Genomic DNA, 144,179 nt, shown 5'->3' on the forward strand with positions numbered 1-144,179 from the left:
ATTTGCTGCATTGCAAAGCCTTGTGTAACTAGACATTCCATTAATAACTAACATTTAGTTAATACTTAAAAATACTATACACACGACCAAGTATAAAAGCTTAATTATTTTTGCAAACTCCTACGACATAGTGGGTTCCTTGGGTGGTACAAACTGTTAATGCTGCACTCAACTGCTAAACAAAAGATTGGAGATTCGAGTCCACCCAAAACTGCTTCAGAAGAAAGGCTTGGAAATCTACTTCCAAAATATAAGCCATTGAAAACCCTATGAAGCACATTTCGATTTTTAGGCACATGGGCTTGCCATTGACTGGACAGCAACAGTTCTTTTTTTTTTTTTTAAAAGACATATGTAGTAATCATTCTACGTGACTACACTTTATGTTTTTAAACTTGATTGACATCTGGCATGGCGGAACAATAGCTGTCATTCTGAGCAAACTAAGTAAACGACAGTCTTTGCAACTATAGACAAAAATAAAAATACTTATCCATGTATGTAGATTTGGGGTTCCATCTGAAATTGAGTTAAATTTGGTGTATTCATAATTATTTAATACATTATAAGCAATAAGGTTCTTTTTTTCTGGTTAAATAAATAATGACTGTTATTGAAGTACTGAGTTATGATACCTAACTTTCAACTTACCATCAATAAAAACATAAGAAAATTAGGCATGTTAGCTTTTCCAACTTCAGTGTCCTCATTTTTTTTAAATAAAGATGATAATACTTTAGTTTTTATGCCATATGCTTACTGTGGAAACCCTGGTGGCATAGTGGTTAAGTGCTACAGCTGCGAACCAAATGGTTGGCAGTTCAAATCTCCCAGGTGCTCCTTGGAAACTCTAGGGGGCAGTTCTACTCTGTCCTACAGGGTCGCTACGAGTCAGAATTGACTCAACAGCACTGGGTTTTTTTTGTTTTTTTTTTATGCTTACCATGAGATGAAACTATAAAAGATATACATGGATTAATTTTTTAAAAGTAAGAAACGTTATTCAAATGTAACACTAGTGTTTAAGAATCCAACAGTATGAAGGGCTTAGGTTTTGCTCCAAATCTATGACTTTGTCTGTTTATATGTGAAATAATATATATATATATATGTATATTTTTTTAGGCACTCCAATCTATTGTGCACAGGTGAAATTTCTTTCCCAGTTCTTAATTTCATATCATGTAAAGCCATTACTTGCTAGTCACATTGAGTTTAGTCTGGTCAATGGAAAAATATCAGCTTCATATTCAACTAGCTTCAGCCAGGCATTGAAATTTGGGTGGTGTCTTGGGCTCCTTTCATTGCCTCTTCTCTACTCAGAGATAGTTCGTGATTGGGACAAAGGCAGAAGACAGATGGAAAAGGACACCTTTTATTTATCTGGTGCTCCTTTAAATCTCTTTTGATTAACATTGGATCTTTGTGGGAGGGTGTCTAAATGCAGATACTCCTATATGGTGCATATGAGTAAATTCAATGGACTTCACACAAATTGCAGTGCTACAACAAATCCCTCACCAGTATATAACTCTGAGGTACATAACATAGAAAATTGCATTAGTGTTCCTTAATCTGGAAGCAGCTAAACTTGAAAGGGTTCTTGCAAAATGCCTAAAGTGTGATTACCTTTTCTAATGTTTAATTGATCTGAGGGAAACCTGCACATTCTTGGTTTAACAAGTCATAATTGTAATGACTACTTCACTTCTGCTCACTCTCTGTGCCCAAATGTCTCTCTGAAATTCTCTTTCTCTTCTACTCAAATTGAGAGGGCAGAGCAGCAAATACAGTGTGATATACCAAATCACTGTAAACAGAAGACTGTCATTCTAAGAAGCACTGCGTATTCATGTATCTGGTTCTCTAAGACCTTTTAAACTTGACCTTGAAAGTCATTGTCAGGTTGCAACATTCACAGAAAATGGAGGGAAAATCGTTTCTAAGCTGATGATGACATGGTTCCACTAATCTTTCTCTTTTAGCAACTCCACTGTATATGGAATAATGAGAGATTCTAGATAAAGGTTTCTGATAGCAGAATCTGTCCAGCTGCCAGTTATTTAGCTCTGTAATGGTTGCTTGACCCCCAAATTATCTTGACTGTAGGGCGTTATAAATTGAATTGTGTCTGCCCCAAAATATCTGTTGCAAGTCCTAACTCCTCTACCCGTGGTTATAATTCCATACGGGAATGTGTTTTTTCGTTGTGTTAATAATGTAATAAAAACAAACAAACAAACATTACCATTGAGTCTATTCTGACTCACAGCAACCCGATATGAAAAAGTAGAACTGCTTCACGTGGTTTCCAAGGAATGGCTGGTGGATTCAAACTGCCAACTTTTTGGTTAGCAACAGAACTCTTAACCACTGCACCACCAGGTTTTCCAATAATGTAGGATGTGTCTTAAATCAATCTTTTTTGAGATATAAAAGAGCAGATTAAGCCAGGGATAGCAAGCACAATTGGGAGAAGGTAGATACCATGCCACTTGAAGATCACCAAGGAACCAAGGAACAGAAGCTGAAAAGAGACAAGGACCTACCCCTCGAAGAGACACAGATAGAACGCCTTCCTCCAGAGCTGGTGCCCTGAATTCAAACTTCTGTCTAGCCTCCTAAAATGTGAGAAAATAAATGTGTTTGTTAATGTCACCCACTTATTGTATTTCTGTTATAGCAGGACAAGATAATTAAGACACGAGGGTTAAGTATTTGATTTTTGTAGCTTTGGAAAGTCAACCACAATGCCAACCCAGAAGAAAATTTTCTTAACATCCTCTTACAAAGACATGAAAACAGCTTGGCACTATTTCCATTTTGCATATCTTTGTAAATTAGTACAGTAGAGGAACCAGCATCCAAGTTCAGATGAATGAGGAAATACACTTAAGTGAATTTTCTCATGAGAATTATGCTGTATGACAGTACACTAGGCAAAGGAATGGTATATCATCCCGTTGATTAATTAAAAAGACATCTAGAACTGTTTGTTAAACTCGCTCAGCCTCAGATGCATTGGCTCAGTTGTTTATCCTCAGGGTAGATCTGAAAATATAGATAACAAGTGTATTCACTCTCAGTTAGTTCAGGACAATCCTTGCACAGAAACAATAGGAAAGCAAAAATAATAATAAATTTTATTGAAGATATTGGAAAGTAAAAAAAAAAAAAGCAAAGTATTTTAGGATTAAAATACAATATATTAAAGAATTCAGAATGATAATCCCAGCAAAGGAGGTCACTTTTCCCTGCCCATAATGGAAGAGGTAGCTGAACAGATAAATCAGGAAATCATTCCTAGCAGGTTAAAAAGAAGAACAAAAACTGGAGTGTAGGACTTGCCAAGTTTGTGAAGCTAGAAAACTTTTATACTTTCAAAGTTTATTTAAAAGGTTAAGTCATAGAAATAAGAGTGGGGACAAGATAGCCTTTACCCTAAAGAAAAGCTTCAAATTACATCAATTCATGGATTTAGATTAATATGCCTTTGAATATTAGTGTCCCTAATCATCTGCTAGAAAAAAGCATAAAATCTCTGTAGGAAAATATCATTGCCCTAAACACTACTATATTTCTATAACTTTGTCACACAACTCCTATCTATCAGAAACAATACCCTGGCACATGAGCAGATAAAGCAATATAAATAAAATCAAACAAAGCTAACAATAAAAACAGGAAGAGTGGCGATAGAAAATAGACTCAAAAGGCACAAATGTTAAATTAGCTATGCTTAATATATTCAAAAGATCACAGTAAGAATTGTAATTTTGATTCAAGTTCTTAGAATTACTGAGGAAAAAAATCTGATATTTAAAGCTCTCCTTAATAACTCAGTGGAGGAGTTTAAGAGCAGATTAACATAGCCAAAGAAAGAGCTAGTGTACTGGAACAGAACTCAGAAGAGTGAATATTTGAGAAATACTAAAGGAAAACTAGAGAAGAGGGTAAGAGACAAAGAGAATAAGGTGAGAACTTCTACCAGATGGATTAATGGGGTTCCAGAAAGAGAAAGGGGGAAAAAAAAAGGAGAGGCAATTTTTGAAGTGATAAACCAAAAAGAAAAAAAAAAATCTGTTACCTTTGAGTCGATTCTGACTCATAGCGACCCTAGACAGAGTAGAACTGCCCCATAGGGTTTCCAAGGAGCTGCTTTGGATTTGAACTGCCATCTTTTTCGTTAGCAGCCCAGCTCTTTTTTTTTTTCCTTCTTTTTAGTTTTAATTATTTTCTTGTTATCATTGGGAATGTACATAGCAAAAATATACACCAATTCAGCAGTTCCTACATGTACAATTCAGTGACATTGATTACATTCTTCAAGTTGTGCAACCATTCTCACCCTCATTTTCTGGGTTCTTTCTCCCCCAACAACATAAACTCACTGTTCCCTAAGATTCCTATCAAATCTTTTGAGTTGCTGTTGTCATTATAGATACAGTTCTTTTTTTTTTTAATTTTTATACGTTCACAGAGCAAATTAGCTTCTCATTAAACAATTAATACACATATTGTTTTGTGACATTGATTGCCAACCCCACGACATGTCAACACTGTCCACTTCCCAATCTTGAGTTGTCTATTTCCATTCCTCTCTGTCAGACCAGTAAGTCTGCTCTTTTTTAGTGAGTTAGAATTTTGTTCTACTGTTTTCTCCAGCTCTGTCCAGGACCCTCTATTGTGATCCCTATCAGAGAAGTTCGTCGAGGTAGCTGAGCACCATCTAGTTGTGTTGGACTCAGTCTGGTGGAGGTCGTGGTACTTGTGGTCCATTAGTCCTTTGGACTAATCTTTCCCTTGTGTCTTTCGTTCTCTTCATTCTCTCTTGCTCCAGATGGCGTGGGACCAGGGAAGTATCTTAGATAGCCGCTCACAAGTTTCTAAGACCCAAGAGGTTGTTCTCCAAAGTAGAATGTAGAACATTTTCTTTATAAATCATGTTATGCCAATTGAGCTAGATGTCCCCTGAGACTATGGTCCCCAGCCCTTAGCCCAGTAATTCCGTTCCTCTGGGAGTTTGAATGTGTCTATGAAGCTTCCATGACCTTGCCTTGGTCATGTTGTGCTGACTTTCCCAGCATTGTGTACTGTCTGACCCTTCACCAAATTTACCACTTACCTATTGTTTAGTGATTTTCCCTCCCCAGCCTTCTCCTCCCTCGTAACCATCATAGATTGTTTCTTTCTGTGTGTAAACCTTTCCATGAGTTTTTCTAACAGTGATCTCATACAGAATTTGTCCTTTCATGATTGAATATCACTCAGCATAATGTCCTCCAGATTCATCCATGTTGTAAGATGTTTCACAGATTCATCATTGTTCTTTATTATTGCATAGTATTTCATGTTGTGTATGTACCATAGTTTGTTCATCCATTCTTCTGTTGATGGGCACTTAGGTTGTGTCCATCTTTTTCCTATTGTTAATAATGTCGCAATGAACATGGGTGCACATATGTCTATTTGTATGACGGCTCTTATTTCTCTAGGATGTATTCCTAGAAGTGGGATAGCTGAATCATATAGTATTTCTATTTCTAGCTTTTTAAGGAAGCCACCATATCTTTTTCCTAAATGGTTGTACCATTTTGCATTCCCACCAGCAGTGCATAAGAGTTCCAATCTCCCTGCAACCTCTCCAATATTTGTTAATTTCTGTTTTTTTTGATTCGTGCCAGTGACATTGGGGTGAGATGGTGTCTCATTGTAGTTTTCGTTTATGTTTCTCTAATGGCTAGCGATCGGAAATATTTTCTCATGTGTCTATTAGCCATGTGAATGTCTTCTTTAGAGAAGTATCTGTTCATATACTTTGTCCATATTTTAATTAGTTTATTTGTCTTTTTGTAGTAGAGGTGCTGGATTTTCCTACAGATTTTAGAGATTGCAACTTTGTTGGACTTGTTATAGCCAAAATTTTTTTCCCAATCTGTAGGTTCTCATTTTGCTGGGTTGGTGAAATCTTTTGATGAGCATAAGTATTTAATTTTTAGAAGATTCCAGTTACTAGCTTATCTTCTGGTGTTTTTGTATTGTTGGTTATGGTTTGTATGCCATTTATGCCATGTATTAGGGACTCTTGCATTGACCTTGTTTTTTCTTCTATGATCTTTATAGTTTTTGATTTCTTATTTAGGTCTTTGACTTATTTTGAATTAGTTTTTGTGTACGGTGTGAAGTATGGGTCCTGTTTCATTTTTTCCAGATGGACATCTAGTTTTGCCAGCACCAGTTGTTAGAAAGACTGTCTTTTCCCCATTTAGTGGACTTTGGGCCTTTGTTGAAGATCAGTTGACCATAGGTGGGTGGATTCACATCTGCATACGTGATTCAGTTCCATTGATTACTGTGTCTGTCATTGTACCAATACCAGGCTGTTTTGACTATTGTAGCTGTAGAGCAGTTTCTGAGGTCAAATAGTATGAGGCCTCCTGCTTTATTCTCCTTCTTCAATAGTGATTTACTTATCTGTGGCCTCTTACCTTTCCATATAAATTTAATGATTAGTTTTTCCATCTTGTTATATAATGCTGTTGGACCGGCTTGCATTGTACTTGCAGATTGCTTTGGGTAGCACTGACATTTTCACAATGTTGAGTCTACCTATCCATGTGCCTGGTATGTTTTTCCATTTATGTAGGTCTCTTTTGATTTCTTGCAGTAGGATTTTGTAGTTTTTTTTTTTTTGTATATGTCCTTTACATCCTGGTTAGATTTATGCCTAAGTATTTTATTTTTTTAGGACTTAAATTGTATTGCTTTACTCGTTTCCTTTTCCATGTTCTTTTTATTGGTGTATAGGAATCCAACAGTTTTTTCTATGTTTATCTTGTATCCCGCTCTACTGCAGAATCTTTCTATTAGTTCCAGTAGTTTTCTTGTGTATCTTTGAGGAGGTTTATGTACAGTATAACATAATCCTCAAATAGGGATAGTTTTACTTCTTCCTTGCCTATTTGAATGTCCTTTATTTCTTTTTCTTATGGCTGTAGGTAGGTCTTCTAGCACAATGTTTAATAGCAGTAGTGATAAAGGGCATCCTTGTTTTGTTCCTGTTCTCAGGGGGAATGTTTTCAGCCACTGTCTGTGGAGAATGATGATGGCTGTTGGTTTTGTTTAGATGCCCTTTATTATGTCGAGAAATTTCCTTTTTATACCTATTTTATTGAGAGTTTTTATCAGGTATGGGTGTTATACTTTATCAAATGACTTTTCTGAGTCTATTGAGATGATCATGTGATTCTTTTGTTTTATTTATGTGGTGGATGACATTGACTGTTTCTCCAATGTTGAATCATTGTTGCATACCTGGTATGAATTCCACTTGGTCATGGTTTTTTTTTTTTTTTTTTTGATATGATGCTGAATTCTATTGGCTAGAATTTTGTGGAGAGTTTTTGCATCTATATTCATGAGAGATATCGGTCTGTAATTTTCCTTTTTTTGTGGTGTCTTTGCCTGATTTTGGTATCAGGGTTATGCTGTCTTCATAGAATCAGTTAGGAAGTATCCCTTCCTTTTGTATGTTCTGAAATAGTTTTAGTAGTACTACTGTGAATTCTTCTTTGAATGTTTGGTAGAATTCTCCAGTGAAGCCATCTGAGCCAAGGCTGTTTTTTATTGGAAGTTTTTTTTATTACCTTTTCAATCTCTTCTCATTATGGGTCTGTCCAGATTTTAGACCTCAGTTTATGTTAGTTTAGGAAGATAGTGTGTTTCTAGAAATTTGTCCATTTCCTCTAGGTTTTCAAATTTGTTGGAGTGTATATTTCATAGTACTCTGTTATGAACCTTTTTATTTCAGTTAAGTCTGTTGTAATGTCCCCCGTTTTATTTCTTATTTGGGTTATTTTTGTCTTCACCTGTTTTTCTTTTGTCAATTTGACCAATGGTTTGTTGATTTTGTTGATCCTTTGATAGAACCAACTTTTGGTTTTGTTGCTCCTTTCTATTTTCTATTTCACTCACTTATTTCTGATTTTTATGATTTCCTTTCTTTTCATGGCTGTGGACTTCTTCTGCTCTTCTCTTTCCGTCTGTCCAAGTTGTATAGCTAGTGTTTTGATTTTGTCCCTTTCTTCATTTTTGATGTGTGCATCTATCACTACTGGCCTCTGAGCACTGCCTTTGCTGTGTACAAAGAATGAACAGGGTCAAGATACACTGAACATTGTTGTAATTAAGACATTATTCATCTGAATTAGTGGGTTTTACATTAAGATGCTAATTGTAATCCACAAGAAATCATTAAGAAAATTATTTGAAATGTATGCTGTAAAAGATACAATAAATAAATTTAAAGGTACACTAGGACATACCAATTTAACACAAAAGAAGCCAGCAATCCAGGAATAGACTAGTAAAAAAAGACATAAGCATATTAAAAAAAAAGGAAGACATAAGTCCTACTTTATCAGTAATTAAATTTAAACAATGAAACAACCCAATTGAAAGGCAGAGATTGGAAACATAGTCTAAAAAAAGAACTTAACCCAAATATATGTCTGTCTATTATAGGCACTCTTTAGATTAAAAGACACAAATAGATTGAAAATAGGATTTAAAAGATAGGCCATGTATTCCGGATTGAAAGTGTCTCCGAAATATATATGTTGAAGTGCTAAAAATTGTACCTGGAAGTTGTGACCTTGTTTGGGAAAATAGCGCTATTCTTGGAAGATAAAAGAAAAACCTTCGCCATCCTGTTGATTATAACTCATAGTGACCATATAGGACAGAGTAGAACCACCCCCATAGTGTTTCCAAAGAGCAGCTGATGATATTGTCACTTAAGCCATACCAGAGTAGGATAAGCCCTATTCCATTCTGAGTGGTACCTTAAAAGGAGATAACAGAGAGGGAGCTGGAAAGAAACACACAGAGTAAGACAGATGCCAGGTGATAATGGAGGCAGACACATTTATAAGCATCCATAAGCATGCCAAGAATTGCAAAGGGCTACAAGAAGCTACAAGGCGCCCTGACAGTGCAGTAGCTAATAGCTCAGCTCCCAATCGAAATGTCAGCAGTTGGAATCCACCAGCTGCTCTTTGAAAACCCCATGAGAAAGTTCCGCTCTATCCCATAGGGTTGCTGTGAGTTGGAATTGACTCAACGGCAACAGTTTTTTTTTTTTTTTTTTTGACTGCAAGAAGCTGAGACAGGAAGGACCTTTCTGTAGAACAAACAGAGAGAGAGCTCATAGACCCATTAATGAATCTGGGCCTCTAGTCTTCAGAACTGAGACAATAAATTCTGTTCTTCAAAGCCATTTACTTTGTAGTATTTTGTTATGGCAGCACTAGGAATCTAACATACCACGCGAGCAGTAGCCAAAAAAAAAAGAGCTGGGTTGCCTATGATAACATTTGATGTATTAGACTTTAAGACAAAAAAGTTACAGGATACAAATAATATTTTATAATTATAAAGTGTCAATCTATTGGGCAGAACAAACAATTATAAACATATATTCACCTCACATTCCACAATAATAGAGACTTCAATAACTCATTTTCAATAATGGACATAAAACTGGGCAGTATACATGGGACATTCTCCAGAGTGACCATATACCAGACTATAAAACAAACCTAAATAAATACAAAATAATTGAAATAATACAAAATATGTTCTTTGACCAAAATACAACTAAATTAGAAATCAACAGTAAAAGAAAATATAAGAAAATCACAAATATATGTAAATTAAACAGTACACTCCTAAATAACAAATAAGCCAAAGAATAAATCACAAGGAGAGTTTAAAAATAATATTTTTAGATTAAAAGAAGTGAAAAACAGCATGCTAAAACATATGGATTGCAGCTTTAGAATCGTTTATACAGAAATTAATAGCTCCAAGTGCCTATGTTAAAAAGGAAGACAGGTCTCAAATCAATAAACAAATGTTTTGCCTTTGGAAACAAGAAAAAGAAGAGTAAAATGGCACAAAACAAACAAAAGAGAGTACGTATTATATGATTTTATTCATATGAAATTCTACTAAATGAAAACTAGTTGTAGATTCATTGTTGCCTGTATATAGATGTAGGTGTTAATATTGATGTAGATATATATATATTTGACTTAATAACTATATATATATATATTTTTGTGAAACCAAAACGTTCACTAATGAGAGGACAGTGTGAGTTTCAAATCTTTAATTAAAATGTATTTATTGAGTATAAATTATATCACCTTTACCAGGCACTAGAGATATAAATATAAAACAACCAAGGCCTGTTCCTTCCAGGTTAAGTAGTAATTTAATAGAAACAGGTTATGTACAAATAATTTCAGTAGAGTAAGCTAAGAGGACAAAGTTTTGGGAGAGCAAAGAGAAGATAGCACCTAATCTTGGCTTTACACAAAGGGAAGATTTCAAGGATTTTATTAAATTTAGACCAAACCTTAAAGAAAAGTATGGGTGTATATGGGTGTGTATTTGTGTGTATGTGTGCACGTCTGAAAATGCCTAGTGTTTACAGGAATAAATGAAAGATTTGATGATGTTAGCGCAAATGTTGCACAGGGCCTCGGTTCTGGGTTGCACAGGTTTGGTTTAAGAACAACAAAAAGGAGAAGTAACTGATCTAGCAGCACTTGTCCAAAATAATTTTCTACAATAATGGAAATGTTCTATAATCTGTGCTGCCTGATACATTAGCCACTAGACACATGTGGCTACTGATCATTTTAGATACGGCTAGTGTGACTAAGGAACTGAACTGCTATTTTATTTCATTCATATTTAAATTTAAATAACCGCAAAAGTAACTTATTCCTGAGCAAGGCTGATACTTGGTTATTAGTTCAAATTCAAATAATATTACTGCTTTAAAGATGAAACACAGGACATTCTGGAAACATGTAAGAGTTTGAGAGAATCAGAGAAGACTCCTCCAAGAGAGTACAATTAAAGTACAAATGAATTGAGGTACCAGAGAAACCACCTCTAGCAGACAGAAGAACACATGTGAATGTCCTGAAGGAGAAGAGAAAGTGTCAGATTGTTAAAGAAACAAACAACAAATAACGAGTATCTCAAAATGACAAAAGTGAGGGACATGCTTATGGATAGGTAGACTCAACGTTGTGAAAATATCAATTCTACCCAAAGCAATCCACAAATACAAAGCAATTCTTATCCAAATACCAACAGCATTCTTTAAAGAGATGGAAAAACTAATTATTAACTTTATACGGAAATGAAAGAGGCCCCACATAAGTAAAGTACTATTGAAGAAGAAGAATTCACTAGGAAGACTCACACTACCTGGCCTCAGAATCTACTGTACAGCTACGGTAGTCAAAACAGCCTGGTACTGGTACAATGACAGCTACATTGACCGGTGGAACAGAATTGAGAACCCAGGTGTAAATCCATCCACCTACAATCACCTGATCTTGGAAAAGGGCCCAAAGTCCATCAAATGTGGAAAAGACAGTCTTTTTAACAAATTCTGCTGGCAAAACTGGATGTCCCTCTGCAAAAAAATGAAACAGGGCCCATACCTCACACCATACACAAAAACTAATTAAAAATGGATCAAACACCTAAATATAAAATCAAAAACCATAAAGGTCATAGGAGAAAAAATAGGATCAATGCTAGAGGCCCTAATACATGTCATTAACAGGATACAAACCATAACTAACAAGACACAAACTCTAGAATATAAGTTAGATTACTGGAATCTTCTAAAAATTAAACACTCATGCTCATCAAAAGACTTCACCAAAAGAGTAAAAAAAGAACTTAGACTTGGAAAAATCTCTGGCTATGACAAAGTCAACAGAAGTCTAATCTCTAAAATCTCCAGGAAAATCCAATACCTCTACAACAAAAAGACAAATAATCCAATTAAAAAATGGGCAAAGGAAATTAACAGACACTTCACCAAAGAAGGCGCTCAAGTGACTAACAGACACTTGAGGAAATGACCGTGATCACCAGCCAATATAAAAAAGTATTTTTTTTTATACTGGAGAATTGGAAATTGATACTACAATGAGATACCATCTCACCCCAATATTACTGGCATAATTAAAAAAAATAATAACACATGTTGAAGAATTTGTGGGGAGACTGGAACTCTTATGCACTACTGGTGGGAATGCAAAATGGTACGACCATTTTGGAAAACGTTATGGCACTTCTTTAGAAAGCTAGAAAGAGAATACCATAAGATTCAGCAATCCCACTCCTAGCAATATATCTTGGAGAAATAAGAGCTGTCACATGAATAGACAAATGCATACCCATGTTCATTGCAGCATTTTTCACAATAGCAAAAAGTTTGCTCATAAAAGACTCAAGGGGATTAAATGAAATAAAAGGAAAAAAGAAAAAGAAATCTCCTGTGGAGACTGGTGTTCCTGTCTACCAATTATGTACAAAAAAAAAAAAAAAAGAGAGAGAGAATTGTCAATTCCTTTAAGTACAAAACTGAGGGGACTTTCTCCCAAAAGATAACCAGAAATGATTTAAACTCTGTATAAGATGTCAACAGTATTCTGCTATTCCACTCCTATGGGGTCATAAATTGTTTAGAAATTTATCTATGTCTATATCTGAATTGTAATAAGAGAATTGTCCTTCACAGTTGCTCAGTAACTGGCTGCTCATCACTCGGACCCTATGTTAAATACATTTTGACATGGTGATATTTAAGTTACTTGGTGGTATGCAATCTACTCTCAACTCCCATGGGGCTGTTGAGTAATTTTACTGGTCAGATGTTTAACTCGAAAATCCCAATACTTGAGAAAAAAATATGTTGTTGTTAGTTGCCATCGTAAATATGAGTCAGAATTGTCTCAATGGCAATGGTTTTTGTTTTTTTTTTTAATAGTGACACCATGTACAAGAGGGCGAGAAGCTGCCCGGTCCTGTGCCATCCTCACAATCATTGCCATGTTTGAGCTCATTGTTGTAGTCACTGTGTCAATCCATGTCTTTGAGGGTCTTCCTCTTTTTCACTGACCCTTTACTTTATCAAGCATAATGTCCTTCACCAGGGACTGATCCCTCCTGATAACATATCCAAAGCACGTGAAAGAAAGTCTTGGCACCCTTGCTTCAAAAAAGTATTCTGGCTGTACTTCTTCCAAGATAGATTTGTTCATTCTTCTGGCAGTCACTGGCATATTCAATATTCTTCACCAACACCTAATTCATTGTCCAGCTTTCACATTCATATGAGGTCATCGAAAATACCATAGCTTCGGTCAGGCACACCTTGGTCTTCAAAGTGACATCTTTGCTTCTTAACACTTTAAGGAGGTCTTTTGTAACAGATTTGCCCAGAGCAATACTGTTAAACATATAATATGAGATATTTCATTCTGAGATCATATTGTTTAGAAATTTATCTGTGTCTATATTTGAATCCTAATAAGTGAATTGTTCTTCACAGTTGCTCAGTAACTGGCTGCTCAACACTCGGACTCTATGTTAACTCAATTTTGAGATGGTGATATTTAAGTTACACGGTGGTGTGCGATTTACTTCCAAATATATCTAAGCGTGGGGATGAGAATAGAAATTTTAGGAAAAGCTTTTCTATTTCCCTTCCACAGACATCTATGGTTAAAGGAAGTCATGGTCCTCATTTATCTTCGATGTAGCTTTTTCTTACTGGGTTTTTTAAGAAAATAATTTTCCTGGTCCCAGCTTGATATCTCTGCACGTGCAATAACTAACCACTGTGCATGGGACTTAATTTGGCTTCCTTTCCCCATTGTATGAGTCCTAGTCAAGTCCAATACCTATATCAACACCTTTTTCATGTCTGTTACCTGTATTGATCTTTTTCAGGACTCATTCACAATATCTTTCTAGATAGTGCAGATGCCTCTTACTTTTCCAGTAGCTCAATCATTCATCTTACACCATATATATATACATATAAAACCAAATCAAACCAGTTGCCCCGAGTCAATTCCAACTCATAGTGACCCTATAGAACAGAGTTGAATTGCCCCATAGGTTTTCTAAGGCTCTAAATCTTTATGGAAGCAGACTGCCACACCTTTCTCCTGTGGAATAGGCTGGTGAGTTCAAATTGCTTACCTTTTGATTAGCATCAGAGCACTTAACCACTGTGCCACCAGAGCTCATATATAGGTGTATATATATATAAACCCACCAGAGCTTATACACACACACACGTACCCACACAAATATACAAAAATACAAGTATATTTTTAATTTCTTTCAGCAATTTGAGGCTTTTTGTGCCAGAGATACATTTTTCAATATACCTGCTGTCTCAGCTAGCTAGTGCTGCTATAACAGAAGTACCACAAGTGGATGGATGGCTTTAACATAGAGATATTTTTTCTCTCACAGCATAGCAGGCTAGAAGTCCGAATTCAGGGTGCTAGCTCCAGGAGAAGGCCTTCTCCCTCTGTTGGCTCTGGGGGAAAGTCCTTGTCATCAATATTCCCCAGTCAAGAGATCCTAAGCACAGGGACCCCCAATCGAAAGGATACTCTATTCTCCCGGCTCTTGTTTCTTGGTGGTATGATGTCCCCCTGTCTCTCTGCTTGCTTCTTGCTTTTATATCTCAAAAGAGATTGACTTAAAATACAACCCAGTCTTGTAGATTGAGTCCTTCCTCATTAACATAACTGCCACTAATCCTACCTCACTAACATCATGGAGGTAGGGTTTACAGTGTGTAGGAAAATCACATCACTTGACAAAATGGTGGACCATCATACAATACTGGGAATCATGGTCTAGCCAAGTTGACACACATTTTTGGTGGACACAATTCAACCCATAACATCTGCCGTATTTTAAGATGTGAAAGACCCTTCTCCTTCCTTAAGTTTTTAAGTCTGGATATTTTATTAAAAATATTATTAACTAGATGGTGCCCGGCCACAACCGATGACTGCCCTGACAGAGAGCACAACAGAGAACCCCTGAGGGAGCAAGAGAACAGTGGGATGCAGACCCCAAATTCTCATAAAAAGACCAGGCTTAATGGTCTGACTGAGGCTAGAAGAATCCTGGCAGTCTGGTCCCCAAACCTTCTGTTGGCCCAGGACAGGAACCAACTCCTCAGACATGGATTGGACTGGACAATGGGTTGGAGAGAGATGCTGATGAGGAGTGAGCTACTTGTATCAGGTGGACACTTGAGACTGTGTTGGCATCTCCTGTCTAGAGGGGAGATGGGAAGGTAGAGAGGGTTAGACACTGGCAAAATGGTCATGAAAGGAGAGACTGGCAGGAGGAAGTGGGCTGGTTCATTAGCGGTAGAGTAAATGGGAGTATGTAGTAAGGTGTATACAAGTTTATATGTGAGAGACTGATTTGATTTGTAAACTTTCACTTAAAGCACGATAAAAATTATTAAAAATATATATTATTGATACCGTAAACAACAGGGTTAAACGGTTCCCCTTCCTCCCATCACACCTGAGCCACATCACACTCTTTTGATAAGAAATTCTGTGTAGCAGCTCAAGGCCATCTTACTGCTTCTCTGCTCAAGTTTGCTTCGCTACCCACCAACCTTCCCCTCACTCCATTTGGACATGAGCAATAAGCCACAAAGCTGTCCTTAGATAAATTTCATGTTTCATACCCCCCTAAAAACCACATGCCCCCAGCCACCATATTGCACCCCCTACTGCACCCCTGTATGTGTTCATTTCCTGAAATTGTCTGCCAGTTCTTAGAAACTTCATGAATTATGCATAAGTTCCCTATCACAAGCCCTGCAACTGCACTAGAATCCCCAACCTCAGGGAGCTTGATTTGAGACTTAATCTCTGAGCTCCTTGCTTGACCGGCTTGCAATAAAGTCTGTTTTCTCTTTTTCAAAGGCCTGGTGTCTCTCAATTGACTCAAGGGGTCGCGCCGGGCAGGACCCACCGTCATCGGGTTACAATACTGTAATGATGCATAGATTACCACATCTTTTATTGGTCAGTTAATTCATTTTCTGTGTCTGTTATAACAAATTGCTACAAACTGATTGACTTAAAACAACAGAAATTTATTCTTCCACAGCTCAGGAGGCCAGAAATCCAAAGTCAGAGCCAAAATACCTGAGCCTTAATCAAGCTGTCACGGCAGAACCACACCACACACTCTTCAGAGGCTCCAGGGGAGAATCTGTTCATTGCCTCTTCCAGCTTCTGGTGGCTGTCTCTGTTCCATGGCTGTGGCTGCATCATCCAATCTCTGCCTCTGTGGTCACATTGTCATCTCCGCTTGTGTTGTGAAATCTCTCTCTGCTTCTCCCCCATTCTCCCTATATTCTTCTATATTTTATGTCCTTCTATATTCTATATCCTTCTGTATTCTTCTATATTCTATATCCTATATTTCGTATTCTTCTATATTCTATCTTTTATCTTCTATATTTTGTACTCTATATTCTCTATTCCATATTCTACATACTACATTCTATTTTCTATGTTCTTCTGTATTCTATATTCTTCTATATTCTACATTCTATGTTTAATATTCTATGTTCTATATTCTATATATTATATTTCCTATCTTTTATATTCTATAAAAAAAATATTCCATATTAAATATTCTACTTTCAATATTTTTCTATATTCTATATTCATCATTATTCTATACTGTATATTTCATATTCTACATTCTGTATTCTTCTGTATTCTATAATCAATATTCTTTAGTCTTTATTATATATTTTATATTCTACATTCTACATTATATATTCTATATTCTTCTATTTTCTATATTCTATAGTCTTCTATATTCTGTAATCTGTTTTCTATATTCTACCTTCTATTTTATATGCTATAGTGTATATTCTACATTCTATATTTTATATTCTTCTATATGCTATAATCTATATTTGAAGATCGAAGACCACAGCCTTCAGTATGGACTGCATGTCAACATAGAGAAAACAAAAATCCTCACAACTGGACTAATGAGCAACATCATGATAAACGGAGAAAAGATTGAAGTTGTCAAGGATTTCATTTTACTTGGATCCACAATCAACAGCCATGGAAGCAGCAGTCAAGAAATTAAAAGATGCATTGCACTGGGCAAATCTGCTGCAAAGGACCTCTTCAAAGTGTTGAAGAGCAAAGATGTCACCCTGAAGACTAAGGTGTGCCTGACCCAAGCCATGGTATTTTCAATCACATCATATGCATGTGAAACCTGGACAATGAATACGGAAGACCGAAGAAGAGTTGACACCTTTGAATTGTGGTGTTGGCGAAGAATATTGAATATACCATGGACTGCCAAAAGAACGAACACATCTGTCTTGGAAGAAGTGCGGCCAGAATGCTCCTTAGAGGCAAGGATGGCGAGACTGCGTCTTACATACTTTGGGCATGTTGTCAGGAGGGATGAGTCCCTGGAGAAGGACGTCATGCTTGGCAGAGTACAGGGTCAGCGGAAAAGAGGAAGACCCTCAGCGAGGTGGATTGACACAGTGGCTGCAACAATGTGCTCAAGCACAACACCGGTTATAAGGATGGCACCGGGCCGGGCTGTGTTTTGTTCTGTTGTGCATAAGGTCTCTATGAGTCGGAAGCGACTTGACAGCACCTAACAGCAATACTCTATATTATTTTTATTCTGTATTATTCTATATTTATCTATATTGTATATTCTAAATTGTATTTTCTATATTCTATATTTCATATTCTTCTATGTTCTATATTCTACATTCTACACTCTATTCTTCTGTATTGTATTTTCTTCTATATTCTATGTTCTATATTCTGTATTTTATCCTCTATATTCTGTACTCTATATTCTACATTCTACACTCTATATTCTTCTATATTCTATATTCTTCTGTATTCTATATTCTTGTATATTTTATATCCTATATTCCTTATTCTTCAATATTCTATGTTCTATATTCTGTGTTCTATCTTCTATATTCTACATTCTAAATTCTATATTCTGTACTCTATATTCTATGTTTGATATTCTATGTCCTGTGTTCTATGTTCAATCTTCTATCTTCTATCATCTGCTTTCTTCTATCTACTATCTTCAATCTATCTTCTATTGTCAATTTTCTTCTGTATTGTATATTCTATGCTCTATATTATATTTTCTTCTATTTTCTATATTCTTTTGTGTCCTATATTCTATTATCTTCTATATTCTTCTGTATTCCATATTCTACATTCTATATTCTACTTTCCATATTCTATACTCTTCTATATTCTTCTACATTCTATACTCTATATCCTATAATCTTCTATATTTTTCTATATTTTATAATCTACATTCTATTTTCTATATTCAGTATTCTATCTTCTATGTTCTATATTCTGTATTCTTCTACATGCTGTATTCTATATTACATGCTGTAATCTATATTCTACAGTCTATATTTTTCTACATTCTATATTCTATAATCTATATTCTTCAATATTCCATATTCTATGTTCTGTATTCTGTGTTTTATATTGTATCTTCTACATTCTACAGTATATATTCCATATTCTTCTATATTCTATAATCTATATATTTCTACGTTCTGTTTTCTATATTCTTCTACATTGTATGTTTTATGTCTTATATTCTTCTACATCGTATATTTTATGTCTTATACTCTATATTCAGCAATATTCTATTTTCTATATTCTTTTATAAACTATATTCTTCTATATTCTATATTCAACATTCTATATTCTACTATATTCTATATACTTCTGTATTCTACTTTCTATATTCTATAATCTATATTCTTCTGTATTCTATGTTCTATAATCTATATTCTACATTCTGTATTCTATATTCTGTAATCTATATACTTTTACATTCTATATTCTCTCTTCTATGTTCTGTATTGTATTATCTATATTCTACATTCTATGTTCTTTATTCTATATTCTTCTGTATTGTATATTTTATGTCTTATAGTCTATATTCCATTTTCCTCAATATCCTCTATTCTATATTCTTCTATATTCTATGTTCTATATTCTACATTCTCTTCTCTATATTCTATACTCTTCTATATTCTATAATCTATATTCTATATTCTACAGTCTACATTATGTATTCTAAATATTTCTATATTCTTTAACTTCTCTCTTTTATATTCTATATTCTACATTCTATATTCTATTTTCTTGTATGTTCTGTATTGTATATCCTATGTTCTCCACTCTACATTCTATATTCTAAATTTTCCTATAGTCCATATTTTTCTATATTCTATATTCTACATTCTATATTCTATAATTTATATTCTCTATCCTATGTTCCATATTCTATATTCTGCATTCTAAATTCTATATTCAATATTCTTCTATATTCTATAATCTATATTCTTCTACACTCTATATTCTGTTTTGTATATTCTATATTCTTTTATATTGTACATTTTATATATCATAGTCTACATTCCATATTCATCAATATTCTATATTCTTCTATATTCTATATTCCATATTTTCTATCCTATATTCTTCTATATTCTGTCCTGTATATTCTATATTCTTCTATATTACATATTCATCAATATTCTATATTCTTCTATATTCTACATTCTATATTCTTCTTATTCTGTATTCTTCTATATATTATATTCCACATTCTATATCTTCTATATTCTATAATCTATATACTTCTACATTCTATATTCTATAATCTTCTATATTGTATATTTTATATCTTATATTCTATATTTTCCATTTTTGTCAATATCCTGTATTCTGTATTCTATATCCTTCTATAGTCTATCTTCTATGTTCTATATTCTTTATTTTATGTGCTATATTCTGTTCTCTATATTCCATATTCCTCTATATTCTATAATCTATATTCTACGTTCTATACTCTATTTCATATTCTGTATTCTATATTCTACTGTCTACATTCTGTATTCTAAATACTTCTATATTCCATATTCTTCTCTATATTCTGTATATTCTACGTTCTATATTGTATATGGCTCTATATTCTACATTCTATAATTTAAAATTTTCTTTATTCTATATTGTGTATTCTATATTCTTTGTTCTATATTCTACACTGTAAACTCTATATTCTATATTCTACATTCCTCAATAATCTATAATCGATATTGTATATCCTATATCCTTTATTCTATATTGTATATACCATAATTGTCAATATTCTTTATTCTTCTGTATTCTATCTTCTATATTCTCTAGTCTAGATTCTATATTCTTCTATATTCTATACTCTATATTCCAAATCCTATATTCTATATTCAATATTCTTCAATATTCCTTATTCTATATTCTATCTTCTATATTTTGTCTTTTATAGTCTATATTCTCTACTCTATATTCTACATTCTATATTCTATGTTCTTCTATATGCTATATTCTATATTTTGTACTCTATATTCTATGTCCTATATTCTGTATTCTATAGTCTTCCAAATGCTGTATGCTTCTATGTTCTATGTTCTGTATTCCATATTCCATATTCTGTATTCTACATTCTACGTTCTATATTCAATATTCTTCTTTTTTCTATATTTTTCCATATTCTATATTCTACGTTTCACATTCTACATTCTATATTCTTCTATTTCTATATTGTATATACTAAATTTTATATTCTATACTCTGTATTCTACATTCTACGTTCAACATGCTATATTCTTTAGTCTATATTCTTCTCTATTCTTAATTCTTCTATATTCTACATTCTATATTCAATATTCTATGTTTGCTGTTCTATACTCTATATTCTTCTGTATACCATACTCTTTTCTATTCTATATTCTGCATTCTTCTATATTCTATATTCTACATTTACTTTCTATATTCTGTAATCTATATTCTGCTACATTCTCTATTCTATGTACTGTATTCTATATTCTACATTCTGCATTCTATATTCTATTTTCTATAATCTATATACTTGTACATCCTGTATTCTATATTCTTCTATATTGTATATTTTATTTCTTATATTCTTTTTGCCATATCCATCAATATTCTATAGTCTTCTAAATACTATGTTCTTCTATGTTCCGTATTCTATACTCCATATTCTATTTTCTACATTCTATATTTTATATTCTATAATCTACATTCTATATTTATCTATATTCTATAATCTTTATACTTCTATATTCTATATTTTGTATTCTATATTCTTCTATATTGTACATTTTATGTCTTATATTCTATATTCATCAATATTCTATATTCTGTACTCTTCTGTATTCTATCTTCTATTCTCTTTATTCTATATGCTGTACTCTATATTCCATATTTTACAAACTATACTGTTCTATTTTATATATTCTATATTCCGTATTCTATATTCAATATTGTGCATTCTCTATTCTATACACTTCCATTTTTTATATTTTATATTCTACCACATTGTATACACTATATTCCACACTCTACATGCCATATTCTATATTCCTCTATATGCTATAATCTATATTCTTCTATATTCTACATTCTATATTCTTCATTTCACATTCTGTAGTCTTCTATATTCGATATTCTACATTCTAAATACTATAGTCTATGTTCTACATTCTAAATTCTATATTCTTCAATATTCTACATTCTTCTTCTATATTCTATATTCTGCCTTATTCTATATCATATATCCTATATTATTCTATATTCCATATTCTTGTATAATCTATATCCTCCTATATTCTATACTCTTCTATATCTATATCCTATATTCTTCTATATTCTATATACCTCTATATTCTTTATTCTATATCCCACATTCCATATTCTATATTCAATATTCTATGTTGTATGTTCTATATTCTTCCATGTATTATATTCTTCTATATCTATATTCCATATTCTTTATTCCATATTCTTCTGTATTCTATATTCTTCTATATTCTATACTCTACATTCTACATTCTTTATTCTGTATTCTTCTATATACTAAAATCTATATTCCATATTCTATAGTCTACATTTTATATTCTATATTCTATGTTATATATTCTATATTCTTCTATTTTCTATATTCTGTATTTCACTTTCTACATTCTATATTCTTCTGTATGCTATAATCTATATTCTTCTATAGTCTATATTTTATGTTCTGTGTTCTCCTTTGTTCTATATTATTCTATATACTGTATTCTTTATTCATATTCTGCATTCTATATTTTACATTCTTCTATATTCTATGTTCTACACTCTATATTCTATATTATTATATATTCTTCTATATTCTGTATCCTACATTCTATATTCCATATTCTTCAATATTCTATATTCTTCTATATTCTATCTTCTATATTCTGAACTCTATATTCTTTGATATTCTACATTCTAAATTCTGTATTTAATATTCTTCTATATTCTATATTAAATATTCTGTGCTGTATAGTCTATATTCTTCTATATTCTATATTTGATATTCTTCGTGCTGCGTTCTATGTTCAATCTTCTATCTCCTATCATCTTCTGTCTTCTATCTACTATCTTCTATTGTCTTCTATATTCTTCTATATTTGATATTACATTTTCTTCTATTTTCTATATTCTTTTGTGTCCTGTATTCTATTGTCTTCTATATTCTCCTCTATTCTATGTTCTTCTATATTCCATATTCTGCTATATTCTCTGTACTTCTATATTCTGCATTCTATATTCCACATTCTACATCTATTTTGTATATCCTATAATCTATTTTCTTCTATACTCTATTCTATATTCTTCTGTATTTTTTATTCGTCTATATTCTACATTCTAAACTTTATAATCAATATTCTGTTTTATGTCCTGTGTTCTATATTCTTTTATATACTATATTCTTGTATATTCTGTATTCCATAAACTGTATTCCATATTCTTCTATATTCTATATTCTATATTCCTTATTCTACATTCTACGTTGTATACTCTATATTCTTCTATATTCTATAACCTATATACTTCTACAGTCTGTATTCTGTATTTTATTTTTTATTCTTCTAAATTGTATATTTTATATCTTAAATTCTATATTTGTCAATATTCCATATTCTTCTATATACTATATTGTATATTCCATATTCTATAGTCTACCACATTTAATATTCTATATTCTCTTTTCTATTATCTGTATTCCTCTATATTCTATGCTCTATATTTTACATTCTTCTGTATTCTATTATAATCTATATACTTTTAAATTCTGTGTTCTATAATGTATATTTTATATTCTACATTCTATATTCTTTATTCTTTATATTCCTCTATATTGTATATTTTATGACTTATATTCTGTTTTCTATATTCCATTTTCGTGAATATCCTATATTCTATCTTCTAACTTCTATGTTCTGTATTCTATATTGTGTGTTCTGTGCTCTATATTCAATGCTCTTTTATATTCTATAATCTATATTCTACAGCCTTATTATATATTCTAAATTCTTCTGTATTCTTTATTCTTCTCTATTCTGTATTCTATGTTCTGTGTTCCACATTCTACATTCTAGTCTATGTTCTTCTATATTGCATATTCTACTTTTTGTATTTTATATTCTTTATTCTATATTCTACATTGTAAACTCTATATTCTGTGTTCTATAATCTATATTCTTTTATATTCTATAATCTACCTTGTATATTCTTCAATAATCTTATAATCTATATTCTTCTATATCATATATTCTATATACCATATTCTTCTACATTCTATCTTCTACATTCTGCAGTCTGTATTCCATATTCCTCTATATGCTATATTCCACGTTCTATATTCTATATTTTATATGCTATATTCTTCTACATTCTGTATTGTATATTCTTCTGTATTCTAAATTCTTCTATAATATATCTTCCATATTCTTTTATATTCTATAATTTTCTATACTGTATATTCCTGTATATTCAGTATTCTATATTATTCTACATTCTATACACATCTACATTCTATACTCTATATTCCATATTCTATATAATTCTATATTCTTCTATATTCAATACCTATATTCTTTTATATTCTATATTCTTCTGTATAATATATTCTTCTGTATTCTATATTCTACATTCTGTATTCTTCTATATGCTATATTTTTCTATAATCTGTGTTCTATATTTTGTATTCTTCCATATTCTATAATCTAATATTTCTCTAATTTGTATATTGTACATTCTACATTCTAATTTCTTCTGTATCTTCTTCTATATTTTGTATTCTATATTCCACATTCTGCTTTGTAAATTCTATATTTTATACTCTTCTATATTCTATATTCTATGTTCTATATTCAACTATATGCTATATTCTATATTCTAGTTTCTAGATTCTTGATCCTACATTCTATATTCTTCTGTTTTCTGGGTTCTATATTCCACAGTCTACATTCTTCTACATTCTGTACACTATAATCTTGTATAATGTATATTCTATATTCCATATTCTTCTATATTTTATATTCTATATTCTTCTATTTTCTCTATTCTATATTTTGTATTCTTCTATATTCTATATTTTTCTATATTCTATACACTATATTCTTCTGTATTCTATATTTCTCTATATTCTATATCCTTCTATATTCTAGATTTCATTTTCTACATTATTCTATATTCTATTTTCTTTTATATTCTGTATTCTGTCTTCTGTGTTCTGTTCTATATTCTATATTCTTCAATATTCTATATCCCATATTCTGTATTCTATATTCTTCTATAGTTTACATTCTATATTTTTGATATTATTTAATCTATATTGTTGTATATTCTATATGCTACAGTGTATATTCTATATTCTTTGATATTCTATATTCTTATATTCTACATTCTATATTCTCTTTTCTACACTATATTATTCTATATTGTATATTCCACATTATGCATTCTATATTCTGTATTCTATACTCTATATTGTACACTCAACATTATATATTCAAAATTTTTCTATATTCTATATTCTTCTATAGGCTATATTCTGTGTTCTGTGTTCTACATTCTATACTCTATATTCTGTATTCTCTTATATTCTATAATGTATATTCTTCTGCATTCTCTATTCTACTTTCCATATTCTAAATTCTTCTATATTCTATAATCTATGTACTTCTGCATTCTGTATTCTGTGTTCTGTATTCTTTATTGTACATTTTATATATGTTATTCTGTATTCCATATATGTCATAATTCCGTATTCTATATTCTTCTGTATACTATATTCTTCTACATTCTATAGTTCATATTCCATAAACTGTATTCTATATTCTATACTCTACATTCTATATACTTCTATATTCTGTAATCTATATTCTTCTCTATTCTATATTCTACATTCCTCAATCTATATTCTTCTATATTCTATACTCTACATTCTATATTTTATAATCTACTTCTACATTGTATATTTTATATTCTTCTATACTGATTATTTTATATCTTATATTGTATTTCCATTTTCATGAATATCCTATATTCTATGTTCTTCTATATTCTATCTTTTATCTTTTGTGTTCTAGATTCTATAATCTGTATTCTATGTTCTGTTCTCTATATTCCATGATTCTATATTGTATAATCTGTATGATTCTGTATTCTATATACTTTTTTTACTATATTTTATATTCAACAGTCTACATTCTATATTCTTCTATTTTCTTTATTTTTCTCTATTCTTCTATATTATTGTCTATATTCTTCTGTAATTTATAATCTATACTCTTCTACATTCTATATCCTATATTCTATGTTCTATATTCCACATTCTATATTCTGTTCTTCTATATTCTATCTTCTATGTTCTAATTGTATATTCTATATTCTTCTATATACTATATTCTTCTATGTTCTATATTCTTCTATATTCTGTATTCTATATTGTATAATCTACATTCTATATTCTAGAAGCTATATTCTTCTACATTCTATATTCTGTATTCTTCTATTTTCAATATTTTATATCTTATATTCCATATTCTTCTATAGTCTATATTGTATGTTCCATACTCTGTATTCTATATCCTATATTCTACATTCTGTATTCTATATTCTTCTATATTGTATATTCTACATTCTATATCCTTCTGTATTCTATAATCTATATTTTTCTATATTCTTCATTGTGCATTCAATATTCTATATTCCTTGATACTCTATAATCTATATACTTCTAAACTCTATGTTCTATATTCTTGTATATTGTATATTCTATTTTCATCAATGTTCTATATTCTATATTTTTTGTTTTCTTTCTTCTGTGATCTGTATTCTATGTTCTGTACTCTATATTCTATAATCCACATTCTGTTCTGTATTCTTTATTCTATATTGTATATACTATATACTGCATTTTACATTCTAAATTTTTCTGTTTTCTATATTCTACATTCTATTAGATTCTTCTATATTCTCCACTCTACATTCTATATTCTAAATTTTTCTATATTCTGTATTCTTCTATAATCTATATTCTGTATCCTATATTTTACATTCTTTATTCTTCTATATTCTAAAATCTATATTCTTCTCTATTCTCTATTCTAAATTCTATTTTCTATATACTTCTATATGCTATAATCTATGTACTTCTACAGTCTATGTTCTGTGTTGTATATGCTATATAGTATATACAACATTCTACATTCTTCTATGTTGTACATTTTACATATTATATTCTATATTCCATTTTTATTGATATTCTATATTTTTGTATATAAGACATTCTTCTGCAATCTGTATTCCATAGTCTATATTCCATTTTTGTCAATATTCTATATTCTTCTATACTCCATCTTCTGTGTTCTAAATTCTACATTCTATATTCGGTTCTCTATACTGTAGATTCTTCTGTGTTCTAAAATCTATATTCTTCTATATTCAATATTCGTCAATATTCTGTATTCCATATTCTTCTATGTACTTAGTTCAATATTCTATATTCCTTAGTCCATATTCTGTATTCTATATTCTTCTATATACCATATTCTATATTCTTCTATATTCTACTTTCTATATTCTTCTGTGTTCTATAATCTATATCCTTCTATATTCAATATTCTATATTCTAAATACCTTATTCTATTTTCTATGTTGTACATATTATATTCTGTATTCTTCTATATTGTATATTCATATTCTAATTCTATATTCTAAATTTTTCTGTATTCTATATTCCTGTATATTCTGTATTCTGAATTCTATATTCTTTATTTTATATTCTACATTCTAAACTCTATATCCTATTTTCTTCTATATTCTACATTCTCCATACTACATTCTATGTTCTATATTCTTCTGTATTCTATAATCTGTATTCTACATTCTATATTCTTTATTCTGTATAGTGTATTCCATATCCTATATTATATATACCATATTCATCACTGTTCTGTATTCTTCTATAATCTATCTTCCATGTTCTGTCATCTTTATTCTATATTCTGCGTTCTATTATCTTCTATATTCTGTATTCTTCTGTATTGTATATTCTTTTATAATGTACATTCTCTATTCTATATTGTTCTATATTTTATATTCGTCCATATTCTATATCCTTCTCTATACTATATTCTTCTATAATCTATATCTTATCTTCCAAATTCTATATTCTACATTCTGTATTCTGTATTGCATATTCCATATTTTATATTCTACGTTCTTCTATATTCTGTATTCTACATTCTGCATTCTTGTATATTTTATATTCTTCTATATTCTATATTCTTTGTTCTACATTCTAAATTCTATATTCGTCTATGTTCTATATTCGTCTATATTCTATATTCTACATTCTATTTTCTATATTCTGTACTCTATATTCTGCTTTGTCATTCTATATTTTATATTCTATAATCTTTATTCTTCTATATGCTATATTCTACATTCTAATGTTTTCTATATTCTATATTCTCACTCTACATTCTATATTCTAAATTTTGTATATTCTATATACTTCTATATTCTATAATCTATATTCTTCGGAATTCTATATTCTCTCTTCTATGTTCTGTATCTATACTCTATATGCTTCTTTATTGTATAATCTATATACCTCTACATTCCATATTCTGTATTCTATATTCTTCTGTTTCACATTTTATATATTATATTCTATATTTCATATTTGTCAATAGTCTATATTTTCTATATACTATATTCTTCTTTATTTTATATTCTTTATTCCATATACTACATTCTGTATTCTGTATTGTATAGTCTATAGTCTGCATTCTATATTCTGAATTCTTCTATATTCTTTATTCTTCTCTTGTTTATATTCTGTGTTCTGTATTCTATATTCTACATTCTATATTCTGTATTATTCTATATTCTACTTTCTATATTCTAAATTTTTCTATACTCTATTTTTCTCTATTCTCTATTCTGAATTGTATATTCTATATTCTGTACTATACATTCTAAACTCTATATTCTGTATTCTTGTATATTCTATATTCCATATTCTATGCTCTACACTCTACATTCTACATTCTTTAATCTATATTCTACCTTCTACATCCTGTATTCTTCTATACTGTATGTCCTATATCCTGTTTTTTTTATATCCTGTATTCTATAGTCAATATACTGTATTCATCAATATTCTATATTCTTCTATGTTCTATCTTCTGTCTTGTGTATTCTATATTCTGGCATATATTCTATGTTCTACGTTCTATATTCTTTGATATTCTATATTCTTCTGTATTCTGTGTTCTACCTTCTCCTGTAATCTATATTCTTTTATATTCTGTATTCTATCTTCTATATTCTTCTATATATCATATTCTTCCATATTCTATATTATTTATTCCATATTCCATATTTTACATGCAACACTATTCTAAATTCTTCTATATTCTACATTCTAAATTCTATGTTCGTCTATATTCTATACTCTTCTATATTCTATATTCCATACTCTGTATTTGATATTCTATGTTCTATATTTTATATTCTATATTTTTTTTATATTCTACTATATATTATATTCTTCTATATTCTGTATTCCATATTCTATAGTCTACATTCTATATTCTTCTATATTCTATATGCCATATTCTATAATCTATATTCTATTTTCTATCTTCTATATAAAATTTTTTATATTCTTCTATATTCTGTGTTCTATATTCTTCAATATTCTGTATTCCATAATGTATATTCTATATTCTCCTATACTCTATATTCTTCTTTACTCTGTATTCTATCTTCTTTTTTCTTTTATATTCTGTATTGTATTGTATATTCTATGCTCTTCTATATACTATATGCCTTTATATTTTATATGCCTTATTCCATATTCTACATTCTGAATTCTTCTGTATTCTATATTCTACATTCTTAGTTCTATATTCTTCTATATTCCATATTCCTTTATATCCTATTTCTATATTTTTCCATATTCAAAGTTCTGTATTTCATTCTCTGTATTCTATATTGTGTATTCAAAGTTCTATGTTCTATATTCTATATTTTTCTGTATGGCATATTCTATGTTCCATACTCCATATTCTATATGCTATATTCTACATTCTCTATTCTATATTTTACATTCTACAATCTATGTTCCATGATCTTCTATATTCTATAATCTGTATTCTGCTATAGTCTGTAGTCTTTATTCTATATTTTATATTCTATATTCTGTATTCTACATTCTATATAACAAATTCTATATTCTATGTTCTTCTATATGCTATATTCTTCTATATTCTGTATTGTATAGTTTCCTATTGTCTATATTCTTCTATAATGTATATTCTACATTCTTCTGTGTACTGTATTGATATTCTTATATATTCTCTATTTTTCCATATTCTGTATTCTATATTCTTCTATATTCTATATTTATATTCTTTATTCTTCTACATTCTGTGTTCTATATTATTCTATATTCTTCTGTAATGTATATTCTATAATCTATATTCTTCCATACTCTATATATTCTTGTATATTCTATGTTCTTTTATATTTAGTATTCCATCTTCTGTTTTATGTGTTCTATGTTCTATATTCTTCTGTATTCTGTATTCCACATTCTAAATTCTATGGTCTTCTATATTTTTGATTTTCCTATATCCTATGTTCCATATTCTCCATTCTATATTCGATGTTCTATGTTCTTTATTCTACATTTTTCTCTATACTATATTCTTCTGTATTCTATACTCCATATTGTATATTGTAATTCTATATTCTAAAATCTTCTATATTCTACATTCTGTATTCTTCTAGATTCTAGATTTTTCTATATTCTATGTTCTATATTCAATCTTCTATTTTCCATATTTTTACCATGCTATTAAAAAAGTTTTTTTTATATATTTGTGTATTCTGTATTCCATATGCTTTATACTGTATTCAACATTCTATATTCTACTATATTCCATATTCTATACTCTCCTATATTCTATATTTTACATTCTACATTCTATATTCCATAATATTTTATATTGTATAATTTATAATCTTCTATATTCTACAATCTATATTCTCCTAAATTCTTCGTTCTATATTTTGCATTCTCTATTGTGTATTCTACATTCTACATTTTATATTCTCCTGTATTCTATATTCTAAATTTATATTCTATTTTCTTCTGTATTCTGTATTCTTTATGCTATAATCTTCTATAATGTATATTCTATATTCTTCCTTATTCCAAATCCTCTATACGCTATATTCTTCTGTTTTCAAAGTTCTTTTATATTCTGTATTCTATCTTCTATCTTCAGTGTTCTATGTTCCATATTCTATATTCTTTATTTTAAATTCTCTATATTCTATAATCTATGTTCTATGTTTTTCTATAGTCTATATTTTTGTATATTCTATATTTCATACTCTGTATTCTATATTAAAAAAAGATGTTCTATATTGTATATTTTTCTACATACAATATTCTTCTATATTCTATATTGCGTATTTCGTATTCCATATTCTATATTCTACATTCTGCATTCTATATTTTAAATTCTTCCATATTCTATGTTCTGTATTCTATATTCTAAATTCCATGTTCTTCCATATTCTTCTATATTCTATATTTTTCTGTATTCTATATTCCATATTTTACATTCTTCCTTCTATATTCTATATTCTTCTATCTTGTATTCTATATTCTTCTATACTGTATATTCTGTATTTTACATTCTATATTCCATTTTCTTCTATATTCTATATTCTGTATTCTTTATACTTTATTTTATATTCTATATTTTGTATTCTACATTCTATATTCTATGTTCTATATTCTTCTGTACTCTATATATTCTATATTTTATATTCCATACTCTGTGTTCTATATTCAATGTTCTTTTTCTATATAATTTTCTGTAGTCTACATTCTACATTTTATACTCTTTATTATTATTTTTTATTCTTCAACAGTCTGTCTCATATATTCTTCTATATTGTATATTCTGTATATTACATTCTACATTCTATATTCCATAATCTTCTTTATTCTATAATGTATATTCTCTATATTATGTATTTTTGATTCTATATTCTACATTCTATATTCCAAATTCTATATTTTACAATATTCCATTGTCTGTATTCTATATTCAATGTTGTTTTCTATATTCTATATTTTTATAATTTTCTGTATTCTATATTCCATATTCTGTATACTATATTCTACATTCTCTTATATTCCATCTTGTTTATTCTATATTTACTTCTACATTTTATATTCCAGAATCTTCTCTATTCTATAATAGTCTATATTCTATGGTCTTTATTCTATATTTTATATTCTGTATTCTACTTTGTACATACTCTATTCTATAATTTTCTATGTTCTGTGTTCCATACTCTGTATTCCATATTAAATATTTGATGTTCTATATTCTATATTTTTTATATACTATATTCTTCTGAATTCTACATTCTATATGACATATCCTACATTCTGCATTTTATATTTTATATTCTTCTATGTTCTGCATTTCATAATCTTCTAAATTCTTATTCTACATTCTATAATCTATTATAATCTATATTCTATCTGCTATATTCTATATTTTAAATTCTAATTCTATATTCTACATTCTACGTTTTAAATTTTTCAATATTCTTTATTCTCTATTCCATATTCTATGTTCTACATTCTATATACCATTTTTTCTGTGTTCTACCTTTTGTATGCTAAATTTTTCTGAATTCTATCTTTTTCTATATTCTATATTTTTTATTGTATATTCTACCTTTTAATCTCCATCTTCTACAATCTAATACTCTCCATTCTACATTCTATATTCCTCTATATTTTGTTATCTATATTCTTCGACTTTCTCTATTCTATACTCTTCAATAGTGTATATGCTATTCCCTATATTCCATATTTGTCCGTATTCTATTTTCATCTATGTTCTATCTTCTATGTTCTGTAGTCTGTAGGTGTCAGCATCTGGGATAAAGGATTCGGGACCTTGCCTGGGGCAGAAGGCAGCCTAGGTCAGCGGATACTTGGAAGTCTAGTGACTTCCGACACTGCTGCCAGTGACAAATGGTGACTTCCACACTCACATATCCCCTGGTGGTAGAATGATAGTGATGGGTGGAGAAACATTGCTGTGGAGCACACTTTCAATGGTGCACTGGCCAAAGCAAAGGCCAGGGCGGGTAGTGGACGTCATGGAGTTGAATGGCGAGCCAGTGAAGGGCCAAGTATTCCTCCTGTACGTGGCAAACAGGTGATCCGTGTCACAAAGTCCATAAAGCGTTGGACTGCTGGGGCCCAGGCTGCCAGGATTTTGGCCCTGCCTTCGGGGCCCGGCCACATACGCAGCATTCCACCGCAGGCGGGGATAGGTAGACATCAAAAATTGGGAAAATGGCACTGTCTCCTCGATTTCCCTGGCATCGGCCTTTTTGAGCGGCACGATTTTTTTCCTAGTAGAATAAGGCACTGATGGAGAAAGGCAGGATTATGTGTGCAGGAAAGGTGTGTGCTGAGAGGGTGAGGACGTTGAGACCAGGTTGGGATCTTCAGTCCAGGAGAGGCTACTGGCAGGTGTGGGTCAATGTTCTCTACCCATCCCACGTGGTGGGGGGAGGTTTTCACCATACAAAGCAGCAGTGGAATTATTCGTCGCCAGAGAGGTTGCATCTGCCCACAAGCTCCACCTGGCCAGGGTCCGCCCCTACCCTATTGCCTATGTCAATCAACAGAAGCTAAGACCTTCCAGAGAGACTACCTACTATTCTCTACCCACGGGAAGGTGGTATAGCCAGAAGTCTCCCCTGTTTCATCTCCAGGCTCTCTCTGAGACCCTTCATACTTGTGATGTGTCTCAGGGGTAGAATGAAGAGATTTCTCTGAAAGAACACATACAGAGAGGGGCTATAGATGCTGAGGAAGGGCGTCTTTCCTACGGATACCCTAGCCTAAGTGGAAAAGAGATACCTGCCTGCTGCCCAGTGTGTCAAACCTATTCACATGAGGGGTTCCCTACTCTGAAGTTATTCCCTGGGTGCCCTCAATTTTGTGGCCAAAAACAGAAGGGGCCATTGTGTGTCCATGGGTAAAATGGAGGGATCTGAGGAACTGGCCTGTTGGGCTGGACCTCTCCTATTAGCTCAGTGTTTGTGACTCATCCCGGTCAGAAATTCCGGGCAGCCTTCCGGTGGTTGTCTCCATGGTGATTGGGAAAGAAGCCTTAGGCCCTGCACTCAGCCTTCACCTGGCCTACATGGCCTCTTTACCCTCATCCAGAACACTGTGCGGATGAAAGAAAGGATGTCGGCCAGTGAGCACGTGTCCTCATTTCCTTGGAAGGATTAGGCTCCTTGCCTGGGCAGAAGACAGCCAAGGTCAGCCTGAGCCTAGACACCTAGTGACCTGTGACACTGCAGCCAGTGATAGATGTTGATTTCCACGCTCATGTATCCGTAGGTGGTGGATTCAGAGTGGTTGGAGGAAAAGTGTAACTAGAGATCACACACTCACAAGGGCATGGGCCAAAGGTCAGGGAAAATAACTGAGGTTGTGGAGCTCTAGCGGAGCCAGTCCAGGCCCCAGGTCTCCCTCCTGTTCGTGACAAAGAGGTAATCCATATGCCACCATCAGCAGACTCTGGACTGCTGGGGCCCTGGACGCCCGGATTGCGGCCTTGTCTTCGGAGAAGTGACACACATCCACTGTGCCAGCAGAGGCTGTGGCCCGGCAGAGAGCAAAATCTTGAAAACAGGGGCTTCAGTTGACTTTGCCTGTGCTCTCCTTTGGCTGAGTGCCATCGTGTGTTTCCTAGCAGGAGAAGGCATTCGTAGAGAGAGGCGGATTCCATGTGTGCAGGCAAAGTGTGTGCTGAGATGATGAGTCGCTGGAGACCAGGGTGGACTCTTCAGACCCAGGATAGGCCTCTGGCAGGTATGTGTCAATGTTCTCTGCCCATGGCACTCAGCCGGGTATTTGCATACACTGTTATCAGTGGAATTAGTAGTCTCCGGAGAGGTTGCCACATGTCAGCAAGCTTCACCTGGACAGGGTCCACCCGTGATGCAGCTCCCCAATCAAGCACTACTCTCTAGAGCTTCCAGATATACTACCAGATCTTCTCTGCCCATGGGCAAGCAGTACAGCCAGACGCCTTCCCCCTTTGCTCTTTCGTCTCTAGGCACTCTGTCAGGAACTCCAAGCTGTGAAGTGACAACGGGGAGAAGGAAGAGATTTCCGAGAATGAACACATACAGAGAGAGGCAAGAGATGCTGAGTGGGGATGCCTTGCGTACTGATATCTTCAGGAAAGTGGGAAAGAGGTACCTGGCCTGCTCTTCCAATGCCCTGAAGCAGTCCGCACCAGGGGCTCCCTTGTGCCTGCGTAGCGCTGTGCTCAAATCCTGTGGCTACTAGATGTCCTAGGTCACAATGGAGGGCCCTGTGTCATCTTTCTGGTGGGTCGGATCTCTGCCATTGGATCAGTCTTCTCACCAGGCCCATCATAAGCTCCGCCCACTCTTCCGGTGGGGAGACATTCTCCATGGTGATGGCAAAGAAGCCTTAGCCCTGCCCACCTGGCCTTCACTTCACCTACCTGGCCCTCTGACCCTCACTCAGACCTCTGTGTTGATAAAAATTAATTTTCGCCAGTGCCCAGGTGTCAGCATCTGGGATAATGGATTCAGGACCTTGCTTGGGGCAGAAGGCAGCCTAGGTCAGCTAGTACCCGGAAGTCTAGTGACTTGTGACACTGCTGTCAGTGACACATAGTGACTCCTACACTCACATATCCCCTGGTGGCAGAATGATAGTGATGGGTGAAGAAACATTGCTCTAGAGCACACGTTCAATGGGGCAGCAGCCAAAGCAAAGGCCAGGGCCAGTAGTGGACGTCGTGGAGCTGAATGGCGAGCCCATGAAGGGGCCAAGGATCCCTCCTGTATGTGGCAAACAGGTCATCCAGGTCCCCAAGTACATAAACCATTGGACTACAAGGGCCTAGGCTGCCAGGATTTCAACCTTGCCTTCAGAACCCAGCCACATACACAGCTTTGCACCAGAGGTGGTGACATGTTGATAGGAAACATATGGAAAATGGCAGTGTCCCTTCGATTTCCCTGGCATCGTCCTTTTTGAGCAGCATGCTTTTTTTCCTAGTAGGATAAGGTACTGATGGAGAAAGGCAGGATTATTTGTGCAGGAACGGTGTGTGCTGAGAGGGCGAAGACATTGAGACCAGGTGGGGATCTTTAGTCCCAGGAAAGGCCCCTGGCGGGTGTGGGTCAATGTTCTCTACCCATCCCACTTGGCAGGTCTAGGTTTTCACCGTACAAGACACCAGCAAAATTATTCGTCGCCAGAGAGGTTGCATCTGCCCACAAGTTCCACCTGGCCGGGGTCCGCCGCTACTGTATTGCCCATGTCAATCAACAGAAGCTAAGACCTTCCAGAGAGACTACCTGCTATTCTCTACCCACGGGGAAGCTGTAGAGGCAGAACCCTCCCCTTTTTCATCTCCAGGCAATCTCTCAGGCCCCTCATACTTGCGATGTGTCTCAGGGGTAGAATGAAGAGATTTCTCTGAATGAACACATACAGAGAGGGGCCATAGATGCTGAGGAAGGGCGCCTTCTCTACTGATACCCTAGCGTAAGTGGGAAAGAGGTACCTGCCTCCTAACCCAGTATTTCCAACTTGTACGCATCAGGCGTGGTCTACTGTGAAGTTATTTCCTAGGTGCCCTCGATTTTGTGGCCAAAGACCGAAAGGTCCGTTGTGTATCCATGGGTAAAATGGAGGGTTCTGCGGAACTGGCCTGTTACGCTGGACCTCTCCTATTGGCTCAGTGTTTGTGACTCGTCCCCGTCAGAAGTTCCACCCAGCCTTCCGGTAGCTGTCTCCAAGGTGATTGGGAAAGAAGCCTTAGGCCTCGCACTCAGCCTTCAACTGGCCTAAATGGCCTCTTTACCCTCATCGAGACCGCTGTATGGATGAAAGACAGGATGTCGGCTACTGACCACGTGTCCTCATTTCCATTGAAAGATTAGGCTCCTTGCCTGGGCAGAAGACAGCCAAGGTCAGCCTGAGCCTAGACACCTAGTGACCTGTGACACTTCAGCCATTGATAGATGTTGATTTCCACACTCAGGTACCCACAGGTGGAGGATTCAGAGTGGTCAGAGGAGAATTGTAACTACAGATCACACACTCACGAGGGCACGGGCCAAAGGTCAGGGAAAATAGTTGAGTTCGTGGAGCTCTAGTGGAGCCACTCTAGGGCCCAGGCTTCCCTCCCGTACGTGACAAAGAGGTAATCCATATGCCACCATCTGTACACTCTGGACTGCTGGGGCCCTGGATGCCCACATTTCGGCCTTGTCGTCGGAGAAGTGATGCACATGCAGTATGCCAGCGGAGGCTGTGGACCAGCAGAGGGCCAAGTCGAAGCCTCGAGACGCCAGCGTATTGTAAGATTTTAATCTCATTTCCTTTTCTTTTATTTCAAATGAGTAATCCGGTTAAGTATTATTCATTTCTTTATTGCTCCCAAGGCAGAACGTCTCCCGGGCAAGCGGATCAGCCAGCTGCACCTGGCGGTGCCAAAGGATTTTCCGAAAGAGAGCGGGTCTCCATCGCTTCCCCAGGACGACATCAACGGCCTTCTCTTTGGAACAAACCGCGGAATGGGACACTGATTGTGTCAAAAGAATCCTGACTAACCCTCCGTACAACGGTGCGTTCTGTCCAATTATCCAGGCATTGCCAACCCGAGAGGAGAAGAGAGAGAAGGCGACGGAGAGAGGGCTCGGGAGGGAGGGGCGTGGGCCGCACACGCAAGGGTACCCGCCGGGCCCGCCCTCCCCCCAAAGCCCCAACCCAGCTCCACTAGCGGCGGGATGTGTAGGCGCACCAGCCAGCGGGGCAGGGAGCTCATCCTGCTAAGGCGATGGGCGGGGTGGGGGCAACCACCTTGGGGGAGGCGCAGATCTGCCGCCAATAGAACCGTCTGTGGGAAAGAGGCTATCAGAAACTCAGAGTCCCTCCTGGCCTTAATAGGCGGGATATCGCTAGGATCACAATCAACTCACCGTCTGGCAGGATTGCGGGGTCAAGACCCTTGGCAGCCTGAGAATCCAAGGAATCCAGGATTCTCAGACTTGTCTGGTCCTTCTGGGATTTGTGATCCGTCCTAATTACCCCGGGGGTTGTAAATCCTACCCTCTGTGATGGTTTTTATGATGTTAATGAGGCAGGAGCACAGGCGGCGGTTATGTCAATGAGGGAGGAGGCAAGGTACAGGATTAGGTTGTATGGGCAGGCAGTCCCTTTTGAGACAGAAAAGAGAGAAGCTAGCAGAGAGGAGAGGGACCAGTGGGCGCCAAGGAAGAAGAGGCAGAGGCAGAGCGCGTCCTTCGGACCTCGGGTCCCTGCACTGAGCAGCTCGTAGACCAGAAGATGACTGATGACTAGGGCCTTCACCCAGAGCTGACAGACAGGGAACTCCTTCCCCAGGCGCTGGCGCCCTGAATTGGGACTCGTCGCCTGGTCGACTGTGAAAGAATACATTTCTGTTTGTCAAAGCCACGCACGGGTGCTAGTTCTGTCAGGGCGGCACCAGCGAACTAAGGCGCCTGGGAATCCCAGTCCGGTCCCCCAGCCCCCACCGACCTGACAAGGTGCCGGAAAATCCTTCCATTGGAAATGCATTCCTCGGACGCAACACACTAATAGGACGACCGTTGCCAAATCCCCTGATAAAATCTCTACTTCCACTTAGGAGTGAGTCATCCTGCCCTTCAACGCTTTCCTCCAAGGCCTCAGGTACTTAATGAAGGACTCCGGTGGGTCAGGTGATTTCCCACATGGGCCTTGGGGCCTTCCTTTGCTGCGCAAAGCATTCCGGGTGTGGCTGAGTCCCGCGTTTCCGGGAGCTGTTCACTTGGCCGCGAGTCTCCGTGCAGTCCGGCTGACTTGCCGCGATGGATCCGACCGGCGCTTCGAGTCGCTCTCAAAATCCACGAGGCCGACGAGAGAGGTTGGTTTTGAAGCCCAGTCAAAGAGAGACCCTGCAAGCAGCGTTTGAACAGAACCCCTACCCTGGTATAACTACCAGAGAAGAACTCGCCAGAGAAACCGGCATCGCGGAGGATCGCATTCAGACTTGGTTTGGAAACCGCAGAGCAGGTCACCTAAGGAAGAGCCGCTCGGCCTCTGGACAGGCCTCCGAAGAAGAGCCGTCCCAGGGACAGGGAGAGCCTCAGCCTTGGTCTCCGGAAAATTTCCCCAAAGCGGCCAGACGAAAACGCACACGCATCACCACATCGCAAACGAGTCTCCTAGTCGAGGCCTTCGAGAAGAACCGGTACCCTGGTAACGAGGCCAAGGAAGAACTGGCTCAACGAACTGGCCTTCCGCGATCCCGAATTCACGTATGGTTTCAGAACCGAAGAGCTCGGAAGCCGGTGCAGAGCGCGAGTGCACCGCCGAAGTCCTTGGCAGACAGCCCGACTCCTGCGGCCACGCTTCCACTTGACCAGAGCGACCTGTCCTCTGTACAGAGCACCTACCCTCTCGGCCCACCCTCCCATCCTTCCAGCAGCAACCAAGCCATCCTACCTGTTCTCACTGAGTCCCGTACACCGTTTCTTCCTTCGGAACCCACCCAGGGCTGTGCCGACCAAGCACCAGGTGCCGTGATGGACCAGCCCGCCCTGATTGTGAAGAAGACAGCAGAGACCTCTCACGCGCCGGGAACACACCTGAACCAATCGCCAACAGGACCCACTGTGGGAGACAGGCTGTCAGACCCTCAGGCTCCTTTCTGGCCCCAATACCCAGGAAATGACCGGGATCGTGACCAACACGCTGTCTCGGCAGGGTGGCTCGCCCAAGACCCTTCTCGGCCTGACAATTCAAAGACGCAAGGGCAGGTTCCGGCTCAGCAAGTCACAGCTCCCTTCACGCAATGGGGCTGTGAGGTGGCCCAGGGTGTGACTGCCCGATGGGAACCCAGCCAAGAGACACTCCAGCAGCCCGGACACTCCGAGGCACACCTGTGGCCAGAGCCGGCACAATCGGCTCAAGGGTCATCTCATCCACCAGACCAAGACTGCCAGGAAACCGAGAGCCTTTTAAATGAACTCCTCTCCGCCCCAGAGTTGCAGGGAAAGTCCCAAACCTTTCTGAACGCGGATCCACAGGAGGAGGACCCTCCACAACTCGAACTCTCCCTCAGCGACATTGACTTTCAGACTCTGCTTGACGTGCTGCAAGATTGACCGAACCCACATCCAGGCATCTATCCCTTGAGGACGAATCCGTACAATGGAAAGAGATGCTGGACAGCCACGACGCGGTGTTCCGGAGCCGAAGGAACGCGGGAAGAAAGATAAGACTCTGGGAAACTTGGACCTAGCACATGGATGCAGCGCTGACTGTGCATCTTCAAGTCGTGGGGTGCCTGATCCTTTGGAGGCTCCTCGGTCTTGCCCCCGGAGGCACCCGGGGCACCAGGCGATGGACCCATTGGCTAAAGCCAGATGAACAAAAGCCTTCGCACGACTGATCGGAACTCCTCCCTGCCATCGTTGCCTCCTTGGCAGTCTGTGCAATCCACGAATCCTAAGCGAACCCCGGCGACGGAAATAGGTCTACCTTGTACACATCTCAACTTCTTTCCCTTCTGGCAAGATGGGCCCTCAAATTGGAAATTATTGGGTAGGTGTGTAGAGAAAGAGCGGACGCCCTCTCCACTCATAAGGGGATTTTTTTAAAAGGACAGTTTTTTTCTTTTTCTTTTCTTTCTTTTTTAACATGTTTCTTTTCCCTTAGGTGTGAGAGTGGGAACTGGGAACTGGAAGACAGTTTGTTCCACAGCTATCACCGAAGGAACGATGGCACAGTTTACATCCCAGAGCAACCGCCCCCCTGTGAACGGATATCTCCCTTGGGCCACTCTCAACACACAGAAGATGGACTGAAAGGCGTTAGAGCAACACCATTCCATCGCCGAAGAAAGTGTATCGATGCGATTGCTGTCGCACGTGTTTGGAGTAATGTATATATATTCCGGGTCATATCTGTCCAGACACTTGCCCAACTTATTAATAATTAAGTTTTTATACATAAACACCAGGCCTCTTTCTTAGCGTCTTTCACCTGAGACTCCTCCCATCGTCGTTGGACGTGGTAGCCTCGGAAAGGTGATAGAGATTATCGAGCTGGATGAAGGAGTTCATTGGTAGAACAGACAGATAGTTGAAACCATAAAAATGAAAACAAATTGCCGCTATTGAAACACAGAGAACATGCATGCGAAACAAAAAATCTCCAGAGCACAAAGGATTGGGAAATGACAAGTGCCTCTCCAGGGCCTCTGCCCCATTCCTATGGTCCAAAGCTCCTACCCCCATCCCAGACGGCTACGCACTCCCCCACTTGCCCAGTAGGAATGAAGTCATACTGCCCGCTCTTCTTCCTCCTGCGGTTTCTGCCTTTCCTGGCGTCTAGGCATTTGGTCCCACCAGCCCGCCACTGCCTGTCTGACCCTTTGTGCCTCCTCATTGCTTGCTGACCACTTGGGAAGGGGCCGAGGTGTCCACAGCGTGGCCACCTTTGCGCATTACCGAATCTCTTGATTTTCGTCGGTCAGAAGGGTTTCTTAAGGGAACCAATGGGTTAAAGGAAGGAGCAACCAAGAAGGGAAGTGAAGAAAAGAAGGAATGTGTGACTCAGGAGACTATTTGCTTCGTTCCCTCTGGGCTCCTGAGCCTGAGCTTTGGCGACCCCGGGCTGTGCGGACTGAAGAGGAGATGACGCCGGAGCTTAGACGCCCTAAGCCCTCGCGGCTCTTCAAAGGCCCCGGGTGGAGAGCGGCGGGTTCAGCGTGAATTAGCACCTCGCCCTCGCCCTCGCCCTCGCCCTCGCCCTCGCCCTCGCCCTCGCCCTCGCCCTCGCCCTCGCCCTCGCCCTCGCCCTCGCCCTCGCCCTCGCCCTCGCCCTCGCCCTCGCCCTCGCCCTAATCCTAGCCCTAGCCCTAGCCCTAGCCCTAGCCCTAGCCCTAGCCCTAGCCCTAAACCCCCCAGCCCTAACCTGAACTATAGCCCTAAGCCTACCCTTAACCAAAACCCTCCTGAGCCTGAGCTTTGGCGATCCCAGGCTGTCCGGGATTGAAGATGAGATGACGCCGCAGTTCAGAGGCCCTGAGCCCTCGCGGCCCTTCAAAGGCCCCAGGCGGAGAGCGGAGGGTTCAGCGTGAATTAGTCCCTCCGAGGGGTGGGGGGCTGGTCTGGGGAGGGGGAGGGCGGATAGCTCAGACGGGGTTCAGTGTGTCCAGAAGCGAGTCAGGGAGAGCTAGAGGAGGCGACGAGGTCCGCGCGGTGTCAAGGCCCTCCGCAGAGGCCTGCTCCCCAGGTCAGGGCAGATGGCGAAGGCCCTAGGCTGGAGCGGGAAGCCCGGGAGCTCCCGGCGCTTGGAGGGGACCAGGCCGCGCTCTCGAGGGGAGGCTGCGCCCTCTGGCGGCCGCGGGCGGCAAGGAGGCGGGCCCGGAGCCTGGGCGGCAGCTGAAGGCGGGTCAGGGAGGTGAGTCCGGGAATGAGTCCGCGACAAACTCAGTGGGTCCAGGAGAGCAAATTTATCCCGGGCCGACTGCGCGCCTACGTGACTACCTAAAGGGGTTGACCTGCTTTTCCCAGTGAAGTCACGGGATGGGGGTCGTGGAGAAGCGGACCCAACCGGGTGACACTGTCACAGGGCCACACCAAAACGACTGTCCAGAAACGTCGCTGATGCGTTCCAGCAGACGTAGGTTATTTTGAAAACGATATCCCTGGAGTTACACATACCTACAGAAACATTTTTCGCAAGCCGTGCTTACGTGTGTCGATACAACTACAAGGTTAAAGAAGCTATGCGAACCTCCCTTCGGAACCTGATAAAGCACTGTGGGGAGAGATGTGGCGATCACCCGATTACAAGGACGCTTGGAAACGCGTGGTTCCGCGGTCTGTCTGCTGTTGTTTTCTTGGCCGCTGGGCTTTTTGTAGTCGCTGATTTGGTCAAAGTTTCTGCTGTTTTAGGTACGATATTGTGGGAATTAGTATTTGTGAGCCGGGGTCAGTTATGTCTAGATAGATATGCATGTCTATTTTTTCTATATAGTTATTTTTTGGAGGATGAAGTAGTAACTCAAGGTGAAAGAAGGAGCGATGTTAGGATAAAAACCAACGCTGAATACTCTGTACGGTGCGGTATGAGAGGCGGTGGACTGCGCAGGTGACGCCCTCAGTTGCTGAACTGCGTGACACGAAGCCTCGAGACGCCACCGTATTGTGAGGTTTTAATCCTAACCTGAACCCTAAAGCTAATCCTAAAACCTAACCCTAACCCTAAACCCTAACCCTAAACCCTACCCCTAAACCCTAACCCTAAACCCGATCCCGAACCCAAAACCCGAACCCGAACCCCTAATCCCAACCACAACCCCAAACCCTAACCCTCACCCTCAACCTAAACCCTAATCCTAACCCTAACCCTAAACCCTAACCCTAACAACTGTAACCCTAACCGCAAACGTAACCCCAACCCCAAACCTAACCCTGACCCTAACCCCAATCCAACCACAAACTTAACCGCAGCCCTAACCCCAACCCTAATCCCAATCCTAATCCCCAACCCCAACCCCAAACCCAACCCCAAACCCAACCCTAACCCGACCCCGAACCCCCACACTGACCGTGGCCCTGACCCTAACCCTTAACCCGTAACCCTGACCCTAACCATAACCCTAACCCTAACCGTAAAACCCTGACCCTAACCCTAACCCTAACCCAACCCCAAGCCCAACCCCAACCTGAAACCCGAAACCCTAACCCTAACCGAACCCAACCCATCCCAACCCAACGCTAACCCTAACCCTAAACCTGACCCCGACCCTGGCCCCAATCCTAAACCCGAACTCTGACCCTAAACCCTGACACTAACCCTAACCCTAAACCCTAACCCTAACCCCTAACCGTAACCCGACCCCGACCCCGACCCCGACCCCTGACCCTAAACCTAACCCTTAACCCTTAACCATAACCCTAACCCTAAAACCCTAACCCTCTGATTTTTGTATGTTTATCTTATATCCCAATAGTCTGCTGAACTCTTCTATTAGTTTCAGTAGTTTTCTGGAGGATTCCTTAGGGTTTTCTGTGTATAAGATCATGTCGTCTGCAAAAAAAAAATATATATATATATAATTTTTCTTCTTCCGTGCCAATCTGGATGCCCTTTGTTTCTTTATCTAGCCTAATTGCTCTGGCTAGGACCTCCAGCACAATGTTGAATAACAGCGGTGATAAAGGGTATCCTTGTGTGGTTCCCTATCTCAATGGGAATGCTTTCAGGCTCTCTCCATTTAGGAGGACGTTGGCTGTTGGCTTTGTATAAATGCCCTTTATTATGTTGAGGAATTTCTCTTCTTTTTCTGTTTTGCTGAGAGTTTTTATCCTGAATGGGTGCTGAATTTGTCAAATGCCTTTTCTGCATCAGTTGGTAAAATCATGTGATTCTTGTCTTTTATTTATTTATGTGGTGGATTACATTAATTGTTTTTCTAATGTTGAACCATCCCTGCACACCTGGTATGAATCCCACTTGGTCATGGTGAATTATTTTTTTGACATGTTGTTGAATTCTATTGGCTAGAATTTTGTTGAGGATTGTTGCGTATCAGTTCATGTGGAACATAGGTCTGTAATTTTCTTTTTTTGTGGTGTCTTCAGCTCGTTTTGGTATCAGGGATATGCTGGCTTCATAGAATGAGTTTGGGAGTATTCCGTCCTCTTCTATGGTCTGAAATACCTTTACTAGTAGTGGAGTTACCTCTTCTCTGAAAGTCTAGTAGAACCGTGCAGTGAAGCTGTCAGAGCCAGGACTTTTTTTGTTGGGAGTTTTTTGATTATCTTTTCAATCTCTTCTTTTGTTATCTGTCAATTTAGCTGTCCTACCTGTGTTTGTGTTAGTTTAAGTAGATAGTGTGTTTCTAGGAATTCATCCATTTCTTCTAGGTTTTCCAATTTGTTAGAGTACAATTTTTCATAGTAATCTGATAGGATTCTTTTAATTTCAGTTGGGTCTGTTGTAATATCACCCATTTCAATTCTTATTCGGGTTATTTGTTTCCTCTCTTGTTTTTCTTTTGTGAGTTTGGCCTATGGTTTATCAATTTTTTGATTTTTTCAAAGAACCAGCTTTTGGTCTTGTTAATTCTTTCAATTGTTTTTCTGTTTTCTATTTCATTTAGTTCAGCTCTAATTTTTATTAAATGTTTTCTTCTGGTGCCTGAGGGTTTCTTTTGTTGTTTTCTTTATATTTATTCAAGTTGTAGGGATAATTCTTAGATTTTGGCCCTTTCTTCTTTTTTGTATGTGTGTATTTATTGATATAAATGGACCTCTGAGCACTGCTTCCACTGTGTCCCAAAGTTTCTGATAGGAAGTGTTTTCATTCTCATTGAATTCTATGTATTCCTTTATTCCACCTTTAATGTCTTCTATAATCCAATCTTCTTTGAGCAGGGTATTGTCCAGTTTCCAAGAGTTTGATTTGTTTTCCCTGTTTTTTCTGTTATTGATTTCCACTTTTATAGCCTTATGGTCAGAGAAGATGCTTTGTAATATTTACATGTTTTGGATTCTGCTAAGGCTTGCTTTATGACCTAATATGTGGTCTATTCCAGAGAACGTTCCATGTGCACTAGAAAAGAAAGTATACTTGTTTGCTGTAGGTCTATGAGGCCATGTTGGTTGATTGTGGCATTTAAATCTTCCGCGTCTTTATTGATCTTCGTTCTGGATGTCCTGCCCTTTCCTGAAAGTGATGTGTTGAAGTCTCCTACTATTATTGTGGAGCTGTCTATCTCCCTTTTCAATGCTGATAGAGTTTGTTTTATGTATCTTTTAGCCCTATCGTTGCGTGCATGAACATTAAATATGGTTATATCTTCTTGGTATACTGTGCCTTTAATCACTATATAGTGTCCTTCCTTATCCTTTATGATGGACTTAACTTTAAAGCCTATTTGTCAGAAATTAACATTGCCACTCCTGCTCTTTTTTGATTGTTGTTTGCTTGATATATTTTTTCCATCTTTTGAGTTTTAGTTTGTTTGTGTCTCGAAGTCTAAGGTGTCTCTTGTAGGCAACATATAGACAGATCGTGTTTTTTAATCCATTCTGCCACTCTCTGTCTCTTTATTGGTACATTTAGTCCATTTACATTCAGTGTGATTATGGATATGTATGAATTTAATGTTATCATTTTGATGTCTCTCTGTGTGTGTTATTAACAGTTTCTTTTTCCCACTTAATTTTATGTGCTGAGTAGATTATATATAGTCCCTTCCTCATACTCTTTGTTGTTGATTTTGTTTCTGCTGTGTATTTTTTCTTGTATTTTATTTTGATGAGTAGAATACTTTGTCTCCTTTTGGTTACCTTATTATTTACCCCTGTTGTTGTTGTTAGGTGCCGTCGAGTCGGTTCCTACTCATAGAGACCCTATGCACAACAGAACAAAACACTGCCCGGTCCTGCGCCATCCTTACGTTCGTCGTTATGCTTGAGCTCATTGTTGCAACCACTGTGTCAATGCACCTTTTTGAGGGTCTTCCTCTTTTCTGCTGACCCGGTAGTCTGCCAAGCATGACGTCCTTCTCCAGGGACTCATCCCTCCTGGCAACATGTGCAAAGTTTGTAAGACGCAGTCTCACCATTCTTGCCTCTAAGGAGCATTCTGGCCACACTTCTTCCAAGACAGATGTGTTCGTTCTTTTGGCAGTCCATGGTATATTCAATATTCTTCGCCAACACCACAATTCAAAGGCGTCAACTGTTCTTCGGTCTTCCTTATTCATTGTCCAGCTTTCACATCCATATCATGTGATTGAAAATACCATGGCTTGGGTCAGGTGCACCTTAGTCTTCAGGGTGACATCTTTGCTCTTCAACACTTTGAAGAGGTCCTTTGCAGCAGATTTGCCCAATACAATGCGTGTTTTGATTTCTCCACTGCTGCTTCCGTGGGTGTTGATTGTGGATCCAAGTAAAATGAAATCCATGACAACTTCAATCTTTTCTCCATTTATCATGATGTTGCTCTTTGGTCCAGTTGTGAGCATTTTTGTTTTCTTTATGTTGAGGTGTAATCCATACTGAAGTCTGTGGTCTTTGATATTCATTAGTAAGTGCTTCAAGTCCTCTTCACTTTCAGCAAGCAAGGTTGTATCATGTGCATAACGCAGGTTGTTAAGAAGTCTGCCTTCAATCCTGATGCCCCGTTCTTCTTCATATAGTCCAGCTTCTCGGATTATTTGTTCAGCATACAGATTAAATTTACCCCTAGTTTTCTAAATTTAAACCTTACTTTCACATCTTTGTATCGCCATATCTTCCTGTCCATATGGAAGATCTATGATTACATTTCTTAGTCCCTCTTACTGTTTTAATGTTGAGGGTTTTTTTATCTTGCTTTTTTTTTTTTTTTATTTCCCTGTCTGGGTTGACTTCTGATTGCTCTGCCCAGTGTTCTAGTCTTGGGTTGATGCCTGATATTATTGATTTTCTAACAAAAGAACTTCCTTTAGTATTTCTTGTGGTTTTGGTTGGTTTTTATGAATTCCCTAAACTTCTGTTTATCTGGATATGTCCTAATTTCCCCTTCATATTTAAGAGACAGTTTTGCTGGATATATGATTCTTGGTTGGCAATTTTTTTCCTTCAATTTTTTTTAAAAAGTCATCCCATTGCCTTCTTGCCTGCATGGTTTCTGCATAGTAGTCTGAGATTATTCTTATTGACTCTCCTTTGTAGGTGACTTTTTGTATATAAAAATACTCTATCTTTGGTTTTGGCAGGGATGATTATAATATGTCTTGGTGACTATCTTTTAACATCTACCTTATGTGGAGTTCGATGAGCATCTTAGATAGATATCTTCTCATCTTTCACAATATCAGGCAAGTTTTCTGCCAACAAATCAACAGTTCTCTCCGTATTTTCTGTTATCCCTCCCTGTTCTCCAGTCCCTCGCAGGTTATTTCTCTTGATAGAGTCCCACATGATTCTTAAAGCTTCTTCATTTTTTAAAATTCTTTTCTCCGATTTTTCTTCAAATATGTTACTGCCAAGTGATTTATGTTCAAGTTGAGAAATTATGGCTTCTACTTGCTCAATTCTGCTCCTCTGATTTTCTGTTGAGTTGTGTAAGTCTATAATTTTATTGTTAATCTTCTGAATTTCTGATTGCTGTCTGTCTATGGATTTTTCCAGCTTATTAAATTTTTCATTATGTTTCTGAACAATCTTTTAAATTTATTCAACTGCTTTATCTGTGTGTTTCTTGGCATGTTCTGTGTATTGTCTCATTTCCTTCCTGATGTCTTGAAGAGTTCTGTATATTAATCTTTTGTATTCTGCCTCTGGTAATTCCAGGAATGCACTTTTATCTAGAAGATCCCTGGATTCTTTGTTTTGAGAGCTTATTGAGTTGATCATGGTCTGTTTCTTTATGTGACTTGATATTGACTGTTGTCTCTGAGCCATCTATAAGTTATTATATTAGTTTATGCCTGCTTACTCTGTTGTAGCCTCTTGCTTTGTTTTGTTTGGTTTTGATATGCCCAAATGGGTTGGCTGAGTGAGCTAGCTTGATTATTTTCACCTTTGGAACGCTGTCGTCCTGTCCTCAGATGGAAAGAGCTGTTATCAGTTATATCATTCTAGGAGTCCATTCACTTTTCTTGTATGGATTCAGCTCAGGTGTCCAGGTAGCTGATCATGAAGTGTGTGGTACAGGCAGTGTCCTACAGTCTTAGAGGGGCAGTGGTAATTGGTGTATATACCAATATCTGATTGCAGCAGGGGGTCACACTCTGACCAAGGCATGGGGCTGAGAACTGACCCCCGAGTGTCTCTGAGAAAAGTGCATCCCTGTTCCCTAGAGTGCGTAGGGTGGGCTCTTCAGACAGACCATGGGCTCCTAATAATTTGGTTGTAAAGACTGGGAGGTACTAGTTATCCTTGGAACCTGGTAGTGGGTGGCTCGGTGACCTGAGTGGAGCTATCAGTCCTTAGGCCCATCATGTGGGTAGGTAAGGACCCTGTTTAATGGGCAAATCAATGCCAAACATCACCCACCTCTCTGCTGCACAGCTGTAATGGTTAGAGTCTGCCAACAAGGGTCTAGCCTCCTGAAATAGGCCCACACAGGTCCATGCAGAGGGGAAGTGTGTTCAAAATCCATGGACTGTTTATGCCTGGACAGGAGCCATTTCTGTGCTGAGCTCCCCTGGTTAGTGGAACTGGCAAATTATCTTTTCCCCCAATTGCAAATTTTTTCCTTCTCCATGGCTGGCAGGATGGTTCTAGGCACTCAACGGTGCCTATCTCAGGCCCAGGGAATCCAGGTGCTGAAGCTGGCTTATGAGTGGGGGGCGTGGTAAAACATACGGAAGTACTTAACTTTTGCTGAGAGCGCCATTCTTCTCTGGTTCCAAACGTATGAGTAGGCTGTGTGGCTGGCTGCTTCTCCCTAAGGAAACTGTGGCAAAATGCTAGTACCAACCCGCTGCCGCCACTCCGGAATGATGCCTGAGGGTTTTCCGAGATTCAGGCCCAGTAATTCCTCTCTGCTTCTGTACTGTCTCTTCTTCCCCCTTCCCTTCTGTTCTTTTTCTAAGCTTGCCTTTGATGCTAGGGCTTCTAGCTTGTCATAAATATACTCGTTTCACTTTTTTTTTTTTTTGGGTCTTTGTTGTATAGAGGGTTCGCCGGGAGCATCTGTCTATTCCACCATCTTAGCTCAGCCAGCGTAAACAAAATCTTTTGGATTCTCTAAAACTAAGAGAAACAGATCACAAATAGTAATCCTGCAGTGGTATAATTATAGGTATATGGTTTAACAGTTCTGAAATTGTCGTATGTATTTACTAGGTTTAGACAAATAAAGAAGTGTATTTTAATAATGGGAGTCCCTGGTTGGTGCAAATGGTTAACATTCTCAGCTGCTAACTGAAAGACATATGTTCAAAACGTTCACATTTCTAATGAAGACGATTCTTTACAAATTTGATCAAAATTTCACCTTTTATAAGAAAGTGGGTTTCTTATTTTATTACTCATAAAATATGAAGTAAGGATGAATATTAAGCAACTTATTAATGGATATAAATATTACATAGAAGTCACCATCTTAGGTCCTCTGTGGGATGCAAGGATGAACATAACTCTTCTCAAGAGAGATTTGCTAGAGAGAGGAGTGAGCAGGTTACTGTGAAAACCAAGAACCCCTTCCAGATTTCCCTCATGGTCTATAATACAGCAGAGATGTGGCCTGACTTCGTCTGGTTTCCAGGAGATCAGTACACAGTCTTTGCTGAGGTTAAAAATAGTTCCACATCTTTTGAAGGTTTCTGATGTTCTACTTTTTATGTCCTGAAAAACTGCCTTTAAGCTATTATAAAATAAAATATGATTAGTGTGGGTGTTGCTAGTAGTTGGAAGGTATGCAATGATTTTACATTTTATTCTTCACAACAGAAATTTTACTCTCTAAAATCAAAAGGAGATAGCTGTCAAGATTTTAATGGACAGAATTGATAAACTATTACTACGTTCAAAATAGCATTTGAATAGGTGGGAACTAACTGAGTAGGTTAGGAAAATGGAAGAAGTTTTTTCTTAACTTTTCCGGATATCCATTTGGATAAACAGACTTATGGACAAGATAACTGTGAGACAGAATTACAAGAGAATGAAACATTTTTTTCCAAAAAGCTTAATAACTCAGTGTCATGGATTGAATTGTGTACCCTAATAATACATGTCAAATTGATTAGACCATGATTCCCAGTACTGTGTGGTTGTCCTTCATCTGGTGATTGTAATTTTATGTTAAAAACTATTAGGGTAGGATTGCAACACCCTTACCCAGGTCACATCCCTGATCGAATGTAAAGGGAGTTTCCCTGGGGCATGGCCTACACCACCTTTTATCTTACAAGAGATGAAAGGAAGGGAAACAAGCAGAAAATGTGGGACCGCATACCACCAAGATAACAGTACCAGGAGCAGAGCGAGTCCTTTGGACTTGGGGTCCATCCGTGGAGAAGCTCCTAATCTGGGGGAAGATTGATGCCCTGAATTTGGACTTTTACCCTACTTCACTGTGAAGAAATAAATTTCTCTTTGTTAAAGCCCATCCACTTGTGTTATTTCTGTTACAGCAGCATTAGAACAACACACTCAGGAAGATAATTTCATGGAAAATCCAATGAGCCATAATCCAGTGACAGAGTTGATAAGATATAAGGTTAGCAGTCACTTTTCAATTTGTGCTTCAGTCAAAATGAAAAATAAATACATTATGCCTCTTTCAGTTCAAAAATAAAAATGTTTCTATTCAAATACATACATGTACATTTTTAGGAAGCCATACAGAATGTGGAACATTAAAGATCGTGATGGAATAAGAAGACAAACCAGTGAGTAATTGAAATTTTTCTATTTTTTAAATAATTGGGTTACTTATTCTGTCTTGTAGCAATTGTATTTAGTGTACTCATATGGTCTTGGCAATTAGACCCATAAATCTTAGGGTTAAAAATTTAAATATATTACTTGTAATAAGGCAACTGATTTCTTACATCCTAAAAAAAATGATGAGTTGTTACTTCAGGCTTCTAAGTTTGACTTTTATTTTTGGTAAGTTAAAGTAGCCCATTTCTGTTTCTAGGAGATAGATTGTCTAATAAATTATCTGAGTGAAAAGAAAGGGCTATGTAATTCTTATGACTGTTTCAACAAAATTGTAATGACAGTTTGCATAAATGGGACATAAAATGACAATTATTTTATTCATTGACTCCCAAAGATGTGCTTTGTTGTGTGAAGATTTCCTATCTGCTACTGTATTTTTAATATAAAAGAACTAATAAATGTGTATTAAAAGAATGCCAACAAGACCTTAAAAATAAGAAAAAATTTGCATGGATTATACAGGATATTTTAGAATATTGGAGATGAAGATGCTGATCATGATGAATTATATCTTTCACCTCTTCCCCTTAATACTATTTTTGTCTAAATGGGATTAAAAGAAGAATAATTGAAGAGAGAGAGAGAAATGAATAACTACACAGTGGTCACAGAGCTTGTCCTCCTAGGCCCTTCTGATGATCCTGACCTTCAGATTGTGACCTTCCTCTTTCTATTTATCACATATGTATTAAGCTTCACTGGAAACCTGATTCTTACCACCTTAACCTCGGTGGACTGCCATCTACAGACACCTATGTATTTCTTCCTCCGGAACGTCTCCTTCCTAGAAATCTCCTTTACAACTGTATGCATTCCTTGATTTCTGGGTGCAATTATCACCAAGGATAAGACCATTTCCTATAACAACTGTGCAGCTCAACCCTTCTTTATTTTCATGAGGATGATAGAATTTTACTTTCTGATGGCCATGTCCTATGACTTCTATGTGGCTATCTGCAAGCCCCTGCATTACACAAGCACCATGAACAGGAAACTCTGCTCCCTGCTTGTGTCATGTGTGTGGCTGAGAGGGTTTCTGACCATATTCCCACCCCTTATGCTTCTTCCCCCCCCCGGCTTACTGTGCTTCCCAAGTCATTGATCACTTTGCATGTGACTATTTTCCCCTCTTACAACTATCTTGCTCAAATACATGACTCCTAGAAGTAATTGGTTTTTACTTGGCTTTGGTTACTTTGCTATTCACTTTGGCATTAACGATTTTGTCCTACATGTGTGTCATCAGGACTATTCTGAGAATCCGATCTTCCAGTAAGAGAAAAAAAACTTTCTTCACTTGTTCCTCCCACATGACTGTCATTTCCATCTCTTATGGAAGCTGCATCTTCATGTATGCCAATCCCTCTGCAAAAGAAAAGCATCATTGACCAAAGGAGTTGCTATTCTGAACACCTCTGTTGTCCCCATGCAGAACCCCTTCATTTATTCCCTGAGGAACCAGGAAGTAAAACAAGTCTTCGAAAACTTCCTCCAGAACATAGCGTTTTCTACAAATTGGGAGTTTTTTTTTTTTTTAGGAAAAATACAGATACATGTGGTTGACATGAGTTGGAATCGACTCCACACCAACAGTTGTTTTTTTTTGGGGGGGGCGTATAAAGAACAATTAAATATAAACCTGGAATTCATAGATGTTTGTACAGGTATGCTTGTTCTTTTAGAGTCTCTTTACCTGTCACATCATTTGATCTGATATTTTGCAAATCCTTCACTTCAACTGCTGTGCCTGAGTTTCTCCAATGCAGTGTCTATTAACATATTTTAAAATATGGTAAAGCTTATTTCTCCTACTGAATTTTCTGAAAACCTTACATTTTCCTTGAAGGCACACTGTAGTTAAGATGGAGTAAAGTTGTTTTAATTCTGTTTATTTTCTCAGCTCTTAAAAGACACAGGTATTATTGCTTCGTACTTCAAATGTAGTGTTTCAAATGTATGTAATTTCTTGTGTGTTTTCAGGGTGAATATTGATAGTGTTTTCAGTAATGTTTATAGAATTTCCACGCTCTATATCATTGTTCATTAAATTCAGTTCAATACATACTATTGTGTTGCACTTTGAATACAGAGCTTTATACTTTGTGAAATTTAATGTACATTTTCTGGATAAATATTGATCATGATATTAAGTAATTTTTATAAAATTTTCATGTTTTTAAAACTTCTTAGGAGATATTCATAGTTTTTCTAAAACATGCAGAGTAAATGCACTAAAACTAAAACACATTTCACTTCTATTTTTCTGTAAATTATATAAGTTCCACGTTGCAAACTACAAAAATAAATTTAGGCTACACTATCATTATTTTGGAAAGCCTGGTAGCGTACTGGTTAAGTGCTACGGCTGCTAACCAAGAGGTCAGCAATTCGAATCTGCCAGGCACTCCTTGGAAACTTTATGGGGCAGTTCTACTCTGTCCTATAGGGTCGCTAGGAGTCAGAATCGACGGCAGCGGGTTTTGGTTTTATGATTATTTTAATTATATGAGCCGCACAAGTTATATGAACAGTGTTGTGATAATGATTCATCTGGCTTAAAATATAAAACATTAATTAATGGCTATATTTTAGAAGAATTACAATTTCAAACTTTCTTTTTCTTTTCTTGTTCTCGCAAATTATGTTGACTAGAAAATTTTGTTTAACAGACTTCATTGTTAAATTCTAGACTACTTACAAAGTGAAGTATAAGAAAATAAAATAAAAAACTTGAAGTACTTGTCAAATCATGAAAAGTGTTGTTATGCAGATTCTTAGTATAATTCAAATAAGTTTTGGTCTTTATATGTATCTATATGTTTTTAAGATCTGGAACACAATGCGTTCCAATATGAGAAATGAACATAGTGACTTCTCTCTGAGGAATTTAAAACCTGTAAGTCTTGGTGATACCTTACACTTGTCTGTGATTTAAATAGTCTCAGAGATCTTTTACATGTCCCTTTTATTCATGTATTTATTCATCTCTTTATTCCCAAGTTTCAGTATCTACATAGGAAATGATAATGACTTTTGTGCTTGTTCATATCCAGTGTAAGGAAAACAAGTAAACTGATGATTATAATCCAATTGTATAAAAATTCCATAATATCTCTATGAAGAATACACTGTACAGGCACATGAAAATATTAAGGTTATAAATATAATAGGCTTGCCCACATTATTCAGAATTTGGAAAAAACATTACACCAATAAGGAAGGCACAATCATTGTTATTTTTATGTATTAGGATTACAGTCATGATAGAGACAGCAGATAAAGGGAATATTTGCTACATTGCAAAGCCTTGCATAACTAGACATTCCATTAATAATTAACATTTAGTTAATACTTAAAAGTATTACACACATGACCAAGTATAAAAGCTTAACTATTTTTGCACACTCCTATGACATAGTGGGTTCCTTGGGTGGTACAAACTGTTAATGCTGCACTCTACTGCTAAACAAAAGGTTGGAGATTCGAGTCCACCCAAAACTGCTTCAGGAGAAAGGCTTGGAAATCTACTTCCAAAATATAAGCCATTGAAAACCCTATGAAGCACATTTCGATTTTTAGGCACATGGGCTTGCCATTGGACAGCAACAGTTCTTTTTTTTTTTTAACGACATATGTAGTAATCATTCTACGTGACTACATTTTATGTTTTTAAACTTGATTGGCATCTGGCATGGCGGAACAATAGCTGTCATTCTGAGCAAACTAAGTAAACGACAGTCTGCAACTATAGACAAAAAGAAAAATACTTATCCATGTACGTAGATTTGGGGTTCCATCTGAAATTGAGTTAAATTTGGTGTATTCATAATTATTTAATACATTATAAGCAATAAGGTTCTTTTTTTCTGGTTAAATAAATAATGACTGTTATTGAAGTACTGAGTTATGATACCTAACTTTCCACTTACCATCAATAAAAACATAAGAAAATTAGGCATGTTAGCTTTTCCAACTTCAGTGTCCTCATTTTTTTTAAATAAAGATGATAATACTTTAGTTTTTATGCCATATGCTTACTGTGGAAACCCTGGTGGCATAGTGGTTAAGTGCTACAGCTGCGAACCAAAGGGTTGGCAGTTCGAATCTCCCAGGTGCTCCTTGGAAACTCTAGGGGGCAGTTCTACTCTGTCCTACAGGGTCGCTACGAGTCAGAATTGACTCAACAGCACTGGGTTTTTTTGTTTTTTTTTTTATGCTTACCATGAGATGAAACTATAAAAGATATACATGGATTAATTTTTTAAAAGTAAGAAACGTTATTCAAATGTAACACTAGTGTTTAAGAATCCAACAGTATGAAGGGCTTAGGTTTTGCTCCAAATCTATGACTTTGTTTATATGTGAAATAAGATATATATATATATATATATAATTTTTTTTTAGGCACTCCAATCTATTGTGCACAGGTGAAATTTCTTTCCCAGCTCTTAATTTCATATCATGTAAAGCCATTACTTGCTAGTCACATTGAGTTTAGTCTGGTCAATGGAAAAATATCAGCTTCATATTCAACTAGCTTCAGCCAGGCATTGAAATTTGGATGGAGTCTCGGGCTCCTTTCATTGCCTCTTCTCTACTCAGAGATAGTTCGTGATTAGGACAAAGGCAGAAGACAGATGGAAAAGGACAAACACCTTTTATTTATCTGGTGCTCCTTTAAATCTCTTTTGATTAACATTGGATCTTTGTGGGAGGGTGTCTAAATGCAGATACTCCTATATGGTGCATATGAGTAAATTCAATGGACTTCACACAAATTGCGGTGCTACAACCAATCCCTCACCAGTATACACAACATAGAAAATTGTATTAGTGTTCCTTAATCTGGAAGCAGCTAACCTTGAAAGGGTTCTTGCAAAATGCCTAAAGTGTGATTACCTTTTCTGATGTTTAATTGATCTAAGGGAAACCTGCACATTCTTGGTTTAACAAGTAATAATTGTAATGACTACTTCACTTCTGCTCACTCTCTGTGCCCAAATGTCTCTCTGAAATTCTCTTTCTCTTCTACTCAAATTGAGAGGGCAGAGCAGCAAATACGGTGTGATATACCAAATCATTGTAAAGAGAAGCCTGTCATTCTCAGAAGCACTGCGTATTCATGTATCTGGTTCTCTAAGACCTTTTAAACTTGACCTTGAGAGTCATTGTCAGGTTGCAACATTCACAGAAAATGGAGGGAAAATCGTTTCTAAGCTGATGATGACATGGTTCCATTAATCTTTCTCTTTTAGCAACTCCACTGTATACGGAATAATGAGAGATTCTAGATAATGGTTTCTGGTAGCAGAATCTGTCCAACTGCCAGTTATTTGGCTCTGTAATGGTTGCTTGACCCCCAAATTATCTTGACTGTAGGGCGTTATAAATTGAATTGTGCCTGCCCCAAAATATCTGTTGCAAGTCCTAACCCCTCTACCCGTGGTTATAATTCCATATGGGAATGTGTTTTTTCGTTGTGTTAATAATGTAGCAAAAACAAACAAATAAACATTGCCGTTGAGTCTATTCTGACTCACAGCAACCCTACATGAAAAAGTAGAACTGCTTCACGTGGTTTCCAAGGAGTGGCTGGTGGATTCAAACTGCCAAAGTTTTGGTTAGAAACAGAACTCTTAACCACTGCACCACCAGGTTTTCCAATAATGTAGGATGTGTCTTAAATCAATCTTTTTTGAGATATAAAAGAGCAGATTAAGCCAGGGATAGCAAGCATAGTCGGAGAAGGTAGATACCATGCCACTTGAAGATCACCAAGGAACCAAGGAACAGAAGCTGAAAAGAGAGAAGGACCAACCCCTCGAAGAGACACAGATAGAACGCCTTCCTCCAGAGCTGGTGCCCTGAATTCAAACTTCTGTCTAGCCTCCTAAAATGTGAGAAAATAAATGTGTTTTTTAATGTCACCCACTTATTGTATTTCTGTTATAGCAGGACAAGATAATTAAGACATGAAGGTTAAGCATTTGATTTTTATAGCTGTGGAAAGTCAACCACAATGCCAACCCAGAAGAAAATTTTCTTAGCATCCTCTTACAAAGACATGAAAACAGCTTGGCACTATTTCCATTTTGCATATCTTTGTAAATTAATACAGTAGAGGAACCAGCATCCAAGTTTAGATGAATGAGGAAGTACACATAAGTGAATTTTCTCATGAGAATTATGCTGTATGACAGTACACTAGGCAAAGGAATGGTATATCATCCCTTTGATTAATTATAAAGACATCTAGAACTGTTTCTTAAACTCGCTCAGCCTCAGATGCATTGGCTCAGTTGTTTATGCTCAGGGTAGATCTGAAAATATAGATAACAAGTATATTCACTCTCAGTTCAGGACAATCCTTGCACAGAAACAATAGGAAAGCAAAAATAATAATAAATTTTATTGAAGATATTGGAAAGTAAAAAAAAAAAAGTATTTTAGGATTAAAATACAATATATTAAAGAATTCAGAATGATAATCCCAGCAAAGGAGGTCACTTTTCCCTGCCCATAATGGACGAGGTAGCTGAACAGATAAATCAGGAAATCTTCCTAATAGGTTAAAAAAAAAGAACAAAAACTGGAGTATAGGACTTGCCAAGTTTGTGAAGCTAGAAAAATTTATACTTTCAAAGTTTATTTAAAAGGTTAAGCCATAGAAATAAGAGTGGGGAGAAGATAGCCTTTACCCTAAAGAAAAGCTTCAAATTATATCAATTCATGGATTTAGATTAAGATGCCTTTGAATATTAGTGTCCCTAATCATCTGCTAGAAAAAAGCCTAAAATCTCTGTAGGAAGATATCATTGCCCTAAACACCAATATATTTCTATAACTTTGTCACACAACTCCTATCTATCAGAAACAATACCCTGGCACATGAGCAGATAAAGCAATATAAATAAAATCAAACAAAGCTAACAATAAAAACAGAGGAAGAGTGGCTATAGAAAATAGACTCAAAAGGCACAAATGTTAAATTAGCTATGCTTAATATATTCAAAAGATCACAGTAAGAATTGTAATTTTGATTCAAGTTCTTAGAATTACTGAGGAAAAAAAATCTGATATTTAAAGCTCTCCTTAATAACTCAGTGGAGGAGTTTAAGAGCAGATTAACACAGCCAAAGAAAGAGCTAGTGTACTGGAACAGAACTCAGAAGAGTGAATATTTGAGAAATACTAAGGAAAACTAGAGAAGAGGGTAAGAGACAAAGAGAATAAGGTGAGAACTTCTACCAGATGGATTAATGGGTTTCCAGAAAGAGAAAGGAAAAAAAAAAAAAAAAAAGGAGAGGCAATTTTTGAAGTGATAAACCAAAAAAAAAAAAAAAAAAATCTGTTACCTTTGAGTTGATTCTGACTCATAGCGACCCTAGATAGAGTAGAACTGCCCCATAGGGTTTCGAAGGAGCTGCTTTGGATTTGAACTGCCAACTTTTTCGTTAGCAGCCAAGCTCTTTTTTTTTTTTTCCTTCTTTTTTGTTTTAATTATTTTGTTATTGTCATTGGGAATATACATAGCAAAACATACACCAATTCAACAGTTTCTACATGTACAATTCAGTGACATTGATTACATTCTTGGAGTTGTGCAACCATTCTCACCCTCATTTTCTGGGTTCTTCCTCCCCCATCAACATAAACTCACTGTTCCCTAAGATTCCTATCTAATCTTTTGAGTTGCTGTTGTTATTATAGTTCTTTTTTTATTGTGCTATAGGTTTTTTTAATAGGTTTACAGAGCAAATTAGCTTCTCATTAAACGATTAACATACATATTGTTTTGTGACATTGATTGCCAACCCCATGACATGTGAACACTGTCCACTTCTCAATCTTGAGTTCTCTATTTCCAATCCTCTCTGTCAGACCAATAAGTCTGATCTTTTTTAGTGAGTTAGAATTTTGTTCTACATTTTTCTCCAGCTCTGTCCAGGACCCTCTATTGTGATCCCTATCAGAGCAATTGGTTGATGCAGCTGAGCACCATCTAGTTGTGTTGGACTCAGTCTGGTGGAGGTCATGGTACTTGTGGTCCATTAGTCCTTTGGACTAATCTTTCCCTTGTGTCTTTCGTTCTCTTCATTCTCTCTTGCTCCAGATGGGGTGGGACCAGAGAAGTGTCTTAGATAGCCGCTCACAAGTTTCTAAGACCCAAGAGGTGACTCACCAAAGTAGAATGTAGAACATCTTTACAAATCATGTTATTCCAATTGAGCTAGATGTCCCCTGAGACTATGGTCCCCAGCCCCTAGCCCAGTAATTCTGTCCCTCTGGAAGTTTGAATGTGTCTATGAAGCTCCCATGACCTTGCCTTGGTCAAGTTGTGCTGACTTTCCTAGCATTGTGTACTATCTGACCCTTCACCAAATTTACCACTTAACCTATTGTTTAGTGATTTTCCCTCCCCACTCTTCTCCGCCATAACCATCATAGTTTCTTTCTGTGTGTAAACCTTTCCGTGAGTTTTTCTAACAGTGATCTCATACAGTATTTGTCCTTTCGTGATTGAACTTCACTCAGCATAATGTCCTCCAGATTCATCCATGTTGTAAGATGTTTCACAGATTCATCATTGTTCTTTATTATTGCACAGTATTTCATGTTGTGTATGTACCATGGTTTGTTTATCCATTCTTCTGTTGATGGGCACTTAGGTTGTGTCCACCATTTTCCTATTGTTAATAATGTCGCAATGAACATGGGTGCACATATGTCTGTTTGTATCATGGCTCTTATTTCTCTAGGATATATTCCTAGAAGTGGGATAGCTGGATCATATAGTATTTCTATTTCTAGCTTTTTAAAGAAGCCACCATATCTTCTTCCTAAATGGTTGTACCATTTTGCATTCCCACCAGCAGTGCATAAGAGTTCCAATCTCCCTGCAACCTCTCCAATATATGTTAATTTCTTTTTTTTTTTTTTATTAGTGCCAGTAATGTTGGGGTGAGATGGTGTCTCATTGTAGTTTTCGTTTATGTTTCTCTAATGGCTAGCGATCGGAAATATTTTCTCATGTGTCTATTAGCCATGTGAATGTCTGCTTTAGAGAAGTATCTGTTCATATACTTTGTCCAGATTTTAATTGGTTTGTCTTTTTGTTGTAGAGGTGCTGGATTTTCCTACAGATTTTAGACATTGCAACTTTGTTGGACTTGTCATAGCCAAATTTTTTTCCCAATCTGTAGGTTCTCATTTTGCTGGGTTGGTGAAATCTTTTGATGAGCATAAGTGTTTAATTTTTAGAAGATTCCAGTTACTAGCTTATCTTCTGGTGTTTGTGTATTGTTGGTTATGGTTTGTATGCCATTTATGCCATGTATTAGGGACTCTTGCGTTGACCTTGTTTTTTCTTCTATGATCTTTATAGTTTTTGATTTCATATTTAGGTCTTTGACTTATTTTGAATTAGTTTTTGTGTATGGTGTGAAGTATGGGTTCTGTTTATTTTTTCCAGATGGACACCTAGTTTTGCCAACACCAATTGTTAGAAAGACTGTCTTTTCCCCATTTAGTGGACTTTGGGCCTTTGTTGAAGATCAGTTGACCATAGGTGGGTGGATTCACATCTGCATACTTGATTCAATTCCATTGATTACTGTGTCTGTCATTGTACCAATACCAGGCTGTTTTGACTATTGTAGCTGTAGAGCAGTTTCTGAGGTCAAACAGTATGAGGCCTCCTGCTTTATTCTCCTTCTTCAATAGCGATTTACTTATCTGTGGCCTCTTACCTTTCCATATAAATTTAATGATTAGTTTTTCCATCTCGTTATAGAATGCTGTTGTACCGGCATTGCATTGTACTTGCAGATTGCTTTGGGTAGCATTGACATTTTCACAATGTTGAGTCTACCTATCCATGTGCCTGGTATGTTTTTCCATTTATGTAGGTCTCTTTTGGTTTCTTGCAGTAGGATTTTGTAGTTTTCTTTGTATATGTCCTTTACGTCCTGGTTGGATTTATGCCTAAGTATTTTATTTTTTTAGGACTTATCTTAAATTGTATTGCTTTACTCATTTCCTTTTCCATGTTCTTTTTATTGGTGTATAGGAATCCAACAGTTTTTTGTATGTTTATCTTCTATCCCGCTATACTGCAGAATCTTTTATTAGTTCCAGTAGTTTTCTTGTGTATCTTTGAGGAGGTTTATGTACAGTATAATATCATCCTCAAATAGGGATAGTTTTACTTCTTCCTTGTCTATTTGAATGTCCTGTATTTCCTTTTTTTATTGCTGTAGGTAGGTCTTCTGGCACAATGTTTAATGGCAGTAGTGATAAAGGGCATCCTTGTTTTGTTCCTGTTCTCAGGGGGAATGTTTCCAGCCACTCTCTGTTGAGAATGATATTGGCTGTTGGTTTTGTTTAGATGCCCTTTATTATGTCGAGAAATTTCCTTTTTATACCTATTTTATTGAGAGTTTTTATCAGGTATGGGTGTTATACTTTATCAAATGACTTTTCTGAGTCTATTGAGATAAAATTTTTTTTTTTTTTTTTTTATTGAGATGACCATGTGATTCTTTTGTTTTATTTATGTGGTGGATCACATTGACTGTTTCTCCAATGTTGAATCATTGTTGCACAAAAAAATTTTTTTTTTCATAGCTGGTATGAATTCCACTTGGTCAAGGTTTTTTTTTTAATATGATGCTGAATTCTATGGGCTAAAATTTTGTGGAGAGTTTTTGCATCTATATTCATGAGAGATATTGGCTTGTAATTTTCCTTTTTTTGTGGTGTCTTTGCCTCATTTTGGTATCAGGGTTATGCTGTCTTCATAGAATCAGTTAGGAAATATGTTCTGAAATAGTTTTAGTAGTACTACTGTGAATTCTTCTTTGAATGTTTGGTAGAATTCTCCAGTGAAGCCATCTGAGCCAAGGCTGTTTTTTATTGGAAGTTTTTTTTATTACCTTTTCAATCTCTTCTCATTATGGGTCTGTCCAGATTTTAGACCTCAGTTTATGTTAGTTTAGGAAGATAGTGTGTTTCTAGAAATTTGTCCATTTCCTCTAGGTTTTCAAATTTGTTGGAGTATAGATTTCTTAGTATTCTGTCATGAACCTTTTTATTTCAGTTAAGTCTGTGGTAATGTCCCCCGTTTTATTTCTTATTTGGGTTATTTTTGTCTTCACCTGTTTTTCTTTTGTCAATTTGACCAATGTTTTGTTGATTTTGTTGATCCTTTGATAGAACCAACTCTTGGTTTTGTTGCTTCTTTCTATTTTCTATTTCATTCACTTCTCTCTGATTTTTATTATTTCCTTTCTTTTCATGGCTGTGGACTTCTCCTACTCTTCTCTTTCCGTTTGTCCAAGTTGTATAGCTAGTGTTTTGATTTTGTCCATTTCTTCATTTTTGATGTGTGCATCTATCCCTATTGACCTCTGAGCACTGCCTTTTCTGTGTCCCAAAGATTTTGGTATGGGTTTCCATTCTCATTTGAGACTTTGAATTTTTTTTAATTCTCTCTTTGATATCTTGTATTACCCACTGGTTTTTAAGCTGGTTGTTATTTAGTTCCATATATTTGATTTTTTCCTTGCTCTTCTTTTTATTAATTTCTACTTTGGTTGCTTTGTGATCAGAGAAGGTGCTTTGTATTATCTCAGTGTTTTGGGTTTTGTTTAAGGTTGCTTTGTGCCCTAAGATGAGGTCTATTCAGGAGAACGTTCCATGTGCATTGGAAAATAACATGTACTTTGCTGCTGTGGGGTGGATTGCTCCGTATATGTCTATGAGGTTATGTTGGTTGATGGTGGCCTTTAAGTCTTCTGTATCTTTGTTGAGTTTCTTTCTAGATGTTTTGTCCTTTACCAAAACTGGTGTGTTCAAAACTCCTACTATTATTGTGAAGCTGTAAATTTCTTTTCAGTGTTGTTGGAGTTTGTTTTATGTTTTTGGACCCATGTCATTGCTTGTGTAGATATTTATTATTGTTATGTCCTCATGGTGGATTGTCCCTTTAATCATTACCTAATGTCCTTCCTTATCTTTTGTGATTTTTGTTTTGTAGTCTATGTTATCTGAGATAAGTATTGCCTCTCCTGCTCCATTTTTGTTTGTCATTTGCCTACTATATTATTTTCCATCCTTTCATTTTTAATATATTTATGTCTTCATTTCTAAGGTGTGCCTCTTGTAGACAGCATGTTGATAATTTTGTTTTTTTAACCCATTCTGTCACTCTCTGTATCTTTACAAGTACATTTAAGCCATTTACATTCAGTATGATTATTGATAGGTATGAGTTTATTGCTGTCATTTTGTAGTGCTTTTTTTTTTGTGTGTGTGGTGCAGATGTTTTCTTCATACCTCTTTCTCTCCTGTACTGAATTCCTTTTGTTTGTGGATTTTTTTCATGTCTCTCACTTTCATAGATTTTATGTTTATTGAGTGTCTATGTTATCTAGTGCTGCTATAGCAGAAATACCACAAATGTATGGCTTTAACAAACAGAAGTTTATTCTGTCACAGCCTGGTAGGCTAGAAGTCCAAATTCAGGGCGTCAGCTCCAGAGGAAGGCTTTCTGTCTTTCTGTTGGCTCTGGAGGGAAGTTCTTGTCATCAATCTTCCCTGGTCGTGGAGCTTCTCAGCACAGGGACCCTGGGTCCAAAGGACACTCTCTGCTCCCGGTGCTGCTTTCACGGTGGTATGAGGTTGCCGTCTCTCTCTCTCTTTTATATCTCAAAAAAGATTGGCTTAAGACACAAACTCTTCCTATAGATTGAGTCCTGCCTCATTAACATAACTGCTACTAATAAAAAAAAAACCTCATTAACTGATACTAATCTCATCTCATTAACAACACATAGGCAAATCACATCAGATGACAAAGTGGTGGACAATCACACAATACTGGGAATCATGACATAGCCAAGTTGACATATTTTGGGAGGACACAATACAACCCATGACACTGAAACTTTATCTTTTTCTTCTTTATTTTAATGAGTAGGTTTATTAACTTTCTTTGTGGTTATCATAAAATTTACACCATCTTCCTAAGTTTAAACCAGTCTTTTATTACATGATATCACCTTGACTTCCTTTCCATTTGAAAATCGTGTACCTACACTGTTTATTCTCACTTTTATTGTTCTGATGTTGTTGTCATTTGCAGATTGACTTCCCTTGTTCCCTGTTGTACATCTTTTAGTTTTCTTTTGTCCTTTAGTGCTCATTAGCTAGGTTGGCACCTGGCTGATACTCTCCTGTGTCCTAGATTCAGGTTGTTGTCTGATGTCATTGGTTCGCTAACTGAAGGACTCCTTTTCATAATGCTTGTAAGTTTGGTTTGGTTTTGACATATTCCCTTAATTTCTGTTTATCTGGAAATTTCCTAATTTCACCATCATATTTGAGTGAGAATTTTGCAGGATGTATTATTCTTAGCTGACAAATTTTCTTTCAAGTTTTTATATGTCATCCCATTGCCTTCTTGCCTTCATGGTTTCTGCCTAGTAATCAGAGATTAGTCTTATAGTATCCCCTTTGTATGTGACTTTTCATTTTTCTCAACTACTCTCAGGATTCTTTTTTGGTTTTTTTGTTTTGGCAAGTATAATTACAATATGGTTTGGTGACTTTCTTTTGAAGTCTATTCTATATGTGCTTTTTTTTTGAGCTTCTTGGATGGTCAGCTTTTCATTTTTCATTATATTAGGGAAGCTTTCTGTCAGCAAGCCTTCAGTGATTTTCTCTGTGTTTTCCATTTTCTCCCCCTGTTCTGGAATTCCTGTCACTCAGAAATTCTTGCTTCTGTTTGTATCCCACATGGTTCTCAGGTTTTCTTTATTCTTTTTTCAGATTTTTCTTCAAACAAAGTGGTACCCAAGGATTTGTCTTCGGTTTCACTGATCTTGTGTTCCCTTGTTTCAAATTTGCTCCTAAAACCTTCTATTGCACTGCCCATTTCTAAAATTATTTTGTCTTCTGGATTTCTAATTGCTGTTTTTGTATGATTTCTAATTGTTTATTTATTTTGACATTTTGCTCTTGTATTGTTTCCCCAAATTCTCCCTTTGCTTTGTGTTTTCCTGATTTTTGTCTGTATTTTCCATAATTTTGTCTATTTTTTCCTTAGTCTTGTCTGCCTTTTCCTTCATCTCTTTCTTAATCTCTTGGAGAGTCCTGAATATTAGACTTTTGAATTCCCTATGAGGTAATTCCAGTGCCTTTACTTCTACCAGAGGTCATGTGGTGTTTTATTTTGGTTGCTTTTTGGACTCATCCCGTCCTATTGTTTTTAATATGTTTTGATATTGTCTGTTGTTTCCAGGACAGTCAGGAATTATTTTCTTCCTTTATTGATTGTAGATTTGCTTGTTTCATCCTGTTTTTTGTCTTGTTTGGTTATATCTGAGCAGGCAGGCTGGGTGTGTTTTGTTGCTTGTCTGTGGGCATACTTCTCACGACCTCGCCCAGGTGGGCAAGGCTGGTTGCTCAGCTATGATGCAGCTGGGAAGGTCCACTAGGGAGGGGGGAGAAGGAAGGATCATTTGCAACATGAACGTGGGTTGACAGGGAAGTGCTGATGTGGTTCAGAGGTCCAGGGGTTTGGACTGATGCCTCTCATGGGTACGGCACTTTGTGTGTGGTGTAGATAGGCAGGAGGCAAAGGAGAGAATGCAATGTGTGGAACTAAGCAGGTGACAGAAAGAAGAGAAATAAGAGACAGAGAAACAGAATCAAAACAAAGCAAAAAATGGAGAGGCAAAAGAAAAAGAAGTAAATACAATGGCAGTGTGGTGGAATTCAGCAGGTGGGGCAGGGCATACCCAGGGAGGCCATGTGCTGGTGACTTTCTAGTTGAGAGATCCTAGCTCAGCCTGTTGAGAAGGTGCATGGGCAGTGCATGGACCTAGGTGGACTGGAGAAAGGAAAGGAAAGAAGGGAAACAGAGAGAGGAAACAAAACAACAACAAGAAAATAAATATGGTGCTGAAGGAGCCTGCTGTTGGGGGCAGGGTGGAAGCAGGGTGATGACAAGCTGATGTCTTTCTCACCGGCTGGTGTCGCATGGCCTGTCAGGAAAGAGTGGAGGCAGTGCAGGGCCTAGGTGGAAGGAAGAAGGAAAGGGGAGAAGAAGAAAGAAAAAGAAAAATATGGTGCTGAGGGAGCCAGCCTGTGGGAGTAGTGCAGACCCAGAGAGGCCGTGTGCCAGAGGCTCTCTAACCAAGTGGTGCAGCAAGCCTGTCAATAAGGAGGGGGCAGCTCACAGGGCTAGGTGGGCAGGAGAAAGAAAAAGAAGGAATGAAGAGAGACAAAAGAAACAACTACTAAAAGGAAAAAAAGCAAAAACAAATAAAAATTGTGCTGAGGAAGCCAGTTGGTGATGATGATGCAGAACTGGGGAAGCGGCGTGCCAGTGTAGCTCTAGCCTGGGGGTGCATCACAACTCTTTGAGAGAGGGTGGGGGTGGCACACAAGGCTAGGTGTGTGGGAGAAAGGAAGAGGAGGTAGGGGGTGAGAGAGAAGAAACTGGAAAAAAAGAAAAGACCAAAGGAAACAAACTAAAACAACATTGTGATTAGGGAGCTGGCTGGTGGGGATAATGTAGGTCCAGGGAGGCTGTGTGCTGGTGGCTCCCTAGCAGAGTGGTGCAGTAAGGCCGTTCGAGAAGGAGCAGGGACACTGTACAAGACTAGATGGGTGGGAAACAGGAAAGGAGGAAGAGAGAGAGTAGAAACAAAAACAAAAAAATATGGTGCTGAGCCAGCCAGTGGCAGCAGCATGGATCCAGGGCACTCTAGCCCAGCGGTGCAACACTGCCTGTTAAGATGGGATGGGGGCAGCACATGGGTCTAGGTGGGTGGAAGATAGGGAAAGAAGGAAGAGATAGAGAAAAATTTGAAAAAAAAAAAAACGGACTGAGAGACCCAGTCAGTGTGGGCAGCACAGAACTGGGGAGGCCATGTTGGCAGCTCTCTAGCTGAACAGTGTTATACGGCCCACCAAGAAGGGATGGGGACGGCACATGGGGCTATCTGAGTGAGAGAAAGCAAAGGAAGGTAGGGAGAGAGAGAGAAGCAGGAAAAAAAATGTTGCTAAGAGACCTGGCCAGTGGGGGTGGCACAAAACTGAGGAAGATGTGCCAGTGGCTCTCCGGCCCAGCAGTGTGGCATAGCTTGTCAATAAAGGATGGGGACAGCAAAGGGGCTGGCAGGGTGGAAGAAATGAAAGGAAGGAAAGGAGACAGAGAGAAAAAACAAAGAAAGGCAATAATAATAATAACAAAAATAATCGGCACTGAAGGAGCCAGCTGGTGGAGTCGGGGAGGACCTGGGCAACAGTGAACTGGTGTCTCTCCATCCGAGTGACTGTAGCCCACTGGAAAATGGAGGAGGCCACGTAGAAGGAAGAAGGGTGAGGGGTGGGAAAGCGTGTATCCCTGCTTGCTGAGTGCTCTAACTCCTGTTGGGAGCCCTATGAAGTTGCCTTCCTGTACTCTTTGTCTGCACTCCTTGGTGGTTATAGTACAAGATGGCGAATCTGTGCCACGTTAGCTGGTAGGGAGCCTCCAATCCACAGTTCTCCTCATTCATTCTCTGTTCTCTGTCAGTTTCTTATCCCATTCAGTGCTTGATCAAATTCTTTCCCTTCATTTGATGCTTAGGGTTCCAGGATTGACATTTGTGCCTGTTTTACTTAGTTTTGGGGGTCTTTGCTGCAGAGGGACAGCATGGTGCTTCTGTCCATAGCACCATGTTGGCTTCCCTATCAGCATCTGTAGCTCTTAACGACTGTGCCACCAGGGCTCCAAGAATTTTTCAAAACAAAACAATAAAACAAACAATGACAATAAAAGCAAAGAACTAGGCACTTTATAGGAAATCTACATGAAATTTCTTAGTGAGAAGATAGTTAATCATGTAAGAACTTTTATGCTTATGGAACAGAGCTATGGAAAGTTACTTCCCCACGTCCTTCCCTCATAAATAGTCAATTTCATCAATATTTTCAATTCCAGTGTCATAAAGTTTTCAAACAGTCCTCTTATGTGATAGGATCTATAAACTAAGAAGTAAAATCACCTCACTGTTTTTTATATCAGATACATGTATTTTCATTTTCTTTATCGTAAGTGCATATATGTATTCTGTTATTCTTATAATTAACTACATTTTAGCTCCATTAATACTCCCTAATGTATTGTATGTGTTTTATTTTTTTGTTTCTCCTGCTCTCTATCTTCTTTCAAATTAAAGTGTAATTTGCCATTTTTAAAAAATGTTTGGGATGGAAACTTAGATCATCCATCAAGATGGATGAACTTTCAGCCTATTCCTCTGTTCTCATGTGTTTATTTAAGGCCATACAATTTCTTAGAATGTTAACTTGACCTGCGTTTACATATTTTGATACGTAATTTTATTATTTTCATTTCATTCAATTGTAAGTATTCTAATTCCCATTGTGATTTTACTTTCAACCTATTCATTATTTATAAGTATATTGCCTAAATGTTCATGCATATTTGGATTTCTAGTTATCTTTGAATATTATTAAAAACAGCCCATTTCATTTATATTTACAACTCTACTGGTATAATTTTTTTAAATTCTATGATGTCAGAAAATATGCTTTATTTAACTTAAATTATCTGAAATTAGTTGAGTCTTATTTTATGGCCTAGCATATAGTCAAATTTTTAATAAAAATTGCATGAACATTTGAAAATTATAAGTGTTGTGTCATTAAGTACAGTGTTCTAGTTAGTTCAACTTGGTTGAGTTCATTAATCACATAATTTAAATATTCTATACCTTTATTTTATTTTTGCTTTGTATATAATTACTGAGCTATTTAAATCTCCAAAATTCCTATGGATTTTTTTTTATTCTCTTTGTAGTGCTGTGAATTTCTAATTTCCAATACTTTGACATTGTGCATACCAATTTGGAATTGTTCTATCTTCTTGATGAATATAACTTTTGTCATTATGAAAAATATCTATACTGATTTATAGTAATATAGCTGAACCAGCTTTTAAAAATATTTTATCACATTTTTGGTAAAAATATACATAGCAAAACACACTTCCATTTAAAAAATTTCTATAGATAGTATTCAGCGGCATTGTTACATTCTTCACATTTTGTCAACATTGTCATCATTTCCATTCTAGTTGTTTCACTCTCATTAACTTAATACCACTGCCTCACAAACTTCTAATGACAATCCTACTGAAATATAGACACAGATAAATTCTAAATAATGTGACTTCACAATGAAATACCTTATCTTATGTTTTAGAGGTCATCAAGTAATAGCAAGCAGAAACAATAACTGCTGAATAGACTCATAAAAACTAAAGAATTTGAAAGAATTCACACAAACTATACTGAAGAATGTTTAATAGTTTGATGAAATAAACATTTCCCAGGATATTTAAGTACATATATAAGACTATTGAACAGCAGGAATTTTTTAAAAAATGGGACCAATTGAAATTAAAGTAAAAATTGAGGTAAAAAATTAAATATATAAGCTACATAGATGATTGACATATTTGTTAATAAATAAAATTGGAAGCCATGAGTACATAATGATATTAAGTAATTAATGAGTAAGTTGAAAGTGTTATGAAGATTGCTTTATCCAGAGTATTCAAAGTACCTTCCCACAAAATGCTTATTAATTACAAATATAAAATATTACTTTTATGGTGGAGAAGTCTGTCAATCACCACGTTATGCAAGAGATAGGACTCAATGAAAAAATAAAATCACTTCCGTGATTCTGGTGCCAAAAAGTAAATTAATGGAATTTTTTTTTAATGAGGTAAAACCTCAGAAAAACACAAATCAAGGGACATTATACAGGCTTACCAAAAAGTAATCTCCAACATGCAAGGAAGTTAAGGAAAGACTGAAAAGCCATTCTGTATTAAATGAAATTAAAGTCATGCTAATCAAATGAAAACATAACTCTGAGCTATTTATACCTCTATAAACTTGTAAAAATTGAACAGGATTGGGATATTGGATGTTATTAATATATCAATGTTAGTGTGTTACTGTTCTAATATTTATTAGAAACGGATTCATGTTATTATATAGTAGATATTTTCTTTTTGTAAGGAATGCACACTGCAGTGTTGAGCAGGAGATAGGGCATCAAATGATTCAGGAAAAAAACAAAAAATTTCTTGCTCTGTATTTGTAAGTTCTCAGTTTAAGATGGTTTCAGAATAGAAATAAGAATTAATAGGAGCCATTTAAATCCTCCTTCTCAAGCCTTAGGGTGGGCCACAATCAAGTTAGTGGAATCTTAATATATTGCCTAATGAAGGCAAGAGAAATCTCCTGTTTGAGATAAGGTCTCTGACCAGTAGAACGACTCATATAGCCCCAAAACCCAAAAAACGAAACTGGTTGCTGTTGAGTAGATTCCGACTCACAGTGACCCTATAGGGCAGAGTACAACTGCCCCGTAGTGTTTCCAAGGAGCGGCTGGTGGATTTGAACCACCGACCTTTTGGCTAGCAGCCAAGCTCTTAACCACTGTGCCACCAGGGCTCCCATATAGCTCTGGGGGAGTGGAATATCGAAATCTTGTTGGCATCCCATATAGAGTTTCAATCGTTTCTAGTTATCTTTTGGGAGAGTGTTCCCTCAGCTTTGTATTTAAATCAATATACAGCTTTGTGGCTTTTTTTTTTCTTGATGTAAGTGGTAGGTCCTGAACACCAGTTTCCACAGATTTCTTTTTCTGTCTTCCCTTTATTTCAATTAATTCCCCTGAGTCTTTTATGAGCAAATTGATAAAAGTGTGGCTTTTGTTAGTGTACAATTGTAAACAGAGTCATTCTTTGCTACGAAGAGTGGGTTGTTTAACCTGAGACCTTTCCTAAAATGCCCTTCTCTTAGAGCATCATTTTCATTTAAGTTTAAATATTTAAGGAAAAAAATCAGAAAACCTCTATTTGGTAACCAGAAAGGGCATTCTAGTTGAATTTTCTACAATATCTAGGTTCTGTGATTTTTGTAGTGTATGTAATATTGGGAGACATTAACAGATACATATACTTTCCAAATCTCTCCTCTGCTTTGAATCCTTCCCACGTAAAACATTGGAATTAAACTTCTTATGCAAATAATGGAATGTTTTCTAATATTATAAATGCAATAATATTCAACATCTATTATTTGACTTTTGTTTATAGCATATGTCCTTAAAGGAGAAGGGAAATCAATAAATCCTGCATACGGCAAATCACCTAGATCATAGGTGAAGGTAGTTCTACAAGTACAATAGTTATAACCACTGGCATCTGGATCATCATACATGCTCTGTGTAGATGCAGTATTCAAAGCTGCCTGATTATATAGGAACTGATATAAACTGTAGCATTATAGGCTTTTTACTGTATGTAACTATGATCGTTCAGCAGATTTTGAAGAGTAAAAATAGCTTCTGTTTTGCAGGTTTTTAAGAAAGCAGCATATAGACTTGTCACCTAGACACGTGATGTTACAAAAATTGTTTGACTGACTCAGAGAGTTTCCTTTCCCACTGAGTTAGAGCAAAACTGAGATTAAAGAAATGGCAGTGCTGATATACATATTTGATAAATAAACACTCATGATCACTCAGCTTCTCATCCTTTCAGTAGTCAAGGAGTAGAAGAAAAATTGCTACTATTCTTGTGTTCTGGTTTTGAGATTTACACAAATCAATACTTAGGAATTTTTCATCAATATCTCTCTTACTGTCACTCTCTCTCTTTTCCGGAGCAAAATGAAGATAGAAGGGACTACTACCTATAAAATATTGGGAAAAAAGCCACTTGGAAATAGGAGCACTGTACTTTTTTTTTCAATAGTTATCATTTAAAACACAAAACAAAATTCTTATAAGAAAATAGATGTGTTTATTGCATTGAGTAGAGAGTGAGAAAAATGAAATTCAGGGAAAACTAATAAAATTCTTATATGCAGGAATAGATTAAATTATTTTTATTCACATGGAAATTATTTTTATTCATGTGGAAAGCATACATTAATAACCCATGGAATGATTTTAAAATGAATAAGGAAAGTGTTTTGCAAATGCACTTATTTAAATACCATATGAAACCTGTAAATTAACTTTGACATTAAACATAGATGAATGCTTGGATAGCACCTCAATATCTTCCTTCAAATAAAGAGAAAAGCTCTCTTTTCTGTCCTAGACATCTATAAAAGGCCATCATCTACTGAACATAATGTATCCAGTCAGCAATTTAGGCCTATTCATCTGTAGAGAAAAGTCTTATTTATGGATTTAAGAACAATGACACTGAGTGCCAAAAACAATATAGTTAGCATCATAAGTGACTATTGACTACCACTTCTATACTAGTCTTTGAATAACAAAATGATTTTATTAAATTACTTCTAGTTATTAAAACACCTAGTTATTAAAATCATCCTCATATTTATACTAAAAAGACAAAATTATTTATCGTGGTGGGCTCAAACAGGGAAAAAAATATTATTTAAGAATTTACAAATTACCTGAATCCAAGGCAAAGATCAAGTCAGAAAATAATGATTTTGATTTGTTTTACTTTTCCTGTAGCTACAGTTTTTCTCCCAAGTTGTTTAGAATTTTGAAATTACTAACTGTATCTTGAAGATATTTCAAAATGATAAGTTTAAATGATTATGAGAAGACTAATGATTTGGAACTAGAAAAATGGTAATTGCAGAAAATAAGTCAAAGGAACAATGGATCAGTACTGCATTGGAACTAAAGAATTAATGGCATATATTGGAGAAATTCAATTGTAGTTAAGGAAATATTTCTATACGTTTCATCAATTTTTTAAAAATTCATAAAATAAAAATTGTTGAACATACGTTGTAAATTGACACTGAAAAAGCTGCCTAGATGTTACAAGGCTTTTTTTTTTTTTTTGCAGTAATTTATTAAACACACACAGAAGATACATAGAGAATGCTTTGGTTGACCTACATTATAATTTTAGGTATCATCTGCCTTGTTAAACTGCAGCAAATATTTACACTTGTTTACATTTCTGGATATCAGATTTTTTTCCTGAAGTAGCTTTAAAAAAATTGTTTTTCTGCTTTTGGAGTTGTTTCCTAATGTCAGTTTAATAGGTCTCAAAACTGAAATGAAGAACCAGTCAAGGGAGATAGAATTCGTTCTCTTGGGACTCACAGATGACTCACAGTTAGCAATTGTGATTTTTATATTTCTCTTTCTCAACTACATTTTGAGTGTGATGGGGAGCTTATCCATCATCCTCCTCACCCTACTGCATCCTCACCTCAAGATTCCAATGTATTTCTTCCTACAAAATTTCTCCTTCTTAGAAATCTTATTGACAACAACTCTAGATTGTTGTCTAGATTCTTGACAACCATTGTGACTAAAAACAAAATCATTTCCTACAATGGTTATGCATCTCACTTATTCTTTTACTTTTGTCAGGAGTTACAGAGTTGTACCTTCTGGCTGCCATGTCCCATGACCACTATACAGCCATCTGCAAACCCCTGCATTACTCAGTCATTATGAGAAGCAAAGTGTGCTACCAACTTCTACTCAGTTCATGGACAGCTGGCTTTCTGATTACCTTTCCACCGTTGGTCTTGGGACTAAAGCTGGAATTCTGTGCTTCCAAAGTAATTGATCATTTCATGTGTGACACTTCTCCTATCCTGCAGATTTCTTGCACAGACACTCACTTCCTACAAATGATTTCATTTGTTTCAGCAGTTATAACACTAGTGGTCACACTACTCTTAGTAATTTTTTCCTATACATATATAATCAAGACCATTCTAAAAATTCCCTCTGCTCGGAAAAGAACAAAAGCTTTTTCCACTTGTTCTTCCCACATGGCTGCAGTTTCCCTTACTTATGGTAGCTGTGTCTCCATTTACATGAAGCCATCAGCAAAAGAAAGGGTGACTTTATCCAAAGATGTAGCTGTTATCTATACCTCAGTAGCCCCTTTACTCAATCCCTTCATTTACAGTCTTAGGAACAAGCAAGTGAAACAAGCTTTCAAGGATACACTCAAAAAAGTTTTCATTTTTTTCAAAAAATAAGGAAAAAAACTAAAATCTTGACAGAAACATGTTTACTTAATTTATCCTTTCAGTAACTTAAATTTCTTACAGCATTTAAACAAGTCTTTCAGCACAATACATTTCCCTACTTTTTCTTTAAAATTCTCGCAGTGTTAATATTAAGAGATCCACCTTCAAATTTTCACAAATTTTAACTTTCTTTTAATCCCAAAGATATGCAACTTCAGGGTCGTGAAATTAGTTATATATTAATTTTTCCTGTACAAATTTGCCTGGATAAGTGTAGTTTACATGCATTTATTATAGGTATACCTTGTCTTATATACTACGCTAGTTATAATTTTTGTCTTCTTTAGAATGATACAGCTTGCTATGGAGAGACAAAGAAACAGTTCTCAAACAGTATGATTTCTCTTATGGTAAAGCTCTACACAAAATTGTGTTCTTATAGTAATGAAGGTTTAATTATTTCAGTGTATCAGAAATGCAGCTCGAAAAATGGTAATTCTTATGACAGTTGTGATATATAGGAAAAAAAGAGTAAAATGGTGTTATAGGCATGTGTATAACAATATGCACAATGTTTGAGGCACTACTTCCTAGTTCAAGTGTCACTAGCTTGATAAGGGGAATGTAGGCTTTTAAGCCAGTCAGCCAGATATAAACCCAGGATAACATGTGAGCCCGGCCAAATTTTAAAACTCTGTTGCTAAGTTTCTCCATTTATGATATAGATACAATAATAGTCCTTACTTGTTGTTTATTTTGAGAATGCAATGAGGCAGTATGTATAAAGCATTTTTAAATCAGAACCTGGCCCACAGTGAGTTATCAACAAGGGTTAGCTGCCCTTGGAGGGAAAGCTTGCCTCACTCATGGTAGTATGTAACAAGGGAAGAAAAAGAGGAAGCTTCAAATCATAAAAAGATTTTATGACCTAAAATGTATTACGACTTAATCTGATTGGTCTATAGACCTGAAAATTTAGTGTGAATACATTACTGAGATAAAAATTTCACGTGTCTGTACCTAAAATAACTTTTTAAATCACATGGGATAGTCTAGAAACATGGACTGTAGATGATTCTGAGGCTGATTTTTCACAATGTGATCAGATTTTTATTTTATAAAGATTGATCTGTTAAATGTGCTGAGAATGGTTTTCTAGATGTTTGGAGTTAGGAAGACAGGGGAGAGGATCAACACTTTAAGCTAAATGAGATATTTTAAAGGTTAAAAACACAATAGTGACAGTGGCTTGCAAGCTCAGGGAGCAGACTCCAGAGATGTTTAGGGGAATGAACTGAGGTTAAACTGTTGAACATTTTCATGTCCGGGATAAGTGAAAGAAAGCCATTTAAAAAAAAAAAAGAAAAGACTCTTCTTGGGCTCTCCCTTCTGTCCACTCTGTGCACAAGCACCGAAATGTCTAATGTCTTTTTTAAAAAAGAAGTTTTCTTAATATCTGTCAGATCAAAAAAAATCACCTATAAAACATATGGGGTTCTATATTGGATATAATTTTTCATCAGAGACATATAAGTGACGAATTTACTGGGGTGATAGATGCTTGTTACAGATTAAATTGCACCCCCCTACCCAAAATGTGTGTCCACTTGGCTAGGCCATGATTGCCAGTAGCGTATGATTGTCCACCATTTTGTCATCTGATGTGATTTTCCTATGTGTAGTAAATCCTGCCACTATGAAGTTAATGAGGCGGGATTAGAAGCAGTTACATAAATGAGGTAGACTCAATCTACAGGATTAGATAGTATGTTGAGTCAATCTCTTCGGAAATATAAAAAAGGGAAGCAAGCAGAGAGACAGGGGGACCTCATACCACCAAGAAAAACTACCAAGAACACAGCACATCTTTGGACCTGGGGTCCCTAAACTGAGAAGCTCCTCAACCAGGGGAAAGTTGATGACAAAGACCTTCCTGCAGAGCCAACAGCGAACGAAAGCCTCCCCTGAAGCTGGCATCCTGAATTAGGACTTCTAGACACCTAGACTGTGAGAGAATAAATTTCTCTTTGTTAAAGCCATCCACACGTGGTATTTCTGTTATAGCAGTGCTAGATAACTAAGACGATGGCATATCTATTATTTATGTGGCCTTGAATAGAAGTCATGTAGTTTTTATTTGTGTTCAAATTTGTTTTACAATCTTTCAAAGCAACAATTTTTAGTCATCTACTTTTCCTTGGCAGAAAGAAGAGTGTTAGTTCATGTGATTATATTCATGGGCCTGAGAATTTTCACTCACACAGTTTGTTTTTTCAATACACTTTTTAAAAATTACTCGAGCTTTATCAGATAAATGATGCTCAAATATTTTTTCCATTCTATCGATTATGTTTTCATTTTCTTGGTAGTGTCATTTAATGCACAAAACTTTTCATGAAATGGAGAAAAGAATACTTGCTTTTCATGTACAAATATGTAATTTGTATGACAATTTTTTACAAAGAATGAGCAGGATCAAGATACACTGAACATTATTGAAATTAAGACATTATTCATCTGAATGAGTTGGTTTTACATTAAGATGCTAACTGTAATCCACAACAAATCATTAAGAAAATAGCTTGAAACATATGTTGTAAAAGACATAATAAATAAATTTAAAGGTACACTAGGACGTACCAATTTAACACAAAAGAAGCCAGCAATCCAGGAATAGACTAATAAAAAAGACATAAGCATATTTAAAAAAAGGAAGACATAAGTCCTACTTTATCAGTAATTAAATTTAAATAGTGAAACAACCCAACTGAAAGGCAGAGATTGGAAACATAGTCTAAAAAGAGAACATAACCCAAATATATGTCTGTCTATTATAGGCACTCTTTAGATTAAAAGACACAAATAGATTGAAAATAGGATTTAAAAGATAGGCCAGGTATTTCGGATTGAAAGTGTCTCCGAAATATATATGTTGAAGTGCTAAAAATTGTACCTGGAAGTTGTGACCTTGTTTGGGAAAATAGCGCTATTCTTGGAAGATAAAAGAAAAACCTTCGCCATCCTGTTGATTATAACTCATAGTGACCATATACGACAGAGTAGAACCACCCCCATAGTGTTTCCAAAGAGCAGCTGATGATATTGTCACTTAAGCCATACCAGAGTAGGATAAGCCCTATTCCATTCTGAGTGGTATCTTAAAAGGAGATAACAGAGAGGGAGCTGGAAAGAAACACACAGAGTAACACAGATGCCAGGTGATGATGGAGGCAGACACATTTATAAGCATCCATAAGCATGCCAAGAATTGCAAAGGGCTACAAGAAGCTACAAGGAGCCCTGACGGTGTGGTAGCTAATAGCTCAGCTCCTAACCGAAATGTCAGCAGTTGGAATCCACCAGCTGCTCTTTGAAAACCCCATGAGAAAGTTCCACTCTATCCCATAGGGTTGCTATGAGTTGGAATTGACTCAACGGCAACAGGTTTTTTTTTTTTTTTTTTTGCTGCAAGAAGCTGAGACAGGTAGGACCTTTCCGTAGAACAAACAGAGAGAGAGCTCATAGACCCATTAATGAATTTGGGCCTCTAGTCTTCAGAACTGAGACAATAAATTCTGTTCTTCAAAGCCATTTACTTTGTAGTATTTTGTTATGGCAGCACTAGGAATCTAACATACCATGTGAGCAGTAGCCAAAAAAAAAAAAAGAGCTCGGTTGCCTATAATAATATTTGACGTATTAGACTTTAAGACAAAAAAGTTACAGGATACAAATAATATTTTATAATTATAAATTGTCAATCTATTTGGCAGAATAAACAATTATAAACATATATTCCCCTAACATCTCACAATAATAGTTAGAGACTTCAATAACTCATTTTCAATAATGGATATAAAACTAGGCAGTATACCTGGGACATTCTCCAGAGTAACCATATGCCAGACTATAAAACAAAACAAAAAAAAAAACCTAAATAAATACAAAATAATTGAAATAATACAAAATATGTTCTTTGACCAAAATACAATTAAATTAGAAATCAACAATAGAAGAAAATATAAGAAAATCACAAATATATGTAAATTAAACAGTACACTCCTAAATAACAAATGAGTCAAAGAATAAATCACAAGGAGAGTTTAAAAATAATATTTTTAGATAAAAGGAAGTGACAAACAGCATGCTAAAACATATGGATTGCAACTTTAGAATCGTTTATAGAGAAATTAATAGCTCTAAGTGCCTATGTTAAAAAGGAAGACAGATCTCAAATCAATAAACAAATGTTTTACCATTGGAAACAAGAAAAAGAAGAGTAAAATGCCACAAAACAAAAAAAAGAGAGTACATATTATATGATTTTATTCACATGAAATTCTAGTAAATGAAAACTAATTGCAGATCCATTGTTGCCTGTATAAATATACATGTAGGTGTTAATATTGATGTAGATATATGTATAAATATTTGACTTAATAACTATATATATATATTTTTTGTGAAACCAAAACGTTCACTAATGAGAGGACAGTAATAGAGTTTCAAATCTTTGATTAAAATATATTTATTGAGTATAAATTATGTCACCTTTACCAGGCACTAGAGATATAAATATAAAACAACCAAGTTCTGTTTCTTCCAGGTTAGGTAGTAATTTAATAGAAACAGGTTTATGTACAAATAATTTCAGTAGAGTAAGCTAAGAGGACAAAGTTTTGGGAGAGCAAAGAGGAGATAGCACATAATTTTGGCTTTACACAAAGGGAAGATTTCAAGGATTTTATTAAATTTAGACCAAACCTTAAGGAAAAGTATGGGTGTATATGTGTGTGTATTTGCATGTATGTGAGCACGTCTGAAAATACCTAGTGTTTATAGGAATAAATGAAAGATTTGATGATGTTAGTGCAAATGTTGCACAGGGCCTCGGTTCTGGGTTGCACAGGTTTGGTTTAAGAACAACAAAAAGGAGAAGTAACTGATCTAGCAGCACTTGTCCAAAATAATTTTCTACAATAATGGAAATGTTCTATAATCTGTGCTGCCTGATACATTAGCCACTAGACACATGTGGCTACTGATCATTTTAGATACGGCTAGTGTGACTAAGGAACTGAACTGCTATATTATTTCATTCATATTTAAATTTAAATAACTGCAAAAGTAACTTACTCCTGAGCAAGGCTGATACTTGGTTATTAGTTCAAATTCAAATAATATTACTGCTTTAAAGAGGAAGCACAGGACATTCTGGAAACATGTAAGAGTTTGAGAGAATCCGAGAAGACTTCTCCAAGAGAGTACAATTAAAGTACAAATGAATTGAGGTACCAGAGAAACCACCTCTAGCAGACAGAAGAACACATGTGAATGTCCTGAAGGAGAAGAGAAAGTGTCAGATTGTTAAAGAAACAAACAACAAATAATGAGTATCTCAAAATGACAAAAGTGAGGGACATGCTCATCGATAGGTGGACTCAACATTGTGAAAATATCAATTCTACCCAAAGCAATCCACAAATACAAAGCAATTCTCATCCAAATACCAACAGCATTCTTTAAAGAGATGGAAAAACTAATCATTAACTTTATACAGAAATGAAAGAGGCCCCACATAAGTAAAGTACTATTGAAGAAGAAGAATTCACTAGGAAGACTCACACTACCTGGCCTCAGAATCTACTGTACGGCTACGGTAGTCAAAACAGCCTGGTACTGGTACAATGACAGCTACATTGACCGGTGGAACAGAATTGAGAACCCAGGTGTAAATCCATCCACCTACAATCACCTGATCTTGGAAAAGGGCCCAAAGTCCATCAAATGTGGAAAAGACAGTCTTTTTAACAAATTCTGCTGGCAAAACTGGATGTCCCTCTGCAAAAAAATGAAACAGGGCCCATACCTCACACCATACACAAAAACTAAATAAAACTGGATCAAACACCTAAATATAAAATCAAAAACCACAAAGGTCATAGGAGAAAAAATAGGATCAATGCTAGAGGCCCTAATACATGTCATTAACAGGATACAAACCATAACTAACAAGACACAAACTCTAGAATATAAGTTAGATTACTGGAATCTTCTAAAAATTAAACACTCCTGCTCATCAAAAGACTTCACCAAAAGATTAAAAAAAGAACTTAGATTTGGAAAAATCTCTGCCTATGACAAATTCAACAGAAGTCTAATCTCTAAAATCTCCAGGAAAATCCAATACCTCTACAACAAAAAGACAAATAATCCAATTAAAAAATGGGCAAAGGAAATTAACAGACACTTCACCAAAGAAGGTGCTCAAGTGACTAACAGACACATGAGGAAATGACCGTGATCACCAGCCAATAGAGAATTGGAAATTGATACTACAATGAGATACCATCTCACCCCAACATTACTGGCATAAATCAAAAAAAACACAAAAAACAAAAAATAACGCATGTTGAAGAATTTGTGGGGAGACTGGAACTCTTATGCCCTACTGGTGGGAATGCTAAATGGTACGACCATTTTGGAAAACGATACGGCACTTCTTTAGAAAGCTAGAAAGAGAACACCGTAAGATCCAGCAATCCCACTCCTAGGAATATATCTTAGGGAAATAAGAGCTGTCACATGAACAGACAAATGCATACCCATGTTCATTGCAGCATTTTTCACAACAGCAAAATTTTGCTCATAAAAGACTCGAGGGAATTAAATGAAATAAAAGGAAAAAAGAAAAAGAAATCTCCTGTGGAGGCTGGTGTTCCTGTCTACCAATTACATACAAAAAAAAAAAAAAAAAAAAGAGAGAGAGAGAATTGTTAATTCCTTTAAGTACAAAACTGAGGGGACATTCTCCCAGAAGATAACCAGAAATGATTTAAACTCTATATAAGATGTCAACAGTATTCTGCTATTCCACTCCCAAGGGGTCATAAATTGTTTAGAAATTTATCTATGTCTATATCTGAATTGTAATAAGAGAATTGTCCTTCACAGTTGTTCAGTAACTGGCTGCTCATCACTCGGACCCTATGTTAAATACATTTTGAGATGGTGATATTTAAGTTACTTGGTGGTATGCAATCTACTCTCAACTCCCATGGGGCTGTTGAGTAATTTTACTGGTCAGATGTTTAACTCCAAAAGGAACTTTTGTCTCCATTAGGCAATATATTAAGATTCTGTTACCTTGGTTGTTTCCCATCCCAATACTTGCGAAAAAAATATGTTGTCGTTGTTAGTTGCCATCGTCACTATGAGTCAGAATTGACTCAATGGCAATGGTTGTTTTTTTTAATAGTGACACCATGTACAAGAGGGCGAGAAGCTGCCCCATCCTGTGCCATCCTCACAATCATTGCCATGTTTGAGCTCATTGTTGTAGTCACTGTGTCAATCCATGTCTTTGAGGGTCTTCCTCTTTTTCACTGACCCTTTACTTTATCAAGCATAATGTCCTTCACCAGGGACTGATCCCTCCTGATAACATATCCAAAGCACGTGAAAGAAAGTCTCGGCACCCTTGCTTCAAAAAAGTATTCTGGCTGTACTTCTTCCAAGATAGATTTGTTCATTCTTCTGGCAGTCACTGGCATATTCAATATTCTTCACCAACACCTAATTCATTGTCCAGCTTTCACATTCATATGTGGTCATTGAAAATACCATAGCTTCGGTCAGGCACACCTTGGTCTTCAAAGTGACATCTCTGCTTCTTAACACTTTAAGGAGGTCTTTTGTAGCAGATTTGCCCAGAGCAATACTGTTAAACATATAATATGAGATATTTCATTCTGAGATCATATTGTTTAGAAATTTATCTATGTCTATATCCGAATTGTAATAAGAGAATTGTCCTTCACATTTGCACAGTAACTGGCTGCTCATCACTCGGACTCTATGTTAACTCAATTTTGAGATGGTGACATTAAAGTTACACGGTGGTGTGCAATTTACTTCCAAATATATGTAAGTGTGGGGATGAGAATAGAAATTTTAACAAAAGCTTTTTTATTTCCCTTCCACAGACATCTATGGTTAAGGGAAGTCATGGTCCTCATTTATCTTTGATGTAGCTTTTTCTTACTGGGTTGTTTAAGAAAATAATTTTCCTGGTCCCAGCTTGATATCTCTGCATGTGCAATAACTAACCACTGTGCATGGGACTTAATTTGGCTTCCTTTCCCCATTGTATGAGTCCTAGTCAAGTCCAATACCTATATCAACACCTTTTTCATGTCTGTAACCTGTGTTGACCTTTTTCAGGACTCATTCACAATATCTTTCTAGATAGTGCAGGTTTCTCTTACTTTTCCAGTAGCTCAATCATTCATCTTACACCATATATATATACATATAAAACCAGATCAAACCAGTTGCCCCGAGTCAATTCCAACTCATAGTGACCCTATAGAACAGAGTTGAATTGCCCCGTATGGTTTCTAAGGCTCTAAATCTTTATGGAAGCTGGCTGCCACACCTTTCTCCTGTGGAATAGGCTGGTGAGTTCAAATTGCTTACCTTTTGATTAGCATCAGAGCACTTAACCACTGTGCCACCAGAACTCATACACAGGTATATATATATATATATATATATATACCCACCAGAGCTCATATATACATATATATACACACACACACATATATACCCACACAAATATACAAAAATACTAATCTATTTTTAATTTCTTTCAGCAATTTGAGGCTTTTTGTGCCAGAGATATATTTTTCAATATACCTGCTGTCTCAGCTAGCTAGTGCTGCTATAACAGAAGTACCACAAGTGGATGGATGGCTTTAACATAGAGAATTTTTTTCTCTCACAGCATAACAGGCTAGAATTCCGAATTCAGGGTGCTAGCTCCAGGAGAAGGCCTTCTCCCTCTGTTGGCTCTGGGAGAAAGTCCTTGTCATCAATATTCCCCAGTCAAGAGATCCTAAGCACAGGGACCCCCAATCAAAAGGATACTCTATTCTCCTGGCTCTTGTTTCTTGGTGGTATGATGTCCCCCTGTCTCTCTGCTTGCTTCTCGCTTTTATATCTTAAAAGAGATTGACTTAAAACACAACCCAGTCTTGTAGATTGAGTCCTCCCTCATTAACATAACTGCCACTAATCCTACCTCACTAACATCATAGAGGTAGGGTTTACAGTGTGTAGGAAAATCACATCACTTGACAAAATGGTGGACCACCACACAATACTGGGAATCATGGTCTAGCCAAGTTGACACACATTTTTGGTGGACACAATTCAACCCATAACATCTGCCTTATTTTAAGAATTGAAAGACCCTCTCCTTCCTTAAGTTTTTAAGTCTGGATATGTTATTAAAAATATTATTAACTAGATGGTGCCCGGCCACAACCGATGACTGCCCTGACAGGGAGCACAACAGAGAACCCCTGAGGGAGCAGGAGAACAGTGGGATGCAGACCCCAAATTCTCATAAAAAGACCAGGCTTAACGGTCTGACTGAGACTAGGAGAATCCCGGCAGTTGGGGTCCCCAAACCTTCTGTTGGCCCAGGACAGGAACCAACTCCTCAGACATGGATTGGACTGGCAATGGGTTGGAGAGAGATGCTGATGAGGAGTGAGCTACTTGTATCAGGTGGACACTTGAGACTGTGTTGGCATCTCCTGTCTAGAGGGGAGATGGGAGGGTAGAGAGGGCTAGAAACTGGCAAAACGGTCACGAAAGGAGAGACTGGAAGGAGGGAGCGGGCTGGCTCATTAGGGGGAGAGTAAGTGGGAGTATGTAGTAAGGTGTATATAAGTTTATATGTGAGAGACTGACTTGATTTGTAAACTTTCACTTAAAGCACAATAAAAATTATTTAAAAAAATATATATTATTGATACCGTAAAGGGTTAAACGGTTCCCCTTCCTCCCATCACACCTGAGCCACATCACACTCTTTTGATAAGAAATTCTGTGTAGCAGCTCAAGGCCATCTTACTGCTTCTCTGTTCAAGTTTGCTTTGCTACCCACCAACCTTCCCCTCACTCCATTTGGACATGAGCAATAAGCCACAAAGCTGTCCTTGGATAAACTTCATGTTTCATAAAAAAAAAAAAAAAATTTATACCCCCCTGAAAACCACATGCCCCCAGCCATCATATTGCACCCCCTACTGCACCCCTGTATGTGTTCATTTCCTGAAATTGTCTGCCAGTTCTTAGAAACTTCATGAATTATGCGTAAGTTCCCTATCACAAGCCCTGCAACTGCACTAGAATCCCCAACCTCAGGGAGCTTGATTTGAGACTTAATCTCTGAGCTCCTTGCTTGACCGGCTTGCAATAGAGTCTGTTTCCTCTTTTTCAAAGGCCTGGTGTCTCGCAATTGACTCAAGGGGTCGCGCCGGGCAGGACCCACCCTCATCAGGTTACAATACTATAATGGTGCATAGATTACCACATCTTTTATTGGTCAGTTAATTCATTTTCTGTGTCTGTTATAACAAATTGCTACAAACTGATTGACTTAAAACAACAGAAATTTATTCTTCCACAGCTCAGGAGGCCAGAAATCCAAAGTCAGAGCCAAAATACCTGAGCCTTAATCAAGCTGTCACGGCAGAACCACACCACACACTCTTCAGAGGCTCCAGGGGAGAATCTGTTCATTGCCTCTTCCAGCTTCTGGTGGCTGTCTCTGTTCCATGGCTGTGGCTGCATCATCCGATCTCTGCCTCTGTGGTCACATTGTCATCTCCGCTTGTGTCTTTATGAAATCTCTCTCTGCTTCTCCCTATATTCTTCTATATTTTATATCCTTCTATATTCTTCTGTACTTTATATCCTTCTGTATTCTTCTATATTCTCTATTCTTCTATATTCTATATCCTGTATTCCATATTCTTCAATATTCTATATTTTGTACTCTATATTCTATATTCTGTATTCTCTATTCCATATTCTACATTATACATACTATATTCTATTTTCTATGTTCTTCTGTATTCTATATTCTTCTATATTCTATACTGTTCTATATTCCTCTATATTCTATATACTTCTATATTCTACATTCTATGTTCAATATTCTATATATTATATTCTATTTCCTATCTTCCATATTCTATATTCTACATTCAATATTTTTCTATATTCTATATTCATCTTTATTCTATACTCTATATTTCATATTCTACATTCTGCATTCTTCTGTATTCTATAATCGATATTCTCTAGTCTTTATTATATATTTTATATTCTACATTATATATTCTATATTCTTCTATTTTCTATATTCTATAGTCTTCTATATTCTGTATTCTGTTTCTATATTCTATGTTCTATATGCTATATTCCACATTCTATATTTTATATTCTTCTATATGCTATAATCTGTACTTGAAGATCAAAGATCACAGCCTTCAGTATGGACTGCACGTCAACATAAAGAAAACAAAAATCCTCAGAACCGGACCAATGAGCAACATCATGATAAATGGAGAAAAGATTGACGTTGTCAAGGATTTCATTTTACTTGGATCCACAATCAACAGCCATGGAAGCAGCAGTCAAGAAATTAAAAGACGCATTGCACTGGGCAAATCTGCTGCAAAGGACCTCTTCAAAGTGTTGAAGAGCAAAGATGTCACCCTGAAGACTAAGGTGCGCCTGACCCAAGCCATGGTATTTTCAATCACATCATATGCATGTGAAAGCTGGACGATGAATAAGGAAGACCGAAGAAGAGTTGACGCCTTTGAATTGTGGTGTTGGTGAAGAATATTGAATATACCATGGACTGCCAAAAGAACAAACACATCTGTCTTGGAAGAAGTGCGGCCAGAATGCTCCTTAGAGGCAAGGATGGCGAGACTGCGTCTTACATACTTTGGGCATGTTGTCAGGAGGGATGAGTCCCTGGAGAAGGACGTCATGCTTGGCAGAGTACAGGGTCAGCGGAAAAGAGGAAGACCCTCAGCGAGGTGGATTGACACAGTGGCTGCAATAATGTGCTCAAGCATAACACCGGTTATAAGGATGGCACGGGGCCGGGCTGTGTTTTGTTCTGTTGTGCATAGGGTCTCTATGAGTCGGAACCGACTCGACAGCACCTAACGACAACAATATTCTATATTATTTTTATTCTGTATTATTCTATATTTATCTATATTGTATATTCTAAGTTCTATTTTCTATATTCTATATTTCATATTCTTCTAGATTCTACATTCTACACTCTATTCTTCTGTATTCTATTTTCTTCTGTATTCTATATCCTATGTTCTATATTCTGTACTCTATATTCTACATTCTATATTCTATATACTATATTCTTCTGTATTCTATATTCTATATCCTATATTCCTTATTCTTCAATATTCTAAGTTCTATATTCTATCTTCTATATTCTACATTCTAAATTCTATATTCTGTACTCTATATTCTATGTTTGATATTCTATGTCCTGTGTTCTATGTTCAATCTTCTACCATCTGCTTTCTTCTATCTACTATCTTCAATCTATCTTCTATCGTCAATTTCCTTCTATATTGTATATTCTATGTTCTATATTATATTTTCTATTTTCTATATTCTTTTGTGTCCTATATTCTATTATCTTCTATATTCCATATTCTACAGTCTATATTCTATTTTCCATATTCTATTCTCTTCTATATTCTTCTACATTCTATACTCTATATCCTATAATCTATATTTTTTTCTATATTTTATAATCTACATTCTATTTTCTATATTCAATATTCTATCTTCTATGTTCTATATTCTTCTACATGCTGTATTCTATATTACATGCCGTAATCTATATTCTACAGTCTATATTTTTCTACATTCTATATTCTATAATCTATATTCTTCAATATTCTGTTTTATATTGTATCTTCTACATTCTACAGTATATATTCCATATTCTTCTGTACTCTATAATCTATATACTTCTACGTTCTGTTTTCTATATTTTTCTACATTGTATGTCTTATATCTTATATTCTTCTACATTGTATATTTTATGTCTTATAGTCTATATTCATCAATATTCTATTTTCTATATTCTTTTATATACTGTATTCTTTTATAAACTATATTCTTCTATATTCCATATTCAACATTCTATATTCTACTATATTCTATATACTTCTGTATTCTACTGTCTATATTCTATAATCTATATTCTTCTGTATTCTATATTCTATGTTCTATAATCTATATTCTACATTCTGTATTCTCTATTCTTCTATATTCTGTAATCTATATACTTTTACATTCTATATTCTCTCTTCTATGTTCTGTATTGTATTATCTATATTCTACATTCTATGTTCTTTATTCTATATTCTTCTATATTGTATATTTTATGTCTTATAGTCTGTATTCCATTTTCCTGAATATCCTCTATTCTATATTCTTCTATATTCTATGTTCTATCCTCTATGTTCTATATTCTACATTCTCTTCTCTACATTCTATACTCTTCTGTATTCTATAATCTATATTCTTCTATATTCTACAGTCTACATTATGTATTCTAAATATTTCTATATTCTTTAACTTCTCTCTTTTATATTCTGTATTCTATATTCTACATTCTATATTCTATTTTCTTGTATGTTCTGTATTCTATATCTAATGTTCTCCACTCTACATTTCATATTCTAAATTTTCCTATAGTCCATATTCTTCTATATTCTACATTCTATAATCTATATTCTCTACCCTATGTTCCATATTCTATATTCTGCATTCTAAATTCTATATTCAATATTCTTCTATATTCTATCATCTATATTCTTCTACATTCTATATTCTGTTTTGTATATTCTATATTCTTCTATATTGTACATTTTATATATCATAGCCTACATTCCATATTCATCAATAGTCTATATTCTTCTATATTCTATATTCCATATTTTCTATCCTATACTCTTCTATATTCTATCTTCTATATTCTGTTCTCTATATTCTATATTCTTCTATATTACATATTCGTCAATATTCTATATTCTTCCATATTCTATATTCCATATGCTATATTCTACATTCTAAATTCTTCTTATTCTGTATTCTATATTCTTCTATATATTATATTCCACATTCTACATCTTCTGTATTCTATAATCTATATACTTCTACATTTTATATTCTATAATCTTCTATATTGTATATTTTATATCTTATATTCTATATTCCATTTTTGTCAATATCCTGTATTCTGTATTCTATATCCTTCTATAGTCCATCTTCTATATTCTTTATTTTATATGCTATATTCTGTTCTCTATATTCTATAATCTATAATCTATAATCTACATTCTATACTCTTTCATATTCTGTATTCTACTTTATTTTTCTCTATTCTATATTCTGTATATTCTACGTTCTATATTGTGTATGGCTCTATATTCTACATTCTATAATCTAAATTTTTCTTTATTCTATATTCTATATTCCACACTGTAAACTCTATATTCTATATTCCTCAATAATCTATAATATTCTTCTATATTGTATATTCTATATCTTTTATTCTATATTGTATATACCATAATTGTCAATATTCTTTATTCTTCTGTATTCTATCTTCTATATTCTCTAGTCTAGATTCTATATTCTTCTATATTCTATACTCTAATTCTATATTCCAAATCCTATATTCTATGTTCAATATTCTTCAATATTCCATCTTCTATATTTTGTCTTCTATAGTCTATATTCTCTATTCTATATTGTTCTATATTCTACATTCTATATTCTGTATTCCATGTTCTTCTATATGCTATATTCTATATTTTATCTTTTATATTTTGTACTCTATATTCTATGTCCTATATTCTGTATTCTATATTCTTCCAAATACTGTATGCTTCTATGTTCTATGTTCTGTATTCCATATTCTGTATTCTACATTCTACGTTCTATATTCTTTTTTATATATTTTTCCATATTCTATAGTCTATGTTTTACATTCTATATTCTTCTATTTCTATATTGTATATACTAAATTTTATATTCTATACTCTCTATTCTACATTCTATATCCTACATTCCACATGCTATATTCTTTATTCTATATTCTTCTCTATTCTACATTCTATATTCAATATTCTGTGTTTGCTGTTCTATATTCTGTATACCATACTCTTCTCTATTCTATATTCTGCATTCTTCTATATTCTATGGTCTTCTCTATTCTATATTCTACATTTACTTTCTATATTCTATATTCTGCTACATTCTCTGTTCTATGTACTGTATTCTATATTCTACATTCTATATTCCATTTTCTATAATCTTTATACTTGTACAGTCTGTATTGTATATTCTTCTATATTGTATATTTTATTTCTTATATTCTTTTTGCCATATTCATCAATATTCTATAGTCTTCTAAATACTATGTTCTTCTATGTTCCGTATTCTACACTCCATATTCGATTTTCTACATTCTATATTTTATATTCTAGAAGCTACATTCTATATTTATCTATATCCTATAATCTTTATACTTCTATATTTTGTATTCTATAATCTTCTATATTGTACTTTTATGTCTTATATTCTATATTCTATACTCTTCTGTGTTCTATCTTCTATTCTCTATGTTCTTTATTCTATATTCTGTACTCTATATTCCATATTTTATAAACTATACTGTTCTATTTTATATATTCTGTATTCTATATTCAATATTGTACATTCTATACACTTCTATTTTTTATATTTTATATTCTACCACATTATATATACTATATTCCACACTCTACACGCCATATTCTATATTCCTCTATATGCTATAATCTAGTCTTCTATATTCTACATTCTATATTCATTTCACATTCTGTATTCTTCTATATTCTACATTCTAAATACTATAGTCTATATTCTACATTCTAAATTCTATATTCTTCAATATTCTACATTCTTCTATATTCTGCTTTATTCTATATCGTATATCCTATACTCCATATTCTTGTATAATCTATATCCTAATTTCTGTACTCTTCTATATTCTATATCCTATATTCTTCTATATTCTATATACCTCTATATCTTTATTCTTCTATATTCTATATCCCACATTCCATATTCTATATTCTATGTTGTATGTTCTATATTCTATGTATTATATTCTTCTATATCTATATTCCATATTCTTTATTCCATATTCTGTATTCTTCTGTATTCTATATTCTATACTCTACATTCTATATTCTACATTCTTTATTCTGTATTCTTCTATATACTAAAATCTATATTCTATGTTCTATATTTTATACATTCTGTGTTATATATTCTATATTCTTCTATTTTCTATATTCTGTATTCCACATTCTATATTCTTCTGTATGCTATAATCTATATTCTTCTATAGTCTATATTTTATGTTCTGTATTATTCTATATACTGTATTCTTTATTCATATTCTACATTCTGTATTTTTCATTCTTCTATATTCTACACTCTATATTCTATATTCTTCTATATTCTGTATCCTACATTCTATATTCTTCAATATTCTATATTCTTCTATATTGTGTACTCTATATTCTACATTCTAAATTCTGTATTTAACATTCTTCTATATTAAATATTCTGTGTTGTATAGTCTATATTCTTCTATAGTCTATATTTGATATTCTTTGTGCTGTATTCTATGTTCAATCTTCTATCTCCTATCATCTTGTGTCTTCTATCTACTATCTTCTATTGTCTTCTATATTTGATATTATATTTTCTTGTTTTCTATATTCTTGTGTCCTGTATTCTATTGCCTTTTATATTCTATATTCTCCTCTATTCTATGTTCTACTATATTCCATATTCTGCTATATTCTATGTACTTCTATATTCTGTATTCCATATTCTATATCCTTCTATATTCTATATTCTTCTGTATTTTTATTCTATATTCTATATTCTATACTTTATAATCAATATTCTGTTTTATGCCGTGTTCTATATTCTTTTATATACTATATTCTTGTATATTCTGTATTCCATAATCTATATTCCATATTCTTCTATATTCTAAATTCTCTGTTCTTTGTTCTATATTCCTTATTCTACATTCTACATTGTATACTCTATATTCTTCTATATTCTATAACCTATATACTTCTACAGTCTGTATTCTGTATTCTATTTTCTATTCTTCTAAATTGTATATTTTATATCTTAAATTCTATATTTGTCAATATTCCATATTCTCCTATATACTATATTGTATATTCCATATTCTACTATATTTAATATTCTATATTCTCTTTTCTATAATCTATATTCTTCTATATTCTATGTTCTACATTCTTCTGTATTCTATAATCTACATACTTTTAAATTCTATGTTCTGTGTTCTGTAATATATAGTCTATATTCTACATTCTGTATTCTTTATATTCCTCTATATTGTATATTTTATGACTTATATTCTGTGCTCTATAGTCCATTTTCATGAATATCCTATATTCTTCTATATTCTATTTTCTAACTTCTATGTTCTGTATTCTATATTGTATGTTCTGTGCTCTATATTCTATAATCTATATTCTACAGTCTGTATTATATATTCTAAATTCTTCTATATTCTTTATTCTTCTCTATTCTGTATTATATGTTCTGTGTTCCACATTCTACATTCTATATTCTACGTTCTTCTATATTCTATATTCTACATTCTGTATTCTATATTTTTTATTCTATATTCAACATGGTAAACTCCATATTCTGTGTTCTATAATCTATATTCTTTTATATTCTATAATCTACATTCTATATTCTTGAATAATCTTATAATCTATATTCTTCTATATTGTATATTCTATATACAATATTCTTCTATATTCTCTCTTCTACATTCTGTAGTCTATATTCCTCTATATGCTATATTCCACATTCTGTATCCTATATTTTATATGCTATGTTCTTCTACTTTCTCTATTATATATTCTTCTGCATTCTAAATTCTTCTATAATGTATATTCCATATTCTTTTATATTCTATAATTTTCTATATTGTATATTCCTGTATATTCAGTATTCTATATTCTTCTACATTCTATACACATCTACATTCTATACTCTATATTCCATATTCTATACAATTCTGTATTCAATATCTATATTCTTTTATATTCTATGTTCTATTTTTTCTATATATTCTTCTGTATTCTATATTCTACATTCTGTATTCTTCTATATTCTATAATCTATGTTCTATATTTTGTATTCTTCCATATTCTATAATCTGTATTTCTCTAATTTGTATATTCTACATTCTATATTCTAATTTCTTCTATATATTCTATATTTTGTATTCTATATTCCACATTCTACTTTGTAAATTCTATATTCTACACTCTTCTATATTCTACTATACGCTATATTCTAGTTTCTAGATTCTTGATCCGACATTCTATATTCTGTTTTCTGTATTCTATATTCCACATTCTACATTCTTCTATATTCTGTATACTATAATCTTCTATATTCTTCTATAATGTATATTCTATATCCCATATTCTACTATATTTTATATTCTATATTCTTCTATTTTCTCTATTCTATATTTTGTATTCTTCTATATTCTATACACTATTTCTTCTGTATTCTATATTTCTCTATAGTCTATATCCTTCTATATTCTAGATTTTATTTTCTACATTATTCTACATTCTATTTTCTTTTATATTCTGTATTCTATCTTCTGTGTTCTGTTCTATATTCTATATTCTTTTATATACTATATTCAATATTCTATATCCCATATTCTGTATTCTATATTCTTCTATATTCTACATTCTATTTTTTTATATTATTTAATCTATATTCTTGTATATTCTATATGCTACATTCTATATTCTAAATTCTTTAATATTCTGTATTCTACATTCTATATTCTTCTATTTCCTATACTATATTATTCTATATTCTGTATTGTATATTCCACATTATGCATTCTACATTCTATACTCCATATTCTACACTCAACATTATATATTCAAAAATTTTCTATATTCTTCCATATGCTATATTCTGTGTTCTGTGTTCTACATTCTACACTCTATATTCTGTATTCTTATATTCTATAACCTATATTCATCTGTATTCTCGTCTACATTCTAAATTCTTCTATATTCTATAATCTATGTACTTCTGCATTCTGTATTCTATAGCACATTCTACATTTTATATATTTTATTCTGTATTCCATATATGTCATAATTCTGTATTCTAATATCTTCTATATACTGTATTCTTCTACTTTCTATAATTCATATTTCTTAAACTGTATTCCGTATTCTACACTCTACATTCTATAATCCTTCTATATTCTGTTTTATATTGTATTTTCTAAATTCTATATTCTTCTATGTTCTATATTCTTTTATATTCTATTTCTACATTTTTCCATATTCTAGGTTCTATATTCCATACTCTGTGTTCTATATTGTATATCCAAAGTTCTATATTCTATATTTTTCTATATACTATATTTTTCAGTATGTTATATTCTATGTTCCATAATCTATACTCTATATGCTATATTCTACATTCTGTATTCTTCTATATTCTATATTTTACATTCTACATTCCATAATTTTCCATATTCTATAATCTGTATCCTCTAGTCTTTATACTATATTTTATATTCTGTATTCTACTTTCTATATTCTGTATTCTAGTCTTCTACTGAGTATATTCTAGAATGTATATTCTATATTCTTATGTATTCTATATTCTAATGCTTCTATATTCTTCCATATTCTGTATTCTTCAATATTCTGTGTTCCACATTCTACTATATGCTTTTTCTTGTATTTTCTATAGCCTTCTATATTCTAAATTTATATTCGATATTCTTCTATATTCCATATTCTTCTGTAATGTATATATTCTTCTATATTCCATATTCTTGTATATTTTATATTCTGTTTTCTATATTCTTTTATATTCTGTATAGTATCTTCTGTGTTCTGTGTTCTCTGTTCAATATTCTTCTGTATACTATATCGTTCCATATTCCATATTCTATATTCCACATTCTAAATTCTATGTTCTATATTTTCCTATATCCTATATTCCATACTCTCTATTCTATATTCGATGTTCTATGTTCTATATTCTTCTCTATTCTACATTCCATATTCTATATTCTACATTCTAAAATCTTCTATATTCTACATTCTGTATTTTAGATTCTATATTCTTCTATTTTCTATATTTTTACATATACTATATTTTTGTGTATCCTATATTCCATATTTTTATACTGTATTCAACATTCTATATTCTTCTATATTTCATATTCTATATTTCCTGTATTCTATATTTTACATTCTACATCCTATATTCCATTATCTTCCATATTGTCTAACGTATAATCTTCTATATTCTATAATCTATATTTCTCTTAATTCTTCACTCTATTTTGCATTCTATATTCTGTATTCTACATTGTCCATTTTATATTCTTCTGTGTTCTATATTCTAATTTGTATTCTATTTTATTCTATAGCCTGTATTCTGTATGCTATATTCTTCTATAATGTATATTCTATATTCCAAATACTCTATACACTAAATTCTTCTATTTTCAATGTTCCTTTATATTGTGTATTCTATCCTCAGTGTTCTATGTTCCATATTCTATATTCTGTTTTAAATTCTCTAGATTCTATAATCTATGTTCTTCTATATTGTATATTTTTGTATATTCTGTAATCCATACTTTGTATTCTATATTCTTCTACATACAATATACTCCTATATACTATATTGTATTTTTCATATACCACATTCTATATTCTGCAATCTATATTTTAAATTCTTCTATATTTTATGTTCTGTATTCTATATTCTCCATTCTAAATTCTTCCTTATTCTTCTATATTCTATATTTTTCTATATACTATATTTTTCTGTATTCTATTTCATATTCTACATTCTTCCTTCTATATTCTTCTATATTGTGTATTCTTTCTTTTACATCCTATATTCTATATTCCATTATCTTCTATATGCTATAATCTATATTCTTCTATTTTCTGTGTTCTTTATACTTTATTTTATATTCTATATTTTGTATTCTACATTCTATGTTCTATATTCTATATTTTTCTATACTCTACATTTTCTATATTCTACATTCCATACTCTGTGTTCTGTATTCAATGTTCTTTTCTATATTCTATATTTTTCTATATAATTTTCTGTATTCTATATTCTACATTCTACACTATAGTCTTCATTGTCTGTATCATATATTCTTCTATATTGTATATTCTGTATTTCACATTCTACATTCTATATTCCATAATCTTCCATATTCTATAATGTATAATCTCTACATGATGTACTTTTTATTCTATATTTTATATTCTACATTCTATATTTTTCTATCTTCCATTGTATTCTATATTCAAAGTTTTCTATTTTTTATAATTTTCTGTATTCTTATTGCCTATTCTGTAAACTATATTCTTTATTCTATATTCTCTTATATTCCATCTTCTATATTTAATTCTACATTCTATATTCCAGAACCTTCTTTATTCTATAATCTATATTCTTCTATATTCTTAGTTCTCTATATTTTTTATTCTATAGTCTGTATTCTACGTTGTACATACTCTATTGGATATTCTATATTTATCTCTGTTCTATATTTTCCTTTATTCTCTATTCCATACTCTGTATTCTATATTCCATATTTGATGTTCTATATTCTATATTCTGTTTTTTTTATATCCAATATTCTTCTGTATTCTACATTCTATAGTCCTTATTCTATATTCTGCATTCTATATTCTTCTATATTCTGTGTTCTATACTCTTCTACATCTTTATTCTACATTCTATATTCTTCTGTTATAATCTATATTCTTCTATCTGCTATATTCTATGTTCTAAATTCTATACTCAATATTCTACAGTCCATTCTATATTCTAAATTTTTCAATATTCTTTATTCTTCTCTATTGTTCTCCATTCTACATTCCATTTCCTTCTACATTATATATTCTACATTTCTCTGAATTCTATATTCCTCTATATTCTATATTTTTTATTGTATATTCTACCTTCTAATCTCTATATTCTATATTCTTCTGTAATCCAATATTCTCTGTTCTACATTCTATATTCTTCTATATTTTGTAATCTATATTCTTCTACTTTATTCTCTATTCTTCAATAGTGTATATCCTATACCCTATATTCCCTATTTGTCAATATTCTATTTTCTTCTCCATTCTATCTTCTATATTCTGTAGTCTGTCATCTATTTGCTTTACTCCTGTATATTCTGTATTCTATATCCTGTATGTTCTATATTCTAAATATATACTGTTTTCCTATATTCTGTGTTCTATATTTTGCAATATTCTATATTCTTCTATAATTATATTCTACATTCTCCTGTTTTCCATATTTCATATTCTTCTATACTCTATATTCTTCTATTTTCTTTTATATTCTCTATTGTACCTTCTATGTTCTGTGTTCTTCTATATACTATATTCCTCTATATACTATAGTCCATATTCTATATTCTACATTCTAAATTCTTCTATATTGTGTATTTTACATTCTAAATTTTATATTCTTCTATGTTCTATATTCTTTTATATTCTATGTCTATATTTTCCCATATTCTAGGTTCTAAATTCCGTACTCTGTATTCTATATTGTATATTCAAATTTCTATGTTCTATATTCTTTATCTATATATTTTTCTGTATGGTATAGTCTATGCTCCATATTCTATATTCTATATGCTATATTCTACATTCCGTGTTCTATGTTCTTTTATATTCTGTATTCTATATTCTGTATTTTACATTCTACATTCCACAATTTTCTATATTCTATAACCTGTACTCTAGTCTTTATTCTATATTCTGTATTCTACTTTCTATATTCTAAGTTCTTCTATAATCTATATTCTGTATTGTATACTCTTCTATTGTGTATATTCTTCTATAATGTATATTCTCTATTCTTCTGTATTCTATATTCTGTATTCTTCAATATTCTGTGTTCTGCACTCTACTATATTCTTTTTCTTGCATTTTCTATGGCTTTCTATATTCTTCTATTTCCTAAATTTATATTCAATATTCTTCTGTATTTTGTATTCTATATTCTGCAATGTACATTCTATAATCTATGTTCTTGTTTGTATTCTTCTATATTCCACATTCTTAGTATATTCTATATTCTACTATTTTCTATATTCTGTATTGTATCTTCTGTGTTCCATGTTCAATATTCTTCTATGTTCTATATTCCATAAATTCTTCTATATTCCATATTCTACATTTTAAATTCTGTTCTTCTATATTCTATATTTTCCTACATCCTATATTCCATACTCTCTATTCTATATTCGATGTTCCGTGTTCTATATTCTATATTTTTCTCTATACTATATTCTTCTGTATTCTATATTCCATATTCCATATTGTATATTCTACATTCTATATTCTAAAATCTTCTATATTCTACATTCTCTATTCTATATGCTACGTTCTATTCTTCTATATTCTATATTTGTCGATATACTATGTTCTATATTAATTCTTCTATTTTCTATGTTTTTACATATATTTTTGTGTATTCTGTATTCCATATTCTTAACTGTATTCAACACTCTATATTCTCCTATATTCTATATTCCATAATCTTCTATATTGTGTAATTTATAATCTTCTATATTCTATAATCTATATTCTCCTAAATTCTTCATTGTGTTTTGCAATCTATATTCTACACTGTACATTTTATATTCTTCTGTATTCTACTTCAAAATTTATATTCTATTTTCTTCGATATTCTGTATTTTTTATGCTATATTCTTTTATAATGTATATTCTATAATTTTTTATTCCAAATCCTCTATAAACCATACTCCTCTATTTTCAAAGTTCTTTTATATTCTGTATTCTATCTTCAGTGTTCTGTTAACCCTAACCCTAAACCAGACCCTGACCATAAACCTGACTCTGACCCTAACAACCCTGACCCTAACCTTAACCCTAACCCTGACCCTAAAACCCTGACCCTGACTCTGACCATTGACCCTGACCCTAAAACCCTGACCGTGACCCTGACCCTAAAACGCTGACCGTGACCCTGACCCTAAAACCCTGACCGTGACCCTGACCCTAAAACCCTGACCATGACCCTGACCCCAACGCCTAACCCTGAACCTAACCCCTAACCCTGACCGAACCCCTAACCCGGACCCTAAACCCTAACCGCTAACCCTGACCCAAACCCCTAACCTTCCCCCGAACCCCTAACCCTGACCCGAGCCCCTAACCCTGAACCTAACCCCTAAACCTTACCCGAACCTCTAACCCTGACCCTAACCCCTAACAATGACCCTAACCCCTAACCCTGACCCTAACCCTTAACCCAGACTCTAACCCCTAACCTTAACCCAAACCCCTGAACCTGACCCTAAACCCTAACTCCTAACCCTGACCCTAACTCCTGACCCTGACCATAACCCGACCCTGAACCTAACCCCTAACCCTAACCCTAAAACTTAACACTAACCCTAACCCCTAACCCGAACCGTAACCTCTAACCCTAACCAACCCAACCCTAACCAACCCTATCCTTAACACCCTAACCCTAACAACACTCTAACCCTAACACCCTAATACCTAACAAATCCCTAACCCAAACCCTAACACCCTAACCCTAACACCCTAACCCTAACCAACCCTAACCCTAACACCATAACCCTAACCAAACCTAAGCCTATACTGTTCATTATATTCTTCTTCATTAATATATTCTTTATTATATTTTTCACTATCATATTCTTCATTATGATGTTCTTTATTTACAATTATTATATCCTTCTTCATTATTACATCCTTCATTCTTACATCCTTCGCGATTACATCCTTCGTTATTAGATTCTTCATTGTTACATTCTTCATTGTTATATTCTTCATTACTATTTTCTTCATTATTACATTGTTCATTATTACATTCTTCATTATTATATTGTTTATTATATTCTTCATTATTTTCTTAAATATATACTTCTTCATTGTTATAATCTTCATTATATTCTTCCTCATTATTATATTCTTCATTATTATATTGTTTATTTTTATATTCTTCATTATTTTTTCATTATTATATTCATTATTATTATATTCTTCATTATATTCTTCACTATTACATTCTTCACTGTTACGTTCTTCAGTGTTACGTTCTTCACTTACGTTCTTCACTCTTACGTTCTTCACTCTTACTTTCTTCACTATTCATTATATTCTTGATTATATTCTTCATTATTTTCTTCATTATATTGTTCATTACTATATTGTTCATTATATTCTTGCTCATTATGCTCTTCATTATATTCATTATTTTAATCCCATTATTCTATTCTTCATTAATATATTCATTATTACATTCTTCATTGTTAAATTCTTCATTATTACATTCTTCATTAATATATTATTACATTCTTCATTGTTACATTCTTCCTTATTACATTATTACATTGTTCATTATTACATTCTTCATTACTACAGTCTTCATTACATTCTTCACTATTATATTCTTCATTATTATATTCTTCATTTCTATATTCTTTAGTCGTCATTATGTTCATTATTATATTCTTCATAATTATATTGTTCATTATATTCTTCATAATTAAATTCCTCATTTTTCTTCTATGTTGTAATATTCTTCATTATATTCATTACCTACTTTTATTTTGTTCTTCATTATTCTGTTCTTCATTATTTTATCCTTCATTATTGTATCCTTCATTATTATATTCTTCACTATTGTGTTCTTCATTATTCTATTCTTCATTATTGTATTCTTCTTCATTATTATATTTTTTATTTTCTTCATTACATTCTACATTATATACTTCTTCGTTATTATATTCTTCATTATTGTATCCTTCATTGTTTTTCATTATTATATTCATTATTATATACAACCTCATTATCATATTCTTTATTGTATTCTTCATTACATTCTTCATAATTATGTTCTTTATTATATTCTTCATTATTGTATTCTGCATTATTATATTCTTTATTATTATATTCATCATTATTACAATCTTCATTACTATATTCGTCATTATTAAATTCTGCATTATTGTATTCTTATATTCTTCTTCATTATATTCATTATTATATTCATTATTATAGTCTTCATTTATACATTCTTCATTATATTCTTCATTAGTATAGTCTTCGTTATTATATTCATTATATTCTTCATTATTATATTCTTTAATGTATTCTTCATTATTATGTTCTTCATTTTTATAGTCTTCACTATTATATTCTTCACTATAATATTCTACATATTACATTCTTCATTATTATATTCTTCATTTATATATTGTTCATTATTAAATTCTTTATTATATTCATTATATTATTCTTCATTATATTCATTTTTATATTCATTATTTAATTCTTCATTACTGTATCCTTCATTATTATATTCATTTTTGTTCTTCACTATTATATTCTTCATTATTATATACTTCCTATTATATTCGTCTTTGTTGTATTCTTCATTATTATAGTCTTCATAATTATGTTCTTCATTATATTCTTCATTTTTACATTCTTCATTGTTGTTCTTTGATATTATATTCTAGTTATATTCTTCATTATTATATTCATTATTATATAATTCTTCATTATAATCTTCATTTTTGTATTCTTTATTACTGTATTCTTCATTATTGTATCCTTCATTATTATGTTCTTCATTACTATGGTTTTCATTATTATATACTTCAATATTATATTCTTCATTATTATATACCTCCTCATTATTATATTCTTCTTTATTGTATTATTTTCTTCATAATTATGTTCTTCATTATATTCTTTAATTTATATTCTTCATTATTGTATTCATTATATTGTACATTATATTTTTCATTATTATATTCTCCATTATTGTATTCTTCATTATTATATTCTCCATTATAGCATTCTTCTTTATTATATCCTTCATTATATTCTTCTTCATTTATATTCTTGTTGATTATCATATCTTCTTCATTATTATATTCTTCATTATTATATTCTACATTATTCGTCATTAGTATATTCATCATTATATTCTTCATTATTCATTGTTATATTCTTCATTATTATATTCTTCATAATTATATTCTTTATTATATTCCTTTTTCTTCATTATTGTATTCTTCATTTGATATTCTTCATTATGTTCTTCATTATATACTCCTTCATTCTATTGTTCTTCATTATTTTATTCTTATTATATTCTTCATTATTTTATTCTTAGTATATTCTTCAGTATTATATTCTTCATTATTATATACTTCCACATTATATTCTTCTTTATTTTATTCATTATATTCCTCTTTATTATATTCTTTGTTATTATGTTCTTCATTATTATATTCTTCCTCATTGTTATATTTTTTATTCTTCATTATTATAGTCTTCATTATTATATTCTTCATTTTTACAGTCTGTTATATTCTTCATTATTATATTCTTCGTAATTATATTTTTCATTATTATATATTTCTTCATTATATTATTATATTATTCTTCATTTTTGAATACTTCATTACTATATTCTTCATCATTATAGTCTTCCTTTTATATCCTTTTCATTATATTCTTGAATATTATATTTTTCATCTTTATATTCTTCATTATTATATTCCTCATCGTTATAATCTTCATTATTGTATTCTACACTATATTCTTCATTATTTTATTCTACATTATATTCTTCATTACTATATTCCTCATTATTAAATTCTTCATTATTACCTTCTTGACTATTATTTTTCATTATTATATTCTTCATTATCATATTCTTCATTATATACTTCATTATTATATTCTTGTTCATTATTATAATGTACTTCATTATTACAGTCTTCATTATTATATTCATTATTTTCTTCGTTATTATATTCTTCGTTAGTATATTCTTCATTGTTAAATTCTTATTCATCATTATTCTTCATTAATGTGTTCATTATTATATTCTTCATTATATGCTTCATTATATTCTTCATTATTATATTCTACATTATTCATCATTATTATATTCATTATTATATTGTTCATTGTTATATTCTTTATTATAGTTTTCATAATTATGTTTGTCATTATTATATTCTTTATTATATTATTCATTGTATTCATTATATTATTATATTCTGCTTCATTATTATATTCTTCTGCATTATTCTTCATTTTTATGTTCTTCCTAGTTATATACTTCTTCATTCTATTCTTATAATATTCTTAATACATTATTATATTCTTTTTCATTATATTGTTCATTATGTTCTTCATTATATTCTTCATTGTTATATTCATCTTCGTTAGTATATTCTTCATTATTATATCTTTATTATATTCTTCATTATCATATTCTTTCTCATTATTATTCTTCATTATATTCATTATTACATTCTTCCTCATTATTATATTCTTCATTAGTATACTCTTCATTAGTCTTCATTATTATTTTCTTCATTTGTATCATCTTCATTATTATAGTCTTCATTATTATACCCTCCCTATTGTATTCTTCATTATTACATTCTTCATTATTATATTCTTCACTATTATATACTTCATTATTTTATTCTTCATTATTACATTCTTCATTATATTCTCCATTATTGTATTTTCATCATATTCTCCATTAATATATTCTTCTTGATTATTATATGCTTCATTATTATATCCTTCATTATGTTCTTCATTATATTCTTCATTATATTCTTCCTCAATATTATATTTCTACATTATATTTTTCATTATTATATACTTCATTTACTATTCTTCTAATTATATTCTTCATTGTTATATTATTATATTCTTCATTAATGTATTCTTCATTATATTCTACGTTGTTCTTCATTATTATATTCATTATATTATTCTTTATTATTACGTTCTTCATTATTATATTATTCATTGTTATCTTGTTCATTATTATATTCTTCATTAATGTATTCATTATATTCTACATTATTTTCTTCATTATTATTGTCTTCATTGTTATCCTTATGTTCATCATTATATTCTTCATTACATTCTTGATTATCATATTCTTCATGATTATATTCTTCAGTATTTTAGTCTTCATTATTGTATTCTTCATTATTATATTCTCTTTCGTTAATGTATTCTTCTTCATCATTATATTCCACATTATTATATTCATTTTTATATTCTTCATTATTATATTCTTCTAAATTATATTCTGCATTATTGTTCTTCATTTTTATATTCTTCATTATATTCATTAATATATTCATTATATTATTCATTATTATATACTTTATTATATTCTTCATTATTATATATATCTTTATTATATTCTTCATTATTATATTCATTATTATATACTTCTTTATTACATTCATTATATACATCTTTATTATATTCTTCATTATTATATTCTTCTTCATTATATTCATTATATTCATTATTATATTCATCATGATATTCTTCATGATATTCTTCGTTATTATATTCTTCATTATTATATTGTTCATTATTGCATTCTTCATTATTGTATTTGTTATATTTTTCATTATTATATTCATTACTATATTCTATATTTTATACAATTTTCTGTATTCTTTATTCTACATCCTATACTCTATATTCTTCTATAGTATATGTTCTTATATATTGTATTATTTTTTACTTTCTACGTTCTATATTCCATAATATTCTGTATTTTATAATGTATATTCTCTATATTATGTATTTTTATTTTATATTTTGTAGTCTATATTCGGTATTCTACATTGTATATTTTAAATTCTATATTGTTCTATATTCTATTGTCTGTATTCTATATTTAATGTTTTCTATATTGTATATTTTTATAATTTTCTGTCATCTCTATTCCATTTTGCATATTCTGTAAACTATATTCTACATTCTCTTATATTCCATCTTTTACTTCCTGTATTTAATTCTACTTTATTCCAGAATATTCTATATTCTATATTCTATGATCTATATTCTTCTATATTCTATGTTCTTTATTCTATATTTTATATTCTATATTCTCTATTCTACTTTGTACATACTCTATTCTATATTTCTCTATATTTTTCTGTATTCTATATTCCATACTCTGTATTCTATAGTCTATGTTGTATATTCTATAATTTTTATATCCTATATTCTTCTGTATTCTACATTCTATATTCTTCTATGTTCTGTATTCTATACTCTTCTACGTTTTTATTCATTCTATAGTCTTCTGTTATAATCTATATTCTTTCTGCTATATTGTACATTCTATATTCAATATTCTACAGTCTACATTCTATATTCTAAACTTCTCAATATTCTTTATTCTTCTTTATTCTCTATTCCATATTCTATGTTCTCCATTCTACATTCCATTTTCTTCTATGTTCTATAGTCTACATTTTATATTCTAAATTTTTTTGAATTCTATATTCTTCTATATTCTATATTTTTAGTGTATATTCTACCTTCTTATCTCTATATTCTGTATTCTTCTGTAATCTAATATTTTCTTATATTGTATTCTACATTCTATATTCTTCTATATTTTGTAATCTATATTCTTCTACTTTAATTCTCTATTCTTCAATAGTGTATGTCCTATACCCTATATTCCCCGTTTGTCAATATTCTGTTTTCTGCTACTTTCTGTCTTGTATATTCTGTAGTCTGTCATCTATATTCCTTATTCTTCTATATTCTGCATTCTATACCCTATATCTTCTATATTCTAAATTTATGCTCTATGTTTTCCTATATTCTGTATTCTATATTTTTCAATTTTATATTCTTCTATAATTACATTCTACATTCACCTATTTTCCATATTCTATATTTTTTTATATTCTTCTATAATCTATTTTCTTTTTTATGCTCTTTATGTTCTATGTTCTTCTATATACTATATTCCTCTATATTCTTTAGTTCATATTGTATACTCTACGTTCTAAATTCTTCTATATTCTACATTCTAAATTTTATATTCTTCTATGTTCTATATTCTTTTATATTCTATTTCTATATTTTTCCATATTCTAGGTTCTATATTCCATACTCTGTATTCTATATTGTATATTCAAAGTTCTATGTTCTATATTCTTTATTTTTACATATACTATATTTTTCTGTATGGTATATTCTATGTCCCCTATTCTATATTCCATATGCTATATTCTACATTCTATATTCTGTATTCTATATTCTTCTATATTTTATTCTACATTCCATAATTTTCTATATTCTATACTCTGTATTCTATAGTCTTTATTCTATTCTGTATTCTGCATTCTACTGTCTATATTCTAAATTCTGTATTCTATGTTCTTCTATAATCTATATTCTGTATTGTATAGTCTTCTATTGTGTATATTCTTCTATAATGTATATTCTTTATTCTTCTGTATTCTGTATTCGAATTCTTCTATATTCTCTATTCTTCCATATTCTGTATTCTACCTTCTACTATATTCTTTTTCTTGTATTATCTATAGCCTTGTATATTCTATATTCTACATTTATATTCGATATTCTTCTATATTCTTCTGTAATGTATATTCTATAATCTATATTCTTGTTTATATTCTTCTGTTACATATTCTCGTATATTACATATTCTACTATTTTCTGTATTCTTTTACAGTCTGTTTTCTATCTTCTGTTCCATGTTCAATCTTCTTCTATATACTATATCCTTCTATGTTCTATATTCCATATTTGATATTCCACATTCTAAATTCTATGTTCTATTCTCCTAAATTCTTCATTCTATATTTTGAATTCTGTATTCTACATTGTACCTTTTATATTCTTCTGTATTCTATATACTAAATTTATATTTTATTTTCTTCTATATTCTGTATTATTTATGCTATATTCTTCTGTAATTTATATTCTATCTTCTTTATTCCAAATCCTCTATACACTATATTCTTCTATTTCAAAGTTCTTTTATATTCTGTATTCTATCTTCAGTGTTCTATATTCCATATTTTATATTCTATATTTTAAATTCACTTTATTCTATAATCTATATTCTTCTATATTCTATGTTTTTGTATATTCTATAATCCATACTCTGTATTCTATATTCGATGTTCTATATTCTTCTACATACAATATTCTTCTATATTAAATATTTTATATTTTAAATTCTTTTATATTCTATGTTCTGTATTCTATATTCTACATTCACAATTTTATGTTCTATGTTCTTCCATACTCTATATTTTCTATATATTTTTCTCTATTCTATATTCCATATTCTACATTCTTCCTTCTATATTCAGTATTCTTCTATATTCTCTATTGTATATTCTTCTATATTGTATAGTCTATATTTTACATTCTATATTCTATATTCCATTATCGTCTATATTCTATAATCTATATTCTTCTGTATTCTGTGTTCTTTATACTTTATTTTATATTCTATATTTTGTATTCTACATTGTATATTCTACATTTTTCTATACTCTGTATTTTCTATATTCCGTTTTCCATACTCTGTGTTCTATATTCAATGTTTTTTCTATATTCTATATTTCCCCATACAATTTTCTGTATTCTATATTCTACATTCTATACCCTATATTCTTCTATGGTCTATATCATATATTCTTCTATATTGTATATTCTCTTTTTACATTCTACATTCGATATTCCATAATATATATTCTGTAATGTATATTCTCTATATTATGTATTTATTCTATATTTTATATTTTTCTATATCCCATTCTCTGTATTCTATATTCAATGTTGTCTCTATTCCATATTTTTTATAATTTTCCGTATTCTATATTCCATATTGCATATTCTGTAAACTATATTCTACATTCTCTTATATTTCATCTTCTATATCCTATGTTTAATTCTACATTCTATATTCCAGAATATTCTATATTCTTCCATATTCTATGTTCTTTATTCTATATTTTATATTCAAAATTCTGCATTCTACTTTGTACATACTCTTCTATAGTCTATATTTATCTCTATTCTATATTTTTCTATATTCTCTATTCCATACTCTGTATTCTATATTCCATATTTGATGTTCTATATTTTTTATATCCTATATTCTTCTGTATTCTAGATTCTATATTCCATATTCTATATTCTGCATTCTATATTTTTCTGTTCTGTATTCTATACTCTTCTACATTCTTATGCTACATTCTATATTCTTCTGTTATAATCTATATTCTTCTTTCTGCTATGTTCTATATTGTACATTCTGAATTCTATATTCAATATTCTACAGTCTACTTTCTATAGTCTCAATTTTTCAAAATTGTTTATTCTTCTCTATTCTCTATTCCATATTCTATGTTGTCCCTTCTCCATTCTACATTCCTTTTTCTTCTATATTCTATAGTCTACATTTTATATTCTAAATTTTTCTGAATTCTATACTCCTCTATATTCTATATTTTTTACTGTATATTCTACCTTCTAATCTCTATAGTCTATAAAAAAAATTTTTAATACTCTTCTGTAATCTAATATTCTATTCTCTATTCTACATTCTATATTCTTCTATATTTTGTAATCTACATTCTTCTACTTTATTCTCTATTCTTCAATAGTGTATGTCCTGTACCGTATATTCCCTATTTGTCAATATTCTGTTTTCTTCTACTTCTTGTCTTCTATATTCTGTAGTCTGTCATCTATGTTCTTTATTCTTCTATATTTTGCATTCTATATCCTATATCTTCTATATTCTAAATTTATGCTGTTTTCCTATATTCTGTATTTCAATATTTTATATTCTTCTATAATTATATTCTACATTCTCCTATTTTCCATATTCCATGTTCTTCTATACCCTATATTCTTTTTTCTTTTATATTCTCTATTGTATCTTCTATGTTCTTCTATATACTATATTCCTCTTTATTCTATAGTCAATATTCTATATTCTGTGTCCTAAATTCTTCTATATTCTGTATTTTATATTCTATATTCTACATTCTAAATTGTACATTCCTCTATGTTCTATATTCGTTTATATTCTATTTCTATATTTTTCCATATTCTAGGTTCTATATTCCATACTCTGTATTCTATATTGTACATTCAAATTTCTGCTCTATATATTCTTTATTTTTCTATAGGGTATATTTTTCTGTATTGTATAATCTATATTCTATATGCTATATTCTACATTCTGTATTCATGAACAGGCCCGAATAGTGGAGCCCGGCACGCACGAACAGGCCCGGATAGCGGAGCTCCGCAGGCTCGAACAAACCCGAATAACGGAGCTCCGTAGGCACGAACAGGCCCGAATAGAGGACCCCCGCAGGCAAGATGAGACCCAAAAGGACACTCCCGCAGTCAAGATTAGGCCTGAATGGAGAATTCCGCAGGTAAGAATAGTCCCGGATGGAGGGTCCCGCAGGCTAGAATAGGCCCGAATGGAGATTCCTGCAGGCAAGAATAGGCCAGAATAGAGGAGCCCCGCAGGCAACAATAGGCCTGAACAGAGTTCCACAGGGAAGAATAGGCCCGACCGAAGAGTATCGCAGGCAAGAATAGGCTCCAACAGAGAGTCCCGCAGGGAAGAATAGGTCCAAACGGAGAGCCCCGCAGGCGAGAATAGGCCAGAACGAAGAGTCCCCCAGGCCTGATAGGCCCGAAGAGAGTCCAGCAGGCAAAAATAGGCCTGAATAGAGGAGCCCCGCAGGCAAGATTAGGCCCGAAGAGAGTCCAGCAGGCAAGAATACACCCAGAGAGTCCTGAAGGCAAGAACAGGCCTGACCAGAGTCCCGCAGGCAAAAATAGGCCCTAATAGAGGAGCCCCACAGGCAACAATAGGCCCGAATAGAGTCCCGCAGGCAAGAAGAGGCACGAACGGAGAGTCCTGCAGGCAAGAATAGGCCTGGAGTGCGCTGCAGGCAAGAATAGGCCCGAACGGAGATTCCCGCAGGCAAGAATAGGCCCAGAGTCCAGCAGGAAGTATAGGACCGAATAGAGGAGCCTCGCAGGCAAGAATAGGCCAAACACAGTCCCATAGGCAATAATAGGCCCAAAAAGAGGAGATCCAGAGGCAAGATTAGGCCCGAACAGAGAGACCCGAAGGCAAGAATAGGCCCGAGTACAGGAGCCACGCAGGCAAGAATAGGCCCAACCAGAGTCGCACAGGGAATAGGACCGAATAGCGGAGACCTGCAAGCACGAACAGGACCGAATACTGAAGACCCGTATGCATGAACAGGCCCGAGTAGAGGAGCCACGTACGCTCAAACAGGCCCAAATATCGGAGCTCCGCAGGCTCGATAAGGCCTGAATAACAGAGCTCCATAGGCATGAACACTACCGAATAGAGGACCCCCACAGGAAAGAGGAGGCCCAAAAGGAGACTCCCACAGCTGAGAATAATAAAGAACAGAGTCCCGTAGGTGAGGATAGGCCCGAACGGAGAGTCCCGCAGGCGAGAATAGGCCCAAACAGAGAGTCCCGTAGGTAAGAAAAGGCCCGAGCGGAGAGTCCCGCAGCAAGAATAGGCCCGAATAGAGGAGCCCCGCAGGCAAGAATAGGCCTGAACAGAGTCCCGCATGCAAGAATAGGCCTGAAAAGGGGCATTCCTCAGGCAAGATTAGGTCCGAAGAGAGTCCAGCAGGCAAGAATAGGTACGAATGGAGTGTCCCCCATGCCAGAACAGGCCCGAACGGAGATTTCCAGAGGGAAGAATAGGCCCGAAAAAGAGTGCCGGAGGCAAGAATAGTCCTGAGTAGAGAAGCCGTGCACGCAAGCATATGCCCGAACAGAGTCCGGCAGGCCATAATAGGCCCGAACGGAGAGTCCCGCAGGCAAGAATAGGCCCAAATAGAGGAACCCTGTAGGCAAGATGAGGGCCGAGTAGAGTTCTGCTCGCAAGAATAGGCCCGAACAGAGAGTCCCGCAGGCCAGAAAGGCCCAAACGGAGAGTCTCGCAGGCAAGAATAAGCCCAGAGAGTCCCGCAGGCCAGAATATGAAAGAATGGAGAGTCCCCCGTCCAGAACAGACCCGAAGAGAAGTCACGCTGGCGAGAATACTCCCAAACTGAGAATCCCACAGGCCAGCATAGGCCCAGAGAGTGTTGCAGGCAAGAATAGACCTGAACGGAGAGTCCTGCAGGCCAGAATTGCCTGAAAGGAGACTCCCGCAGGTCAGAATAGGCCCAAACTGAGATACCCGCAGGCAAGCATAGGCCCAAAAAGGGGAGCCCTGCAGGCAAGAACAGGCCTGAACAGAGTTCCGCAGCCAGAATAGGCACGAATAGAGGAGCCCCGCAGGCAAGAATAAGCCCAAACAGAGTCCTGAAGGCAAGAATAGGCACGAGTAGAGGAGCCGTACAGGCAAGAAGAGGTCCGAACAGAGTCCGGTAGGCGAGAATAGGTCCGAACGGAGAGTCCCGCAGGCCAGAATAGGGCCGAAGAGAATTCACGTAGGCGAGAATACTCCCAAACTGAGAATCCCACAGGCCAGCATAGGACCGAACAGAGAGTCCTGCAGGCAAGAATAGACCTCAACAGAGAGCCCCGCAGGCTAGAAAGGCCCGAATGGAGAGTCACGCAGGTCAGAATACGCCCGAACGGAAAGTCCCGCAAGCCAGAATAGGGCCGAAGAGAAGTCACGCAGGTAAGAATACTCCCAAACTGAGAATCCCGCAGGCCAGAAAAGTCCCGAATGGAGAGACCCGCAGGCTAGAACAGGCCCAAATGGAGATTCCTGCAGGCAAGCATAGGTCTGAACTGAGTCCCGCAGGCCCAAATAGGCCCAAACGGAGATTCCCGGAGCAAGAATAGGCCTGAACAGAGTCCCGCAGTCAAGAATAGGCCCGAGTAGAAGAGCCGTGCAAGCAAGAAGAGGACCGAACAGAGTCCACAGGCAAGAATAGGCCCAAATGGAGAGTCCCGCAGGCAAGAATAGGCCCGAACGGAGATTACTGCAGGCAAGAATAGGCACGTACGGAGTCCCCTAGGCAAGAATACGCCTGAGTAGAGGAGACATGCATGCAAGAAAAGACCTGAAGAGAGTCCCGCAGGCAAGAATTGACTCGAACGGAGAGTCCTGTAGGCAAAAACAGGCCCAAATGGAGATTCCTGCAGGCAAGAATAGACCCGAACAGAGTCCCGCAGGCAAGAATAGGCCAGAACAGAGGAACCCCGTAGACACGAGTAGACACGAATAGACACGAATAGAGTCCCGCAGGCAAGAATAGGCCCGAGTAGAGGAGCCGTGCAGGCAAAAAGAAGCCATAACAGAGTCCCGCAGGCCAGAATAGCCCCAAACGGAGAGGCCCGCAGACAAGAATAGGTCCGAACAGAGAGTGCCAAAGGCCAGAAAGGCCCGAACAAAGAGTCCCGCAGGCAAGCATAGGCCTGAACAGAGTCCTGCAGGCCAGAATAGGCCCAAACGGAGATTCCCGGAGGCAAGAATACGCCCAAACAGAGTCCCGCAGACAAGAATAGGCCCAAGTAGAGGAGCCGTGCAGGCCAGAAGAGGCCCAAAAAGAGTCCCACAGGCAAGAATACGCTCAAACGGAGAGTCCCGCAGGCGAGAATAAGCCCGGAGAGTCCCGCAAGCCAGAATAGGCCGGAACGGAGATTCCTGCAGGCAAGCACAGGCCGGAACAGAGTCCCGCAGGCCAGAATACGCCGGAACGGAGATTCCTGGAGGCAAGAAGAGACCCGAACAGAGTCCTGCAGGCAAGAATAGGCTCGAACAGAGAGTCCCACAGGCAAGAATAGGCCCGAACGGAGATTCCTACAGGCAAGAATAGGCAAGTACAGAGTCCCACAAGCCAGAACAGGCCCGAACAGAGATTCCCGCAGGCAAGAATAGACTTGAACGGAGAGTCCCGTAGGCAAAAATAGGCCGGAATATAGATTCCTGCGGGCAAGAATAGGCCCGAACAGAGTCCCGCAGGCAAGGATAGGCCCGAACGGAGATTCCTGCAGGCAAGAATAGGCACGAACAGAGTCCCGCGGGCAAAAATAGACCCGAGTAGAGGAGCCATGCAGGCAAGAAGAGTCCTGAATAGAGTCCCGCTGGCAAGAATAAGCCCGAACGGAGTGTCCCACAGGCAAGGAAATCCTAACGGATACTCCCGCAGACGAGAATAGGCCCGAATGCAGAGTCCCGCAGGCCAAAATAGGCCCTAACGGAGATTCCCGCAGGCAAACCTCGACCGGAACAGAGTCCCGAAGACCAAAATAGGCCCCAACAGAGATTCCGGAGCATGAAGAGGCCCGAACAGAGTCCCGCAGGCAAGAATAGGCCTGAACGGAGAGTCCCGCAGGCATGAATAGGCCTGAATAGAGGAGCCCCACACGCACGAATAGGCCCGAGTAGCGGAGCCCCGCACGCACAAACAGACCTGAGTAGTGGAGCCTCGCATTCATGATCAGGCCTGAGTACCGCCCCGCATGTACGATCAGGCCCGAATAGCAGAGCTCCACAGGCTAGAACAGGACCGAATAACGGAGCTCCGTAAGCACAAAAGGCCCAAATAGAGGAGCCCCGCATGCAAGAGGACACCTGAAAGGAGACTCCCGCAGGTAAGATTAGGTCCGAACGGAGAGTTCCACAGGTAAGAATAGGCCCAAACAGAGAGCCCCGCTGGCAAGAATAGGCCCGAACGGAGAGTCCTGCAGGCGAGAACAGGCCCGAAGGGAAGTCCCTCAGGCGAGAATACACGCAAACTGAGAATCCCGCAGGCCAGCATAGGCCTTAACGAACATTCCCGCAGGCAAGCATAGGTCTGAACAGAGTCCCGCAGGCCAGAATAGGCCCGAACGGAGATTCCCGCAGGAAATCATAGGCAATAACAGAGTCCCGCAGGCGAGAATAGGCCCAAAAGGAGATTCCTGGAGCAAGAATAGGCCCGAACAGAGTCCTGCAGGCAAGAATAGGCCTGAGTAGAAGAACCGTGCAGGCAAGAAGAGGCCCGAACAGAGTCCCGCAGGCAAGAATAGGCCCAAACGGAGAGTCCTGCAGGCAAGAATTGGCCCGAATAGAGTCCCACAGGCAAGAATAGGCTCGAACGGATAGTCCCGAAGGACTGAACGGCCCGAATGCAGAGTCCCACACGTAAGAATAGACCCAAACGAAAATTCCCTCAGTCAAGCATAGGCCCGAACAGAGTCCAGCAGGCCAGAATAGACCCAAACGGAGATTCCCGGAGGCAAGATTAGGTCCGAACAGAGTCCTGCAGGAAGAATAGGCCCAAGTAGAGGAGCCATGCAAGCAAGAAGAGGCCCGAAAAGAGTCCCGCAGGCAAGAATAGGCCCGAATGGAGAGTCCCGCAGGTGAGAATAGGCCCGAACAGAGAGCCCCGCAGAAAGAATAGACTCGAACGGAGTGTCCCTTAGGCAAGAATAGGCCAGAACGGAGATTCCTGCAGGCAAGAATAGGCACGTACAGAGTCCCACAGGCAAGAATAGGCCCGAAAAGAAGTCATGCTGGTGAGAATACTCCCAAATTGAGAATCCCACAGACCAGCATACGCCCGAACAGAGAGTCCTGCAGGCAAGGATAGACCTGAACGGAGAGTCCCGCAGGCCAGAAAGACCCAAAGAGGGAGTCCCGCAGGCCAGGATAGGCCTGAATGGAGAGTCCCGCAGGCAAGAATAGGCCCGAATGGAGATTCCCCCACGCAAGCATAGGCACAAACAGAGTCCCGCACGCACGAACAGACCCAAGTAGGGAAGCCCCGCATGCACGATCAGGCCCAAATAGCGGAGCCCCACATGCATCATCAGGCCCAAATAGTGGAGCTCCGCAGGCTAAAACAGGACCGAATAACGGAGCTCCGTAAGCACAAAAGGCCCAAAGAGAGGAGCCCTGCATGCAAGAGGTGACCCGAAGGAGACTCTCGCAGGCAAGATTAGGTCCGAATGGAGAGTTCCGCAGGTAAGAATAGTCCCGAACGGAGACACCTGCAGGTGAAAATAGGCCCGAAGCAAGTCCCACAGGTGAAAATACGCCAAAACTGAGAATCCCGCAGGCCAGCATAGGCCTGAACGGAGATTCCCACAGGACAAGCATAGGCCCGAACAGAGTCCCGCAGGCCAGAATAGACCCGAATGGAGATTCCCAGAGCTAGAATAGGCCCCAAAATACTCCCGCAGGCAAGAATAGGCCCAAATGGAGATTCCTGAAGGCAAGAATAGGCCCAAACAGAGTCCCGCAGGCAAGAATAAGCCCGAATAGAGGAGCCCCGGAGGAAAGAATAGGCCCGAATAGAGTCCCGCTGGAAAAAATAGGCCTGAGAAGAGAAGCCATGTAGGCAAGAAGAGGCCCAAACAGAGTCCCCAGGCAAGATTAGGCCCGAATGGAGAGTCCCACAGGCAAGAATAGGTTAGATCGGAAAGTCTCACAGGGAAGAACAGGCTCGAACGGAGATTCCCGCAGGCAAGAACAGGCCCAAACGGGAATTTCTACAGGCAACAATAGGCCCGAACAGAGTCCCGCAAGCAAGAATAGACTCGAACGGAGAGTCCCGCAGGCAAAAATAGGCCTGAATAGAGACTGCTGCAGGCAAGAATAGGCCCAAACAGAGTCCCGCAGGCCAGAATAGGCCCGAACAGAGAGACCCGCAGGCACGAATAGGCCCGAAGGGAAGGCTCGCAGGCAAAAATACGCCCAAACTGAAAATCCCGCGGGCCAGCCTAGGCCTGAACAGAGATTCCTGCAGGCAAGGATAGGATCGAACAGAGTCCCGCAGGCAAGAATATGCCCAAGTAGCGAAGCCCCGCACGCACAAACACGCCCGAGTAGCAGAGCCCCACAAGCACGATCAGGCTTGAGTAGCGGAGTCCCGCATGCATGAACAGGCCCGAATAGCAGAGCTCCGCAGGCTAGAACAGGACCAAATAAAGGAGCTGCATAAGCTCGAGAGGCCCAGATAGAGTAGGCCCGCATGCAAGAGGAGACCTGAAAGGAGACTCCCGCAGGCAAGATTAGGTCCAAACGGAGAGTACCGCAGGCAAGAATAGGCCTGAAGGGAAGTCCCGCAGGCGAGAATAGGCCCTAGTAGAGGAGCCGTGCAGGAAAGAAGAGACCCGAACAGAGTCCCGCAGGCCAGAAGACGCCCGAACGGAGATTCCCGGAGGCAAGAATAGGCTCGAAGGGAGAGTCCCGCAGGCAACAATAGGCCCAAGTAGAGGAGCCGCGCAGGAAAGAAGAGGCCCGAACAGAGTCCCGCAGGCAAGAACAGACCCGAACGGAGAGTAACGCAGGCAAGAATAGGCTCAAACGGAGAGTCCCGCAGGCAAGAATAGGCCCGTACGGACAGTCCTGCAGGCAGGAACAGGCAAGAGCAGAGACCAGCAGGTAAGAATAGGCCCGAGTAGAGGAGCCATGCAGGCAAGAAGAGGCTCAAACAGAGTCCCGTAGGCAAGAATAGGTCCGAACGGAGAGTCACGCAGGGAAGAATAGGATCGAACAGAGAGTACCGCGGGCAAGAATAGGCCCGAATGGAGATTCCTTCAGGCAAGAATAGGCCCGAATAGATGAGCCCCGTAGGCAAGAATTTTTTTAAAGTCCCACTGGCAAGAAAACGTCCAGAGAGTCCCGCAGTCCAGAAAGACCCGAACGGAGAGTCCCGCAAGTGAGAATAGGCCCGAACGGAGAGTTCTGCAGGTCAGAATAGGCCCAAACGGAGAATCCCGCAGGCGAGAATGGGCCCAAACTGAGAATCCCGCAGGCCAGCACAGGCCGGAACGGAGAGCCCTGCAGGCAAGAATAGACCTGATCGGACAGTCCCGATGGCCAGAAAGGCCTGAACAGAGAGTCCCGCAGACGAGGAAAGACCCGAACGGCGAGTCCCGCAGGTGAGAACAGGCCTGAACGGAGAGTCCCGCAGGCCAGAATAGGCCCGAACGGAGATTCCTGCTGGCAAGCATAGGCTCTAACAGAGTCCCGCAAGCAAGGATAGGCCCGAGTAGAGTCCCGCTATCAAGAATAGGACCGAACAGAGAGTCCCGCAGTTCAGAATAGTCCGAACGGAGACTCTCACAGGCGAGAATAGGCCCGAACGGATAGTCCTGCAGGCCAGAACAGCAAAGAACGGAGAATCCCGTAGGCCACAATAGGCCCGAATACAGGAGCCCCACAGGCAAGAATAGGCCTGAACAGAGTTCCGCAGCAAGAACAGGCCCGAATAGAGAAGCCCCACACTAAGGAACAGGCCCGAGTAGCACAGCCGGGCACGCACGAACACACCATGTAGCGCAGCCCTGCACATATGCTCTGGCCCAAGTAGCGAGGCCATGCACGCACGAACAGGCCCGAATAGCAAAGCTCCGCAGCCTAGAACAGAACCAAATAAAGGAGATCCGTAAGCACAAAAGGATCTAAGAGAGGAGCCTCGCGTGGAAGAGGACACCCGAAAGGAGACTCCCGCAGGCAAGATTAGGTCCGAACGGAGAGCTCGGCAGTAAGAATAGTCCCGAACGGAGAGTCCAGCATTCAAGAATAGGCGTGAATGGAGAGACATGCAAGCAAGAACAGGCCCGAACAGAGATTTCTGAAGGCAATAATAGGCAACCTCCGGTGGCACACTGCATATGCGTCACTTCTCCAAAGGCAAGGCCAAAATCAGGGCATCCAGGGTACCAGCAGTCCAAAGTCTGTGCATGGGGGCATAGGGATAACCTCTTTGAACTTACATGAGGGAGGCCTGGGCCCTGGATTGGCTCCGCTAGAGCTCCACGACCTCAGCTATTTTCCGGGATCTTTGGCCCGTGCCCTTGTGAGTGTGTGATCTCTAGTTACACTTCTCCTCCGAACACTCTCAAAAAGCCACCTGTGGATACCTGAGTGTGGAAATCAACATCCATCACCGGCTACAGTGTCACAGGTCACTAGGTGACTAGGCTCAGGCTGACCTTGGCTGTCTTCTGTCCAGGCAAGGAGCTTAATCCTTGAAAGGAAATGAGGACAAGTGGTCACTGGCCGACATCCTTTCTTTAATCCACACAGCGCTCTAGAAGAGGATAAACAGGCCACGTAGGCCAGGTGAAGGCTGAGTGCGGGGCCTAAGGCTTCTTTCCCAATCAGTAGGCAAGGCGCCTTCCCCAGCATCTATGGCCCCTCTCTGGATGTGTTCATTCAGAGGAATCTCTTCCTTCTACCCCTGAGACACATCACAAGTATGAGGGGCCTGACAGAGAGCCTGGAGATGAAACGGGGGAGGCTTCTGGCTGGACCGCTTCCCCGTGGGTAGACAATAGCAGGTAGTCTTAGCTTCTGTTGATTGATATGGGCAATACAGTAGGGGCGGTCCCTGGCCAGGTGGAGCTTGTGGGCAGATGCAACCTCTCCGGCGACGAATAATCCCGCTGCTGCTTTGTTTGCTGAAAACCTCCCCCCGCCAACTCGGATGGGCAGAGAACATTCACCCACACCTGCCAGGGGCCTTTCCTGGGACTAAAGATCCCAACCTGGTCTCAACGTCGTCACCCTCTCAGCACACACCTTTCCTGCACACATAATCCTGCCTTTCTCCGTCAGTGCCTTATCCTACTAGGAAACAAAGCATGCCGCTCAGATAGGCCGATGCCGGGGAAATCGAGGAGACACTGCCATTTTCCAAATTTTTGCTGTCTACATGTCCCCGCCCCCAGTGCAAGGCTGCGTATGTGGCCGGGCTCCGAAGGCAAGGCCGAAATCCTGGCAGCCTGGGCCCCGGGAGTCCAGTGGTTTATGGACGGGGGGACACGGATGACCTGTTTGCCACATACAGGAGAAATCCTTGGGCCCTTCACTGGCTCGCCATTCAGCTCCACGACGTCCACTCCTGGCCCTGGCCTTTGGCCGGTGCCCCATTCAACGTGTGCTCAGGAGCCATGTTTCTCCACCCATCGCTATCATTCTGCCACCAGGGGATATGTGAGTGTGGGAGTCACCATTTGTCACTGGCAGCAGCGTCACAACTCACTAGACTTCCAGGGACCCGCAGACCTAGGCTGCCTTCTGCCTCAGGCAAGGTCCCGAATCCTTTATCCCAGATGCTGACACCTGGCCACTGGCCGACATTCATTTTGATCAACACAGAGGTCTGAGTGAGGGTCAGCAGGCCGGGTAGGTGAAGTGAAGGCCAGGTGGGCGGGACTAAGGCTTCTTTGCCATCACCATGGAGACAGTCTCCCCACCGGAAGAGTAGGCGCAGCTTATGATGGGCCTGGTGACAAGACTCAGCCAATGGCAGAGATCCAGCCCGCCAGGCAGATGACACAGGGCCCTCCATTGTGACCCAGGACACCTAGTGGCCACAGGATTTGAGCACACCCTGGGAAAGGCTACGCAGGCACAAGGGAGCCCCTGGTGCGGACTGCTTCAGGGCATTGGCACAGCAGGCCAGGGTCCAATTTTCCCACTTTCCTCAGGATATCAGTACGCAAGACATCCCCACTCAGCATCTCCTGCCTCTCTCTCTGTCTCTCTCTCTCTCTCTGTATGTGTTCATTCTCTGAAATCTCTTCCTTCTCCCCCCCAGGCGCTTCACAGCTTGGAGTGCCTGACAGAGTGTCTAGAGACGAAAGAGCAAAGGGGGAAGGCCTCTGGCTGTACTGGTTGCCCAAGGGCAGAGAAGATCTGGTAGTCTATCTGGAAGGACTAGGGAGTAGTGATTGATTGGGGAGCTACATCACAGATGAACCCTGGCCGGGTGAAGCTTGTTGACACGGGGCAGCCTCTCCGGAGACTACTAATTCCGCTGATAACATTGTATTCAAATACCCGGCTGAGTGCCACGGGCAGAAAACATTGACACATACCTGCCAGAGGCCTATCCTGGGTCTGAAGAGTCCACCCTGGTCTCCAGCGACTCATCATCTCAGCACACACTTTGCCGGCACACATGGAATCCGCCTCTCTCCAGGAATGCTTCTCCTGCTAGGAAACACAGGATGGCACTCAGCCAAAGGAGAACACAGGCAAAGTCAAATGAAGCCCGCATTTTCAAGATTTTGCTTCTGCTGGGCCACAGCCCCCGGTGGCACACTGCATGCGCGTCACTTCTCCAAAGACAAGGCCGAAATCCGGGCGTCCAGGGCCCCAGCAGTCCAGAGTCTGCGGATGGCGGCATACTCTGCAGATGGTGCCACCTATTTGCCAAGCACAGGACGGAGGCCTGTGCCCTAGACTGGCTCCGCTAGGGCTCCACGACCTCAGCTATTTTCCGAGACCTTTGACCCGTGCCCTCGTGAGTGTGTGATCTCTAGTTACACTTCTCCTCCGACCACTCTCAATCCGCCACCTGCGGATACCTGAGCGTGGAAATCTACATCTATCACTAGCTGCAGTGTCACAGGTCACTAGGTGTTTAGGCTCAGGCTGACCTTGGCTGTCTTCTGCCCGGGCAAGGAGCGAAATCCTTCAAAGGAAATGAGGACACGTGGTCACTGGCCGACATCCTTTCTTTCATCCACACGGCGGTCCAGATGAGGGTAAAGAGGCCACGTAGGCCAGGTGAAGGCTGAGTGCGGGGCCTAAGGCTTCTTCCCCAATCACCATGGAGACAGCCACCGGAAGGCTGGCCGGAACTTCTGACGGGGACGGGTCACAAACACTGAGCCAATAGGAGAAGTCCAGCCTAACCGGCCAGTTCTGCAGAGCCCTCCATGGTACCCATGGACACACAACAGGCCCTTGTGTCTTTGGCCACAAAATCGAGGGCACCAGGGAATAACTTCACAGTAGCCAATCCCTGATGCGGACACGTTCGACACACTGGGACAGCAGGCAGGTACCTCTTTACCACTTACGCTAGGATGTCAGTAGGCAAGGTGCCCTTCCTCAGCATCTATGGCCCCTCTCTGGATGTGTTCATTCAGAGGAATCTCTTCCTTCTACCCCTGAGACGCATCACAAGTATGAGGGGCCTGACAGAGAGCCTGGAGATGAAACGGGGGAGGCTTCTGGCTGGACCGCTTCCCCGTGGGTAGACAATAGCAGGTAGTCTCTCTGGAAGGTCTTAGCTTCTGTTGATTGACATGGGCAATACAGTAGGGGCGGTCCCTGGCCAGGTGGAGCTTGTGGGCAGATGCAACCTCTCCGGCGACGAATAATCCCGCTGCTGCTTTGTTTGCTGAAAACCTCCCCCCGCCAACTCGGATGGGCAGAGAACATTCACCCACACCTGCCAGGGGCCTTTCCTGGGACTAAAGATCCCAACCTGGTCTCAACGTCGTCACCCTCTCAGCACACACCTTTCCTGCACACATAATCCTGCCTTTCTCCGTCAGTGCCTTATCCTACTCGGAAACAAAGCATGCCGCTCAGATAGGCCGATGCCGGGGAAATCGAGGAGACACTGCCATTTTCCAAATTTTTGCTGTCTACATGTCCCCGCCCCCAGTGCAAGGCTGCGTATGTGGCCGGGCTCCGAAGGCAAGGCCGAAATCCTGGCAGCCTGGGCCCCGGGAGTCCAGTGGTTTATGGACGGGGGGACACGGATGACCTGTTTGCCACATACAGGAGAAATCCTTGGGCCCTTCACTGGCTCGCCATTCAGCTCCACGACGTCCACTCCTGGCCCTGGCCTTCGGCCGGTGCCCCATTCAACGTGTGCTCAGGAGCCATGTTTCTCCACCCATCGCTATCATTCTGCCACCAGGGGATATGTGAGTGTGGGAGTCACCATTTGTCACTGGCAGCAGCGTCACAACTCACTAGACTTCCAGGGACCCGCAGACCTAGGCTGCCTTCTGCCTCAGGCAAGGTCCCGAATCCTTTATCCCAGATGCTGACACCTGGCCACTGGCCGACATTCATTTTGATCAACACAGAGGTCTGAGTGAGGGTCAGCAGGCCGGGTAGGTGAAGTGAAGGCCAGGTGGGCGGGACTAAGGCTTCTTTGCCATCACCATGGAGACAGTCTCCCCACCGGAAGAGTAGGCGCAGCTTATGATGGGCCTGGTGACAAGACTCAGCCAATGGCAGAGATCCAGCCCGCCAGGCAGATGACACAGGGCCCTCCATTGTGACCCAGGACACCTAGTGGCCACAGGATTTGAGCACACCCTGGGAAAGGCTACGCAGGCACAAGGGAGCCCCTGGTGCGGACTGCTTCAGGGCATTGGCACAGCAGGCCAGGGTCCAATTTTCCCACTTTCCTCAGGATATCAGTACGCAAGACATCCCCACTCAGCATCTCCTGCCTCTCTCTCTGTCTCTCTCTCTCTCTGTATGTGTTCATTCTCTGAAATCTCTTCCTTCTCCCCCCCAGGCGCTTCACAGCTTGGAGTGCCTGACAGAGTGTCTAGAGACGAAAGGGCAAAGGGGGAAGGCCTCTGGCTGTACTGGTTGCCCAAGGGCAGAGAAGATCTGGTAGTCTATCTGGAAGGACTAGGGAGTAGTGACTGATTGGGGAGCTACATCACGGGTGAACCCTGGCCGGGTGAAGCTTGTTGACACTCCGGAGACTACTAATTCCGCTGATAACATTGTATTCAAATACCCGGCTGAGTGCCATGGGCAGAAAACATTGACACATACCTGCCAGAGGCCTATCCTGGGTCTGAAGAGTCCACCCTGGTCTCCAGCGACTCATCATCTCAGGACACACTTTGCCGGCACACATGGAATCCGCCTCTCTCCAGGAATGCTTCTCCTGCTAGGAAACACAGGATGGCACTCAGCCAAAGGAGAACACAGGCAAAGTCAAACGAAGCCCGCATTTTCAAGATTTTGCTTCTGCTGGGCCACAGCCCCCGGTGGCACACTGCATGCGCGTCACTTCTCCAAAGACAAGGCCGAAATCCGGGCGTCCAGGGCCCCAGCAGTCCAGAGTCTGCGGATGGCGGCATACTCTGCAGATGGTGCCACCTATTTGCCAAGCACAGGACGGAGGCCTGTGCCCTAGACTGGCTCCGCTAGGGCTCCACGACCTCAGCTATTTTCCGAGACCTTTGACCCGTGCCCTCGTGAGTGTGTGATCTCTAGTTACACTTCTCCTCCGACCACTCTCAATCCGCCACCTGCGGATACCTGAGCGTGGAAATCTACATCTATCACTAGCTGCAGTGTCACAGGTCACTAGGTGTTTAGGCTCAGGCTGACCTTGGCTGTCTTCTGCCCGGGCAAGGAGCGAAATCCTTCAAAGGAAATGAGGACACGTGGTCACTGGCCGACATCCTTTCTTTCATCCACACGGCCGTCCAGATGAGGGTAAAGAGGCCACGTAGGCCAGGTGAAGGCTGAGTGCGGGGCCTAAGGCTTCTTCCCCAATCACCATGGAGACAGCCACCGGAAGGCTGGCCGGAACTTCTGACGGGGACGGGTCACAAACACTGAGCCAATAGGAGAAGTCCAGCCTAACCGGCCAGTTCTGCAGAGCCCTCCATGGTACCCATGGACACACAACAGGCCCTTGTGTCTTTGGCCACAAAATCGAGGGCACCAGGGAATAACTTCACAGTAGCCAATCCCTGATGCGGACACGTTCGACACACTGGGACAGCAGGCAGGTACCTCTTTACCACTTACGCTAGGATGTCAGTAGGCAAGGTGCCCTTCCTCAGCATCTATGGCCCCTCTCTGGATGAGTTCATTCAGAGGAATCTCTTCCTTCTACCCCTGAGACACATCACAAGTATGAGGGGCCTGACAGAGAGCCTGGAGATGAAACGGGGGAGGCTTCTGGCTGGACCGCTTCCCCGTGGGTAGACAATAGCAGGTAGTCTCTCTGGAAGGTCTTAGCTTCTGTTGATTGACATGGGCAATACAGTAGGGGCGGTCCCTGGCCAGGTGGAGCTTGTGGGCAGATGCAACCTCTCCGGCGACGAATAATCCCGCTGCTGCTTTGTTTGCTGAAAACCTCCCCCCGCCAACTCGGATGGGCAGAGAACATTCACCCACACCTGCCAGGGGCCTTTCCTGGGACTAAAGATCCCAACCTGGTCTCAACGTCGTCACCCTCTCAGCACACACCTTTCCTGCACACATAATCCTGCCTTTCTCCGTCAGTGCCTTATCCTACTAGGAAACAAAGCATGCCGCTCAGATAGGCCGATGCCGGGGAAATCGAGGAGACACTGCCATTTTCCAAATTTTTGCTGTCTACATGTCCCCGCCCCCGGTGCAAGGCTGCGTATGTGGCCGGGCTCCGAAGGCAAGGCCGAAATCCTGGCAGCCTGGGCCCCGGCAGTCCAATGGTTTATGGACGTGGGGACACGGATGACCTGTTTGCCACATACAGGAGAAATCCTTGGGCCCTTCACTGGCTCGCCATTCAGCTCCACGACGTCCACTCCTGGCCCTGGCCTTCGGCCGGTGCCCCATTCAACGTGTGCTCAGGAGCCATGTTTCTCCACCCATCGCTATCATTCTGCCACCAGGGGATATGTGAGTGTGGGAGTCACCATTTGTCACTGGCAGCAGCGTCACAACTCACTAGACTTCCAGGGACCCGCAGACCTAGGCTGCCTTCTGCCTCAGGCAAGGTCCCGAATCCTTTATCCCAGATGCTGACACCTGGCCACTGGCCGACATTCATTTTGATCAACACAGAGGTCTGAGTGAGGGTCAGCAGGCCGGGTAGGTGAAGTGAAGGCCAGGTGGGCGGGACTAAGGCTTCTTTGCCATCACCATGGAGACAGTCTCCCCACCGGAAGAGTAGGCGCAGCTTATGATGGGCCTGGTGACAAGGCTCAGCCAATGGCAGAGATCCAGCCCACCAGGCAGATGACACAGGGCCCTCCATTGTGACCCAGGACACCTAGTGGCCACAGGATTTGAGCACACCCTGGGAAAGGCTACGCAGGCACAAGGGAGCCCCTGGTGCGGACTGCTTCAGGGCATTGGCACAGCAGGCCAGGGTCCAATTTTCCCACTTTCCTCAGGATATCAGTACGCAAGACATCCCCACTCAGCATCTCCTGCCTCTCTCTCTGTCTCTCTCTCTCTCTGTATGTGTTCATTCTCTGAAATCTCTTCCTTCTCCCCCCCAGGCGCTTCACAGCTTGGAGTGCCTGACAGAGTGTCTAGAGACGAAAGGGCAAAGGGGGAAGGCCTCTGGCTGTACTGGTTGCCCAAGGGCAGAGAAGATCTGGTAGTCTATCTGGAAGGACTAGGGAGTAGTGACTGATTGGGGAGCTACATCACGGGTGAACCCTGGCCGGGTGAAGCTTGTTGACACTCCGGAGACTACTAATTCCGCTGATAACATTGTATTCAAATACCCGGCTGAGTGCCACGGGCAGAAAACATTGACACATACCTGCCAGAGGCCTATCCTGGGTCTGAAGAGTCCACCCTGGTCTCCAGCGACTCATCATCTCAGCACACACTTTGCCGGCACACATGGAATCCGCCTCTCTCCAGGAATGCTTCTCCTGCTAGGAAACACAGGATGGCACTCAGCCAAAGGAGAACACAGGCAAAGTCAAACGAAGCCCGCATTTTCAAGATTTTGCTTCTGCTGGGCCACAGCCCCCGGTGGCACACTGCATGCGCGTCACTTCTCCAAAGACAAGGCCGAAATCCGGGCGTCCAGGGCCCCAGCAGTCCAGAGTCTGCGGATGGCGGCATACTCTGCAGATGGTGCCACCTATTTGCCAAGCACAGGACGGAGGCCTGTGCCCTAGACTGGCTCCGCTAGGGCTCCACGACCTCAGCTATTTTCCGAGACCTTTGACCCGTGCCCTCGTGAGTGTGTGATCTCTAGTTACACTTCTCCTCCGACCACTCTCAATCCGCCACCTGCGGATACCTGAGCGTGGAAATCTACATCTATCACTAGCTGCAGTGTCACAGGTCACTAGGTGTTTAGGCTCAGGCTGACCTTGGCTGTCTTCTGCCCGGGCAAGGAGCGAAATCCTTCAAAGGAAATGAGGACACGTGGTCACTGGCCGACATCCTTTCTTTCATCCACACGGCCGTCCAGATGAGGGTAAAGAGGCCACGTAGGCCAGGTGAAGGCTGAGTGCGGGGCCTAAGGCTTCTTCCCCAATCACCATGGAGACAGCCACCGGAAGGCTGGCCGGAACTTCTGACGGGGACGGGTCACAAACACTGAGCCAATAGGAGAAGTCCAGCCTAACCGGCCAGTTCTGCAGAGCCCTCCATGGTACCCATGGACACACAACAGGCCCTTGTGTCTTTGGCCACAAAATCGAGGGCACCAGGGAATAACTTCACAGTAGCCAATCCCTGATGCGGACACGTTCGACACACTGGGACAGCAGGCAGGTACCTCTTTACCACTTACGCTAGGATGTCAGTAGGCAAGGTGCCCTTCCTCAGCATCTATGGCCCCTCTCTGGATGTGTTCATTCAGAGGAATCTCTTCCTTCTACCCCTGAGACGCATCACAAGTATGAGGGGCCTGACAGAGAGCCTGGAGATGAAACGGCGGAGGCTTCTGGCTGGACCGCTTCCCCGTGGGTAGACAATAGCAGGTAGTCTCTCTGGAAGGTCTTAGCTTCTGTTGATTGACATGGGCAATACAGTAGGGGCGGTCCCTGGCCAGGTGGAGCTTGTGGGCAGATGCAACCTCTCCGGCGACGAATAATCCCGCTGCTGCTTTGTTTGCTGAAAACCTCCCCCCGCCAACTCGGATGGGCAGAGAACATTCACCCACACCTGCCAGGGGCCTTTCCTGGGACTAAAGATCCCAACCTGGTCTCAACGTCGTCACCCTCTCAGCACACACCTTTCCTGCACACATAATCCTGCCTTTCTCCGTCAGTGCCTTATCCTACTAGGAAACAAAGCATGCCGCTCAGATAGGCCGATGCCGGGGAAATCGAGGAGACACTGCCATTTTCCAAATTTTTGCTGTCTACATGTCCCCGCCCCCGGTGCAAGGCTGCGTATGTGGCCGGGCTCCGAAGGCAAGGCCGAAATCCTGGCAGCCTGGGCCCCGGCAGTCCAATGGTTTATGGACGTGGGGACACGGATGACCTGTTTGCCACATACAGGAGAAATCCTTGGGCCCTTCACTGGCTCGCCATTCAGCTCCACGACGTCCACTCCTGGCCCTGGCCTTCGGCCGGTGCCCCATTCAACGTGTGCTCAGGAGCCATGTTTCTCCACCCATCGCTATCATTCTGCCACCAGGGGATATGTGAGTGTGGGAGTCACCATTTGTCACTGGCAGCAGCGTCACAACTCACTAGACTTCCAGGGACCCGCAGACCTAGGCTGCCTTCTGCCTCAGGCAAGGTCCCGAATCCTTTATCCCAGATGCTGACACCTGGCCACTGGCCGACATTCATTTTGATCAACACAGAGGTCTGAGTGAGGGTCAGCAGGCCGGGTAGGTGAAGTGAAGGCCAGGTGGGCGGGACTAAGGCTTCTTTGCCATCACCATGGAGACAGTCTCCCCACCGGAAGAGTAGGCGCAGCTTATGATGGGCCTGGTGACAAGGCTCAGCCAATGGCAGAGATCCAGCCCGCCAGGCAGATGACACAGGGCCCTCCATTGTGACCCAGGACACCTAGTGGCCACAGGATTTGAGCACACCCTGGGAAAGGCTAGGCAGGCACAAGGGAGCCCCTGGTGCGGACTGCTTCAGGGCATTGGCACAGCAGGCCAGGGTCCAATTTTCCCACTTTCCTCAGGATATCAGTACGCAAGACATCCCCACTCAGCATCTCCTGCCTCTCTCTCTGTCTCTCTCTCTCTCTGTATGTGTTCATTCTCTGAAATCTCTTCCTTCTCCCCCCCAGGCGCTTCACAGCTTGGAGTGCCTGACAGAGTGTCTAGAGACGAAAGGGCAAAGGGGGAAGGCCTCTGGCTGTACTGGTTGCCCAAGGGCAGAGAAGATCTGGTAGTCTATCTGGAAGGACTAGGGAGTAGTGACTGATTGGGGAGCTACATCACGGGTGAACCCTGGCCGGGTGAAGCTTGTTGACACTCCGGAGACTACTAATTCCGCTGATAACATTGTATTCAAATACCCGGCTGAGTGCCATGGGCAGAAAACATTGACACATACCTGCCAGAGGCCTATCCTGGGTCTGAAGAGTCCACCCTGGTCTCCAGCGACTCATCATCTCAGGACACACTTTGCCGGCACACATGGAATCCGCCTCTCTCCAGGAATGCTTCTCCTGCTAGGAAACACAGGATGGCACTCAGCCAAAGGAGAACACAGGCAAAGTCAAATGAAGCCCGCATTTTCAAGATTTTGCTTCTGCTGGGCCACAGCCCCCGGTGGCACACTGCATGCGCGTCACTTCTCCAAAGACAAGGCCGAAATCCGGGCGTCCAGGGCCCCAGCAGTCCAGAGTCTGCGGATGGCGGCATACTCTGCAGATGGTGCCACCTATTTGCCAAGCACAGGACGGAGGCCTGTGCCCTAGACTGGCTCCGCTAGGGCTCCACGACCTCAGCTATTTTCCGAGACCTTTGACCCGTGCCCTCGTGAGTGTGTGATCTCTAGTTACACTTCTCCTCCGACCACTCTCAATCCGCCACCTGCGGATACCTGAGCGTGGAAATCTACATCTATCACTAGCTGCAGTGTCACAGGTCACTAGGTGTTTAGGCTCAGGCTGACCTTGGCTGTCTTCTGCCCGGGCAAGGAGCGAAATCCTTCAAAGGAAATGAGGACACGTGGTCACTGGCCGACATCCTTTCTTTCATCCACACGGCCGTCCAGATGAGGGTAAAGAGGCCACGTAGGCCAGGTGAAGGCTGAGTGCGGGGCCTAAGGCTTCTTCCCCAATCACCATGGAGACAGCCACCGGAAGGCTGGCCGGAACTTCTGACGGGGACGGGTCACAAACACTGAGCCAATAGGAGAAGTCCAGCCTAACCGGCCAGTTCTGCAGAGCCCTCCATGGTACCCATGGACACACAACAGGCCCTTGTGTCTTTGGCCACAAAATCGAGGGCACCAGGGAATAACTTCACAGTAGCCAATCCCTGATGCGGACACGTTCGACACACTGGGACAGCAGGCAGGTACCTCTTTACCACTTACGCTAGGATGTCAGTAGGCAAGGTGCCCTTCCTCAGCATCTATGGCCCCTCTCTGGATGTGTTCATTCAGAGGAATCTCTTCCTTCTACCCCTGAGACGCATCACAAGTATGAGGGGCCTGACAGAGAGCCTGGAGATGAAACGGCGGAGGCTTCTGGCTGGACCGCTTCCCCGTGGGTAGACAATAGCAGGTAGTCTCTCTGGAAGGTCTTAGCTTCTGTTGATTGACATGGGCAATACAGTAGGGGCGGTCCCTGGCCAGGTGGAGCTTGTGGGCAGATGCAACCTCTCCGGCGACGAATAATCCCGCTGCTGCTTTGTTTGCTGAAAACCTCCCCCCGCCAACTCGGATGGGCAGAGAACATTCACCCACACCTGCCAGGGGCCTTTCCTGGGACTAAAGATCCCAACCTGGTCTCAACGTCGTCACCCTCTCAGCACACACCTTTCCTGCACACATAATCCTGCCTTTCTCCGTCAGTGCCTTATCCTACTCGGAAACAAAGCATGCCGCTCAAATAGGCCGATGCCGGGGAAATCGAGGAGACACTGCCATTTTCCAAATTTTTGCTGTCTACATGTCCCCGCCCCCGGTGCAAGGCTGCGTATGTGGCCGGGCTCCGAAGGCAAGGCCGAAATCCTGGCAGCCTGGGCCCCGGCAGTCCAATGGTTTATGGACGTGGGGACACGGATGACCTGTTTGCCACATACAGGAGAAATCCTTGGGCCCTTCACTGGCTCGCCATTCAGCTCCACGACGTCCACTCCTGGCCCTGGCCTTCGGCCGGTGCCCCATTCAACGTGTGCTCAGGAGCCATGTTTCTCCACCCATCGCTATCATTCTGCCACCAGGGGATATGTGAGTGTGGGAGTCACCATTTGTCACTGGCAGCAGCGTCACAACTCACTAGACTTCCAGGGACCCGCAGACCTAGGCTGCCTTCTGCCTCAGGCAAGGTCCCGAATCCTTTATCCCAGATGCTGACACCTGGCCACTGGCCGACATTCATTTTGATCAACACAGAGGTCTGAGTGAGGGTCAGCAGGCCGGGTAGGTGAAGTGAAGGCCAGGTGGGCGGGACTAAGGCTTCTTTGCCATCACCATGGAGACAGTCTCCCCACCGGAAGAGTAGGCGCAGCTTATGATGGGCCTGGTGACAAGGCTCAGCCAATGGCAGAGATCCAGCCCGCCAGGCAGATGACACAGGGCCCTCCATTGTGACCCAGGACACCTAGTGGCCACAGGATTTGAGCACACCCTGGGAAAGGCTACGCAGGCACAAGGGAGCCCCTGGTGCGGACTGCTTCAGGGCATTGGCACAGCAGGCCAGGGTCCAATTTTCCCACTTTCCTCAGGATATCAGTACGCAAGACATCCCCACTCAGCATCTCCTGCCTCTCTCTCTGTCTCTCTCTCTCTCTGTATGTGTTCATTCTCTGAAATCTCTTCCTTCTCCCCCCCAGGCGCTTCACAGCTTGGAGTGCCTGACAGAGTGTCTAGAGACGAAAGGGCAAAGGGGGAAGGCCTCTGGCTGTACTGGTTGCCCAAGGGCAGAGAAGATCTGGTAGTCTATCTGGAAGGACTAGGGAGTAGTGACTGATTGGGGAGCTACATCACGGGTGAACCCTGGCCGGGTGAAGCTTGTTGACACTCCGGAGACTACTAATTCCGCTGATAACATTGTATTCAAATACCCGGCTGAGTGCCATGGGCAGAAAACATTGACACATACCTGCCAGAGGCCTATCCTGGGTCTGAAGAGTCCACCCTGGTCTCCAGCGACTCATCATCTCAGGACACACTTTGCCGGCACACATGGAATCCGCCTCTCTCCAGGAATGCTTCTCCTGCTAGGAAACACAGGATGGCACTCAGCCAAAGGAGAACACAGGCAAAGTCAAACGAAGCCCGCATTTTCAAGATTTTGCTTCTGCTGGGCCACAGCCCCCGGTGGCACACTGCATGCGCGTCACTTCTCCAAAGACAAGGCCGAAATCCGGGCGTCCAGGGCCCCAGCAGTCCAGAGTCTGCGGATGGCGGCATACTCTGCAGATGGTGCCACCTATTTGCCAAGCACAGGACGGAGGCCTGTGCCCTAGACTGGCTCCGCTAGGGCTCCACGACCTCAGCTATTTTCCGAGACCTTTGACCCGTGCCCTCGTGAGTGTGTGATCTCTAGTTACACTTCTCCTCCGACCACTCTCAATCCGCCACCTGCGGATACCTGAGCGTGGAAATCTACATCTATCACTAGCTGCAGTGTCACAGGTCACTAGGTGTTTAGGCTCAGGCTGACCTTGGCTGTCTTCTGCCCGGGCAAGGAGCGAAATCCTTCAAAGGAAATGAGGACACGTGGTCACTGGCCGACATCCTTTCTTTCATCCACACGGCCGTCCAGATGAGGGTAAAGAGGCCACGTAGGCCAGGTGAAGGCTGAGTGCGGGGCCTAAGGCTTCTTCCCCAATCACCATGGAGACAGCCACCGGAAGGCTGGCCGGAACTTCTGACGGGGACGGGTCACAAACACTGAGCCAATAGGAGAAGTCCAGCCTAACCGGCCAGTTCTGCAGAGCCCTCCATGGTACCCATGGACACACAACAGGCCCTTGTGTCTTTGGCCACAAAATCGAGGGCACCAGGGAATAACTTCACAGTAGCCAATCCCTGATGCGGACACGTTCGACACACTGGGACAGCAGGCAGGTACCTCTTTACCACTTACGCTAGGATGTCAGTAGGCAAGGTGCCCTTCCTCAGCATCTATGGCCCCTCTCTGGATGTGTTCATTCAGAGGAATCTCTTCCTTCTACCCCTGAGACGCATCACAAGTATGAGGGGCCTGACAGAGAGCCTGGAGATGAAACGGCGGAGGCTTCTGGCTGGACCGCTTCCCCGTGGGTAGACAATAGCAGGTAGTCTCTCTGGAAGGTCTTAGCTTCTGTTGATTGACATGGGCAATACAGTAGGGGCGGTCCCTGGCCAGGTGGAGCTTGTGGGCAGATGCAACCTCTCCGGCGACGAATAATCCCGCTGCTGCTTTGTTTGCTGAAAACCTCCCCCCGCCAACTCGGATGGGCAGAGAACATTCACCCACACCTGCCAGGGGCCTTTCCTGGGACTAAAGATCCCAACCTGGTCTCAACGTCGTCACCCTCTCAGCACACACCTTTCCTGCACACATAATCCTGCCTTTCTCCGTCAGTGCCTTATCCTACTCGGAAACAAAGCATGCCGCTCAAATAGGCCGATGCCGGGGAAATCGAGGAGACACTGCCATTTTCCAAATTTTTGCTGTCTACATGTCCCCGCCCCCGGTGCAAGGCTGCGTATGTGGCCGGGCTCCGAAGGCAAGGCCGAAATCCTGGCAGCCTGGGCCCCGGCAGTCCAATGGTTTATGGACGTGGGGACACGGATGACCTGTTTGCCACATACAGGAGAAATCCTTGGGCCCTTCACTGGCTCGCCATTCAGCTCCACGACGTCCACTCCTGGCCCTGGCCTTCGGCCGGTGCCCCATTCAACGTGTGCTCAGGAGCCATGTTTCTCCACCCATCGCTATCATTCTGCCACCAGGGGATATGTGAGTGTGGGAGTCACCATTTGTCACTGGCAGCAGCGTCACAACTCACTAGACTTCCAGGGACCCGCAGACCTAGGCTGCCTTCTGCCTCAGGCAAGGTCCCGAATCCTTTATCCCAGATGCTGACACCTGGCCACTGGCCGACATTCATTTTGATCAACACAGAGGTCTGAGTGAGGGTCAGCAGGCCGGGTAGGTGAAGTGAAGGCCAGGTGGGCGGGACTAAGGCTTCTTTGCCATCACCATGGAGACAGTCTCCCCACCGGAAGAGTAGGCGCAGCTTATGATGGGCCTGGTGACAAGGCTCAGCCAATGGCAGAGATCCAGCCCGCCAGGCAGATGACACAGGGCCCTCCATTGTGACCCAGGACACCTAGTGGCCACAGGATTTGAGCACACCCTGGGAAAGGCTACGCAGGCACAAGGGAGCCCCTGGTGCGGACTGCTTCAGGGCATTGGCACAGCAGGCCAGGGTCCAATTTTCCCACTTTCCTCAGGATATCAGTACGCAAGACATCCCCACTCAGCATCTCCTGCCTCTCTCTCTGTCTCTCTCTCTCTCTGTATGTGTTCATTCTCTGAAATCTCTTCCTTCTCCCCCCCAGGCGCTTCACAGCTTGGAGTGCCTGACAGAGTGTCTAGAGACGAAAGGGCAAAGGGGGAAGGCCTCTGGCTGTACTGGTTGCCCAAGGGCAGAGAAGATCTGGTAGTCTATCTGGAAGGACTAGGGAGTAGTGACTGATTGGGGAGCTACATCACGGGTGAACCCTGGCCGGGTGAAGCTTGTTGACACTCCGGAGACTACTAATTCCGCTGATAACATTGTATTCAAATACCCGGCTGAGTGCCATGGGCAGAAAACATTGACACATACCTGCCAGAGGCCTATCCTGGGTCTGAAGAGTCCACCCTGGTCTCCAGCGACTCATCATCTCAGGACACACTTTGCCGGCACACATGGAATCCGCCTCTCTCCAGGAATGCTTCTCCTGCTAGGAAACACAGGATGGCACTCAGCCAAAGGAGAACACAGGCAAAGTCAAACGAAGCCCGCATTTTCAAGATTTTGCTTCTGCTGGGCCACAGCCCCCGGTGGCACACTGCATGCGCGTCACTTCTCCAAAGACAAGGCCGAAATCCGGGCGTCCAGGGCCCCAGCAGTCCAGAGTCTGCGGATGGCGGCATACTCTGCAGATGGTGCCACCTATTTGCCAAGCACAGGACGGAGGCCTGTGCCCTAGACTGGCTCCGCTAGGGCTCCACGACCTCAGCTATTTTCCGAGACCTTTGACCCGTGCCCTCGTGAGTGTGTGATCTCTAGTTACACTTCTCCTCCGACCACTCTCAATCCGCCACCTGCGGATACCTGAGCGTGGAAATCTACATCTATCACTAGCTGCAGTGTCACAGGTCACTAGGTGTTTAGGCTCAGGCTGACCTTGGCTGTCTTCTGCCCGGGCAAGGAGCGAAATCCTTCAAAGGAAATGAGGACACGTGGTCACTGGCCGACATCCTTTCTTTCATCCACACGGCCGTCCAGATGAGGGTAAAGAGGCCACGTAGGCCAGGTGAAGGCTGAGTGCGGGGCCTAAGGCTTCTTCCCCAATCACCATGGAGACAGCCACCGGAAGGCTGGCCGGAACTTCTGACGGGGACGGGTCACAAACACTGAGCCAATAGGAGAAGTCCAGCCTAACCGGCCAGTTCTGCAGAGCCCTCCATGGTACCCATGGACACACAACAGGCCCTTGTGTCTTTGGCCACAAAATCGAGGGCACCAGGGAATAACTTCACAGTAGCCAATCCCTGATGCGGACACGTTCGACACACTGGGACAGCAGGCAGGTACCTCTTTACCACTTACGCTAGGATGTCAGTAGGCAAGGTGCCCTTCCTCAGCATCTATGGCCCCTCTCTGGATGTGTTCATTCAGAGGAATCTCTTCCTTCTACCCCTGAGACGCATCACAAGTATGAGGGGCCTGACAGAGAGCCTGGAGATGAAACGGCGGAGGCTTCTGGCTGGACCGCTTCCCCGTGGGTAGACAATAGCAGGTAGTCTCTCTGGAAGGTCTTAGCTTCTGTTGATTGACATGGGCAATACAGTAGGGGCGGTCCCTGGCCAGGTGGAGCTTGTGGGCAGATGCAACCTCTCCGGCGACGAATAATCCCGCTGCTGCTTTGTTTGCTGAAAACCTCCCCCCGCCAACTCGGATGGGCAGAGAACATTCACCCACACCTGCCAGGGGCCTTTCCTGGGACTAAAGATCCCAACCTGGTCTCAACGTCGTCACCCTCTCAGCACACACCTTTCCTGCACACATAATCCTGCCTTTCTCCGTCAGTGCCTTATCCTACTAGGAAACAAAGCATGCCGCTCAAATAGGCCGATGCCGGGGAAATCGAGGAGACACTGCCATTTTCCAAATTTTTGCTGTCTACATGTCCCCGCCCCCGGTGCAAGGCTGCGTATGTGGCCGGGCTCCGAAGGCAAGGCCGAAATCCTGGCAGCCTGGGCCCCGGCAGTCCAATGGTTTATGGACGTGGGGACACGGATGACCTGTTTGCCACATACAGGAGAAATCCTTGGGCCCTTCACTGGCTCGCCATTCAGCTCCACGACGTCCACTCCTGGCCCTGGCCTTCGGCCGGTGCCCCATTCAACGTGTGCTCAGGAGCCATGTTTCTCCACCCATCGCTATCATTCTGCCACCAGGGGATATGTGAGTGTGGGAGTCACCATTTGTCACTGGCAGCAGCGTCACAACTCACTAGACTTCCAGGGACCCGCAGACCTAGGCTGCCTTCTGCCTCAGGCAAGGTCCCGAATCCTTTATCCCAGATGCTGACACCTGGCCACTGGCCGACATTCATTTTGATCAACACAGAGGTCTGAGTGAGGGTCAGCAGGCCGGGTAGGTGAAGTGAAGGCCAGGTGGGCGGGACTAAGGCTTCTTTGCCATCACCATGGAGACAGTCTCCCCACCGGAAGAGTAGGCGCAGCTTATGATGGGCCTGGTGACAAGGCTCAGCCAATGGCAGAGATCCAGCCCGCCAGGCAGATGACACAGGGCCCTCCATTGTGACCCAGGACACCTAGTGGCCACAGGATTTGAGCACACCCTGGGAAAGGCTACGCAGGCACAAGGGAGCCCCTGGTGCGGACTGCTTCAGGGCATTGGCACAGCAGGCCAGGGTCCAATTTTCCCACTTTCCTCAGGATATCAGTACGCAAGACATCCCCACTCAGCATCTCCTGCCTCTCTCTCTGTCTCTCTCTCTCTCTGTATGTGTTCATTCTCTGAAATCTCTTCCTTCTCCCCCCCAGGCGCTTCACAGCTTGGAGTGCCTGACAGAGTGTCTAGAGACGAAAGAGCAAAGGGGGAAGGCCTCTGGCTGTACTGGTTGCCCAAGGGCAGAGAAGATCTGGTAGTCTATCTGGAAGGACTAGGGAGTAGTGATTGATTGGGGAGCTACATCACGGGTGAACCCTGGCCGGGTGAAGCTTGTTGACACGGGGCAGCCTCTCCGGAGACTACTAATTCCGCTGATAACATTGTATTCAAATACCCGGCTGAGTGCCATGGGCAGAAAACATTGACACATACCTGCCAGAGGCCTATCCTGGGTCTGAAGAGTCCACCCTGGTCTCCAGCGACTCATCATCTCAGCACACACTTTGCCGGCACACATGGAATCCGCCTCTCTCCAGGAATGCTTCTCTTGCTAGGAAACACAGGATGGCACTCAGCCAAAGGAGAACACAGGCAAAGTCAAACGAAGCCCGCATTTTCAAGATTTTGCTTCTGCTGGGCCACAGCCCCCGGTGGCACACTGCATGCGCGTCACTTCTCCAAAGACAAGGCCGAAATCCGGGCGTCCAGGGCCCCAGCAGTCCAGAGTCTGCGGATGGCGGCATACTCTGCAGATGGTGCCACCTATTTGCCAAGCACAGGACGGAGGCCTGTGCCCTAGACTGGCTCCGCTAGGGCTCCACGACCTCAGCTATTTTCCGAGACCTTTGACCCGTGCCCTCGTGAGTGTGTGATCTCTAGTTACACTTCTCCTCCGACCACTCTCAATCCGCCACCTGCGGATACCTGAGCGTGGAAATCTACATCTATCACTAGCTGCAGTGTCACAGGTCACTAGGTGTTTAGGCTCAGGCTGACCTTGGCTGTCTTCTGCCCGGGCAAGGAGCGAAATCCTTCAAAGGAAATGAGGACACGTGGTCACTGGCCGACATCCTTTCTTTCATCCACACGGCCGTCCAGATGAGGGTAAAGAGGCCACGTAGGCCAGGTGAAGGCTGAGTGCGGGGCCTAAGGCTTCTTCCCCAATCACCATGGAGACAGCCACCGGAAGGCTGGCCGGAACTTCTGACGGGGACGGGTCACAAACACTGAGCCAATAGGAGAAGTCCAGCCTAACCGGCCAGTTCTGCAGAGCCCTCCATGGTACCCATGGACACACAACAGGCCCTTGTGTCTTTGGCCACAAAATCGAGGGCACCAGGGAATAACTTCACAGTAGCCAATCCCTGATGCGGACACGTTCGACACACTGGGACAGCAGGCAGGTACCTCTTTACCACTTACGCTAGGATGTCAGTAGGCAAGGTGCCCTTCCTCAGCATCTATGGCCCCTCTCTGGATGTGTTCATTCAGAGGAATCTCTTCCTTCTACCCCTGAGACGCATCACAAGTATGAGGGGCCTGACAGAGAGCCTGGAGATGAAACGGCGGAGGCTTCTGGCTGGACCGCTTCCCCGTGGGTAGACAATAGCAGGTAGTCTCTCTGGAAGGTCTTAGCTTCTGTTGATTGACATGGGCAATACAGTAGGGGCGGTCCCTGGCCAGGTGGAGCTTGTGGGCAGATGCAACCTCTCCGGCGACGAATAATCCCGCTGCTGCTTTGTTTGCTGAAAACCTCCCCCCGCCAACTCGGATGGGCAGAGAACATTCACCCACACCTGCCAGGGGCCTTTCCTGGGACTAAAGATCCCAACCTGGTCTCAACGTCGTCACCCTCTCAGCACACACCTTTCCTGCACACATAATCCTGCCTTTCTCCGTCAGTGCCTTATCCTACTAGGAAACAAAGCATGCCGCTCAAATAGGCCGATGCCGGGGAAATCGAGGAGACACTGCCATTTTCCAAATTTTTGCTGTCTACATGTCCCCGCCCCCGGTGCAAGGCTGCGTATGTGGCCGGGCTCCGAAGGCAAGGCCGAAATCCTGGCAGCCTGGGCCCCGGCAGTCCAATGGTTTATGGACGTGGGGACACGGATGACCTGTTTGCCACATACAGGAGAAATCCTTGGGCCCTTCACTGGCTCGCCATTCAGCTCCACGACGTCCACTCCTGGCCCTGGCCTTCGGCCGGTGCCCCATTCAACGTGTGCTCAGGAGCCATGTTTCTCCACCCATCGCTATCATTCTGCCACCAGGGGATATGTGAGTGTGGGAGTCACCATTTGTCACTGGCAGCAGCGTCACAACTCACTAGACTTCCAGGGACCCGCAGACCTAGGCTGCCTTCTGCCTCAGGCAAGGTCCCGAATCCTTTATCCCAGATGCTGACACCTGGCCACTGGCCGACATTCATTTTGATCAACACAGAGGTCTGAGTGAGGGTCAGCAGGCCGGGTAGGTGAAGTGAAGGCCAGGTGGGCGGGACTAAGGCTTCTTTGCCATCACCATGGAGACAGTCTCCCCACCGGAAGAGTAGGCGCAGCTTATGATGGGCCTGGTGACAAGGCTCAGCCAATGGCAGAGATCCAGCCCGCCAGGCAGATGACACAGGGCCCTCCATTGTGACCCAGGACACCTAGTGGCCACAGGATTTGAGCACACCCTGGGAAAGGCTACGCAGGCACAAGGGAGCCCCTGGTGCGGACTGCTTCAGGGCATTGGCACAGCAGGCCAGGGTCCAATTTTCCCACTTTCCTCAGGATATCAGTACGCAAGACATCCCCACTCAGCATCTCCTGCCTCTCTCTCTGTCTCTCTCTCTCTCTGTATGTGTTCATTCTCTGAAATCTCTTCCTTCTCCCCCCCAGGCGCTTCACAGCTTGGAGTGCCTGACAGAGTGTCTAGAGACGAAAGAGCAAAGGGGGAAGGCCTCTGGCTGTACTGGTTGCCCAAGGGCAGAGAAGATCTGGTAGTCTATCTGGAAGGACTAGGGAGTAGTGATTGATTGGGGAGCTACATCACGGGTGAACCCTGGCCGGGTGAAGCTTGTTGACACGGGGCAGCCTCTCCGGAGACTACTAATTCCGCTGATAACATTGTATTCAAATACCCGGCTGAGTGCCATGGGCAGAAAACATTGACACATACCTGCCAGAGGCCTATCCTGGGTCTGAAGAGTCCACCCTGGTCTCCAGCGACTCATCATCTCAGCACACACTTTGCCGGCACACATGGAATCCGCCTCTCTCCAGGAATGCTTCTCCTGCTAGGAAACACAGGATGGCACTCAGCCAAAGGAGAACACAGGCAAAGTCAAACGAAGCCCGCATTTTCAAGATTTTGCTTCTGCTGGGCCACAGCCCCCGGTGGCACACTGCATGCGCGTCACTTCTCCAAAGACAAGGCCGAAATCCGGGCGTCCAGGGCCCCAGCAGTCCAGAGTCTGCGGATGGCGGCATACTCTGCAGATGGTGCCACCTATTTGCCAAGCACAGGACGGAGGCCTGTGCCCTAGACTGGCTCCGCTAGGGCTCCACGACCTCAGCTATTTTCCGAGACCTTTGACCCGTGCCCTCGTGAGTGTGTGATCTCTAGTTACACTTCTCCTCCGACCACTCTCAATCCGCCACCTGCGGATACCTGAGCGTGGAAATCTACATCTATCACTAGCTGCAGTGTCACAGGTCACTAGGTGTTTAGGCTCAGGCTGACCTTGGCTGTCTTCTGCCCGGGCAAGGAGCGAAATCCTTCAAAGGAAATGAGGACACGTGGTCACTGGCCGACATCCTTTCTTTCATCCACACGGCGGTCCAGATGAGGGTAAAGAGGCCACGTAGGCCAGGTGAAGGCTGAGTGCGGGGCCTAAGGCTTCTTCCCCAATCACCATGGAGACAGCCACCGGAAGGCTGGCCGGAACTTCTGACGGGGACGGGTCACAAACACTGAGCCAATAGGAGAAGTCCAGCCTAACCGGCCAGTTCTGCAGAGCCCTCCATGGTACCCATGGACACACAACAGGCCCTTGTGTCTTTGGCCACAAAATCGAGGGCACCAGGGAATAACTTCACAGTAGCCAATCCCTGATGCGGACACGTTCGACACACTGGGACAGCAGGCAGGTACCTCTTTACCACTTACGCTAGGATGTCAGTAGGCAAGGTGCCCTTCCTCAGCATCTATGGCCCCTCTCTGGATGTGTTCATTCAGAGGAATCTCTTCCTTCTACCCCTGAGACGCATCACAAGTATGAGGGGCCTGACAGAGAGCCTGGAGATGAAACGGCGGAGGCTTCTGGCTGGACCGCTTCCCCGTGGGTAGACAATAGCAGGTAGTCTCTCTGGAAGGTCTTAGCTTCTGTTGATTGACATGGGCAATACAGTAGGGGCGGTCCCTGGCCAGGTGGAGCTTGTGGGCAGATGCAACCTCTCCGGCGACGAATAATCCCGCTGCTGCTTTGTTTGCTGAAAACCTCCCCCCGCCAACTCGGATGGGCAGAGAACATTCACCCACACCTGCCAGGGGCCTTTCCTGGGACTAAAGATCCCAACCTGGTCTCAACGTCGTCACCCTCTCAGCACACACCTTTCCTGCACACATAATCCTGCCTTTCTCCGTCAGTGCCTTATCCTACTAGGAAACAAAGCATGCCGCTCAAATAGGCCGATGCCGGGGAAATCGAGGAGACACTGCCATTTTCCAAATTTTTGCTGTCTACATGTCCCCGCCCCCGGTGCAAGGCTGCGTATGTGGCCGGGCTCCGAAGGCAAGGCCGAAATCCTGGCAGCCTGGGCCCCGGCAGTCCAATGGTTTATGGACGTGGGGACACGGATGACCTGTTTGCCACATACAGGAGAAATCCTTGGGCCCTTCACTGGCTCGCCATTCAGCTCCACGACGTCCACTCCTGGCCCTGGCCTTCGGCCGGTGCCCCATTCAACGTGTGCTCAGGAGCCATGTTTCTCCACCCATCGCTATCATTCTGCCACCAGGGGATATGTGAGTGTGGGAGTCACCATTTGTCACTGGCAGCAGCGTCACAACTCACTAGACTTCCAGGGACCCGCAGACCTAGGCTGCCTTCTGCCTCAGGCAAGGTCCCGAATCCTTTATCCCAGATGCTGACACCTGGCCACTGGCCGACATTCATTTTGATCAACACAGAGGTCTGAGTGAGGGTCAGCAGGCCGGGTAGGTGAAGTGAAGGCCAGGTGGGCGGGACTAAGGCTTCTTTGCCATCACCATGGAGACAGTCTCCCCACCGGAAGAGTAGGCGCAGCTTATGATGGGCCTGGTGACAAGACTCAGCCAATGGCAGAGATCCAGCCCGCCAGGCAGATGACACAGGGCCCTCCATTGTGACCCAGGACACCTAGTGGCCACAGGATTTGAGCACACCCTGGGAAAGGCTACGCAGGCACAAGGGAGCCCCTGGTGCGGACTGCTTCAGGGCATTGGCACAGCAGGCCAGGGTCCAATTTTCCCACTTTCCTCAGGATATCAGTACGCAAGACATCCCCACTCAGCATCTCCTGCCTCTCTCTCTGTCTCTCTCTCTCTCTGTATGTGTTCATTCTCTGAAATCTCTTCCTTCTCCCCCCCAGGCGCTTCACAGCTTGGAGTGCCTGACAGAGTGTCTAGAGACGAAAGAGCAAAGGGGGAAGGCCTCTGGCTGTACTGGTTGCCCAAGGGCAGAGAAGATCTGGTAGTCTATCTGGAAGGACTAGGGAGTAGTGATTGATTGGGGAGCTACATCACGGGTGAACCCTGGCCGGGTGAAGCTTGTTGACACGGGGCAGCCTCTCCGGAGACTACTAATTCCGCTGATAACATTGTATTCAAATACCCGGCTGAGTGCCATGGGCAGAAAACATTGACACATACCTGCCAGAGGCCTATCCTGGGTCTGAAGAGTCCACCCTGGTCTCCAGCGACTCATCATCTCAGCACACACTTTGCCGGCACACATGGAATCCGCCTCTCTCCAGGAATGCTTCTCTTGCTAGGAAACACAGGATGGCACTCAGCCAAAGGAGAACACAGGCAAAGTCAAACGAAGCCCGCATTTTCAAGATTTTGCTTCTGCTGGGCCACAGCCCCCGGTGGCACACTGCATGCGCGTCACTTCTCCAAAGACAAGGCCGAAATCCGGGCGTCCAGGGCCCCAGCAGTCCAGAGTCTGCGGATGGCGGCATACTCTGCAGATGGTGCCACCTATTTGCCAAGCACAGGACGGAGGCCTGTGCCCTAGACTGGCTCCGCTAGGGCTCCACGACCTCAGCTATTTTCCGAGACCTTTGACCCGTGCCCTCGTGAGTGTGTGATCTCTAGTTACACTTCTCCTCCGACCACTCTCAATCCGCCACCTGCGGATACCTGAGCGTGGAAATCTACATCTATCACTAGCTGCAGTGTCACAGGTCACTAGGTGTTTAGGCTCAGGCTGACCTTGGCTGTCTTCTGCCCGGGCAAGGAGCGAAATCCTTCAAAGGAAATGAGGACACGTGGTCACTGGCCGACATCCTTTCTTTCATCCACACGGCCGTCCAGATGAGGGTAAAGAGGCCACGTAGGCCAGGTGAAGGCTGAGTGCGGGGCCTAAGGCTTCTTCCCCAATCACCATGGAGACAGCCACCGGAAGGCTGGCCGGAACTTCTGACGGGGACGGGTCACAAACACTGAGCCAATAGGAGAAGTCCAGCCTAACCGGCCAGTTCTGCAGAGCCCTCCATGGTACCCATGGACACACAACAGGCCCTTGTGTCTTTGGCCACAAAATCGAGGGCACCAGGGAATAACTTCACAGTAGCCAATCCCTGATGCGGACACGTTCGACACACTGGGACAGCAGGCAGGTACCTCTTTACCACTTACGCTAGGATGTCAGTAGGCAAGGTGCCCTTCCTCAGCATCTATGGCCCCTCTCTGGATGTGTTCATTCAGAGGAATCTCTTCCTTCTACCCCTGAGACGCATCACAAGTATGAGGGGCCTGACAGAGAGCCTGGAGATGAAACGGCGGAGGCTTCTGGCTGGACCGCTTCCCCGTGGGTAGACAATAGCAGGTAGTCTCTCTGGAAGGTCTTAGCTTCTGTTGATTGACATGGGCAATACAGTAGGGGCGGTCCCTGGCCAGGTGGAGCTTGTGGGCAGATGCAACCTCTCCGGCGACGAATAATCCCGCTGCTGCTTTGTTTGCTGAAAACCTCCCCCCGCCAACTCGGATGGGCAGAGAACATTCACCCACACCTGCCAGGGGCCTTTCCTGGGACTAAAGATCCCAACCTGGTCTCAACGTCGTCACCCTCTCAGCACACACCTTTCCTGCACACATAATCCTGCCTTTCTCCGTCAGTGCCTTATCCTACTAGGAAACAAAGCATGCCGCTCAAATAGGCCGATGCCGGGGAAATCGAGGAGACACTGCCATTTTCCAAATTTTTGCTGTCTACATGTCCCCGCCCCCGGTGCAAGGCTGCGTATGTGGCCGGGCTCCGAAGGCAAGGCCGAAATCCTGGCAGCCTGGGCCCCGGCAGTCCAATGGTTTATGGACGTGGGGACACGGATGACCTGTTTGCCACATACAGGAGAAATCCTTGGGCCCTTCACTGGCTCGCCATTCAGCTCCACGACGTCCACTCCTGGCCCTGGCCTTCGGCCGGTGCCCCATTCAACGTGTGCTCAGGAGCCATGTTTCTCCACCCATCGCTATCATTCTGCCACCAGGGGATATGTGAGTGTGGGAGTCACCATTTGTCACTGGCAGCAGCGTCACAACTCACTAGACTTCCAGGGACCCGCAGACCTAGGCTGCCTTCTGCCTCAGGCAAGGTCCCGAATCCTTTATCCCAGATGCTGACACCTGGCCACTGGCCGACATTCATTTTGATCAACACAGAGGTCTGAGTGAGGGTCAGCAGGCCGGGTAGGTGAAGTGAAGGCCAGGTGGGCGGGACTAAGGCTTCTTTGCCATCACCATGGAGACAGTCTCCCCACCGGAAGAGTAGGCGCAGCTTATGATGGGCCTGGTGACAAGGCTCAGCCAATGGCAGAGATCCAGCCCGCCAGGCAGATGACACAGGGCCCTCCATTGTGACCCAGGACACCTAGTGGCCACAGGATTTGAGCACACCCTGGGAAAGGCTACGCAGGCACAAGGGAGCCCCTGGTGCGGACTGCTTCAGGGCATTGGCACAGCAGGCCAGGGTCCAATTTTCCCACTTTCCTCAGGATATCAGTACGCAAGACATCCCCACTCAGCATCTCCTGCCTCTCTCTCTGTCTCTCTCTCTCTCTGTATGTGTTCATTCTCTGAAATCTCTTCCTTCTCCCCCCCAGGCGCTTCACAGCTTGGAGTGCCTGACAGAGTGTCTAGAGACGAAAGAGCAAAGGGGGAAGGCCTCTGGCTGTACTGGTTGCCCAAGGGCAGAGAAGATCTGGTAGTCTATCTGGAAGGACTAGGGAGTAGTGATTGATTGGGGAGCTACATCACGGGTGAACCCTGGCCGGGTGAAGCTTGTTGACACGGGGCAGCCTCTCCGGAGACTACTAATTCCGCTGATAACATTGTATTCAAATACCCGGCTGAGTGCCATGGGCAGAAAACATTGACACATACCTGCCAGAGGCCTATCCTGGGTCTGAAGAGTCCACCCTGGTCTCCAGCGACTCATCATCTCAGCACACACTTTGCCGGCACACATGGAATCCGCCTCTCTCCAGGAATGCTTCTCCTGCTAGGAAACACAGGATGGCACTCAGCCAAAGGAGAACACAGGCAAAGTCAAACGAAGCCCGCATTTTCAAGATTTTGCTTCTGCTGGGCCACAGCCCCCGGTGGCACACTGCATGCGCGTCACTTCTCCAAAGACAAGGCCGAAATCCGGGCGTCCAGGGCCCCAGCAGTCCAGAGTCTGCGGATGGCGGCATACTCTGCAGATGGTGCCACCTATTTGCCAAGCACAGGACGGAGGCCTGTGCCCTAGACTGGCTCCGCTAGGGCTCCACGACCTCAGCTATTTTCCGAGACCTTTGACCCGTGCCCTCGTGAGTGTGTGATCTCTAGTTACACTTCTCCTCCGACCACTCTCAATCCGCCACCTGCGGATACCTGAGCGTGGAAATCTACATCTATCACTAGCTGCAGTGTCACAGGTCACTAGGTGTTTAGGCTCAGGCTGACCTTGGCTGTCTTCTGCCCGGGCAAGGAGCGAAATCCTTCAAAGGAAATGAGGACACGTGGTCACTGGCCGACATCCTTTCTTTCATCCACACGGCGGTCCAGATGAGGGTAAAGAGGCCACGTAGGCCAGGTGAAGGCTGAGTGCGGGGCCTAAGGCTTCTTCCCCAATCACCATGGAGACAGCCACCGGAAGGCTGGCCGGAACTTCTGACGGGGACGGGTCACAAACACTGAGCCAATAGGAGAAGTCCAGCCTAA

Source organism: Loxodonta africana, unplaced genomic scaffold (assembly GCF_030014295.1).
Source record: "Loxodonta africana isolate mLoxAfr1 unplaced genomic scaffold, mLoxAfr1.hap2 scaffold_88, whole genome shotgun sequence".
In the NCBI taxonomy this organism is placed as follows: Eukaryota; Metazoa; Chordata; class Mammalia; order Proboscidea; family Elephantidae; genus Loxodonta; species Loxodonta africana.